The 144,179-nt window shown below is 32.8% G+C and overlaps 2 protein-coding genes across 2 annotated transcripts; both read right to left on the bottom strand.

The window, feature by feature from the left end:
* Window positions 1–56,730: 56,730 nt before the first annotated feature.
* On the bottom strand, window positions 56,731–61,084 carry LOC127726005 (uncharacterized). Its single transcript, XM_052233303.1, has 4 exons — window positions 61,071–61,084; window positions 58,435–58,502; window positions 57,548–57,765; window positions 56,731–57,189 (listed from the first exon to the last, which is right to left on the bottom strand). Exons 1-4 carry the CDS (start codon window positions 61,082–61,084, stop codon window positions 56,731–56,733), a joined length of 759 nt encoding a protein of 252 aa, XP_052089263.1.
* Window positions 61,085–67,470: 6,386 nt separating this feature from the next.
* On the bottom strand, window positions 67,471–116,943 carry LOC127725714 (pyrokinin-1 receptor-like). The gene is made up of 4 exons (XM_052232890.1): window positions 116,261–116,943; window positions 72,319–72,861; window positions 70,918–71,043; window positions 67,471–68,095 (listed from the first exon to the last, which is right to left on the bottom strand). Exons 1-4 carry the CDS (start codon window positions 116,511–116,513, stop codon window positions 67,842–67,844), a joined length of 1,176 nt encoding a protein of 391 aa, XP_052088850.1. The 5' UTR covers window positions 116,514–116,943; the 3' UTR covers window positions 67,471–67,841.
* Between the last annotated feature and the right edge of the window lie 27,236 nt (window positions 116,944–144,179).

A 144,179-nucleotide genomic window follows, 5' to 3' on the forward strand; every position in this document is an offset into this window, starting at 1 on the left:
ATTTTGAATTTAGTGTCCCAAATTTAAAACAAAACAAGTTATAACATCTTTATATACCGATTGTAAATATTTACACTTAATTTGGTAAATTTTTCATATAAATTGTTAAACTATGTTGTTTCATAAAAGTTTAAATGTACAATCATTACATAATACTTTTTATAAACAGTATAATAAAGCTTTTAATAACTTTTATTATTTCATCATTATTTAAATTTTATGACGTTTCATGATTGTAATAAATATTTTATCAAAGATGTCCTTAGAACTCTCCTAAGACGTATCTAAGGACATGATATGTGATGATATTGGTACCTTCATACAACATATCTGAGCATGCACATTGAAGCTCTCTTATGATTATCTTACCTAGAAAGTGCAAACGGCTGTCATAAGTGTTTATGTATAAGTAAAAAGCAAAACGAAAAAATTGAGAACTATATATCAAGATACAACTGCATTACAATTAACCAATCAATGTAATGATAATACTGATAATTATATAATAATATAAGATAATAGTGCTACAAAGAAGGCTTTGGATACAAATTGAGCACCATAATATATATCCTGAAGTAACAACTATTTTAAGACCATCTCAAGACACCTACCTAATTGGTGTCCCAAATTTTCGAACAATTTCTATGACACACCCTTAAGAGTTGCGACAAGTTTCTTAGATCCACTAAAGACAACGAGATATCCTAAGATAGTATTAGGACATGCCCTAGTCCTAAGACTGCTTCGATAAACAGGCCCAGACTTATAATTTAGTACACTAGGCACGCGCTTCGTCTACGTGAGAAACCTTACTGGCACTAGAATCAGAAAAGTTGGAACGCAACATTAATCACATAATAGAAAAGCATTACAAAGCAAACTTTAAGGTTTAAAAACGCTAAACAAAATCTAATAACAATGATTTTACATTATAACTATAAAGAACAAATATTTACATTGAAATTATCGCTCCTTTTTGTGCAATTTGTCTCAGCAGATGTAAATTTTTTACGTCTTTTTAGAATTTCCTCGACTTGTGATTTTTTTATTGTACCCTTGGTATCTTTTGTCTTTTTTAAATGGGCAACAGCTTTTGAAAAGTGCTGCTATATTATTTTGACTTCGATATAAAGATTTTTGAAAATATATCAAAATACATATTTCATTCTATGAATTATACTTTCAAGTCTACATTTTGATGTATTTTACTTCGGACGCATGACATTTAGAAAGTGTTGGTTTCACTTTTTACAGCACTGGGTCGATATCGCTACTTTATCAGTCCCTGATGGTATCACCAGCTCAGTAGTCAGTACTTCTGTACTGACATGATTTATAAAATAAATTCTAAAATTGTCCGTTTTTAAATTGAAATTATGAAGAAACTACGGTTTCAACTCCCGCAAAGGCAAAGTTGACTTTAGATGAATTTGGCTGGGTTTTTGTAGGTCCTTTTTGGTCATATAACTCTTCAGCTGTTTCGGTTCTTATACATTCTTGGCTTTCAAATGTTCGGCTTTGAGCGTTCCTAGTGAAGCTAAATCTCCAAAACAGCTTCGGACGCATGGAATTTATAAAGTGTTGTATTCAAGTTTTACAATATATAATGAAATACTAAATTACCCGCAGAAAAGTTAAACAGATTTATATTAAAGTAATATAGGATTGCCTTGATGAAAAGGGTCAGCATCAATATACACATAGAGGAATTATTAATAGAACATACACATTTGATATATGCACCTCAACTGCAGAGGAATAATTGAAAAACCATAAAATTTTATTTATGCACTCAAACTGCAGAGGAATTATTAAAAAACATAAAAATTCGATTTATGCACCTCAACTACAATAGTTAATTATAGCAGCTGTTCAGACAAGGTCAAATTAAGTTTCCATTATTTCAATGCAAGTATTTCATTCTTTCACATTTAATTTATAAGTGCAAGTTTAATTCTTATATAACTGGTATATTAAATACATGATATCACTTTTTTCACTAAACCATCCGTGCTGCTTATCGACATATTCTTTAAAAATTCATGCAAACTCAGTTAGAATGTTTTTTTACCAAAACAACTGTGTCATTTTCATACCGTACCATCAGACATCAATAATTTATAAGACTTAAAGGAGATGATGATAATGTTACGGTTGAGTTTTATTTTGAAAAGAATTATTATTTTGATCTACAGACGAATTGATGATTAAGCATTGATAATGAGTGATAAGTAGTAAAAATCTATACAGATATAGTAAAAATTGTCCATTCAAGAGTTCAGATTTAATCATCTCTGGGGCATATTTACCGAATGTTTCCTGTTCATTATATTAACTTCCTTGTCTTGTGGTAAGAGCATATAAGAGCACGTATTAGATTGATCTAGATTAAAGTGCAATATGTTTTGAGGTAGACGAATTCAATTTGAAATGTCTCAAATTGACCTACATTTTTCAAAATAGGCAAATAGGTTTTATTTGCGCACCTGCTTTGAATTGAAATGACGGAAACATACTAACAGTGATAGAAAGCAATTATTCCCCCCACCACCAAAGCGTTTCACTGCAAGTATGCCTAAAATAACTACTCTGTGTCAAAACAATATCTCGCTAAAAGTAAACTACATTAGTTTCAACATTATCGTAATGTCTATGAAATATGTGAAACCTTTTTTTCATAAAAATAAAATCCATTTATTTGTATTGGCATGATTTTCGAAAATCTCATTTGCAATATTAAAGTGACTTTAACAAGTTATGGCTTCAAAAGTATATAAAAAATATTGAATTCTTTAAAAAAGAATTTCTGTTGTTGAAAATCATGCAAACTTGCTTTTATTTTATTTTTTCAAATTTACTATGCAGGGATATCTCGTGAGTCGAATCTAAACTCTTATCCAGTAGCAATTTATTTTCAAAATCATTAAAATAACAAACCTTTGAAATGAAAAACAGCAATTAAAGCGCCTTTCATTGACCTTCAGTTTTATCATGTGAGTGTAGTGATTTTCGAGTTAAGAATATTTTTTGTTACATTTGATCCCTCTTCCTTTATATTGGACATGTCATATATAGACGGTGTGTTAAAACGGCTATACTCAGTTGAAAACAACGTGACGTTTGTAATGGCATCAAATTCTTATGAAGTAAGGACTTAATGAAATTTTCTAATTTATTGTAATGATTCTAGCTACATGTAATACAGATTAAAGAACACCAGATCTTTAAGTAGATCAATGCTATAGTGAATTGCCTTTGCTGCTATGGAGTAATCTTTACTAATATACTATTCAACCTGGGTCCAGCTTTTTCATACAGTGGTTATACAAAATAATAGGACATTACTTTAATACACATGATTGAAGATTTAAAATTAAAACACTCGTATATCATGTCACATGCATATGGTAGATGATAATCTGCTTGCTTCTTTTATACAGTAAACATAAATGTAGCAACAAATAAGGACTAAAGTACTTCTTGATTTTTTTCCAATTCATCAAAATAGTCATATTTTTAAAGTTTAATTAAAATTGCATTATATATTCTATGATTTTATCCGGAAAAGGTTTCAATTTTGCATAAGCATTGCCTCATAAAAATCAAATAATGCAGACAAAAGATGTTCTAAATAAAAATTAACGATGACGGTTGTTATCAATACTCCCTCCAACCACCCACATACAAGTTTGGAATCTATACCCAGGGCGCTTGTATCAGTAATAAATAATGGTGCCTGGGTGTCTAAACCCGATGATAAGAGCTCTTTGTACTGCTACCAGCTGATTTATTAAATGTTTCATATTGTTTCTAAGATGAATGGTTGTGTGCCCTTGAAAAGATTTTTTTATATAACCAATTCCCATCAACTTATGTTGCAAAAAGTTTGAAGCATTTTCTGATACGTCTGGCAGTTCTACACTGAGTATTTGTAACGTATGTATTATCTCCGTCATACTCTTGTGCCTCTACATAGCACAATGTACAACAGGACACGTTTTATATTAGTTTGGCAACTTGCATTTTGCCCACATATAAACATTTCACCAACAAATATGATTCAAAAAGTAGAAAAATAAAATCTTTCCGAAACTCTTTTTTTCGCAGGTACTGCTTTGATTGCAGATTTCAATATCGGTTCCAATGTCAAGCCTTGAACTCTCAAGTATTGAATGAAAGCTGTCAATGTGTACTGTTCCATGGTAAAAATCCTTTATCTATTTCAAATTAGTGTCAATGTATTCTAAAAAGTCTTTCCTCTTTAACAACATATCGCGTAGGGCACTATTATACTTTTTCAAGTTTTGTCAACTACATCAAAGCACGCGCTATACTAATTGGTAATAGTGTGTTTATAATGAGAAATAAAAACTTTGCGAAAACTACTAGATTTAAACAGCTTATGGACAATTTTAAACGAAATATCTTTCCCACCTTCACGTTAGAACAAAAAAGTTATATCATTAAATTTTAATTATTTCCGCTACTTTTGGCGCGTATAGATTTAAATATCATTATATACGTCCATTAGTTTGTAGTGAAGAATAACTTATAAAATAGCAAAAATTTCCAATATAATTCACTTGTTCAAATGTATTTGCTGTATGAAATGACCCAGTAAAAAGACACCTCCGTTTTTCAGTCGTTCCATTCCACTCGAACAAATAATGATCAATGTCTGGTTACTGAATCAAATAATCATCAATACGCAGCACTCTCTACAAATTTTGTTGATATTGATGTTGTGATAAATGAGCTGTGAATTTTTACTAGGAAAACCGGAAGTGGTAATATCGAGAACAGGTAATACAAATTCAGATATTCACTCTTTTGCATGCGGATCGTCATTGTAATAAATTAAATAAAGATAAAGAGATGTGTTATGATTGACGATGAAAGCAAATGTAAGCAACTGCAGGTCACCGATGCTAAATATGACTAAAGCTATATATTCATGGGTTTAAAAAAAAACTAAACCTTTTTGTTATAAATGCTGTTAAAATTTTATAAACATTTAATTTACAGACAATGGTCGTGTCAATGCTAATTCATGTCAGCACTAGTATAGAAAAAAACTGACTTCTTGGCTGGTGATACGCTCTGGGACAAAACTTGGTGGTTGTAAAATCACATCAAAGACAGTGCTGATACTAAGGTTAATATATTTCAGTGAGTCAGACGCGGGTTTCGTCTACACGTATTAAACTTAACACTGGTCAGTGGCGCTCATATCAAACATTTCGAAGACCAAATCCATTACGAAGTTGAAATCATTGAAAACCGGAAGTTCTAAAAGTTGTACCAAATCTGGCTTAAAGTAGAAACAGAGACATATAGCAGAGACATAAATATATGTCTCTGGTAGAAACCAACAATTACAAATACATAACTAGATGTATGTCTCTGTTAACTAATTATACTAACCCAAATACTGAACTTTAATTTTCTTTCTTTCTGTAGGTTGTTTTAATTTCGCTTACATACATTATTATATTTTTTAACATTGAAATAAATGCATAAACTGACAATTGTACTATTGATATCATAACTTAAAACACGTAGCACAGATTCCTTTTATTATAAAACTGTTGATTGAGTCTGAAGTAGATATTGAGTTAAGTAGATATTTAATTTAATACTACATTATACAATTTCAATCCTAAAATACGACTTGTTTTATGTAACAACACTAGTTTAATTATATCATGTCCTAAGAATATTCGAAAATAGTTGTATGTGAATAATATAACGTTTCCCAATAAAAATAGCATCTAGCTCAAGTTTAATTTGCAATATGTTCTATTATATAATGGAATTTCAGTTATATAAGCATGACTGTAATTTGAAATATGTTCTACGGGTTGCAATTCTGTAAATATAGACAATGCAATTTCCCATAGGAACTCCCTTTGCGGCTAAAACTGTGCCACTTTTACTAGGAAGTTTCGTGAAAAATTATATCCCAGAACGGAAAGTTGGTATGCACTACTATTTTATTCAAAGGTCAAAATATGGCTGTGCGGCATATTTTCAACATTTATATGCCCTGAACTTCTAAGAGTTTAAACTTAATATACTCAAATTCTATACTACCCCTACCTCCACTTTTGGACCTCCTAAGAATTAAATATTAGGCGCTACCATTTTTTTTCTATACTGGTAACATTCTCAAGTTATGTCTCTATGAGATGAAATACAGAGATCATATCTAGGAACCAGTACGTTAACAAATTAACATATCTATGAATATTATATATCTCCCCAAAAGAGGCGTGGCTTGTGAAACAGCTGTATTTACAAAGTGCAACCTATAGTGCCACTGTTATTATGGTTTCATTCAACTTAAAATTTATCTAATAATGGCCGGTGTTCCTATTTCATATAAATTGAAAAAAAGCTTCTTATACAAGATAAAATCATACCGGTAGGACAAACTTGGCATAAATCAGCTTGGAATATATTTTCAAAGTACAAAATATTAAAAGGTCATTTGAACATAACAAAAATGATACGCTGAGTCAACACTTGACAATATGTCCGCATATACAAAACACAACTTCAAAGTTATTCTGTACTTTTTTCCTATTTCTAATCGTCAGAATGTAATTTTGAGAGTTCTATTTCAAATTTTTTTAAGAGAGGATACCAGACACTTCTTTATTCTTCCTGGTGATAAGTGTCTTTGAAACAAAATATGTGTTTTCTACAAATAAATCGCAATGCTACTTGAATTCATACATGGACTCTTTTTAGAGCAGGAACAGTTTATAACTCTAGGTCGCTTAACATTCTCTGTATAAGATTGAAAAAAAATCTCTCGAAATAATTCAAAAACACATGAAAACCCATTATTGGTTTAATAAAAAAAAAGTTGATATTGGCATGCAAGTCGACACATAAGACATAGGATATAGGACAATTGACCGAGAAGAATGGTATTTTGAAGGGAAATTTCTTATTTGAAAATAAATTTTAGTTAACTACTCAAGCGAAAGTGGCACATGAGTTGTCTATAGCGATTATATTTTCTTTGTCCTGCAATCAATCATAATACCTTACAATCAATACTGCATTTCCATTTCTGGGCAGTCGACTTTACTTCTAATATAAATCATATGCGCACTATTTGCTCACGCGAAAGCAATTTCTCAAAATGTGTTGTTTTCCGTAAAATGTTAGCCTAGTATTTAAAAAAAAATTAGCAACTTACCTTCATAGCGTCATACAGGTTCCGTTCCTCTGTGGTTTCGCGGTGGCGTTGTCAGCCTAATATCAGAAGGTTATGGGTTTAATCCCCATTTTGATCTAACCAAAACAGTGAGTTTGCATTTTTTGCTTCTTCGCTAAGTACGCGACATTTAGGTATAAAAAGAAACTGGCCGGTTAGGAGTCAGAATAATGTGTCCGAGAAGGATTATATATCTTTCCAATGAATGTTTCCCTGTGAGCTATAAAAAAAATTAGGAGAGGTTGTATGATTGTTAATAAGACAACTGTCCACCATAGATCAAAGGACGATGATGTAAACAACTATAGGTCACATCACAACAATGAGAAAAACCCATACCGTATAGTAAACTATAACTGATCCAGGCATGACAAAATGTAAAACGAAAACAATAAAACTACCATTACCAACGTTACGGCACCAGATGTGCATTTTGACAATTAATGTCTCTTCAGTGAATAAATGTATCACATTCTTAAAGTTTCTTAAATCGTCTTAAAGATAACATCGCAGAAAAACATGCGCATATTTTTTTTTAAAAGCCCATTACATACATGACATACATGTACTCTGATTTATAAAACTATAAATTTATATCTCCCAATTTCAGTCTAAATGCTTGTTTAGAACGAGACCGAGATAAGTATAATTACTAGAAAACAAGTCAATATAAAACAGGCAAACATTTTCAATCAAAGCTCAACACCGCTGGAAACTAAATTTGGAATTTAAGAGATGTACGTTATCAACAAGTATTTGTAATTTTACATTCAGTAGAATTTTTTAACTGATCTATAATAAGAATGATGCACGGTGTTCAGAAAAAAAAACCCAAATTAAATGCAAAACCACTAGATAGCACATTTATGTTTTATTGATTGGTACTTATTTCCATTTTTGCAGCATTTGAATTTCCATTCCCACGTATTAGATTAAATTATCTCCCTTTCTACAGTTATGAAGTATAAACTCATCAAAGAAACCAGGCTTATAATTTGGTACGCCAGACGCGCGTTTCTTCTACATAAGACTAATCAGTGACGATGGAGTCGAAACAAATCAAAGTCAAAATATGAATTTGAGTTTAAGCGCTATTAAGGAATGACATTGTATTTTTACTAAAATATATATTTTATGAATTTCATTGTTCATGCTTTTTTAACGCTTTGTAATTGATGAATGGGGTGATGTTCAACAGGTAATTGGTAATTTTTCAATGATATTTAGGACGAGATCATGCTTATGTGAAACGATCACAATAATGTATCGTGTATCACGCAGGCTCAGTGGTACATGTAGCTCAAGCTTAATATATACAGGAAGACATGTAATCTCATCCATACTTGATCTTACTTTGATTTCACTCGTCTTTATCTCATCTCTCTTTTATCTGAAGAAGAAGCAGCAAGTACAACTTGCATTGTCTTTGGTCTGAACAGTCTGAGGATTGAACCCATGAACAATAAATTTCGAGGGAGGTATGCTACTAAAAAGACTAGAATGGAGGCCAGTTATTTTTGAGAAACCATTCATACTATCCGGAAAAATGTGTAGTATTACAAGCTACATGTGTTGGTGAAAGGGATTACTCCCACGACTTAAACTGTTAGCCAGAAATAAATTTATTTTGCACATTTCTATTTTTTGGATTAGTTTTAAATGATAACTACAAAAATGTACATATCATACGCCGTGACAAGGATTGGATTGTTAGATTGTGATATACAAACAGAATGTTTAAGAATTTGTGTCATTTAAGCTCTGCTTAACCAAAACAAGAGACGATTACACTTTCTGCACCAAAGCAGTTAAAACAAATGCTTTCACCTTAAAACCCATATACATTTATTGATCTGGCTATATGTATTATTTTGTTGAGGGAGTGACAGGTTTTAAGATTTGCAATGTCGTACATTAAGCAATCTTCCTGCAACTGTCACAATGTGATCGTACCTTAATGAAACATGCAATATAAGTCTTAATCAGTAACTGTATTGCTAACATAAATTTTTGAACTTGACAGGAAGCTTGCAATAACAGCGTGAAGTTCTTAATTACAGTATTATTATAACGTGCAAGGATATTGTATCAGTTAAATATTACGCTTCCAATATTGAATAAAACAATCACCAAGGCTTTATTTTCTTTGGAACGACCAATCAGTAAAACTTTCTCTCTTTCTCTATATCTAACATTCTTATTCAAATGTCTTCTTTGGCATTATTCATTCCGAAATCAAGAGTATACTAAAACTTGGCGTCAGCAAAATAATTAATGTGATTGAATACAAAACTGCTTAAAATTTAAAGATGATGTTAAAAAAAAACCAAGACACTCTAAGCAAGGAATATATTCCTGTAAAAAGAATATTGAGTTAAATTACTAATTTAACATAAATATAAAGATAAGGAGATATGGATGATTACCAAAGAGAGAAATTTCCATAGACCAAAGACTCACATTCGAGATACAATCGCTCTGTGACTACAGATGCTATAACTGTAATGTAATAGAAAACAAAGGATATGGGGTATCCATCCACACATTTTTACAAGAGTTATGGTACTTTGACATTTTTCAGTATTGTGGTAACACCTTGTAAATGAAATTTTTCTCACAGTTTTACAAAAAGTTCTCATGCGTAGTAGGATTCTTTGCTATCACGTGTAACAGTAGTTGACCATATTTACCGTCATTTGATTTGACAATTTTTACGGGAGTAACGGAACTTTTAATATTTTTTAGTATTGTTACAATAACAGTTGTGAACGCAATTCCTATGAAACCATTTGACAGAAAGCTCTTTTATTTCCGAGACCAGTTTACATCATATTGATAGGAGTTGCTGCTATCGTGTGTAGGTGACCATATTATACCGTAATTTTTTATCCGACCATTTTAAGGGGTATATGACTCTTTTTTTCGATTATTTTGACAAAAAACACCTTGTAAATGCAAATTCTCTGAGAACATTTGACTTAAAGCTCTTATACTTTGTACTATTGTTTGCCATTATGTGTTGTTGGCTATATTGTATCGCCATCTTGATTTGATAATTTTTACTGGATATATTGGCATTTGACCATTTGTTGGAATATTGTAACACCTTGTGAACACAACACCTCCGAGACCAGTTTACATCTAATGCTCTCATATTTGGCAGTATTGTTAACCATCGTGCGTAGTTGACCATATTATATCGCCATTTTGATCCGACAATTTTTACGGGAGTATGGAATTATTTTTGGGAGTATAATATTGTAATAGTGTTACCAAGTAAATAATACAATACCTCATTTGACAGAAAACTCTCATATTTGGTATGAGTGTGTGTTATTATGTGGAGTTGGCAACAAATATATCGTCATTTTGATTTGACCATTTTAATCGCGGAATCATGGACTTTTACCATATTATGACTATCGTACAACAATGCCACATTTTGACACACAATTTAAGTCCCCATTTATACGGCGCAAGGAACGGTTCGCTACGGCGTATCAATCTTGTTTCAACTGTATCCGTAATTACTACTTACTATAAATCTCTGCTATTTATCAGACATACATAACCAATATCCTACAAAAGAATTAATGGCAAATTTTTCGTTACAATTTCTGAATGATGCTACTCCTTAATAAAAACGTCAAATTATTCAACTGTATCTAACCTATATTAACAGATTCAATGTATTCCTATTCATCAATGGAAAACATCAAGGTTGTGGGAGCGACATTCGCCAATGTTTATTTTTCACTAAGCTCAATATGTTTTGTTTCCTGAATCTGTCTATAAGAAATGACAGCTTTGCCCTTTTATAAATTCATGAAAATGCTACTCTCGTTACACGGGAAAAACTGGTTTTTAAGATAGCTGCAACATTAATTTAAATGTTGCCAGACTTATCAATCAACGTGTGTAAAATTACCTTTCTTGAATTAAATAGCATTTTCACGTAGTGTTAACTTTTGATGCTAGTATCTTGAGTATCTGCATGTGTTTGATTGTACTTTGATTGGGATTTCTAAAATTTAAATAACGAAGAAAAAAACCTATCACGATTCACTGGACCTTGTTCGTAATCTTGTTCTCTGCGTATACTGACAATTACGCTTTAAAATTATTATTTCAAAATCATTTGCTTTTCTTCTTTTCAATAAAAAGCCACCTATTCTACTGTCAAATAGCCACTGACTGACACATATTGATATTAATATTATATTTGGCATATTAATTTCTTAATGATAAAAATGCATGCAATAGACTGGTTTAAGCAACAACAATAAAACAAGAATGTTCCCTTATCTTGTACACAATTTGGTGGAGAAGTCAAAAAGGTGGGAAGATGTAGTTGGATATCCCTTTCCAAAAGAGAGTCAATGCATCCACTGCCCATGCCTTTTGATCTGGGATTGGTGAAACGTATTGCAAACAGATATATAAGGGGCGATCCCACTTCAGAGTGATATCCTGAAAAGTTACTGGATGTAACTCCAAACTGGATGTAACTCCCACTCCGTATTCACAGGAACACGGGATTAAGACAAGGCATCCGGTATGAGGTTCTGATTGCCTGGGACATGTTTTACTAATTAAACTAAAGTCTGAAGACTGTCGCAGAAAATTGATTTTAAAAACCACATGTAACCACCACTGCAGATGAGGATATCAGTTGTAAAAATTGGCGAAGTGGTTCTGCTGATACCTGAAAAAACTGATTCGCTCGATTGAAATAGGGTAATTACTTTCTCATCTGGGGGCAAAACTTAGCCCCAGTGTGTCTGCTTACGTAATCCTAGAAAAAATGAAATCTTGTCTTGGGACCAACTCTTACTTATACCATGAAAGGAGAAAACCGTGTCTGAGCAATAAATCTATCGCCAATCGAGTGTGGTCCCCCAGAAGTGCGAGGGACATATTCTTCAAAAGGGAATCGTCCTGGTCAAACATTTTGACTAGTTGACATTGTGAAAGGTTGAAGCATTTGTTCGAATATGCGCAGTAAAAAAATAAAAAGTATGGTTACATTGCAAATCTTATTGTTTACAAAATCTTAAAATTGGTTAATTAATATGTTTTTTCTTTCATGGTACCATGTAATCAATTATCTCGGTACATCCAACTTGTTCACTATTAGAAAAACAATGCAATTAATTTTTATCAACGTTATTTTGTTCGATCAGCAGGCGACATGGAGACTAATGATTTAAAATGTTGTAATTATCAACCTTTAATGTGGATTCACAGTCTGTAGTCCATTCTTATCTTGCTAAATTAATTCCAAAAGCGGAAAAAAACCTATTATATCAAAAGATTGTGTTATGTTATAACAAATAAGACGAATGCCATTAACAGGGCCTGTTGTTCGTTAGCTTGTACTCTAATTACAGATTTGTAATATCTTGATCTTCCATTAGCATCATCTTGCATTAGCAATAATTAATCCGACTATAAAGGATATTATGCAAATGTATCAATATCATTTTCATTGATGTCACTGCTACTATAAAAGGTGGCATTATAGATGTTAGGTTTTTTATTATCAAAGTTGTTCGACACTTTAAGTTTATCTATTCGCGAAATCTTCTGAAATATAGAACTGAATATATATTGTTAGAATATTTTAAACGATAACCAAAAATGAAAATCAGTTTATTAGAATAAATTCTAGACGATATTTCCAAATTAAATATATTTAGAAGGCAAACTTTAACGGATAGATCACGAACACGAAATGGAAACAACAACAAACTTTACTTTCACAAATAACACGAATGTTAACGTCACAACATCAACCTATGACAGAAATGTTTCCGCTTTTTATTTTGTTCTTGTGATCGCGGTGTGCTTATTCGGACTCGTAGGGAATGTCTTGACCATCATAGTTTTGCTCAAAAAGCAAGACTGGACATCAGTTACTTTTTTAATCGGCGTCATGTCGGTTTCGGACTTTCTTTCTTTGTGTGTGATAATATCAATACCTTTCCAAGCTCATTATCTGGAGCAATTTCAAGACGAGACTCATTATTTTCAAGACCCCCCTGGTTTGAGTAGCTGTTTGTGTGCTGCAATAATTGGGAGCGAGCGGGCATTTGCAGTGACAAAACCAATGAAGTTTAAAGAAACATGGAACACAAAGCTTTCAGTAAGAATGTACTTGACAAGTTTTGCTTTCTTCATGATGTTTGTTATTGCGCGCTATGTTCTTTCAGAAAGGTTTAGTTTTATTTACTTTAAAGCTAACTTTTATATGTCCTATTATATCATTGTTCGAGGAATACCCTTTGTCATTATACTGGTAGCTAACATTCTAATGATAAGGGGATTAATTCAAAGTGGCAAACGTTTAAAAACGATGGCAACAGACGATTTCAGGAAAATGAGAATAAAAACAGAAGCAAATCTTACGAAAACTGTAGTTGTACTGACATCAGTATACTTCCTTTGTATGATCCCAGGTCGAATCCTTGTTGGAATAATGTACGTTGGAGTGTTTGAAGATAAAACGGATGCCATTTTTTATATTCAAACGGTTCTAGAAATTTTTAATTTTTCAGTTAACATAGTTATATACACAGTCACCAGTAAGTATTTCAGGAGAGAATATTATTCTTTGTTGTGCTGTTGTTTACAGAATTATCGTACTGCCCAGCCTTCTGTACCAAACGTGTCAACACGTGTAGAATTACATTAAAACTGGTACATATATATTAATTGATTAATTAACTGATTTGAACCTATTTTGCTACAATTGCAGATTTATTTTATTCATTTTCAACTAATACTGAAAGACCAAGTAACTTTCTAATGAGAGATTGCGCATGACAAGATGGATGTTTTGAATTTTGAGCTCTCAATATAAATTCCTATTATAACTATTCCGATAACTATGGATCTAATGCTTGACTTTATACCATACATTGTAGATTATGTGTATCTTATTTAAAGGTTCTGGGATGAGGGTCTTATCCTCTCAACGCCTGTTAGCAAAGATTATTGTGTATTTGAGATAACCTGTGATCCCATTCCGATCCGATTTACTATTTACATAAGACTATAATTAACTCTACTGAGGGTCTAGAGGAGTAAACTAAAAATGGGAGACAAAAAAGAAAAAAGGGTGACAAATATACCACGCAGATCTTAAAGGAAAGTAGGAATGTCTTGTATGAAGAAGAAACAGAGATACCTGCCGTTCTCAATAACGTTTTGACACTATTAAACAGAATGGATACTAGACTATCCTCGATCGAAAAAAATACAGGAAAAAACACAACAACTTTGAGTCAAATGAACGACAAATTTAATTCCCTTTCCACAAGAGTAATCGACGCAGAAAAAGGGTATAGTAGATGTAAAGTCGAGAGTGACTCAACTAGAAGCAACTTCTCAGGGTACAGGAACTCTATTTGATGAGATTAAGTCAAAGACAGACACATTAGCTTCAGAGATGGAACATTCACAGATGGAAAGGACTGATTTTGAAAACCGACAAGAAAACATGAAAGAGAAAATAGATACTCGGGAGAAAGAAAAATGTATTTTGAACGACAAATTAGTTGATATGAAAGCAGTTCGATGAAGTACAATCTTATATTCTCCGGGATAAGGGAACATAAAGATGAAGATTGTGAAGACAAACTCCGCCGATTCTTAAATCATGAGATGGGAATTGAACAAAGACTAGAATTTGGCAATGTTCATCGTTTTGGGAAGAGTTACCGTGACAAACCGAGACCGATCATAGCACGATTTTTGTACTTTTCTGAACTAGATATGGTAAAACGTGCCGGAAAAACTCTAAAAGGTACACGCTATGGGGTGAACCAGCAATTTCCAGTTGAAATTGAAGAAAAAAGACGGAAACTTTATCCTATCATGAAGGCCGAACGAAGAAATAGGTCAAAAGTAGTGCTTATCCGTGACAAACTATGTTAATGATGAGTTAGTATCAGTTGCTAACGATGAAGCGCCTCGCGAAGAGCTCCGCCAGACAACTACCAGACTGAAGGAACGATCGCGAGTGAGTTGTACTCCAGACAGAGAAGGGCAGAGTGAGGTCAACCATGGAAGAGAAAATAACAGTCCAGCTCAATCAACCGATAACAATACAAACAATCGTGTGTTTAATAAAACTATGTTAAAATACTTACTTACATTAAACATGTTAAATGTGTGAGGTCTTAGTAGACGTGTTCTAATATCCAGAATTTTTAGATCTTATTAATAATTATGATATTCTTTGTTTTGTAGAATCAAAAACGGATGTTTTAGACGAAATTAATATACCAAATTTTGAAATTAAGATGAAAAATAGATTTCTTTTGCGGAGGTTAAAATCTGTGGGAATAGTATTATGTGTTAAGACACATCTAGCATGTTTAGCAGATAAAATAACTATGATTGATACAGATAGTAAATATATTATGTGGTTCACAGTTGATAAAGAAAATCAATTTTTCGTCTAAATCAAACGTTTTTTTTGGGGGGGAATTGTGTACATTCCTCCTGAAAATTCATCGTATTGTATTTGGGAGCCCTATAACGAAATAGAAAATGATTTTTTGAACTTCTGTTCACATTATAATTATATTTGTCTAATGGGAGATTTCAATTCTAGAACTAGCAGAGATCCAAATTTTATTGATCTTGAATACGAGGAGTTCTCGGGAATGTTAGACATTGAAAATACATGTATTAACGCATTACATAATTTACCCATCCAGAGACAAAGTATGGATGTTAGAAAGAATAATTTTGGTAACAGTTACTGTTTATTAGATTTTTGTAAATATAGCAATATGCTTATTGTTAATGGTAGAATTGGTGACAACAGTGTACACTCTACTTGCAAAAATGCTAGTGTTGTTGATTATAATATAAGTTCCCTATGTTTTCTCAAACTTTTCGAAAAGTTCTCTGTATTAGAATCGAATACTTTATTTTCGGATATACATAATCCGTGATCATTAATTCTTAAAGCCCAAATAAATGAAAATAAAGTGGTTTTAGATAAACCATCGTATGAAAAAATTAAAAACTGGGAGAGTACTAAAACTGCATAATATATTCATAATAATGAAGGAGAAAGAGTAAACGAAATACTGACAACTTGTAAATATGGTTGACAACGCAACTATAAATGAAACAACCATAAATGCGGCAGTTGAGAGTTTAAGTAATTTACTAACCGATGCAGCTAAGAGTACTTTCGGCACATATACCCAGCGAAAACGTAATCCAAATTTACAAAAATATAAGAAGGCATCCAAACTTTGGTTTGACGATGATTGTAAAGAAACCAGGAAAAAATATAAATCATCACATAGAAAATTGAGAAGAAATCGATCACAATTTCAGGAAGCCGAAAATAAATTACTAGAGAAAAAATATAAGAGGACTATGGATAAAAGTATGAGAAAACATAGGAAAAAAATTAGAAATAGAATAAATAATTTGAAATCCACTAACCCAAAAGAATATTGGAAAATTTTGAATAGTGAAAAAAAACAGAAAAGCCCTAATAAACCCATGAATATATTGTTAGATTATTTTAAAACATTAAATGCTGGTAGCGCAAATGAAGATGATGAAAATGTAAACAATCAAAACGATATTAATAGATTAAATATGTCATTGAATGTACCCATAACTGTAGATGAAATTGAAAAAGCAACTAAAATCTAAAAAATAATAAAGCCTCTGGTGACGATGTCATTATGAATGAGTATTTGAAGCATTAATTTCATATTCTATCTAGTATATTAGTAAAGCTGTTTAATATTATATTTGACAGTCACAGTGGCTTTATTCCCGAGATTTGGCTATTGGGAAATAATATACCAATATATAAAAACAAGGGTTACAAATTGGATCCCAAAAACTTTAGGCCTATCACTATTATTAGCTGCTTTGGCAAATTATTTACCTCAGTTTTGAATACATTCAAGATTAAACAACTTTTCTGATGAATATCAGATAATTTGTGAAAATCAGTCAGGGTTTAGAAATGGATATAGTACAACAGATAATTTATTTGTTATTTACATGTTATTTAGTTAATAGTAAAAGGAAAAAAAAAACTGTATTGTGCCTTTAATGACTTTGCTAAGGTGTTTGATAGTGTATGGAGAAATGGATTGTATCAGAAATTGCTTGGACATAAAATTAATGGTATAATTTATAACGTAATATTCAATATGTATAGTGGTATTAAATCAATAATTGTATACAATGGTCAATCATCTGGCTATTTTCCTTGTAATATTGGGGTAAGGCAAGGAGAAAATCTTTCTCCTTTCTCATTCTCCTTATATCTAAATGGTTTGGAATCTTTTTAACAAACGCATGATGTTTTGGGACTAAGCTGTATATTTGAAGAAATTGAGAATCAGATGAATATTTATATTAAACTTTGTGCTCTATTATATGCAGATGATACAGTTCTCTTTGCGGAATCAGTTGAAGCTCTTCAGTCCCAACTTAATACATTTAGTGAATATTGTAAACTTTGGAAACTTGGTGTAAATTCTAGTAAAACGAAAATTATGATTTTTTTCTAATGGACGTTTACCACAAAATTTTCATTTTTATTTTGATAATGTTAAATTAGAAGTTGTCAAAGAAATTCCATATTTGGGATTGAATTTTTAAAGGACAGGTAGCTTTGCAAGTACCAAAAAGATATTAGTTACTAAGGCATATCGTGCTATGTATGATGTACTGAAAAAGGGAAGAGTTCATAACCTTTCGGTGAGATGTCAGTATGATTTGTTCGATAAGATAGTGAAGGCTATTTTACTTTATGGGTGTGAAATTTCGGGGTTCAGCAATACAGTCATGGCAGTCTACATGAAACTGTGTATGGTAAATTATTGGTCTAGAATTGTTCACGGCAAAGAAAATAAGTTGTCACACATTTTATATAACTTTATGTTTTTAAAATATTCACAGAATAATTGTACGTCTGAATGGGTAATTTTCATAAAAAATATTCTTGATACTTGTGGTTATAACTATAATATCTGGTTAGTTCAAACTGGCTAAATAATGGTTTAATACAAAAGTTATTTGACCAATTTCAACAAAACTGGCGTTCAGATATATGTAATTCGTCAAAAGGCTTATTAAACAGACTACATGTATATAAAGATGAGTTTGAATTCGAAAAATATTTACATATATTACCAGATAGAGATAGGGTTATATTTTGTAGATTTAGAACTGGTAACCATAGATTGAAACTGGTAGATGGATAGTTTTAAATAGACAAAGAAGATATTGTAATGCATGTCAATGTCAAGTATAAGGCGATTAATTTCACTTTCGTTTGAATTGTAGATCTCTAGACGACTCAAGAAAACTGTTTTTGGATAAATGTTATTGTAAATGTAATTAAATTATGTAAACTCATACAAACAACACATAGAAATCAGTTAAAAAATACATGTTAATTTATAAAGGTTATAAATTCACTAGCAGGTCTTCCTGGTCAGCCTGTTTTTCTATTATAAAACTAAATGATCTTGTAAAGTAATTGTAACATTCTTATCTTGTCATGTACACAATTTATTTTGTATACTATGTATTTTTATTTCATTCTTTGTATCAATGTATATAGTGTTTTTAAAGAAAAAAATTGTCTTGTCTTGTCTAATAAAACATAATTCAGTGAATACGAAATTATTACGGCATTTTCCTGTTTGTTAAATAACAGTTTATTTATAATGCTCATATATTTATGGGTGTAGGAAAATATACACCAAACTTATGTCTGTATGGTGATATAGGCTGGATCCCGCAATGGACAGCTGTTTTTAGATTATGGTCCAGGTTTACTAAAATGGACCATGAAAGATTGAACAAACGAGTATTTATTTGGTCGTATAAGTATGGAAATAAACCAATTAAAATTGGTGCTTCAGAGAAATGAATAAGTTTAAAGAATATAATCTTGAACCATGATAATGTAATTGTGGTATATCGTTAACTAAAAATGTAATTTAGGATATAGAATGCTAAGCTATTGATTTATATAACACATAATGGTATAATAAGTTGGTTCCGAATGAATATGCCAAACTACGTACTTATAAATTGTTTAAAACAGAGTTTAAGGTAGAAAATTATATTTCTAAAAATATTACAGGGAAATAAAGAAGCGCTTAATTATGCAAAATTTCGCTATGGTATTGCGGCCCTTAACATTGAAACGGGTCGGTATCATAACTTACCTATTAATGATATGTTTTATTTGTAAAGATAATACAAATGAAGATGAGAAACATGTAATTTTTAGTTGTCCATTATATGCAGATTTACGTGCTGTTTTGATTAGTCATGTTAATTCTTTTTGTCGTGATTTTTATAGTATGACATTTCAGATGACAATAAATTTGTATATTTATCTAGTGATGAAAATTTTACTTTTACACTGCCAAGATCTGCTATGATATTTTATTGAAAAGAAAATGTGTATTTTATTCTTGAAATGTATATTTTTATTATGTTTTGTGTTTTATATTTTAAATGTATACATGTAAAAAATTAAGTTGCCTCTCTTAACTCTTTTTAGAATTGCTCTGTTTTATATGTGAAGTTATAATAATGTGTAAATGTTTTGTAAGAGGCGAGACTTAAATGACATATTGTCTTGTCTTGTCTGGCCTATATTCGGTGTTGGAATCATAAAAAAATTCTGCAAGTACCTTTTTCGAGAATAATATCATTATTAAAAGTCCAACATGAATCAATCAATATTTAAGGTACTTAAACATGAAATAGTAATGATCAACTTAAAAAATTAAAGAAGTATCCCATGTTTTTTTCTTATAAAAATGAATATACCATGTCCCCAAATTGCTAAATAATATTAAAATTTCAAGGAGGAAAGAAGGAACGAATGCAGGAGGCATTACAAACATAAGGTTCTATATCAATGTTAGCATATTAATGTTGTCTGCTCTTTGGTCGGGTTGTTGTCTCTTTGACATATTCCCCATTTCCATTCTCAATTTTATATTTTATTAGCATAGTACATGTACATGTATACTGTAGTATTGTATGTTTTGTCTTGTAGCGGTTATTTAATTGTAATTATTCTGTTCTCATGAAGGCACTTTGGTTAGTTAATAAATTATTGTATATTATTGTATCATATTATAGGAACTATAATCGTAATTTTGAATTTCATATGATACAACTGGATAAAGTCGATTTTACCTATAGTTTCTTCTCAATGGACTTTTTTTTTACTATACTTGACAGGTTTAAATCTGCAAAGCAGAATATATTAACCTTTCCCGTGCACTTTAATCTTTAATTATCGGTACTAGTGTCTGCGCGAAATATTTCCATGATTAATTTGTTCATTTCCATAGCTTATAATATTAATTTCATAAATTGTCGTGGATAGTTTTTGACATATTCGTTCAATGTATTGACCAAAGCGTTAATTTTCAGTGTAGTATTTGTATTGTGGATATGGTACGGTTATGTTTTGTGGATATGGTACGGTTATGTATTGTGGATATGGTACGGTTATGTTTTGTGGATATGGTACGGTTATGTTTTGTGGATATGGTACGGTTATGTTTTGTGGATATGGTACGGTTATGTATTGTGGATATGGTACGGTTATGTATTGTGGATATGGTACGGTTATGTATTGTGGATATGGTACGGTTATGTTTTGTGGATATGGTACGGTTATGTATTGTGGATATGGTACGGTTATGTTTTGTGGATATGGTACGGTTATGTTTTGTGGATATGGTACGGTTATGTATTGTGGATATGGTACGGTTATGTTTTGTGGATATGGTACGGTTATGTATTGTGGATATGGTACGGTTATGTATTGTGGATATGGTACGGTTATGTTTTGTGGATATGGTACGGTTATGTTTTGTGGATATGGTACGGTTATGTATTGTGGATATGGTACGGTTATGTTTTGTGGATATGGTACGGTTATGTTTTGTGGATATGGTACGGTTATGTATTGTGGATATGGTACGGTTATGTTTTGTGGATATGGTACGGTTATGTATTGTGGATATGGTACGGTTATGTTTTGTGGATATGGTACGGTTATGTTTTGTGGATATGGTACGGTTATGTATTGTGGATATGGTACGGTTATGTTTTGTGGATATGGTACGGTTATGTATTGTGGATATGGTACGGTTATGTTTTGTGGATATGGTACGGTTATGTATTGTGGATATGGTACGGTTATGTTTTGTGGATATGGTACGGTTATGTATTGTGGATATGGTACGGTTATGTATTGTGGATACGGTACGGTTATGTATTGTGGATACGGTACGGTTATGTTTTGTGGATACGGTACGGTTATGTTTTGTGGATATGGTACGGTTATGTTTTGTGGATATGGTACGGTTATGTTTTGTGGATATGGTACGGTTATGTTTTGTGGATATGGTACGGTTATGTATTGTGGATATGGTACGGTTATGTTTTGTGGATACGGTACGGTTATGTTTTGTGGATATGGTACGGTTATGTTTTGTGGATATGGTACGGTTATGTATTGTGGATATGGTACGGTTATGTTTTGTGGATATGGTACGGTTATGTATTGTGGATATGGTACGGTTATGTATTGTGGATATGGTACGGTTATGTTTTGTGGATATGGTACGGTTATGTATTGTGGATATGGTACGGTTATGTTTTGTGGATATGGTACGGTTATGTATTGTGGATATGGTACGGTTATGTATTGTGGATATGGTACGGTTATGTATTGTGGATATGGTACGGTTATGTTTTGTGGATATGGTACGGTTATGTATTGTGGATATGGTACGGTTATGTTTTGTACTTAAGTATGTTTTGCTGTATTTCAAATTTATAGTTTTTGTCATGTTTAAGACAATAAGAAAACAAATTAACAAAAATAACATTATACATATTTATTAAAAGGTTAAATCCTAACTATCCTACTGCTTGTCGATACTTTTATTTTGGCATTCTGCTTTGACTGTCCATGACGTTAAAACACTAAATCCCTAGGATGCGTTTTAGTTGATTTTAGTCTCTGATGCATGATTTTTTTATTATTAATTGTTTTTGGCTTTTAACTAGCTTTCAGTAACTGCGATTACTCTCAAGTCTTACGTTCGTGTTAATTTGACCTGTTGATACAATTTGTAATGCATTTTTGTTATTTAATGTTTACTTATTTTGTGTTATAATATCTCGTTTCACTATTTTTAATATATACCACCTTTAGTATTTAGTATGACGATAAATTTTCACTTCTGTTCTCGTACTATGAACAACAAATTTATTTATTTTGTAAAAATTATTTCTGTACTCCATGTACTCCTTACAACAAAATTATTTTTATTTACCTGTGTACGTTATTTTATTTAACGGCATTTTGTCCAATGTTATAGTTGTCTTTCTGATATTGTTTTACATCTCACCCCTTTTTTTATATTAATTTTGTATTTACATTGTGTCATAGATCGAATTTATTCGTTCAGTGTATGTTTACTTGTTTTTGTTAATATATCTTTTGATTGAGTTAAGCCATTTCAATTGATATTTTATAGCGTGTCTTTTTATGTTGTGATGTTACACTATTGTTTCAGGTTAGGGCAAAGATTGGCGCCTGTTAAAACGTTTAAACCAGCTGCATTTGTTTGCGCCTGTCCTAAGTCAGGAACCTGTTGTTCAGTGGTTGTCGTTTGTTGTTTTGGTTCATAAGTGTTTCTCGTTTCTCGTTTTTTTTATATAGATTAGACCGTTGGTTTTCCTGTTTGAATGGTTTTACACTAGTCATTTTTGGGGCCCTTTATAGCTTGCTGTTCGGTGTTAGCCAAGGCTCCGTGTTGAAGACCATACTTTGACCTATAATGGTTTACTTTTACAAATTGTGACTTGGATGGAGAGTTGTCTCATTGGCACTCATACCACATCTTCTTATATCTATTAACCACCATATATATAGTGCCTGTATCAACTGGTCTAGACCATGTGTTGTTCATCTTTTTCTCGGAGGTGTCGGGGGTGATGCGGGTCATACAGAACGATTGTTTTGTTTAGAGTAATCTATAGGACGCAGGTTGATTTTTTGTCACCTGTAGATTTAGGTGTTCAACTTTCAAAATGCCTTTTAAAATTGGTCGTAAGAAAAACATTCTCAAAGAGGACCGCATTTGCCAGCACTTAGTGACGAATATCATTATTTCTTTGAATGTACGAACGAACAAATAAAGTCACCATGGGAGAGGTATATACCTACAAATTACAATACAAATTCATCTCAATTAAAATTGATAGGGCTATCGCCATATTGTAATGTACCACTTTTTACAAAACTGTGCACGTTTCTAGACGTGTTAAAATCAGATATTTTGATAAAAAGTATCATGCTAGGATTTTCCTAGATATTATAGATATACATTTTATTAACATTGTCACAGTATTGTCAATCCTCATCTTATTGTATATTTCAGTTGCATTGTATTATATTGCTCATTTATCTATTATAGTTTGACATACTATTAAATGTATAATTATGTATTTATCTTGTTATCCATTTTGATGCACCTTATGTGTGCTTAAGTTGTATTTTTTTCGTCTTGTCTCATCTTGTTTTGGCCCCATGGTTGACTGTGGAATAGAAATATGGCCACTCTTGGTCTTCTTCTGATCGGCGGTAAAATTCGTGCCAAAGTGGAGCGTCCGTTTGGCTGTTCGGGATGTACAAGTACGCAGCCACGTCCGGTCAAATTGGGGACGTTAAATTCGATGCCTCGTGTGAAAAGAGAGCTACGCTCTCTGCACGTTAAAAACCCTTGGAAAAACTCTCTGGGGTCCGTAGGTGGCCTGTTGCTAGACAAAATCAGGATCAAGCCTATTTTCCCCCTCTAGTTGGACGTGAAGCTCATTTCCCCCTCTTGTAGTAACAACGGCGACGTCATTTGGAAATTAATTATTCACCAAGAGATAGTCTAAGTAACCATTATTTTAATTATTCTAGCGTAACCACACCGTCATCGTATTAGTAAACATTCAATATCGGATATTTTTTTTATATATATATGTGGTGATCACATCCATTCTCCTTATTCTGTAGTAGGTCGTAAGGCCAAATTGTGAAACCCATGTTATTGTTGAAGCCCATATGGAGAATGAATTTTTTCGGATGGTAACAGTTGTTGTAGGAATATTTGAAACATATGATGTGCCCTTTGATATGATTTCTTTACATTTTTCGACACCGCCCGGATACTACTGCTTATTGTAGGAGGTGTCCAATCTCATTTTATATACTGAATCAATTGATATCTTTTTTGCGTGTTGCATTGGGTAATTTTGTGCTGTCTTCGTAATATGGACCCATATCCGTTCGATTTCACCCGCAAAAGAATTAAATTGTAAATCAGCATAACATGACTGAATGACGCCATGAAATACAAGTGCGAGAATACCTTTTAGTTGTGAAAAATCAAATTAATATTTAATTTTATTACAGAGGATTTCTTTTGGCATGTCCTATATAAACTTGTTACTAAATATTCAGCAACTATAATGCGTACCCCACGTAATGAGTTTGTTGCAACCACGGGGGTCACTTCACATACCGATGTCCGTTTGTCAGGATGTTAAATATATGAATGGATGCAATTGTATTAAACTTTATATCAATGGGTCGAATTATCTTTACGAATATTAAATAACTTTATTCCTGCGGTGAAATTGTTCATCTCTAATTTTACAGTAGCATATTTTGTCATCCACAGTAAATATGAATAGGAAAACATTTTCATGTCAGTCATACGAATAGGTTAGGATTTTTAGACATAGTCAATATATGGATGGGGTATTTTTTCGAATGCAAACGGCACCCCTGTAACAAATTATAGGTGCCCCACATCCACTCCCTGCCACTAGACCTTTTAAGTGAGACGAGTGTCGAAAAAACGAACACAATTTTTACCAAACTTTTCTTCTACACAACCCAAGCCGAAAAACGGATTATTTTAGCATTCCAGAGATCAATCAATTCTGAAGAAAATACGGAAAATATATGCAATAAATGGCAGTGCAATTATTATGGTAATATATTGTTGTAGAAATATGGGCATGGGTAAAAGTGGCTATATGTATACGTATTTTCAACTTTCCGCGGGGGAAGAATGGCAATGATCCAAAATTTCTCTTGGGGAAAAACTGGCATGGGGGAAATGGCTATATAACAACGGAGCTTTTAAAATATACAGATACGGTATGGGTTTTGTTCATTGTTGATGGCAGTCCAGTAACCTACTGTTCCACATATTTACATTCTTGTCCTTTAGTGTCTGAGGGATAGTTGTCTCTTTGGCAGTTATATCACATCTTCTTATTTTTATATTGGAAATTTGATTGAATTAACTACAAGATGGAATCACTATCATTGTTTAATAATAAGATACAGCAGAATTTATTTATATTTTCTTGAGAAAACCAAATAATTGCATCTGGCAAAGAATGTACAGAGAATACGGACACACAGGTTTAGTAATAATAAACCGCCTGAATCAAAGCTGCCAAGACCCGTAGTTTTTTGTTTTGTTTACAAAATCTAGAATTTAGTGACAGACATATTCGGATTTACCTAGTTTTACAAAAAGGACGAATCAATTTGAATCAGCAGATAATTCATAAATAATACCAATTTCCCTCCTCCTCTGATACAATAAAGTAAAGAAAACAGACGATAATTACTACATTTCTCCCTACATATTGTAATCATAAAAATATTTCTCCCGTTGCGTCCAATTTAAAAGTCTGTATTGGAAATTATAAGTCATTGAAAGTTGTAAGGGAAACATGCCAAACAATTTCCGACCACTATATTCACTTGTCTGCACTAATCAATTATAATTCAGTTAAGCAAATTATGAAATAATTTCACTCCTTGGAGTTTATTTATGGATGACGAAGCTGCAGGATGTAATCCATTGGATAATTAATGACATACAATTGAGCAGTTCAGACTAATTGTAGACAAACTTTCTGAAAATTAAGAGGCAACGGAACCTGTGTAATCAAAGTAAAAGACAAACAAAGTTAATGAAGTTAAAGGCATTGAAACATGCAGCTGACATTCATGATGTTTTCTTCAGTCTGTTAAAATATATCAGTTAATGCTTAAACAACATCATACGCAAGTTTATGTCATATGAAAAGTCTGTTTTTTTTTTGTTCTTTCTGAAGAAGAGCTTTACTATTTGTATCATTTAAACACCAAAAACACTGCATAAAACTGCATCGAGGTCTCAATGTTTGCTTTAGATCAGATCGTTTGTTTTCTCGTTTGAGTGTTTCTCATTTTGTCATACCGGGTCCTTTGATAGCTTACTTTAAGGTATAGGGTTTACTCATTGTTGATGGCCGTACGGTGATCTATAGCTATTTGCTTCCTCGTCCTTTGGTCTCTCGTGGATAGTTGTCTCACTGGAAATCATAACATATAATATCTCCTGACTTATATAGAGGTATAATACTAAAACCCTAACAGGAGGGATTGTGCTTGATATTCATATGATGAAGACATAATCTTTTAATCAGTTTAATTTAGGTCTGGAGCTGGCATGTCAGTAACTGCTAGTAGTCTGTTGTTATTTATGTATTATTGTCATTTTGTTTATTTTCTTTTGTTTCCTATTCTGACATCGGACTCGGACTTCACTTATACTGAGTTTTACTTTACGTACTGTTGTGCGTTTGTTTTTTCTACATTGGCTAGAGGTATACGGGGAGGGTTGAGATCTCAAAAAACACGTTTAACCCCGCCGCATTTTTGCGCCTGTCCCAAGTCAGGAGCCTCTGGCCTTTGTTAGTCTTGTATCATTTTTAATTTTAGTTTCCTGTGTATAATTTGGAGTTTAGTATGACGTCCATTATCACTGAACTAGTATACATATTTGTTTAGGGGCCAGCTGAAGGACGCCTTCGGGTGCGGGAGTTTCTCGCTGCACTGAAGACCCATTGGTGGCCTTCGGCTGTTGTCTGCTCTATGGTCGGGTTGTTGTCTCTTTGACACATTCCCCATTTCCATTCTCAATTTTAGTTGTTCCTGGTGGCAGAGATTATGACATTTCGAGATTGAATTGAATATCATAATCTACTTGAATGAAAATTTACAAAGCACGTATCGCAAAACTCCCAAGCAATGATGCTGGATTTCTAATACAGAAAAATAGTTCCCGATTTGCTGAATTTTCTAAAATATTAAAACAAGACAATATTATTATTTCATCGTGATAAGTATGTTTGTATACAAATTTTAACAGAGCGCTTGTACTTTTTTTCTGAGTGCTTGAACTTCATTTCGGTATATTACTTTTTGAATCGGCTTAAAGACTGTCCAATTAACTAAGACGACATTTTAGATTGAAATGTTGTTTTGGGCATTATCTACTGAGAACCACAACTTTCAATTGCTAAATGTCAAGTTTCTTAGCACGTAATTCCGTTCTACGTGTTGGTTATTTTTAATCAAATTGCTGTATAAAGTTTTATCTGTAGATAGCAACCCTTATTTTAAGGATGTGTCCAACATCGAACAGAATCATTACAGTCTTTATTTGTTGGATTCCTACTTAATTCATAATTAGATGAATACAGAAGAGTCAACAAGTGTAAAATATTCGTTGAAGTCTTGAAAACAAGTTATATATTTGTAAACAATTATTCACTTCTACGAACTACATTATGACAATAATGCGGATATTAATTTAACTGACGAAAATATTTTGCCCGTTTTTTAGTGTTTCAAGTGAACCATTCGTTTAGCAGGAATTATCAAACATTCAACACTAATTAAGCACAAACACGTGCACTGGACTCCTCCGAAAATAGACGAACACACAACAACAAATAACACATTGTCCGGATAGTGTAAACTTGGAACTGGCAAAAAATGTAGTTCAACTAGTTTTAAAGGCGCAAAACCCCGCCCATTCCTTTTTGCATTTCTAGACCACAGGTCGTAAGGGTAAAACACATAAAAAACACGCACAGTGCTCCGAAACGAAAAACGACACACAATTTGGAAAACAGGGCAAAATGTACTGGCTTCAATTTGATACTAGCCAATGTAGCCACAGTTGTTGCTTAAATACGGCCGTTCAAGAAAACAAAAATAAACAGAAACATCTATCCTCACAAGTTTCGTGATGCCTCATGATAACATTTTTTTAATATCGGCAGTAAATGTGAGAGGCCTGTAAGTATTAAAAATAGTCAGACCCCATTTTAACTAAACTGATAAGTATATCTCGCATGTAGCCCTTGCTGTTGAAAGATGTAACATTTTTCTCGAGATTGAAAATATTCTTTTCAATGTTTTTATTTCTGCTAACAAATTACGTATAAATTGTGATATGTAAACGCCATTGGATGCGATAAAAGGAATATTGCTTTCAGTTAAAATGGAATTTTCTATCGTCACTTTTTCGGATATGCTCGATATGGACTTTATCAAAAAAGATTAATTATAATCTAGATGTATATATTATAGTGTAACACCATATGTGAAAGTACATTCTTCAAATGTTACTAAATTCATATTTCAGATAACATAAAGAAACAATTTTTAAACCGTTGATAAGCAGTTTGTAGCTAAGTTGATAACATTTAGTGAACTACCATTGCACTGTCTTTTCATTTCTAACTACTAGTTGTTTTAAACAGACAATCTGCATTGCATTTTATTTAATTTGTACAATTAAATGACTAATTGATTTGTAGTTGTCTTTGATTCAAACATTTTTTGTTGTTGTTGCTATGCTCAATACGGAATTTGTTAAAAAGAATAATGATGACTAAGATAGTATATTAGATTCCAACACCATATGTAAAAGCAAAATCATTAAAAAATTGCTTAATTCATATTTCAGAGGGGAAAATAACCCGTTTCAGAGGGAAAATAAACCATTTTTGAACCGTTGATAGGCAACATTTCTATTTTTAGATATTTTCTACGCATCTAGTAAACTAATAAAAGTGTCTATTCATTTGTAACTTAAAGTTCTTCTTAAAACAAACAATATTATTTGGAATTGTTTTATCTTGTACTGATAAAGCAATTTATTTGTGATAATTTTGATATTTAATAAAACTCGTTGCTAGACAACCTTCCTTTCACCGGAGCACAATAAAATCATCTTTTTTTTTCAAGTAACTATACTAAGACCATCAATGATATAAATATAAAGTTTTTTTGGAGAGTGGCCAAAAAAGGCCCCTTATCATAACTTGTCCTTTTCCTTGTTGTTCCAATACATCTATGTCTAAAATTGAAGATATTAATATGAAACTGTTATTATGAACTTTATTAAGTTGAGGCTCTTTTGGATTAATACATTCAGCATAATTAAAGCACATCATCAAGGTATCTGCTTTAGTGGTTAGAAATGTCAATTAATTTGTCGGAATTTTCCATTTCCCCTTCCTGATGTTTTTCCATGTTGAAGAATCATAACTATTACACATAATAGATTAATAAACTGTATGTTCAATTAAAGAAAGCAAAGACTTTTAACATTTCAAGTGTCACACCAGTTCAAGTATTTTAACAAAATATATAACCGGAACTTCAATGAAAAATTCCAATAATTTTTTTTTATCATAATAATTTTTTTTACGTACCACTGATCAAGATTAACATGGGGAGGGATTATATCTAAAAAAAAATACTAATATCCCGCCACATGTACATGTGCCTTTCCCATGCAGGAACCTCATCAATGGAGTCTTGCATCATATTTTGAGGTTTTTGTTTTTCGAAAATATGGTGTTGATGACAATTCTATGACTATTTCTATATTATGTTATGTATTAACAAGTTGTTTTTCAGATTCAGAGCAATCTAGAGCATGATATATTTCATAAACTAACACCTGTATGACTATTGATGAAGACATCTTTTGACTTCTGGATGTCTTTGTGATTTTGGATTGCTGTTTCATTAATGTATACCCATATCTCCTGCAATTCATTTTAATTTCTTTTAGTCCTTGGATTTACAAAGCAAAGTTTTTGTTATTTGACACATAATCGATAAACATGAAGTAAACATGAAATGCATTAGTGATAACATTATACAATTATCATGGCTTATGTCTGGGACACAATATACTGTATCTACCATTTTCCTACATAAATGTACTCTCTATATACCATAAATAAATTTATCTCTATACAGTTAAGTACTTGTTTACTGAAAAGGCGTGAATACACATATTAATTTCATATTTATAATGAAGAACGAAAATGTGTTAAAAACTTAAAAAGCAGTTTGTAATAAAACAAAACAAAAACAAACAGAGTCATCTAGATGTCACCGATACCATACATCAGTCTTTCAGTTATATTTAATGTCGGTCTTGCTTCAAACTGTTTAATTTTTAGCAATTTATTTCTCTAGAAATTCAGGATATAAATTCAGGGTATATCCACTATGAATGAATGTCGGTTGATCCACGCCGAGTGTCATTAAGAATGAACATTCACTATAAATGAAGGCCAACAAAATAACCCTATTGTTACTTAAAACCCTTTGACTCCCGTGTAACTAATCACTTATTGGTTGATTAAATGTTGTTCGGAGGCAAATATTTAATGACAGCATTTCTAGACATCGAATATGTAATTTAAGGATACTTTTGATACATGTACAGTGTAATTAATATTTCAGACTACGATACAACATAATCTGCTTACAATACGTAAATCATGAGACAAAGACATACTTGACAGGATTATAATGAATTACGATGAAGAATATATGACATTGTTTACACTTAATTAAACCCGTGGGGAAGTATAAATCCGTTTTATATTTTGTTATGGTATTAAAATATACAATAAATAGAAAAGGCCATCACGCCAAACTCCATCAAAAGCTTTTGATAGTTCTAGAAAAGCAAGAACTTTTATGCTTTTCGAAGAGATTAACTACCTTGTTGAGCAAAATTGTGATCCTCTTTTCTTCTATGTTTTTCTAAAGACCCCTATAACCTCGCCTTAAATATTATTTTCTTCTAAGTAGGTCTTTACAGATTCCTCCAAAAATTATCGAATATACCTTGTACACATTAGACGTTATATTAATCCGCTTATACTTATATCAATATCAAAGACAGATCCAGCTTTGAATAGAAATAAGAAGATGTGGTGTGAGTGCCAATGAGACAACTCTCCATCCAAGTCACAATGTGTAAAAAGTAAACAATTATACTAGGTCAAAGAACGGTCTTCAACACGGAGCCTTGGCTCACACCGAACAGCAAGCTATAAAGGGCCCCAAAATGACTAATGTAAAAAAATTCAAACAGGAAAACCAACGGTCTAATCTATATAAAAAACGAGAAACGAGAAACACTTAAGAACCACATCAACAAACGACAAGCACTGAACAACAGGTTCCTGAGTATGGGTTTAATGATGCCATTTTGCCAATCATCAGATAAATTTTCAAGGTCAGTAGTAATCGTGAAAGATCAACAAGCGAATCCGCAATCGCACCGTCACAAAACATAAAAAAATATTTGGAATCTCATCGATACACCTAGCTTTGTGAGACTGTAAGTTTCTTATGAAAGCACATGAAAGAAGAACGCAGCCAATCACTGATCTTTGGTTGTAAAGAAAACGTGTGTAAAATCCTTGACAAAGTGAAGCCGGGAGGCGATTTACAGCATATAGCTCACATGCATCTATAATTTGATGCCAATCACACATGATATTAAAATTAGTAGTTTGACACTTCTTGATATATATTTCGTTAAAGTCCGCCATCCGTAAAATTTCATAACCGGAAGTTGTTAATTTTGCACAATCTGTCGATACCTGTATCTTGGTATTGCACAAGGTCATGTTTTATCTGACTGTTAATGACGTCTTGATACTAAATCCATTGGATGTTTGATGTGTACTGATTGATACTTTAGTCTTAGATGCGTGATTTTTTCATTAGTTGTTATTGGCTTTGAACTATCTGTCAGTAACTGCCAGTACTCTCAGATCTGTACTAAGTGTCATATTTGTTGTGGGGATGTATAAATACCCTGCCACGTCCGATCTGTGTTATTAGATGTTTTTCTGCTTTGTATCGATCTCATGAGCTAAGCCTTTTTCAACTGATTTTTATATAATAGTTTGTTCTTATGTTGAACTGTTACAACACTATCCCAGGTAAAAATTTGGCACCCTTGAACTCGAGTCGAAATTATCATGTTGGCACCACGGAGCTGTCGGCGAAATTATCCTAAAGATACCTAACTTTCAAAATGGCGAAACGAAAAACTACTCGTTGCATCGTTTTTTTTTTTCCATTAAAATCTTAATTAGTTAAGTATTCAAAACAACAATGAATGGAATTTAATTTCTTATGAAAAATACAAACTTAAGGTTATTTTTGCTAAAACACGATTGTTTTTTTTACATATGCATATAATGTCGAGCAGGTGCTTGTACGACAAGTAACATTTCTCTCGATGACATCACATTTTCAAACACAGCAAAAACTAGTTAAAAATAATTTTTGCCGATCATTATATATATCGAGGAAAAGCTAAGAATCTCGAGAATTCTGGCATTATGATTTAACCCTCAGTTACCTTCTTTTTAAAAAATACATAAATTCTATCGACCAAAAATAGAACCGAGAATTGGCATCGTAATGGTAAATGTGTAAACAATCATGGCGGGAAAATATTACACAATTTATGTATTCAGGAAAAAAGGTTTGTTTTCACGTCTGTTTAGTTAAATAAGAAGTTAAAAAATAAAATACACAACTTGCGAAGTCATGTATCTGACAATGCAGAGGTGTTTTCTGCTACATTTATTCGTTAATTTACGTAAATCGTTAGGGCACTTGTTTAGTCTAAAAAGTAAAAAGGTTTAAAAATGTCATCTGATGAATTTGAGGGCTTTACTAAAGGTGAACTTGATAAAGCTGAAGCTAGTTTCAGCATCAACTACTTCAGCAGGGTATAGGTGATGACAGTGACGGCTTAAAAGAATCAGGTGATTCAGTTATTGATAATATTCCTGGGCCTGCTGGTGATGCTGCTTACCTAATGGTGGGCATGAACACTTTATGTACTATGATCGAGGAATGCCTCACCTTTTTACACCCTCTGGTATCTCAGGGCCAACTAGAATCATATCCCAAAAAAAGGATCCTATAGATTTCCTTAAGCTTTTCCTGAGTGACATGCTCATTGAAAATTTAATTGAGGAAACTGACAGGTATGCCAGAATACAGAAGGAGCAACACCCAAATCAAAATAATATGGCATGGATAAGACCCAACAGTTGCTGAAATGAATGCTTTTCTTGGACTTCATTTCCAAATGGGTGTTGATAGGAACATCTACCAAAATGTACTGTCAACTGATCAATTTTAACATACTCCTGTACTTTCAAAGACCATGAGTCGTGACAGGTTCACTCAGATAATGAGATATCTCCACTTTGCTAACTCAGAGTTAGAACCTTTACCAGGAGCTCAAAATTATGACCCCTTGTATGAAGTCAAACCCTTGAAAGGTCACTTCAACATTTTCAGTGCCTGCTTCAACCATGAATATAACCCTAAAAGAAATGTAACTACAGATGGGAGAATGATATCGTTCAAAGGTAGAGAGTTCAATTTCGACAGTACATGCATGCCTTCAAAGCCACATAACTGGGAAGTGAAAGAGAGGCGAAAGATACCAAAGGGACAGTCATAGATGCTATCTGAGTCACAAAACAGCTATATAGAGTATAAAGATATATACCCACATGATCCAGGTAGACGTGCAATACCACAATTGCACCTTGCCAGTAATGTTGTGAAAAGGTGTCTACAGGGAGCACAACTAGAAGGTACCGGTACCATGTCTACACAGACAATTGTTTTTCAAGCCGAGAGCTTTTTGCAAACTTGTTTGAAAGGCACAGCAGCTTGCGGTACAGTCCGTATTACCCGGAGTGGACAACCCGTTGACATAATGTGTAAACGCTTTCAAGGTATACATCATCTTGGGGACATGGAATTCCGTCAAAAAGGATGTATTGTGGCTGCAGCATGGAAAGACAAAGAAATTGTAAATATCCTGAAAACAATACATGACAATTGTACAGCCCAAGTGCTGAGACCAGTCAATACAGGTGGCAATTTCTCACGGCAAATCTTTGTCTGTCCCAAGGCTGTTGCAGATTATACCAGCAATATGGGAGGTGTGGTCCGTGCCTATCAGTATTACTGTTACAACCACAAAACAATTAAATGGAGCAAATGGTTTTCTTTGTCCTTCTTTAAATGGTCAAATTTAATGCTTTTAAACTGTTCCTTATAATCATTCATCGTCTATGACATTTTTGGACTTTACTCTTAAATCTTAATATTGCAAAAGGATTAGTCGCAGGATATTCATCTGGAATTCTCAAGGGGAGACCATCACAATTTGCAATTGAAAACAGACTTGGTCAGCGACATATGCCTTCTAGCATAGTTGACAAGTCAAAATGACCTTTATGCTACACGAGGACCAAAAATGGAAATCAAGAGACCGTGAAGCAAACTAAGTTTGGCTGCAATGATTGTGGAAAGCACCTGTACCTCTGCCTGCCTGAATACTTTACCAAATTCCAAACAGAAAGGAATTATTACAACTGATCAATGAGGTAAATAGAATTGTTATTTTGTTAACTTTTAAGCTGTTTGGATGTCTGTTGATGTTTTAATTGTGGACTTGTTGTTTTGATAAACATTTACCACGTTTAGACATTCCTAATTTCTGATATTACTTCAGGCAGGCCAGGATGGACATTCAAGAGGATGTTTCTGTATAAAAACGTGCAAGTAACAACATATTAAACGAAAAATTGCTTTAAAAATCATATGAATTGGCTATAAATTTTATTTTTAAAAGACGAAATCTTTCAAGTATTATCATGAAAAAGATATAAATTACAAAAAAGAAAACAATTTCTTATGAACTGTTATATTTTTTGTTTTTTAGAGATTGAACCATAATGATTTCTCATGAACTATTATGAATTTCTTCTATTAAATCATGCATTTGTATGGGCATATTCACACAGAGTATTTACAAATTAAAATATAATAAAATTTCACATCATAGATGTTTTAACCCTTACATTTATGAATGATTGAATTTACTGAACTGTTATAACAAATGGTTTGCGTAAAATTTATTAATTTACTTGCAATTGTGCAGTGATTTTGTTATTTACCACATTCAAATGCTTGCTTATAATTTACTTTTATGGTGGGTAAATGTTTCTGAATATGTTGGAGTTTTCTCTTTTTTTATGCCCCACCTACGATAGTAGAGGGGCATTATGTTTTTCGGTCTGTGCGTCCGTTCGTTCGTTCGTCCGTCTGTCCCGCTTCAGGTTAAAGTTTTTGGTCAAGGTAGTTTTTGATGAAGTTGAAGTCCAATCAACTTGAAACTTAGTACATATGTTCCCTATGATATGATCTTTCTAATTTTAATGCCAAATTAGAGTTTTGACCCCAATTTCACGGTCCACTGAATATAGAAAATGATAGTGCGAGTGGGGCATCCGTGTACTATGGACACATTCTTGTTTAGCTATGTAAACAATATGCCGGTCGCAATATTGTCGTAAACGACAGACACTTTTTAAACATTTTCTGTCTGGAAGACATAGTTCGGAATGCATTTTATGGAAATGTAACATGAGTAATACGACTGTAAACGATTTGCATGATGCTTGTTTGAAGTAAAATTAGTTCAAAAGTCATATAAGCGCAATTAAACAGTGACGAGGTGGAACAAATTCCTTTCGCAAATTTTTAATCGGTAAATTAGAATATGTTGGCTTCAAATAGTAGTCAATCAATAAAATGACATTAACACCCCATAAAGGAACAAACTTTTATTTTACCAGAATTCAACGATTTCCGTACTCACGAATGCTTTTCGCTAGCACCTTGCAAAAATAAATTTCGTTCGGGAACTTCGCTCGAGAAAATAAACTTCGGCCACAGAACCGCGCGAAAAAAATAAAATAAATTCAGGAGCGAAAGTGTTAAAAAGTCTATTTTAGAAACTGGCTTACAAATGGAACTACCTTTATAACCACGTTTATGATTACGGTTTCTTTTCTTACCCACCTTTGCTTCACTTCAGTTATCATCAGTTACGAAGCTCACGTCTTGACCGATTCCCTAATACATCTGACATGGTTTTGCTTTGTTGCCTTCACCATTACGCTTTTGACAAATGATAGGAGCCCCATGAAGACACACAGACGAAGTAGGATTTTGCACATGAACATGGTTGATCTTAGGTTGTCTTGTCTTCTGGATGGTTGGTACACAGGAGTTCTCTCCAAATCTTCATACATCTTTGGCTTATCCTTCGTGATTATGTCCAATTTCCCGACAAGCTTGGCTACTCCCTTCGTATTCAAGCAAACACCATGTCTGTTGTACAGAGACATGTTATAGCACCACTCAGTAACCTGAAATTGAAGTTATTATCTATAAATAAAAAGTTTTCGTCATTAGCAATTTGTTTATGCGTTCGTTGCCTTTCACAATGTTTCACTGACTATTGTCTAGGCGAGAACACATACCATTTTTACAGACAGAATTTGCAGTGGTTACAAGTATTTTGTAGTCCTCGCTGAAGGCCTCAATTTTAAAGTTTAAACTTCAACAGTCATTACTGTCGACTTGAATAATAATGTTTTCAAGCTTGGTATCTTTAATTAGGAAGCGCCAATAGACGTTCAGTTTATCATTGGCTTTACCTCCGCTGACACATATAAGATCCGTATCTAAGACAAATTTGTCCACCTGTCGATCTTTTTGTTTCCTTAATTATGACCGATCTGAATATTTGAGATGAGCAGGTCTGATCTTCGTATGAGATCTTCACCATGTGGAAATCCTTAGTGGCACTCACCGGTTATGATGTAAGAATAGTGTTTGATTCGCCCATTACATCCTCATCTAAAGCCTCCTCGTGGACTTTAAAAGCAGTTGTTAGTTTTCTGGGTTTATTTTTACGTTGGTTTGCATTCTTAGGTGTAAGTGAAACTTCAGATATACTTAACTTGTTCAATAGGGCACGAAGGCGGTCATTCTCTGCTAGCAGTTCATTTATCTGCGTTATTCTGGAATCTACGTCACGGACCAAGTCCATATTGTTCAAAAGCATTAGCTATTGTGGCGAGCTTTCAAATTGATTCTGCACTGTCCTGTACTCGATTCAATTCGGCTGATATTGGAGCTTGCTTGCGAATACGTTTCAGTGCATCTAAAACCCTTTTACTCTCATTGTTTAATGCGTTCGATATGCAGTGACAGGGCTCTGATATTATACTATCACTAAAGCCTGGTAATAGAGTTTTCATCTCGTTTATCATAATGTTTTTTATGAGACATTTAAATTAAAATCTCGAAGCTCTGCCATCGATAGTGATTGAACCTTTCTTAGATGTCTTTTTTTTACAAGTTTTCAACAAATAAAAATTTTGATTGTTCCCCAGGCGGTAGATTAAAATGGTCGACCTGATCTTTGACACTCACTTGAATGCGTAGAGTCCAAAGTCCAACTTCGACGAACCGTTCCCCGGAGGTGTATACAACGGTACACTAGCTATTATAGTGTTTTGGGTAAATTTTATGTGGTGAGTTGCTACTTCTTCTTCTTCCACCATATAGTGACCGCCTTCAACAAATTGAAGATTATGTCACAGAGGGGTAACTTACAACAAGAAATACTAGTAGATTAATATGAAACATTTTAAAAATAGAAGAATAATGAAAACTTACAAATGTACAATTAGTTTGATGTGGATAGCTTAGTTTAATATTGATGTTTTGATATTGAAGATTTGAAAGAGTCTACTGATGTGCAATTTATGATTTTATCGGGTAGCTATTCAGACTTGTGAAGAAAATTTTTAACAAGATGCAAAAGCAATCTTCGTGACATGATAATTTTTGTGCTTTCATTTGAAAGAGTCGGCAATCCAAAATTTTACTTATAAACAAGTGTGGACACAGATCAGTGTGGATAGTATGTTTGGATGTTTGACAGTGTTTTCTGACAAAAAAGAGTTCTCTGGTTTTTCCCCATAGGGTTTATGTTGAACTGTTGTGCACAGTGACAGCCAACCTGTACCAAACACTGAAAATAGCAGTGTCTTATTTAATATTGAGTTTTAATGTTCGACTGTCATGGAGGAGACACTACTTTAAATCAGTGCCGACCGTTCATAGATTTTATTTAGCTAGACATTTAATATCAAATCTACATACTGGCCAACGTCCTATGAGTGCTTAGTGTATACAATATTAACATTCCTGTAAAAAAAATTGTGCATGTGCAACGTTTCATTGGAGGTTTTCCTTTCAACATTTTTACTTATAAATAAATAAAATGAAAGGCCTTCGATTTCGAGATTGTATAACATTTTTATTCATGAATAATATATAATTTTTCTATTTTTGTTAATGGTTTGTTTTAAGCTATTTAAAGCTTGTGTTTGTACATATTTGATTCTATTTATATAATGAAATTTTGTGTCAAAGATGGATTATAATAATAATTCATGGAAAAAATCACATTCTGAATTCTTTCGTACAAATCTATAATGTTAAACATAGATCGACGACTAAACTACCGAGGTTATTAGAAAGTTTCTTAAACATCGGAAAATGGTCTGTGATGAACATTTTAATATCTGGAAATATTATATGTAAATCAGTGAAAAATGATTTAGTTCCAAGTGGAAAATTCTCAAACAATTCCACAATAACAGATGCGTAATTTCAATATGTGCGCAAACTTTCTGTGATGTGTAAAGGATCTGGGTAAGATGAGTTGATTAGTACAAAAAAATTACTTATTTCCACAAGTCTGTGAAATGCTATAATATTTCTTAAACTATTCCATAATAGCTGGTGCACAATTTCCAAGTGTATGCAATCGTTATGTGAAGTTTAATGGTGTGGATTTGAAACTTCAACAGGAGTTAGTTACACAAAATTGGTACATTTTTTTTGGAAAATATTGCTAGAAAATGACTAAATACGCAAGTCTGGAAAAATTCGTAAATAAAACCGTAAACAATTGTATAATATATATATATATATATATGAAAGACCAAAAAAAAGTGAAAAGGTCTATTTTAACAAATCGCATTTGACTAACAGGTCGAACAACTGATGTTCTTAAACCCTGCTGACTGCCATTGGCGATTGCCAAATAAATTGATCACCAGATCTAACGAAGTGGATCTTTAATATTAATTTAATACCAAACAGAAAACAATAAACTTGTGGAAAAGATGGTAAACCACAAACATGAGGTGCAAAAATTTGTACACCATATCCGGATTTCGACAATTAATGTCTCTTCAGTGATGTTAGGGATCGAAACGGTATTTGGAAGGCCATATAATTTACCTCAATTTAGGATAGACTCTTGAATTTTAAAGAGTCGAAATAGGATGAACGGATCATATAAACCCGAAGGAAAATATAATACAAGCCCAAACGAAAAAAATATATAAAAGTCTAAATTGAAAACAACGTTCAAACCTATGATTGCGTTGGATAAAAACCGCAATTTTTATACGTGTACATGAAAAACAAATTTCTTGGTAGAGGGGTCTAAATACAGCACAAACAACAATTTCCAAAAGACCAAAAAAAAGTGAAAAAGTCTATTTTAACAAATCGCATTTGACTAACAGGTCGAACAACTGATGTTCTTAAACCCTGCTGACTGCCATTGGCGATTGCCAAATAAATTGATCACCAGATCTAACGAAGTGGATCTTTAATATTAATTTAATACCAAACAGAAAACAATAAACTTGTGGAAAAGATGGTATACCACAAACATGAGGTGCAAAAATTTGTACACCATATCCGGATTTCGACAATTAATGTCTCTTCAGTGATGTTAGGGATCGAAACGGTATTTGGAAGGCCATATAATTTACCTCAATTTAGGATAGACTCTTGAATTTTAAAGAGTCGAAATAGGATGAACGGATCATATAAACCCGAAGGAAAATATAATACAAGCCCAAACGAAAAAATATATAAAAGTCTAAATTGAAAACAACGTTCAAACTTATGATTGCGTTGGATAAAAACCGCAATTTTTATACGTGTGCATGTAAAACAAATTTCTTGGTAGAGGGGTCTAAATACAGCACAAACAACAAATTCAAGAGTCTATCCTAAATTGAGGTAAATTATATGGCCTTCCAAATACCGTTTCGATCCCTAACATCACTGAAGAGACATTAATTGTCGAAATCCGGATATGGTGTAAAAATTTTTGCACCTCATGTTTGTGGTATACCATCTTTTCCACAAGTTTATTGTTTATTGTTTGGTATTAAATTAATATTAAAGATCCACTTCGTTAGATCTGGTGATCAATTTATTTGGCAATCGCCAATGGCAGTCAGCAGGGTTTAAGAACATCAGTTGTTCGACCTGTTAGTCAAATGCGATTTGTTAAAATAGACTTTTTCACTTTTTTTTGGGTCTTTTGGAAATTGTTGTTTGTGCTGTATTTAGACCCCTCTACCAAGAAATTTGTTTTACATGCACACGTATAAAAATTGCGGTTTTTATCCAACGCAATCATAGGTTTGAACGTTGTTTTCAATTTAGACTTATATATATATATATATATATATATATATATATATATATATATATATATATACAAGTCTAAATTGATATATAGGTCTGAAAGTTGTTTTCAATTTAGACTTGTTTGTATATATATATATACATTATGGACTCGGAGGTGTGATTAGGACACTGAAGTGCAAATGTCACGCTGGAGTGCGATGCTCTACGCCGAAGTGCGACGGTCCATTCGCTGATGTGCGATGGTCGTGACGCTTGATGGCCAAATCTACAGATGTCTAATTGTTATGGGAGTTTGATTTTTTATTAGCTAGTGTATAAATACCAAACTTTCCATTTTTCTCCAATTGCAGTAAAAATCCATCTCAGTGATCTATCTTATTGCTTGCTCTCATACACAACAGCCGATTCGGTATAGATTTTTCGCTTAATTTTTCGTTCTGACTAATCGAGTAGTATTTGCTTTTCAAACAACCACCATGTTTTTTCAGTCATTGCAATTATTACAGTTGAAATGAAAAATAAATACCTTTGTATGTAGCGTTTATAGTGGTCATCTGGACGACTGCTTATTTTTTTCTCAAGCTATTTACATAATAAACTTCAATTAAATTAAGCGAGTTATACTCTCATTGGTTTATTTTTACAAACCGAAAATCTACTTCGAACAAGAAATTGACTTCTACACCGACATGTGAAGATGAAAAACATTAACATATAATTTATGTAATCCATCGCACTTCAGCGTTACCACCAACGCACTTCGGTGTAGCTATCAACAAGAAAGCGTCGCAATGCCACTGTAGCACTTCAGCATAAAGCCATCGCATCTCAGCATGATCATCGCGGTTCAGTGTCATATATGTAGATATATATGTACTTGGTGCAAAACCTCCAAAATATAAACAAATTTTCTGTGAGGTTTCAAGGACTATTAGATTGAAAACTATATTAGAAAATTGGTTACAAAAATATGTAACCACTTTCTTCCGCTCATCAGACACTAAAAGCCCGTTTTGCACTTCGTGCAACCGGCAAAAAACAGAATGTATATATACAAGAATACGGCTAATTACCTTAAATAAATATAAACTTGTTGGCAACGTTAAGCCTACGTATATTTTTTGATATTTAGTTTTATTTTCGTGAGATAAACACTATTACATATACTCAAAAGTCACAAACCCGATATTATTAATAATAGCTTAACTTAATATGCTCACGAAACCAATATTAATTTTGTATATCAATATTGCTGCTTCGTGCAACTGATCGTTAAATGGTGTCAACCGAAAAAATCATATATTTTATGTCAAAATACTTTGTCATTAGCAGTTAGCATAAAAGTTTCTGCATCGTGTTAATGAGTACAATCTTTGTATGTTTGTCTAAAATGCACTGCAAAGATTTTATATATTTTAAGTTTTCAGAAGAATGCAAAATTTTATTTCTTTTTTTTTATGTTAACTTCATACCTTTAACGTTGATGCTTAAAACATGATAGCTATTACAGTATATCAAATAAACTCACTGAATGACCTATGCAAAAATGATCCTCAAACAAAGACATAAATTTCTAAAAAGCAAGATAATTGATGTTCTTCATTACAAACCAAATGATAAAAAGCAAAGACAAGATTCCAAGATATAACGTAATTGCTACTTTCGTTTTCATAGCTTTGTTTTTGTGTCAGGTGTAATCAATACTTCCTCATCTTAGCGGCAGTTATGATGTTACACGATAGTTAAGTTTCTTTGATCATGACACTTGAAGTTATCATCTGAAAAGAAACAACAGACGGGTCCTACGATGTTTGCATATGTGTGGTATGGCATTTGAAAATTAAGTATTTTATGTATTTCTATCATTAAAATATACTTTCATCAAAAGAGTAAAATATTTCAAGCTGATATATATCTTAAAGAACAGGAAGTTCTGCTAGTGCAATCGTTATAGTTTTGTAGCATTACGCAAAATATTCGCTTAGTACAATGTACTTTCCATATTACTGCTTATCTTTACAGCGTGTATATATTACAGAATGCATTTGTTCCTAAGTAGTGATTTTCTTGATTTGTCTCGTCCAGGAGATGCTGAAAATGTTCAAGAACAATCTGTTGTGGCTGTTTTCACGCAGATATTTTCATTCAAACTCCGGTTGTAATTTGAAGTAACTGAAATAGTGATTGAAAAATAACATATCGAATGTATTTACTAGTATTTTCAAATTAGTATTAAAAGTCCAAAATTAATCACACCACAGAGAATCACTTAACGTATAAACTTTTGATACACATACAAAATGATGATCATATATATGAATACGTAAACATGGTAAAGCCACTATCAATAAGTCTTCTACTTGTATCGGTCCTTTTTCCAACAGTAGAAGATTCCAAAACTAAACAAAACACAAAACAAACTTACAGTGTCAAGAACATGCGCGATATTCACTATATCAAGAGTGGCAGGCTCAGAGACAAACAAAGCAGTACGATAAAACAATACAAGTATATAATCATGTAACAACATATACATGCATAGACTTTTAGAATAATGTGACAGTCAAGCCAGTAATTAACACTGTATTCGAAATATAGAATTCTAATAACTACATATTCTTATCGTTAGTGCAATGTTTGTTAAAGAGCATCGAGCCAAAGACTCTCGTAGCATTAGTCACTGCAATTGAAGTTCCCTGGATACTAGTAACTAGAATAACATGTTTTGAACATATCGCTCGTTCAAAACGATACCGATAGAGTATGTTTCCCAGCCTTGAAGAAAAATTCATTATAATACAATTAATGACTTTGAGTACTATACAGACTGGCTTGATAGAAGGTACACTTTTCATTCATATAAGTTGGTGTTCTTGTAACATTCCTCTGTGTTGGTTACTACATTGTGTATGCAAACGTTAGTGCATATTTGAAATCTCATTTAAAAATAGAAAATCTAACCACAGAAGATATGGTCATAAATGTTGTAACTATTTTTTGTGTTTGTTTTTAAAAATAGCTTTATATAGGTATTAATCGTCAGTCTTTCCTAAACCATCTACAATTATAGTATAGCTGAAATCAATAAATATATAATAAAAAAAGCATCAAATCAAAGCGTTAATCTCGGAAAACTGTAAAATATAAACATACGGAAATCCACTATAGGGAAGCGTAATGCGTGTCGCTTTACAATTAACATACGACATAAAACGTATTTGATTTACACTTAAACAAATCAAATATAAAAGTTTAAGATAATGAAAGTACTGACTGACCATTATGATACCAAATGAACTTTTCATTGTTTCTAAGAGAGACTTTGGAAAATTCGGGAAAAAAAACCAACTAACTGTCTTTATATTAAATATGTCTATGACAGTAGTTTTATGCAGCGGGTTCATAAACAGTTCTTACATTAAATAATTTATTTCAGCAAATATATAAAAAAAATCAATTTTGTTATACACAAGTTTACGACTTGATGTTGTCCTTTACTGTACGAAATGAAGTGGTTATCACTACAATGAATTGAACGAACTAGTGGTTACGACTTGACGTTGTCCTTTACTGTACGAAATGAAGTGGTTATCACTACAATAAATTGAACGAACTAGTGGTTACGACTTGACGTTGTCCTTTACTGTACGAAATGAAGTGGTTATCACTACAATGAATTGAACGAACTAGTGGTTACGACTTGACGTTGTCCTTTACTGTACGAAATGAAGTGGTTATCACTACAATGAAATAAACGAACTAGTGGTTACGACTTGACGTTGTCCTTTACTGTACGAAATGAAGTGGTTATCACTACAATGAATTGAACGAACTAGTGGTTACGACTTGACGTTGTCCTTTACTGTACGAAATGAAGTGGTTATCACTACAATGAATTGAACGAACTAGTGGTTACGACTTGACGTTGTCCTTTACTGTACGAAATGAAGTGGTTATCACTACAATGAATTGAACGAACTAGTGGTTACGACTTGACGTTGTCCTTTACTGTACGAAATGAAGTGGTTATCACTACAATGAATTGAACGAACTAGTGGTTACGACTTGACGTTGTCCTTTACTGTACGAAATGAAGTGGTTATCACTACAATGACTTGAACGAACTAGTGGTTACGACTTGACGTTGTCCTTTACTGTACGAAATGAAGTGGTTATCACTACAATGAATTGAACGAACTAGTGGTTACGACTTGACGTTGTCCTTTACTGTACGAAATGAAGTGGTTATCACTACAATGAATTGAACGAACTAGTGGTTACGACTTGACGTTGTCCTTTACTGTACGAAATGAAGTGGTTATCACTACAATGAAATGAACGAACTAGTGGTTACGACTTGACGTTGTCCGTTACTGTACGAAATAAAGTGGTTATCGCTACAATGAAATGAACGAACAAGTGGTGTTGTTCGTTGGTTGCTGTCTGACATATTTGTTTTGCGTGTATTGTTTTGTCATTAATCAGTCCTTTGGTTTCCTGGTTTGAATTGTTTGAACGAACTAGTGGTTACGACTTGACGTTGTCCTTTACTGTACGAAATGAAGTGGTTATCACTACAATGAATTGAACGAACTAGTGGTTACGACTTGACGTTGTCCTTTACTGTACGAAATGAAGTGGTTATCACTACAATGAAATAAACGAACTAGTGGTTACGACTTGACGTTGTCCTTTACTGTACGAAATGAAGTGGTTACATGTATCACTACAGTGAATTGAACGAACTAGTGGTTACGACTTGACGTTGTCCTTTACTGTACGAAATGAAGTGGTTATCACTACAATGAATTGAACGAACTAGTGGTTACGACTTGACGTTGTCCTTTACTGTACGAAATGAAGTGGTTATCACTACAATGAATTGAACGAACTAGTGGTTACGACTTGACGTTGTCCTTTACTGTACGAAATGAAGTGGTTATCACTACAATGAATTGAACGAACTAGTGGTTACGACTTGACGTTGTCCTTTACTGTACGAAATGAAGTGGTTATCACTACAATGAATTGAACGAACTAGTGGTTACGACTTGACGTTGTCCTTTACTGTACGAAATGAAGTGGTTATCACTACAATGAATTGAACGAACTAGTGGTTACGACTTGACGTTGTCCTTTACTGTACGAAATGAAGTGGATATCACTACAATGAATTAAACGAACTAGTGGTTACGACTTGACGTTGTCCTTTACTGTACGAAATGAAGTGGTTATCACTACAATGAATTGAACGAACTAGTGGTTACGACTTGACGTTGTCCTTTACTGTACGAAATGAAGTGGTTATCACTACAATGAAATGAACGAACTAGTGGTTACGACTTGACGTTGTCCGTTACTGTACGAAATAAAGTGGTTATCGCTACAATGAAATGAACGAACAAGTGGTGTTGTTCGTTGGTTGCTGTCTGACATATTTGTTTTGCGTGTATTGTTTTGTCATTAATCAGGCCTTTGGTTTCCTGGTTTGAATTGTTTCACAGTTTTATCATGTTGGGTCTTCTTATAATAGCGGACTATACAGTAAGGTTTATGATCATTGTTGAAGGAATACGATGACCTAAAGTTATTTACATCCACTTCATTTGGACTGGTGGATAGTTGTCTTATTGGCAATCGTACCACGTACATCTCCTTATTTTCTTATTAACTATTGGGAAATAACTTATTATAATAATTATTAATTGATAGTAAACATGTCATAAATAATAGTGCCATAAAATCTGAAATTTTAATGTGCATCTTATGGCATCATGATTTGAAAAGTGTTTTACAGGGACTTTTCGATGATTAATCATAGTTTACTGATATTATTGACTTCATTGCTCTTTTTACTGTTCGGAATTCTTTGCGACTTTTGTTAGTTCAGTGATAATAAGGATGAGGATTGAGTAATCTAAAACTACTTTTAACCCGCCATATGAACATCATCTTTCCAAAATAATATTTGTGTTCAACGATATGAAACTAATTATGGTAAAAGAACATTTATGTATTCTTGAACCTTGTTGTGGAATTCCCTGCCTTTGACTTTAAAAAAAAGTAAAAGTATAAATGTTTTTAAAACAAAATGTCAAGGTTATCTCTTGAAAATACAAGATGAGAACTTTTCGCAGTTTTAATGTATCAATTTTACTACAAATATACTTTTTTATTTAAGTAAATTGTAATTGTTTACCTGAACTATATATGTGCTCTTGTATGCAGTGTAATATTTTTGCTTTATTACCCTTTTGTTTATCATGCATTATTATCTTTTAAAAATTGGGCATTCTTATATGTAGATTAGAAGGCCACGGGGTGGATTAACTGTTTTGTTAACTGTGTAACCTTCTGAAAATAAAGAATTTATTATTATTATTATTATTATCATGTAAATGCAATTGTCCAAACCAAAGAAACTCATCTGGATTTACACACGTTTATAGGCACATGTCTGTAATTGAGCATCGTGAGTCATGGGTTGATGTTTTCTCCACGGTTTTCTTCACACGTTCTTTTGTTAAAAAAATATAACATTAACTATGTACACATCAATAAGGAAAGGTCATTTAGCAATTTAATGCAAATATCAGTATTGGCTAACTAACAGATCAAAACCCACCCAATGTAGTTGGAATATGGGATTGTAAGTGAAAAATTAAGAGTATTCAAAAATATATAGCAAAACCGCTTCATTGTCCACATTCACTAAATTATTGAACAGATGTTTAGAAAGATATACTAGTAATAAAGTTGTTAGAACCCCAAAGTACACACATGGAACGGTGATGCTCTGAATTGAAGCAAATATTTTAAAACTTGTTTTTAAAATCTGCCATGGTGTTTAGTAAACTCATGGGAAATTGGCCCTTAGCTACATTGTACCTCTTTTAATTTAGCTTTTCATGCATACGTATAGATAGATCATTAACTTTTTGTCCTAAGACTTCATAATATTAGAACTACGTGAACCTTTCTTCTGATGAGCAATTAGAAAATGCATAAACGGCCATTGGAAACTTGCTCAGGATAAAAGTAAAAGGGATATGAAAATGAAACACATCAAACAGTTGTCTTGAAGAAGAGTGCCAGCTCATGATATGCATGATATATTTTAATGATATAAATACCCCTAAAAAGGGTTGGCGCTAAACTCGCCGATAATAAGTAATTCTCACCCCATTAGGCAAACGTTGAAAATCGCATACTTTTCTTATTTTAAAAAAAAGAAACCTCACACTAAATAAATAAAACTCTATTGGTTTTCGTGTGTATTGTTTAAATAGCTATTTGAATTCTTACATGTAGCACCATACGGTCAACTATAAGTCAATCGTTTGTGTTTAATCACATCCCTTTTTTTTAATAATTAATATCAAAACCCGTAGCAGTTATTCATCATTTGAACAAAAGGTTCGAACTGCAATTAATTCAATGTGATTAATTATGGATTTGTTTGGGATGGGTTTTTTTCAGTGTCTTGGCATTTATTGTTTCGTCTTAAAACTTTGGGAAACATATGCTACTACCATTTATTTCTCAACATCTGGACTGCTTTAACTTAATTTAATTCATGCGAGAGGACAACATAGTCTATAGTTCTTGCTTAAAATAGTTTATCAGAAAGGAAACCATTCGGTAATACTTTCAAAAAATTCCTTAGAAAAATACACGATCTACACAAGTACCACCATTAAATAATACTGGTAATTCCGTTGACAGAAACTCATTGTCTATACGCTTACTTATTAATACTCTAGAATGGAACTGTCCATACTTTTTTTACGATAACACGATAAACAAGTTTACACGAACATATCACCCCTACCATTTACTTATGATGAAGAATTCACGCATAGACATTAATTAGATAGAACATCTAAATATCATATCCTCGCAAATAAATCTATACAAGATAATAGCAATAAGTTGTCAGGAAAATTAAATCAAATCAAAATACATGTATGGACAATTTCCTCCAAAAGGTATTTTTCCATTGATCAGCAATCGCAAACAGTTGGCCTTCAGAGGTTCTGAATATTGCATTATGATGCTTAAAATACATGTAAAAATTCCAACGCTTGTATAGGTGAACAGTATAACTTATTAACAATACATAAATGATGACAGTATCAGCAATTCATTTCCATGATAACAAAAAAGTCTGAGCATGCTTCTACTGAACGTTTGGAACTTAGAAGAACGGACGCACTCGGGTGTATGACGTTTTTGATTTTTGTTAAAGGGGGATATTTGAATCGATCGTCCATCAGTCCGTCTGTCCGCCTGTCCGCCTGTCCATATTCCTTGCAAATTCAACTCCTCCTAAATTGCTAGATTTATATTGATGAAACTTCACACTGCTGTATAACACTGCCTCATCATCTTAGGGTGTGTATAAAGGAATGTAATTCCGGTTCCACATGTAAAAAGGGAGATATTTAATTGAATATACTTAGATAGCTACCTGAGGATCTGCATAATAGAAAATTATCACGTTTATGCATATTATAGTGGATATCCTAATATATTTATAGAATTGCGGGGGTATTCTTTTGTGAGTTTACTTACAGTTCTAATTCGAATACTAGAAACAATATTTATCTAAACATCTTTAACATAAAATCGGGGTCAATGCCTCTTGCTTACAGAACCACAATAATGCATGGTTAAATTACATTGAATAATTGTGTCTTCAGTGTGAGGGCAAGCATCTCGCATTTATGTAATTAAATCTGCAGATCCCAATATATCTTTCATTAAACACATGTTATTTTGAGAGAGTTGTAAACAAAAAGATGTTCAAATAAAATGGAAGCATCTGATTCATCCAAACCCGATTCTGACAGTGCTTATATATACACTGTACACCTTTTTTACCATTGATATTCACAATCATTTTACATCTTGTTTCGCGTATCTGTTTATTACTATGTTTATTTCCTGAAAGGTCATAACATTTCAGCTATGTCAGGAAATCTTTAAATAATTGTTTCTCTAGGGGGTTTGAATTGACATTAACTCTGTTTACGTCCATTTTGTTTGAGATATTCAATCTGATATGTTCAGAGGTTTTATTCTTATACAATTATTCTCTTCTTAGTTTATTCCTAAACAGCAATTATGTTTAGGCAAACCGATGATCAAAAAATAAATTAGACATAAAATGAATGCCTTGAACGATTTCTTCTTCTTGATTGTTATTGTTTTTGTTCAGTAGTCAAAGTTTAATTTTACGTTTGCGTCAATTAGTTTAGCACGTTTAAGTCATTGTCATTATGGCGATTCCGACATTTTATACATGTATTTTACGAACATGTATACTTCTTGACAATAATAATACATTTATCTTACAGTCCTAGATAGACAACGTTGTTGGTTTTCAAGATACCCACATCACTGCACTAGTTCTATTGTATTACTTTTGTTGAAGCCCATTATATTTGATCATATTTTGGAACATTGTAAACTAATGCAACAATATATCTGACTTTGCCGAAACTTCAGAAAAAATGTGACAAATAAAGCGATAACCCAGTTTTGTATATACTAAGTAGTAAATACATTGATCAGCTGTATTCGGCCTCAAATCTTCTCTGGGTAAATACCGCTAACCTCGAATCGACCACATGGCCAATACAGAAACAGCCAGTCAATAACACTATAACATTAATCAGGAACTTCTCGCAAATATTATATTTATTATGAAATATGCCGTAGTGTTTCAGTACTTATACAGTTTTATACCTGTAAAGAACAATGTCCACCTTATTAAATACAATGTATTTTTCATATATTATTGTGTTTTTGTTTGTGTCTACCATTTGACAACAATTTCTACACAGAATATAAAACATTACTTCTATCACACATAACTTTCTTGTCCTAATTTTTATTATAAAAAGTATCAAATAAAGAAAATTTCAGTATTGTGGCCTATGCTGGAAAAATGCAACCAGTTATCCTTTATGCTTCAAAAAAGATCAAGTTAATGTTTTTGCTGTAATTTCAAACCTTATTTTACGCAGTTTATCAGACAGAGCTGTAAATTTTCAGGTTGGGACTCAAAGGAGTCACAAATCGCACTTTTTACACGATGATTTCTAAATAAAAGCATTTGAAATTTTTTTCTTCATTTGTAAAAGGACAAGCAAATGTTTTCTGACTTTGTAGGAAGTGTACAACATATTAATGAATGATTTTCGATGACTGGGGTCGGTCATTAGGAATAATTTACTTATTATTGAATAACATTAATAATCTAGGGTGATGCATTCAAATTGTTTTATCTTTTGTATCATACAGCTTTGAAATATTTATTGTAATTAAATAATTCTGACATTAATATGTCATGCTTATTGGACTCCTCCATAAGTTCATTCGACCCACATGTCTACATATCAACTGAAATGGCAAATTGAATCCTACCACTACAATATGACCCTCCGTATTATATCAATAATTTCCACTAACACAATTTCATTACATCCTTGGTGCCTATTTATATGACTGCAATTTATCATTTTGTTGCATAATTCAATAAAGTAAATCGTTTCATGGCTATAATAAATTATAAAGGGAATGTTTAATTTGATCTCTTGTACTGAAGTATTGAGGCAGCTTTCTGCAAGATATTATAGAAAATGGCAAAATTGTCAATTCTAAATCAATAACTCAGCTCAGCAAAGCGGGTGTTATTATCTTGAAATTGGTCTGTTTCTATCCAACTCTTAAATTATGAAAACTACATAGTGATCAATCAGTGTGACATCTCGTTCATTCGCCAATTCATTTGTTCATCCAAAGTTTGTATCCGCCTTATCTAGTGATTATATAATTTCAGCGACATTTGCAATGAAACATGAACAGTCTCGCTTCAATGTAATTAAGTTCGTTACATTTATTTTTTTATTTTGCATATGAATGACTTTTTTTTTAGTTTAACACTATAAAACCTATGACCTACAAAATGCCACACTGACTGGATTCCAATGACACCTCACCTTCATAGAGGATCCTAATTTGTATGCCTCTTATTCTCCTTTTGATCCAAATGGTGTTTTGAGTGTCCAATAGCGAATTAAAGATGATAAACATCTTGGAAACGCAACAACTTTAAAGCATTGCAATAAAGGTCACCATACGGCCTTAAATAACCAGGGCAAAACCAAAACCGTATTGTAATCTTTAAAAGAACCCAGCATCGCAAATGTGAAATAATTCAAAAGAGAAAAAATGACCTGATAAATGCTAAAACTGGAAACGAAAAATAATATTGCAAACAAACGACAGCGATAAAAATACAGGTTTAAACACGCTTAAGCCTCCCCAAACCAGGGACGGTACAGCGACTCTCTGGAGAGCATCCTGATTGCATTAATGATCATAGATATACTTCCGGTTTACAACTCCCAACTGTTTTTTATCCGAGCGGCACTGATGAGTCTTATGTAGACTAAACGTGCGTCTCGCTTATAAAACTATAAGCCTGATATCTTTGATGAGTTTGTACAACCACTGCGTCTATGCTACTGCTGCTGGACGTTTCGTTTTCGAGAGTGTCCCTAGCCCATTATTCAACTATTACGTGTTGACGTCAAATATCATTGAAATGTTCATTTGTCTGAAAATTTAATGTTTAGAAAATGTTGAATTGTTCGAAACACTAAGGTTTTTTATCCCAAGGTATAGATTGCCTTAACCTCATTTGCCACAACATGATATTTTTTGTGCTTTTTCAATTTCGTATTTGATTTGGCTTCTCGAATGTTTTGATTCGATCGTCACTGATGAGTTTTATGTAGAGGAACAAAATTTTAGGCCAGGTATCTTGGATGAGTTTGTGAACCGTTTAGGAAATCACTCACCACCTTTCAAGCGCAATTGCTATTATATTAGGTATTGTTTTCTATAGTGAGTCTTCTTTATTTATGCACATGTTGGCTGGATGTTTGTTTTTAACACTTTAAAGTACATGCATTGTTCATCAGGTATACGTTATTTTTTATTTGTCTCAAATTTTAATTGTCCTCTGTATATTTTCCTTGGTAGCACAGTTGTTCTGATATTTTTCTATCTTTTAATTTAGATATTCAGATTATAATAGATATATACCTCCTATAAACTAAATAGGAAATCGAAGACGTAGAAACTGTGAATATTTATATATGGTCAGTCGGCGTGTGATATTCTAAATACACGGTTAGTAGTATTTGTTAGTAACGTGACGGTACCCAAATTGCACCTAAAATCACGGTTTTTACGTTTCCGCTGTTAAACTGTGCAAATACAAATTACATATTTATACTTGATTTATTCCTTAGACCAAGCCGGTTCTTTTGGTATAATTATCAAACTCTAGTTCGAAGTCAATAACAGATAGTTGGTATTCAAAGTGACTACCAAATGACCGATAAAGTCTACCATGAGGAGTACCCAAATTGCACCCATCAGTGAAAATGTTAATTTATTTAGAAATTCGATCTATTATTTACTTTTCACCAATAACCTAATTTTTCGGACAATTTCGTCAACTTAAGAATGTTCTTGGTCATCTTTATTAGACCGTGACACCACCGGAAATTAACACTAAAACGAAAGTAAAAGTACTATTTTTATAGCTGCAGCATGCACAGGCTCAATATGACTCGAAGTTGACTGTAAAAGTTGGTTCAAATATATTTCATATCTTTATGGAGATTATTTGTTTTGACGAATGACCAGATAACTTCAATTTACGTCCTGGAGTAAGAAATGAATGATGCAAATGATCTACCTCTGTAACCTGGACATTTGTCAAATGTAAGTTGTCAATTAAAATTCAGGAATGTATTTATTGCTGTTATGTAAGATAAAAAAAGTTTTATAAAATTTGGATTTGTTATTTCAAATACCTTTATTTAGGTTCCCTTTTTGCTTAGGGGTGTGGATGGGTGTGATGAGACATATACTGTGGAAATGCTGTGCAAAGTCCAACCCTGCCCAATCATTTGTTATAGAAAAGTGGAGTCACCTATAATGTTTTGTACATTTCTTCTTCCAGGTAAGGAACCGGATTCAAAATTGAATGTTATTGGTTCCGCGCGAAAACTTTACGCAGTGTCGGGCAACACAGAAAGTTCTCTCTTGGCTATTTACAAATTACATTTAAAAAGTTCGCAATATTATACAATTAAAATTATGTACAACTGGTGTTTCCTACTTCCTTTCAGAGCATGCCTTAAGGGCAGCTCTGAATCCCTCAACGGTGTTGGCCGATGAAACTGATGTTGGTAAGTTGTTCCAATCCCTGATGGTCCTCGGGAAGAAAGATTGGCCGTAGGCGTCTGTACTTGTTCTTTCTTGGTAGAAGCGGTTTTTACCTCTGGTCCGGTTATCATTTGGGGTTAAATATTGGTGACGGTCTATGTCTATAAGATCATGCTGGATCTTGAATAGCATGCATAGTCTGTTTGTTTTCCTCCGTTCTTCTAAGCTTTCCCATTTTAGATTTTTGACCATATTTGTGACACAGCCAGGTGTTCGGTCTGTGTAGTTGTTATTCACAAATCGTGCTGCTCTTTTCTGTACCTGTTCAATTGCCTTGATTTTATTTTGGGTTGTTGGGTCCCATACTGTGCATGCATATTCCACTGCAGGTCTTACCATGGATACATATGCAGCTGCCTTTACAGGTTTTGTACAGCCTTTGAGATTTCTACGTATAAATCCCAACGTTCTATTCCCTTTGCCTACTGTATTGTCTATGTGTTTGTCCCAGGTTAGGTTGTTGCTGATGGTTACTCCAAGATATTTGCTCGCTTCCACTGTGTCTAGAGTATGACCGTGTAGTTGGTATGATGTTTGTATCACTGGTCGATTTTTTGGTGATATTCTAATGACAAGGCATTTTTTGGCATTGAAACTCATCTGCCATTTGTTTTCCCAGTCTTCCAATGCTGATAAGTCTTTCTGGAGAAGTTCACTGTCTGCTTGGTTGGTGATGGTTCGAAAGAGAAGGCTGTCATCCGCGAATAATTTGGTCTCTGATGTAGATGCTGTTTCTGGCATGTCGTTAATGTAGGCCAGGAACAGTAATGGACCAAGGACTGTGCCTTGGGGTACACCAGAGAGTACTGGTACTTGTGTGGAGACGGCTCCCTCTAGTATTACGCTCTGCTTTCTGTTATGTAGGAAAGAGCGAATCCATTTGTTGGTTTTGGGGTTGACGCCATAGTATGCCAGCTTGTGTAGTAGGCGGTGATGTGGTACCTTGTCAAATGCTTTTGCAAAGTCTAGCAGGATGATATCTACTTGGCTGCTGCTTTTTTAATTTTGATGCAATGTCGTTGATGGTTATGATGAGTTGGGATTCGCATGATCGTCTTTTGCGGAATCCGTGTTGTGCATCAGTTAGTATTTTATTTTTGTCAAAGTGGTCCATGATGTTGCTATGTACAATATGTTCTAAGACCTTACATGTGATGGAAGTTAGAGATACTGGTCTGTAATTAGATGCTAAGTGCCTTTCGTCTTTTTTGAAAAGTGGAACTACATGGGCATCTCTCCAATCTTGCGGGACTTCGCCAGTGTTCAGTGATGCTTGGTATAGGTCTGTGAGTATAGGAGCAAGTTGTTCTGCTGCTGCTTTTAGTATAAAGGATGGTATTGAGTCAGGACCAATAGCTTTGTGAGGTTTCAGGTTTTTTAACAATTTGTGGACTCCATTGGTGCTAATTTTTATGTCCTTCATGGTGGAGTATGGACTTCTTCCTTTATCTGGGAAGTTATTAAGGTTTTCTTTGGTAAATACTGACTGGAATTGGTCGTTTAGAATGTCAGCTTTGCTCTTGTTGTCACTTTGCAGAAATCCTATTTTGTTTTTTAACGGTGCCACTCCTGTCCATTCTTGACCTTTGCTCTTGATATAAGACCAGAATTTCTTTGCGTTATCTTTATAGTCGGAGCTGACTTCTTCCATATATTTTCTTGTTGGCTTGCCACTGAACTTCTTGTTGTAGTCTTTTATACATATCCTTGTCTCTTTTCTTTTTAGTTTTCCTAGCCTTCTTGTGTGCTTTTTGTTTTTGGTTAATTTTGCGTTTTGATATGTAAAATGGGGTCAACTTTATTGTTTCGCATCCTTTATTTTAAGAATAAAAATATCTTGATCTTTGCAAAGATACATTGCCACCTGTTTGGGTTACTACTCAATTTCTTTTGTGGAATGGCAGATTTTTTAAATATGCTGTAAATTCAGAAATTATTATGTGCTTTTATTATTGCAATTTTCAAAGAGACGAAACAATGCAAGGTTTATTTTTGCCATTTCAGAAAATAATTGTCTACAGATTTATGTATCGGATATCAAAATGCATGTTCTTTCTATTGCGAAACTCACCCAATCTTAATATTCCCATAAATACTCACAATAATTTCTGAATTAACAGTAAATTTCATTATTCTTTTCTCTATCAAGCTGAAGCAATTTCCAAATGCATTAATTATGTCTGCATCAAATAGTGTACAAGGTATTTGGTATAAAGCACAAAATTAAAATAGATTGGATCTTTTATATAGTTCATAGTGAAGAAAGACAAGGCATTCATAAAAGCATATATATATATTAAAAAAAAACGAATTTTTATATATATGTATAGCAGTACATGCCAGAACATATATTATGTTTAAAAGAAGCACACCAATCTGATTAGATTTTTCAAGACATAATGACAATTTCAAAAAGTAATTATAAAACAGTATTTGATATGTCCATATTCAAAATGAATTTATAGACTTGGAGCAATTTCCCTATTCAATTTTCTGCACATACCCATTGTCTTGAGACAGCTAAACATCTTTGATAATTTGTAAATATGTTAGATGGAACACATGATTGGTGGAACATGTGCCTGCAAACAGAGCAGTGCATCCAAAACATTTCATCATCAGTGACTAAAACATTTTCTTCAGTTAGCATACAAACTTGACATATAAATGTATTATCATTTTGAACATTATTTCTACATATAAAACAATGCCAATCACTGTCAACGATGAGACTAAGATCAATATATGGCAGTTCATCATTTGGATTATATCCTCTATGGTACCATTTCATACAATTGTCATTGTCACATCCATCCCAAAGTATACCATTGTTATCATCTTGCACGCATCCCCTTACACCACACACACCACATGTATAACACTCATCATCCTCATAATCTTTCATATCACCATTTGTTGAAATGTCCATACCACCATCTACAGTCTGAAATGATTAAACATCATTAAAGGTATGAATTTTATTGCACCTGATGCACAGTTCTACAATTAATATCTCTTCGGTGATGCATGAGGCCAAAATATTTTAACCTACCATAATAAAAACATTAACATGATTAATATGCAATAATAATGTCATTATGATCATTATACCAAAGATTTATAAATAATTAGGTATATTTTATATCTTTTAGTTTCTTATTGTTGATTTAATTAAAAAAAAAAATAAACTGCTTAGATGGTTTAAATTATTATTTTTATTACAATAAAGTTATATAATTTTTAAAATTTGGTGATTGTATGGGCCAGTAATTTTTCCAATTTTTCAATCTGCAAATTATTACCTTTCTTTTCCTTTTCTGTTTGGGACGTGACAGCACTGGAAAATCATCACCACATTCATTATTTTCTACATCAATGTTTTTGTTTACTACTTGTTTTTTAGCTTTCTTCTTTGGCTTTTGTTTAGTAGGTGTGGTTTTACCATTTTGTCTGGGTTGCCTTTTTGTTTGCTTGTTCTTCTTCTCCTCCTTTTCCTCAATCTGTTTCCTCCATTCTGATTCTAAAAAAATGATTAAGCTCAAATTTGAAATTTCTGCAACAAATTATGAAGAAAAGGAACACAATCTTTAAAAATAAGTAAATGTAGACTTTAATACTTATAAAAAAAATCATGTTTTAGTATTATATATATACGGTATATATAATTATGTAAAATGAAGCCCATACCTTTATATATAATATGTATTGAGACTCTGTGTCCAATGTTTTCTGTTGGTTTGAAATATTTTGTTTTAGATACTTTGTTGTTTTGATTAAATAATAGAAGACAAAGGGTATGGGGTATCCAATTATGACACAAAATCAATACAATTGCACAGCAAAAAATACACAAAAAGCAAAGGTTTTATTGCTGTACTTCATCTGAAAGTCACAGTGAGACCTTTATTTTAATATACCGTTATATTTTACCTGTTATAACCCTTGCAACTGTAACTACTCTACTGGCTTGCTGTTTCTTTCCTTTGCCAATAATTGGAACAAATATGTCAGCTAGTTCCTGTGGAATCAACCCCTCCTTTACCAATGGGTGACCATGGACAAACTGTCCACACGAATGACACAATGGATCTGTATCAGAGGTTGTCCCTTTATAATAGTCATCCAGGGGAGCCAATTTCTTATTGTCGATGGCTTCTCTGTTGAAAAAATGGCAAAATTCCACACTTACTGAAAGCATTTTTGACAACATATGGGCTTAAAGCCGTGTCCATGGCTGTACTAAGAACCTGAGCAAACCTAAAAAAACCATAAAGCAAATTTATTACCGGTATATCATAAATTAGTGTTCTGAATTAGAATTATTTATATATTCAATTTTATTCAAACAAAAAGTTCATTTGTTGTTTAAACTACACATGTATGAGAGTCTGTATGTAGTAATTATTTTAAGATATATATAATGTCTAAAAATTCGTCTAAATATATATATACATAACTACTCTCTCTCTATATATATATATATATATATATACCAGTGGCGGATCCAGGGGAGGGTTCCAGGTTAGTTATACTGAAAACTAAAAATTCATACAATCAATTTAATCATTTTCCTCGTTAAGGGAAAGTTTCTCTGATAGCAGTATTCTATGTATGTGACTAGGCTCTGCTTTTCTTCTTTATTCTTTATTCAAGACTCGTGTTGGAAAGTTGGTGTTTCCATTCCTTAAATTTCTTCTTATAACAGAAGTGTGTATGTTAAATTCTTTTGCAGCCTTATAGAAAGAAGTTCCATTATTTACAGCATTTATTGCCCTTTTCAATCTCTCTGGACTATATTGTTTGTAATTTTCTGAAATCAATCAATGGCATATACTTTTACATAATTCAAATAAAACATTAATATTCTATGTTATATTAGTCTTAGATGTTTGTTTGAAATAGAAGAGTTGTGCCTTGTTAGGTATATTGAGTTTTGCTACCAGAGATAGTTTTGTTAAACAAGGAATATGATAAACATTATTTCTAAGAACAATTATTAAATTTTTAAGATAGGAAGAGAAATACATTTTATATTAATTAAATTAAAGAGGACCACCAAACAAATGGTATGGAAGCTTTCAACAGAGACAAACAGACCTTAATCCACAAATTATAGATGAAGGTTGTCAGAAAATGCCAAATTGATATAAATAATATTTGCATTCCATTTTATTTATTTATTTGTAATTTTCATGAAGCTGTAGGATTTTTATGGACTACTTTTTTTTTATGTAATATTTGGTTAAAGTTATCCTCAGAGCTCATGTTTGATTGCTGTTTGATATTTATATTCCAACTTTAAGTAAGATTTAATTACTTACTAACGTCTGGAAATATAGTATACTATTCCCAGCTTACTTGCATGGATTTTCCTGAGGGATTTACTTTTCTTTAAAAGTTTACATCTCAACTCCTGTATTTTGTATGTTATTTCTGATTCTGTGTTTCATGTGAAAAACAATGTTTAATAGGAATACAAATCAATATCTAACAAATTTATTTATTGATTTTTATTGTTGTGGTTTTAATTGTGTTCAGTATATATCAAAATGGTTCCCGGTCGGAACTGCACTATTTTCATGTTTCTCGTCCTAGGGCACCTGATTTTTTATATCGATTCAAAATGGCGGAACTGACGGGTTTGGGGACACGTCAAGGTATTTTTGTTCTGTACCTTAAGAGTTTATCAACTGACGATTAATTTTTGTTAAAGAACATTTTATACTTTAAAAGTGAGTAGGTTTACAGTAATATTCTTGCGATTTAACGAGTAAAAGGTGTATTTTTTCAATCGTCGCACGAAGGGTTTTTCAGTGCGGCATCATTTTCTTAAGGACTTACTCTTTGTATTTTTATTTTTTGTCCGCTTCGGTGAAGGTCGAACCATCCTGAATATTTCCAGAGACGCAAAAATAGACGGAAATGACGAAAAGTCAGGCGTTGCACGTTCTTTGAAAAATACATTTACAAGTTTATCATATACTTGTATAAAATATTACTAAAATTTTACTGTTCAATAACATTTAAAAATATTAAAAGGCTATGAAAGGATTACTAGGTTTATTGACCAGATTCCTAAGAATTTCCTCAGCGGGCTGATAAAGGAACCTTTATTGACTGCTTCCGGAATGTTATTACATGCCTTTTCATTAATTTCCGTGACGTTTATCACATGCAACTTCGTGCATTTCCGGAAATTTGTTCGAAAACGACAACACAGTGCGGAAAACCGCAAATGATTTAAGACTTTTCACAAAATGGTTGAGGAGCAAATTTCAAACTAAGAACATGTTAATTGTTGTGACAAGATAAATAAAATGCTTGTAATATCAATAAAAACAATAAAAGTTAAGACATTTGTATTTGGTAGTCTGTAAATTATTATCTATAAATTCATGGAAAGACAAAATTTTAATTAATAGTTCTTGTCTGTATTTCTTCTGTTGAAGTATATGATAAAAAGATAATTACATGTCATTTATCATATCAGACCCTTTATCGGCCCTCGTTCATGATATCAGCCCTCGAGCCTGCGGCTCTTGGGCTGATATCATGACCTAGGGCCGATAAAGGGTCTGATATGAAAAATGCCATGTAATAATCTATACTTATTATATACTTAGTAGTAAATACAGATAAATTGAATGTGTAATACAATCATTGGCAAGCGTGCTGTATCAGCCACCCGTGATGATATCTATATCAGCACGGTTGCAAAGGCTTTATTACACCTTCAATCTGTATAACGTCACGTCATCGATTGCAGTCACTGTTGCAAAGGCTTTATCAAACCCCTAATCTGTATGACGTCAATTCAAACCTTACCTGTATGACGTCATGTCAAATAAAAAACATCTACGTGAGGTATATGTATATAATAAAGTGTATATGATATGGCTTTTTCATTATCACACACCGTATCAACCCTCAACCAATATAATCCCTCGAGCAGAGCTCTTGGGATTATATTGGTGTCTCGGGTTGATACAGGTGTGATATTGAAAAAGCCATATGATATTCTCTATATAAATAATGGGATCAAGAAACAAGCAACATTGCTTATTTTAATATGTCTCTAAAAGAATATTGACATACAATATAATGAATACTTGGAGCATGCTCTGTCAATTGGAATATATTAAGAATTGTAAATACAAAATAAGATTGCTTATATAGTTTGAGAAAAAAAAAACCAAACAAAAAACAAGTGAATAAAATGAGCTAAATGAAATGCCAGGAAAACATATAAATGAAGCTTTCATATTATGGTGTGAATCTTTTACTTTTCAATATATATTTCTGTACCAATACAAAAAGAGTACAATTTTCTTCATCAGTTAAACAATCTGACCCAAAAAGTAAAATATTTACATCAATACGCTGCGAAAAATAGGTGCAACTTGGGTACTCAGTGCAATTTGGGTACTCTTACGTTAGAGTTATGTGCCTTAAAAACACGGTGTTGTTCTCAAATTAACATTGTAAACATTCATAATTATAATTTTTCAAGGTTTTAGACAAAACTGATGTTAATAATTGAAAGTTATGCTTTACGTTGTGTTAAATTATTATATCAAGGTTCTTTAATATTAAAAAGTGAAAACAACACTTTATACATTTTATGCATCCGAAGTGCTTTTCTAGATTTACATTCATTAGAAATGCTCAAAGCTGAACATTATATATATGTAAGAACCGAAACAGTCAAATGGCTAAATGACCAAATAAGGACTTAAAATTCTAATGCAATTATTTTGTATCAATGGTACTGATTGGATGATAGTAAGCGTAAAATTCTCTATCTCCTTGTCTGTAACTAAGGAAGCCGACATTTTGAATCCGGAATGTATTGACATATAGTTTCTCCAATAATAAGGTAAAAAAACTCACATTTTGCACCTCTTAATCTTCTTTTTATCAAATTTTATTACATTCTGAGGCGGCCAAGAAGCAAAAAAACGCCCGCTGTTTACGTTTGACGCCGGAAGCATACCTATGAAGTCACCTAGTTTAATGGCCAAAGAAGATAACATCATTTCGCGAAATTTTTCGTTTAATGAACATTTTACACAGAAATAATGACTTAAATTGAATTATGTATTTATTTTGCATTATAATAGAGATAACAGTCAAATCAACCCAAAGTCAACTTTTGTCCGATGGGAGTTGTCTGGTAAAACAGGTAAGAAATAGGAAATTGACAATTGGACAATCTAAATCATCATGTTTGTCAAAGATTCTAGTTTGAAGTCGTCCATCTGTGTCAATTTGAGCAAAATATCAAAATATGAAGCAGACATTCTAGTCTGTAGTATTCTTTATCTCAAGTTCACTGGAATATATAAGATGTAAAAGCACTAATTCAAATATGGGTTATTGAGTGACAGGACATCATCAATATATATGAAAGTGATATTGATGAACTTTGCTTTTTCTTTTTTTCTTTGAAAAGACTCTGTTTGAATTTTGTTTTATATAAGTACAAAAACAAGTCGACCAGTAGTGGTGCACAATTATTACCGATTTAAATGTCTACTGCCGGCTGAAATATCATTCCAAAATTTCGACAAATATGCTGTCGATAAAAATGTAATCATTGTGATGGTTTCATCGTAGGTGTATTTTTTGCGGGAATCAGTGTGTGTCTTCACAAAAATAGATTTTTCATGACCTAAAAAAGATTTGTATCTACGTTTCCCGTTTCACTGTTATTCTCTGGGTGTATCATCAGCTTATAAGCAATTATTTCGGTACTGGCATGAATACACGGATATTGTTTTTTTTTAATCTTGATGTCATAAATTTCCGATATCCTTTAAAATTAAGGAATGTATCTCCCTCGTGCATAGCCCTGTCCGGGTTTGTCATTACTTTTGGTCCTTTTAGGTTTTATCAGCTTAACAACCTTTTTAAATGTTTTGGTTTTTCAAATTCTTTGGCCTCGAGCATCTCTGAAAATCATTAGTTGTCGAAGTGCGCATCCGATGCAGTAACATTGGTGAAGAACAGATACCCAGTATAAAAATGGGAGTTTTCACCGTCCCTTTTTTATGTTAATAACAAAGGAGAGAAGACCGAATTTGTGAATCTCTAAAAACTCCTCTTTCGTGAATGATGTATGGGTATATGTGGGATTGCTAGTTTTGTTGTGAATTCCCAGTATTTTAATGAGACATTCTAAATAATGAGTTCTGTATATAAAATAATAATGAGGCTTTGTCTGCTGGAACAACAACTGTGACACATTTGTCGTGAAGAGAGGATAAAGCATCCACAACTTCGACTTCTTGATACTTCAGAAGCCCATGAACTCATTGTACATAGTAAATGTAAATGCGCTTTTCCATACATGACAAAACCGCTTTGATTCATTTAGATAAAGTATCTAGTTAAGGTTCATCATGCTCTCGCTGTATCCTTTATCTGGAATTGTCCTCAACTGCATCTATCAGTAACCTGAAGTTATTATTCCAGTTGATGGGAAGTTGAATTCGATATGTTTGAGCCTTTGGCTAATAACTCTATAAGGTGTTCATTGAACTGTTGTAGGGTAGAAAAAGAAAGACAGAAAATAACAAAAGGGATTTTCAGACTCAGTAGAAGATAAACGCCATGGCAAGTCAAAAATGAAAAACGACAGACTACAAAACAAGACATAAAAAAAACTAAAATCAACACGAACCCCACCAAAACCGGTGTAATCTAATGTGCCCCCGAATGGTAAGCAGACCCTGCTCCCCATATGACACCCGTAATGAATTGTTAGGATAATTTGCAATTGAACGGTTTTAAACTGTTCAAAAGTATAACTGTCAAAATCATTCTTAAAGTAGAGCTTAGAGAATCTTTTATAGGATAGGACTTTCAGAATGTGTAAAAGGGTAGAACAGTTCTAAATGACGTTAATTAGAGCAGCTCTCTGATCGTTATTTAGAACCGGGTCCGCTAGCTGGATTTTCCCTGTAAGTCATATTTAAGATAAAAAAAATTGAAGAGTAAAACTAATTACAGTCTTGTATGTACGTTTTAGGTCTGCTATTTATCCATGGTTATAATTAATTCTTAATCAAAGTTATTTTTATTTTAATAATAATTCTTAAGCAGTGAGGATATAATCTTCTAATATTTCCTTAATTATTATTAACCAGACCAATACAGAGTCTGGACCTGCGTCGCTTCATGCAATAGATTGGGGTAACATGTATACTGAAATATTGCTACCTAAAAAGTGTTTCTTGTGAAATGAGAGTAGTAAAAATCTAAAAATATTTGCAAACTGGAGGTGGCTGCACTGCAGATGTACACATTGCCTACATGCTACAATTCATCATTATCAAGCTGCAAAAAAATATAAAATCATTCCCTTCATTGGAAGGCAAGACAAAATTGACAAAATATTCATTGTACAATGAGTGTCGTAAAGTTTCAAAATGTCGGCAAACTGTTAGTGGTTACACAGCAGATGTAAAAATTGATTACTTACTACAACTGTGAACATTATTTGAATTGCTTTATCTATATATAACATGATACATATTTATTATAAGGTTAAATCCGAACTATCCTACTGCCTGTCGATACTTTTATTTTGGCATTGCACAAGTCATATCTTCTTTGACTGTCCATGACGTTAAAACACTAAATCCCTGGGATGTGTTTTAATTGAATTTAGTCTCTGATGCATGATTTTTTATTATTAAGGTAGCTTGGGTGTCTCCTCCATCTTGGATTTTGAAATAGCAGATAACAATCGGTTTATAGCTGTAAGGATATGTGCAAATTTCGAGAATCGTATGTAATTCATGTGTAATAAAATTGAGAATGGGAATGGGGAATGTGTTAAAGAGACAACCCGACCATAGAGCAGACTTTTCTTGTAACTATAGAAAATTATGTGTTTTATCATATTTACGGCTGTATTTTACAAAAACATAATATTTTTGTTTGATTAATTTTTTTCAACTTTGCCTCAAACGGGGAGATAACTCAGAAAGAAGGGGAGATAACTCAGTTAAACTAACTTTTATGATAGAATGTGTTGTGAATTTACCTATTTAATTATGCAGCAAGAAAACGCGTCCGGTGACCCCATTTTTTCTTTTTCTTATCTGAAAGCATATTATTAGAGCTATCTTCAAATATTTTATCTTATAATTCTATGGTGTAGTTTTCTTTTTATCACACAAAATTGTGTTTTCCATGCATAATCTATATAAAATCTGACAATTTTGCACAACCTGTAGCGTGAAAAAAAGCCCGGTGTCCCATACTCTTTATCATATTTTTGAAAAGAGCATGATATAAACAACATTTTGACAAATTATTAAAAAATCTATGGATATTAATGAAGACCGCCTATCCACCTTAATGTTTTTGGCTTTTAACTAGCTTTCAGTAACTGCGAGTACCCTCAAATCGTACTTTCGTGTTACTTTGACCTGTTGACACAATTTGTAATGCATTTTTGTTATTCAATGTTTACTTATTTTGTGATATATCTCGTCTCACTATTTTTAATAATAAGTATTTAGTATGACGATAAATTTTTCACTTCTATTCTCACTCGTACTATAAACAACAAATTTATTTATTTTGTAAAAACTATTTCTGTACTAACAACACAATTATTATATTTAAATTTACCTGTTTACGTTATTTTATTTAACGCCATTTTGTCCCAGGTCAGAGTTGTCTTTTTGACATTGTTTTACATCCCATTTTTTATTAATATTATATTTATATTGTATCATGGATCAAATTTATTCGTTCAGTGTTGTTTTCTTGTTTCTGTTAATATGTCTTTTTGATCGTGTTAAGCCATTTCAATCGATATTTTATAGTGTGTCCTTTATGTTGTAATGTTACACTACTGTTTCAGGTAAGGGTGAAGGTTGGCCCCTGTTAAAACTTTTAAACCCGCTGCATTTGTTTGCACCTGTCCTACGTCAGGAGCCTGTTGTTCAGTGGTTGTCGTTTGATGATGTGGTTCATGAGTGTTTCTCGTTTTTTATATAGATTAGACCGTTGGTTTTCCTGTTTGAATTGTTTTACACTAGTCATTTGGGGCCCTTTAAAGCTTGCTGTTCGGTGAGAGCAAAGGTTCCGTGTTGAAGGCCGTACTTTGACCTATAATTGTTTACTTTTTACACATTGTGACTTGGGTGGAGAGTTGTCTCATTGGCACTCATACCACATCTTCTTATTTCTCTTATAAAGTTGCAGACCAAACATAAAAATCATTCATTCCCTTTGATACAACCAAGACAGTTCATCAACAGTTAAAAAAAGCTAAAAATAACAATAAAAGTAAATAATTTATCGTGAAAAACAAATGCAAAAGATACCAAAGGAATATTCAAGTCAAAAACGAACAGACAATGCCATGGCAAAGAACAAAAACGACAAAACGACAAACAACAGTCTATAAAACATAACATGGAAAACCAAAAACTGGGAAACACAAACCCCTCCAAAACTCTGGGTGATTTTACGTGCTCTGGAAGGGTAAGCAGATTCTGCTCCACATATAACGGTCGTGTTGCTCATGTAAGAACAAACCTTTTGACAAGTCTAATTCGGTAGGTTACGTTCGAAGAAGAGGACGGGATAGTGGTTACGACAATTAGAACATATCCGTCATCATCTGTCAAACAGATATTTTATAACAGTCAACCAACTCGTATTGGCGTCCGTAACATTTTTGAAGAATTTTCTACCACTTTGAACTCTTGGTGTAATAGCTTCCTCATAAGCAGAATCCTATCAAGGAAAATTAATTATGAAAGGATATATAAGCTCTGGAATGTTGTATCAACAGGGAGATATATACTCCATATGCAGGCGATGCTGGAATGTTGCTGCATAGCAATGGAAAGTTCACAATTTGGAAGCTGAAATCATTCTTATTGTAAAGTTTTGTTCTCAGCACTCTACATATATATATTATACAGACTGCTTTACAGCAATTCTTGACAGATTTTGGGAGATGATAGGACTGATCCTAAACATTTAGATGCATTACGCTTTATCTTTATATTTTGTTTTCTCTGAGATCCGCCGATATCAATTTCTAAAGGAATATTATACACTTTTCGTACATTATTCAGTCATTTCCAATATTTTTTTGGAAAGGAGAGAGGGAGTGGGGGGTGCAAAAGTATTTTTTGCAAAATTGGTAAACCGAGTGTTGTTAAATAAATATATAGCTAAACTTTAAAAATAAAACTTTGTTGAGTTTAAGTTCTAACTAACGATTACTTGTTTAATTTCATTAATAAATGAACATTCATGTAAAAACTGCTGTATAATGAGGATATTCTCGTTGATTTTGGGCTGCTTAGCAGCAGTCTCATTGTAGCAAAGTTTCTATTGATAACATTAAACGCAATAACAATGTCATATCTCCATCCAGGTACATGCATCATTCATCTGGAAAAATACGACTTCTTTAAGAAATAGTGCACCGAACAAAAAACCGGTTTTCAAAACAATAGAATTAACGTAATAGCTCTATTGCGTTTTGTGTACATCTAAGCTACTGAGCACGTGTCTCCGAAACAAATTTAAACCAAAACGTCTCTTTCTATTACTTAATTCCTATACAGACATGTCAGCTAGGGATGTATCCTTAATAGTGGTGGATTGATGAATTATTCCGTGACGTGATATTCTACCGTAGGCGTAATGTGATGATAAGTCTTTATGTGTACCATTTCCAAAGAGATTCACATCCGAACTGCTTTCTTTCTTACAACATTTACATAATGTCCTTTTAAATGCTTGTCTAAATCTCTTTGACATCAGGTTGTACAATATAGGGTTCACTGTTGCACTCACAAAGTACAAAACTCCTAAAATGCAATATTTATAATTATTAAATCATTTATTAATTATTAAATAATTTGCATAGATCAATGTTTTACAGATGTCAAGACACTTTCTTGTTATTTCTGTATAAATTTACTGTCACACGACTGAGAATTCAGATTTCAGACTTAGAAAACTACAATAACTTTTATAGACTTCAATGCACAGGCGTTCTTACGTATTTAGATTCCCTTAATACAAGTGCATTTTATTCAAGTATAAAAGTATAATAAAAATACCGAACTCCACGCCAAATTCAAAAATCATCAATCAACGGAACAAGAGAAAAACAACTGCTATATTCCTGACTTGGCACATGCATTTTCCAAATGAAAGTGTAGGTTAAATGTGGTTTTATAGCTAGCTAAACCTCCCACTAGTATGACAGTATTCCATGCCTATTCAAAAATGTTTTCTGGGCTATAAAAGTGTCAAAACCACTCATTTTCGCGATAGATCGATCTGAAACTTCGAGGGGTTAGTTAGGTATAGGTATTATAATTATTCAACCCAGAGGTGGATTAAAAAATAACATAATGCGTATTTACAAGATTAACGAAAACATACTTCCCAAATGTCATATGAGTGGTTACGAAATACAAATTATTAATTAAAGTGTAATGTATCAAGGATATTGAATGTTAGGGTATCCGGGTAATTTTGCTTGGTTTGATTTTAAATGGCATAGACTACAAATGGTACATGTATTCGCACTAACGATGTACATTCGTTGGTGAGACGTTTGTGACCTTTGTTATCTCAAGATTATTTATGATTAAGGACTTGCTAAGACTGCAGTTTAGACTTGATAAAAACCCCGGTTTTTTTTGGGGGGACGTGTTGCTCAGTCTTAAGTTTCCTATGTTTTGTTTTGTATACTGTTTGCCTTTGATCGTTTTCATGTTTTTCTATTGCATGGTCAGTTTATTTCTACTTAAGAGTTTGAATATCCTTTTTTTTTTTTTTTATCTCTCGTCTCTTTTTAACAGTGTCCGAGCAGAAAGTTGATAAACCAGGGTTATGTCAAAGAACGTCTCGTCCTTTTTCTAAAAAAACATCGGAAGATACCAAGGCCTTGTTAGTAAATATTCCGTATCAACTTCACAAATAATACATGATGGTCTTGAAGTATAGATCCTAGGTACTGACGTTGTTTATCATCTTAATTACTTGTTATAGTATTCTTTTTATTTGTCTTTGTACATTTTTAATCTTTACTGTTTAGTCCATGTTTGGTAATATCCTTTTGACGTGGCTCGGTATTTATACATCCCTCCATTGTGTTATTGCGCTATTTTAATTTTTTGCATTCTTGTCTTTCTTTTTTGCTCATGTGCTTTGTTTACAGAGTGTCTGTATGTCGTTTTGTTTTTGTTGACATAGTTGTTTGTTTTTATAGTGATTAAGATTATAACACAATGTTGACTGCTGTACTCCAATTTTTGACATTTTTAACTATTACGTGTGTTTGTTTTGCTCACACATTGTTGTCAATATAATGAAATTTTATGCGACTGTCATACAAGACAGAGGTTTAGCTAGCTATAAAACCAGGTTTGATCCACCATTTTCGCCACAAGGAAATGCCTGTACCAAGTTAGGAATATGACAGTTGTTTTCCATTCTGTTGATGTGTTTGAGCTTTTGATTTTGCCATTTGATAAGGGACTTTCCGTTTTGAATTTTTCTTGGAGTTTGGTCTTTTTGTTATTTTACTTTTTATACAATTTTATCAATATAGATACCGTAAATGTTACACAAAGTTCAGAATTCAAGCTGATCATGACCGCATTAACGTTTTTGAAAAATAAATGTGTAAAAGAAAAAGAACTATTATTTTTCTTTAATTTTACACAAGAATATTGATTTCCTTGTTATTTTGTGATTTAACTTAAAACGCAAAATATTATGATTATAAGGCAACCAAAATATCTTAGGATATTAACAACAAAAGACTAAATAATTCTACAAAAACGTTTTTGACAGCAGTATACAGTTACGATATTAGTTTTAAAACTAATCAGGTGGAATGTTTAAAGAACATGTAACATTCAGTCAATAAATTCGTAAGGAGCATCTTTAATAAAACGTACATGTATATACGGACATATAACATCACAAGTACGGCCTTATTTGCCTCCTTTTTTTAAATATTGAAATCCCGCTCAAGTTTTTGTAGTACAAGACATACTGTCTTATCTCACGATATTAAAAATATAGTATTGATTAATTATACATTGAAGTTAAAAGAACTTGGCGAAAATCTGACTTGCAGTCAAACTTAGTTTGATTAATACATGTTTAACTATCCACAAATAATCTGTCAACCATAATCAATGCGATAGTATGTGATATGAATAACCAGCCTCTTTTGTACTAGACTGACATGCTGAAGTGGAATTTTACGTAACATAACCAAATGTTATTAGATTTCCTCTAGAAACATTAATCTAACCTTGTCCAAGTATGTGCTGGCTAATGTGCCAAAAATCAGAGTTAGAAAATGTACTTATACGGGATTCAATTTTTATTTAATTATACTATAATTAAACGTTACCAAATTATATAACTGCGCCATATGAGCATTTCGAAAAATGTCTCTTCAATTATGCTCGACGTCGAAATGTTGAAGAGCTCACTAACCAAACTGGAACACCGGCATAGCCAAACTCGGACAAGTTATTAGAGCTATGGAGAAGGATGTTACATTACATAATGATTTTCTTATAGTTTTATCCCTGCAAATTGCATAAAGCCATTTTCGTTTTTTAAATGCCAGTAAATAACTTGTAAATTGCATGTATACCTGAAATGTAAAATAATGTTGTTTGTGTGTTGTGTAATTCTGGTGTCCACAGCTCTACATACAACGTCATCAGTCTTTGTGAATGAAATGGTGCCCAGCACAAGAAAAACGCTATTACCACGGCAACTGAATGATAAAAAACAAAATTATTTAAAAGTGTCTCTCTTCTTTCTATTGCCCAAAGATTTATTATATTATATATGGTATATAATGTTTGAACGTAGAAAAAAAGCTTGCAGCATTTTGTCGCCATAAATATTCTGTTAAGGCACGAAATAAAGCAAATCCCACACTCAAATTGTTTTAATAAATCAAAAAGAAAATCAGAAGTATTAATTGTTGTATAAATTGTTATTTAGAATGACAAGTGTTATATCAACTTTGACGTCCAAGAGATTTTCATGCCAGGATCGACATTTATTGGTACGTAATCGACAGAAATTGTATAATAGAAAAATCATTCTACTATAGAAAGCTCTGTGTTCAAATGCTATCACTTTTTTGTAAAACTAGAAACCGGATTGAAATAAATGGATCTGTCTACGCCATTGGTGATGCGTTTTATGAATAATTAATGTTTGATAATCTAATACTTGGATTTTGTATTTTGTTGATGTAAATTCTGTATGAAATATACAAAAAAAATCAGAGATACCAGGTTTATACATAACTACGCCAGTCGCAGCAAAAACTCGTCAGTGGCGCTCGAATTAAAACAGTTGGAAGTCCAAATCAATTATAAATGTGATGAGCTTTTAAATCCATTTTTTCAAAACTTTTACAGGTTGCAAATTGCACTTTGCACAAAGACAAACATTTAAAAACGGAATAAAGAAAGTTGAAGTTTAATTTTTTCACATCATCAATTAACTGATGTCTAAATATTATCATACCAAAACTATGGCAAGCCGTTTTACTATTTATTCTTACTTCAAGATATCTAATAAACTTTATAAGATTTCTCATATTGTTTACAAGATATCTCATATAGTTTATAAGATATCTTATACAGTTTATAAAATACATCATATAATTTATAAGATATCTCATATAATTCATAAGATATCTCATATAATTTTCTTTATAAGATATCTTATACATATATGAGATATCTTATAAACTTTATGAGATATATTATAAACTATATAAGATATCTAATAAACTTTATAAGATATCTATTACTTTATAAGATATCTTATAAAAACAAGATTATATAAGATATCTTATATATTATATGAGATATCTTATATGAAATATGAAATATCATGAAGTTATAATAAATAATAAATAGTAAACGGCTTGCCATACAAAACACTTTTTCTTACTTCATAAGAAACGTAAAATAAAGCGTATCACAAACGCAATATCAAACATTTGATAAAGGAACAATGTTAAACATACCTAACATTTTCAAAACAGACTTCCGAGATTTTACCGGGTCTGCAGCTGTTGATGACTTTGCTATACTTTTATTATCAAGAACCATGTCTGAGCGACAAAGAGTGATTCCGATCAGAAGATACATCACAAGTATGATTGTCATCGGCAGCAAAAAGAAAACGAATGCCGACACTTGAAACATATATCTCATTTTATCATGTAATTCATACGGAATGTTACAGACCAACGAATTTTCCAAAAGTTGGCCAGTGTTAGGATCCTTCACTGCATAGAACACCTTTCCATAAAGAGCATATGGTAATGCGCAGCAGAAAGCAACAATCCAAACAGTAATGATGACTTTGATTGACCTCGACAAGTTGGAAAAACTCTGAAATCTCATTGGATGACAGATTGCAGCATATCTCTCCATTGTGAAAGCAGTGATAGTGAGAACGGAAGCATATGCAGTTATTTCTTGGATGTACGATTTCAAGACACAGAATTCTTTTCCAAACCTCCATGGATAAGCTTCCCAAATGCTGTACAATTCTGATGGCCATGCTGGAAGAAAAAATAGTAGGTTATTATGCTTACTCGGATTAAAAGTTGATAGAGAACCTCAAGTCAGTTATATAACATAACCAAGTACTGTAACAGATTTTGTATGGTTTAAGGCTTCATAAATAGTATATGCAATTTTCCTAGGTGTTTGTTTATATCTTGCATTTTGTACAGGTAATGTCAAAAACGTAACAAACTCAATAAATAAAATAGAAATCCTAATAACAACAATTGGTGAAACAAATTTATGTTGCCAGGCAAAATCAGACATTGAAAGGTTAAAATCTATATAAAAAAGCATTTTCCGTACTGATAAATTTTATGTTGTTTTTTCTCTGGCATGTGTTGAAAATTACGCAAGCGTCACTCCAAGTGAAAAAAAACTGTTGAAATCCATGTAGGCATCGTTTTTAAAGGTTGAATAAGATAGTTTCCACGCATGCCTTAGTGAACTATGTACTTAAAATGTCATTGCGTAAAAAACACCTCTGTTAATCATTATTACAGTAATTAAAAAGTATCACAAAAATACCGAACTCCAAGGTAAATAAAAAAAGGGAAGTCCATAAAAACACGATTTATTAATAAGTCAATTAAAAGCGACACATGTATACGAGTTCACAAAAATAGACATTTTAAAATATTTTGATTTGAACAAGGTGCATGTAAAAACGGAGTTCTACGTTTACTTAAAACAGTCATTAAAACAGCAATATAGCGCATTAGTGGAAGGAAATAAATTGAAAATATTGATAAATTTATGTGACGCCAAGATTATGTTCATGTAAAGTGATGGTTGATAATTTCACTTGTAAATCATAAGAAAGCTTGTATTTCTTCATTCTTTGATACATTATTTACAATTACTCTTTGTTTTTTTTTATATCTAGAAATCACTATAACATATATAACAGTAATCATTAAATTGTACTTTTTAAGATCAAAACTGACACATGGCGGTCTCTGGTCGATTATGTCTATAATCTGGCTTTATGTCAATATGAAACTCTCTTTTAGGAAGAAACATTGACCTAATTAACGTACTTTTAAACAATCCTAGCTTCTTGGGTAACAATTTGATTGGTTGACAAAAAGGAGGAAATCTTATGTAAAATATCAATTTCATATGTACGTGAAAAATGTTCAATTTGCTAACGTTTGTATGATTTGATGGGGTATATATGCCATTTGACATTCAAGTAAAAATTAAGGTCTGTGTAATACAAAACTTTTGCTAGTGACTTTAATTCCTACATTTTATATGTCAAATGTTTGCAAAGTCAATGTTTGCTAAACTAAATGTCAAAATACCAGCTTTTATAAATTAAGGTGTCGGTGTGTTTTTTTTAAAAACGATCACACAATTAATGATTTTTAAACATACATGGTCAGTAAAAATTTGTAAGTTAGATGCACAGTAGTCTGGTGTGTGGCAACGAAAAAGAAAAATGTGTGCTCTTGTTGCTATACTTCTCCTCCCTTGCATTTGACAAAAAGCATGTACTTGTAAATTATATTCAGAGAAAAAAAATCAGTATGATATATTAGAAGGATCTACATGTAAGGCTATTGTTTTTTATATTTGCTACTCCTTGTTGTATAGATTAATTATTTTTGAAAAACTTCAAGTTCTAAATAGTTCATTTAATTTGGACGAAAATCTGGATTGAAATACTATAAAACGACATGTATCATTAAGTCTGATGGACAATTGTCAAATCTTATCATATCACACATAAAGTAAGCATCTTATAATAGTGATATAGTGGTCAAATACAGCTATGTTTCTCAAATTAAATATCGCTTTTTCCAGGATTACAAAATAGAACCTTTAATAACGAGGGTATATTAAATTCTTTTTCGTATTTTTTTAACATATTACTTTCGGGTTTACACTATTGTACATGTTATATTCGGGTTCAAACTTACGACTACATAAAATATAATAATAATTTTAATCATGTATTAACAGGTAAATGCCGTATATATATTTTTTGGAAGCATATTATATTATTTAACATGAAAAACTAATACTCGACAAAATCACTGTTTCATTATACATAAAGAACAGTGTCCTCTGTCCATGCAAAATTCAAATGTATATGAAGGTCACAATTCAATTCATACAAGGACAATATTTGCCTGTAAATCGTCGATTTCAAAACAGTAATAATTATAGATAAATTCTATTGCATGTCAAGAGCTTAAAGGCGTTAGATGCAGCAGGCCATGCTCCGTCGAGGAGAACGGTTCCGGATATTTGAAAAGTGAGTAATAAACTTGCGGAAAAATTAAAGCCATGTGTCATATATTATTATTTTGTCTGGGGATTTTTGAGATATATTCAGAATCATTGTATTCTTTTTTAAACATTAATAAGTGAAATGTTATATGTAAGGCGATGATCAAATAAAAATAGTTCATCTCATCTTCGTATCTCATTTGCATATTTGTCTTATGAACTCACAAAAACAATACCATTTATTGATGGATTTATGAAAATTACAATAATTTGAAAACCACAACGATAATTATCTATAAAATGAAACAATAAAACATAACAAAGTCAATTTCGCATGAAATAACGATGTCTTAGTTGGATCCAAATCAATTTAGTAATCTCAGCACGATTAATGACTTTTGTATCCTCTGCAATTTCTAATGCACGTCTAGTAAAGTATAAAAAGGTACTAGTGCTATCAGTTCATCAACTATGAAAATGCTATGACAGTTAGCATTTCTTAAACGTTTGATGTGGAATTTATCAGTAGTTAGAGGGAAAGACCTTCCTTATCTGATATTAGTTCACTACCTTTCAAATGATTATTTTTATCGTCCCATTGTGATTGAAGAAATGTACACATGCTATCACCGTCAGTTGTTTCAATTTTCCAGACCTTGCCCTCACTGAAGACGAATCGTATAGTGTCCCATATAAATAGATGTGTGAAACCACAGAAACCGTCTCCAGCCAAAATGTGAATAATACTTCTCGATGAAAAAAATATCTTAAAGCTTCGATTTCTTTTATGTCATCACGGTCTATACAGTATTGTAAACATCTGTATCAAAATGATGCTGCCAATTTTTCTTTAAGCTTTGTAAATTACAAAGTCTTGGTTTTTCGACTGGAAAATGTGTTCTTGTACTTTCCAGAAGTGTAGCGGTCGATATTCGGGATTTTGAATGCATCATTTTTGTATCAGTAGATAAAGAACTTCTAGCTTCAAACTTGCACGATGTTAATGGGTATGTTCGAAATCAGAAATCTCTTGATCAGCTACCGTTACTTTTGTTTTAAAGGTCTTAGATAATGATATAGTGGTCAAATGCAGCTATTTTTTTCTTAAATTAAATATCGCTTTTTCCAGAGTTACAAAATAGAACCTTTAATAATGAGGGTATATTAAATGCTTATTCTTATTTTGTGTTCATTTTTCTTTCAGGTGTACAATATTGTACATGTAATATTCGGGTCCAATCTTACGAGACCAAATAAAATATAATAATGATTTTAATCATGTAATAACAGGTAAATGCTACATACACTTTTTTCTGGAAGCGTATTATCTTATCTAAAATGACATACTAGTACTCGGCAAAATCCCTGTTTCATTATGCATAAAGAACAGTGGTCTCTGACAATGCAAAATCTCAAATGTATATGAAGCTCACAATCCAAACCATACCAGGACAATATTTGCCTGTAAATCGTCAATTTCAAAACAGTAATAATTAAAGTAAATTCTATTGCATATCGAGAGCTTTAGGGCGTTAAATACAGCAGGCCAAAATCAGGGTTTGAATACAAATATTTTGTGTTTTTTTTTGGGACAATAGCTGCCTAGCCATGGGGCGAATCAGAATATCACATATGGCAGACACTTATTCCATAGTATGCACATGTTGAAAAAAATTATTTTCCTCGTATTGTAAGGTTGTTGTCTTGTTGCTTTATACTCCAACTGTCATTTTATTCATAATCTAAACACCAGTTATGTCTCACTTGAATATCAATTTCTTTATTATTTGACGTATCAAAACAGGGAGTAACTCGTCGACCATAGCATATGTTATCTGTATGATCTGTATTGTATCTTGAAATAAGCGTTTTACAAAAGTATTGAAAAACTGTGAAAGTGCAAAAATGTCCATGCTTTTCCCCATTATGTCGATATTTACTGCTTTGATTTAACATTTAAATAAAATTATGCTCAAATAATGTATAATTAAATTCTTTAACACTGCTTCATAAAACATCGCACTTTGTAGTAACTTACTATTATAGTGACATCGGGACAATGAAAATCAAAGCAAATGTTGTTTGTATGAATTTACTTGTACTGCACGTTAAATTAAACTCGGTAATTAAAACGATTGAACACTTCGACGTACAAGACATGGAAATCTCAGACATCCTGGAGAAGACTTCGATCGTCTCTGACAAGTGGTTTTTCATCTTGTGCTTGGATATTTTCTGTCCAGCACAGTAACCATTTTAGAATCATTTTGTAACTTGTCTTTTTCAGGAAGATTTAAATGATATTATTTGTAGATTGCAAACACAAAACGGTACTGTCTGTATGTCAGTTGACAAAGGTTTGTATTGGTACTTTTATTTGTTTGTATATTAATTACAGATTTTTGCATGGGTATGTTTAATAACAAATGTAGTTTGTTTAATTAAGTATTATATCAAAATGAAACAGCAGCGACAACTCAGTTTATCAAATGTCTGATCAGAAAACGTTGTTATACCTTGACAAGCGGATACTCTTCATTTTCAAACTGTTCTACTGCGATAGACACAGGACTTCACTAAAACAATTCGGGTCTACATACACAATGACAGATGTTTGAAGGGAAAACACATTACAATATCTATGAAGAACAAGGACGATTTCAATTGTGATAAAATTCATTATTAATACTATATATATATATAAGTCACCATACTTCTCTTTCGGGAAATATGTGTTCATATTGATATTTGGGAAACAATTCAATACTTTGGTGAATAAAACTAACTATATCAAATAGAAATTGATCTACTTGTAGTTGAGTACATTTATCGTCCTTGCAATCTTAAAATTTTACAAATTGGGGTTGTGCTACTTACAAAGTTATGAAGTAAAACGGCTGAAATCGATATTACAAGGGTACGATCTGGTTGACCGATACGATGTGTCTGTGTCTAAACTCACTAACGGAATGTTTTCTCTGTCTGAGATCTTCAGATAACAGAATAGTCATACTTTCTATGTTGTGATGTTACACTATTGTTTCAGAAAAAGGGTGAAGGTTTGGTACCATTAAAACGTTTAAACCCGCTGCATTTGTTTGCACCTGTCCTAAGTCAGGAATCTACTGTTCAGTAGTTGTCGTTTGTTGATGTGGTTCATAAGTGTTTATCGTTTCTCGTTTTTTATATAGATTAGACCGTTGGTTTTCCCGTTTGAATGGTTTTACACTAGTAATTTTTTGGGGCCCTTTATAGCTTACTGTTCGGTGTGAGCCAAGGCTCCGTGTTGAAGACCGTACTGTGACCTATAATGGTTTACTTTTATAAATTTTGACTTGGATGGAGAGTTGTCTCATTGGCACTCATACCACATCTTCTTGTATCTATATATGATCTGAACATTTACCGATGGTGTCCTTTTCCTGATTGTGACATTTTGACTGAGTGTGGATTCGCATGGCGGATGATGCATCATGCATAGCAGGAGACGCGTACTCTCTCGACGCACCCGGTCTCGTTCCTTTTCGATTTCCCTCAATTTGTTTTTATCTTTTATTTTATGTGTTGTTAATGGATTTATGATATGTAAACATCCGTTAACTACAGTTGTCTCTTACTAAAGTTAACAATAGTTTGATTATCTTCCTTCTGAAGCATTTTGAACGAATATGTCTGCATGTTTGGTTTCTGACATAAGACAGAGTTTTGCACAGTTCTACCATAAACCCGATTATTTTAGTTCTATCACTAGAACAGTTTTTAATAGATATATTTATTCATATAGTCATATGTATAGTTTATAGTATTAATCAATTTAATAAGTTAAAGTTATACAATTGATTTTGTTTATCAATTTATTTAATTATTAAATTCATTTAGTTAATTTAATTCATTTTTATCTATCTTTTCAATTTTATTTATTTATTGTCTTTTTTTTCCTTCAATTTTAACGTTTCATTTATTTGTACTATTTATTTCTTTGTTTATATGTCTCCCTCGTGAAAAGCTCTGATCTTTTGTCAGGATTTCTCTATATTTTAGGTCTTTTTGGTTTGTTCAGCTCAAAAGTGAGCCGAATGATAACAACGGGATATTCAAACTCATATCATATCATAAGTCGACAAATGCAACAAACTTACAATGCCAAGGCAAAAACGAAAAACGACGAATAGACAAACAACAGTTCATAAAACCCAACGTAGATAACTAAAGACTGAGCAACACGAACCCCCCACAACAACACCAGGGGTGCCGCATGTGGAGCTGGATCTTCTTACCCTTCCGGAATACTTGAGATCACCCCGGTTTTTGATGTGGTTTGTGTTGCTCAGTCTTTGGTTTTCTATGTTGTGTTTTGTGTACTGTTGCTTTTCTTCTCTTCGTTTTTCGTTTTTTGCGATGGCATTGTCAGTTTGTTTTCGACTTATGAGTTTGAATATCCCTTTGATATCTTTCGCCCCTTTTAGAAGTATATTCCCTAAGTTCTTAAACACTATTATAGACAAAAAGAAATATTATTGATTAAAAATTATTTATATAGATTGAGAAATAACAAAACTAAACAATACATAAGACTAATTTTGTTTATAATCCTTTGATCTAAAATATGCCAAACGGTGACAATCAAATTAACTGCTCATGTTTTAAGTCACGTGAGATGTTAACTTATTTACGTAACTTAGACTTCCCTAAACAGATTCTGACAGTTCTAACCTAGTATAGTTTTAGACAGTTATATCCTTTAACAAATTCTGACAGTTGTACCCTTGAGTTCTAGAGTACAACTGTTCTGGGGTAGACAAATTATTCTGACAGTTCTAAACAGACGTTATGAATGACACCACTTGTACATGTGATGTTTCCGTCAATTTACTGTGCCCCACACCCTTAACATGCCTGTAGATGACATACTGTACTTCGTGTACTGACATATCATATCCCCACAATTTCCCGTTTTCAAATATTTATTGTTATTGCATAATTGTAACATTATTATATATAGCAAAACACATAGCAAAGTTTAAAAAATAAATATCAACTACTACTGCAATAGCTCATCGTTCAAAACACTTTGGGTGATTAGAAGTGACTCTGGCTTAATAAATAGTCATTTTACTACTACATGAATATATCAAGTAATTTTTTACATGTTGATTTGAATCTCTTTATGTGGTGTTTTATCAAATATATCAATTCTGCCTTTTACTCGACGTGAAGCAGAGCACCAATTGACAGTGTTAAAGGACTGATTTGAAGCTCTCAACTGGCTTTGCGCACACCATAATTTCTTCCAGCTGGTTCCAATGAATCATAGGCTTACTAAAGAACAATTTCTTATATTGATCAGTTTTATATTGAGAAAGCCAAATGTTAAGTATGATTTCTTTTTTACATTTAAGTTGTGCGTTTTCATTTTGATCTTCAGATATATGAATCAAAAGTTAAGTTCACACAAATCCATAGGAAAAATACTTCAGATTTTATGTTCATAAACAAAACGGATTTGAAAATTTCACAGGAAACTTCCCCAGAAACTGTATATTAAAATATCACTTTTTTGTGCATTGTTCATATTTTTTGTCGTCATGAATGTCTGATAATGAGATAATAAAGTTAAAAGCATTTGAACAAGTTTCAAAATCTGAAAATGTCATGCAAGTACATTGTATGAAAAATGGTAAAATAACAAAAATACCATACTCCAAGGGAAATTCAAAACGGAAAGTCCTTTATAAAATGGCAAAATCAAAAGCTCAAACTCATCAAACGAATGGAAAACAACTGTCATATTCCTGATTTGGTACAGGCATTTCCCTTATGCAGAAAATGGTGGATTAAACCTGGTTTCATAGCTAGCAAAACCTCTCACTTGTATGACAGTCGCTTAGAATTCCTTTATATTGACAACAACGAATGAGCAAAACAAACAGACATAATAGGTAAAAATGTCAAAAATTAGGGCACAGCAGTCAACATTGTGTTATATTCCTAATCACTATAAAAACAAATAACTATTTCAACAAAGAAAAAACAAAATGGAATATAGACACTCTATAGACAAAGTGCATAAGTATGATAAAACGTAGTAAAATGTACACTTTACGGTTGACTTCTGTGAAATTTTTAAATACCCGTAAGCCACAATACCTGTAAACAAGTAATCCCTGTTAGGTCTTGTCAATCCCCCTTTATTCGTCATAATTGGCGTATGACTAAAATAAGACCTAAGTTCTTGTGCTAAATGAAAGATATGTTATCACCTAATTACAATTGTACAAACATCAATGAAAGGGAATCTATCGAGAAATGAAAAGTTAGAGGCACATGAACGTACACTCCACATCTCTTTTTTATTCATTATTTTTAAAACATTGAAACCGCTTGAAAATGTCACAATTTAACTTTTTTTATTTAGTCATTTTTTTTCCAGCCGTAAATTGTAAACTGTAAAGTGAATGATATCAAACGATTGAAGGAAACATTATTTTTTTTTGCAACAATCAAAACTTGAGAAGCAATATATTTTCCAATCTTTTATTGGAAAAATTTGAGAGGCATTTCTAACATTCGTATTTAAGTTGATGATTTTATATAATTGCTGTTTAGGAAGACCTATAGGTATGAAATCTGTGGTGTAGGTCATAAACTTTCCGATGTCCAGTTAAATTAATGAAAGTATAATGAAGATTCATTGAATGTATGGATATTTTGTGTAACCTTTCAATACTCGTTTGGCTCAATGATTGAAGCATCAAATATAGTCAGATCTAGAGATAGTTGATCATAAATTGGATTTGGCCTGGTATCTTTGACAAACAGCCGAGTAAATCTATAAAGAAAATTAATTAACCCATCACCTAGACGAAAACCTTATTTGAACGTGTCTAAAATGTAAATAAACTGTCAAAATCGATAGAAATCAACTATCTGCTGCCTAACAATTGGGTGTACTAAACAGAAGTCTTGAAATAAGTAAATCTGAAAACCAATTGTCATTCATTTAAGTTTTTGTCCACTAGGATTGAGCGGAAGTTGTTTGCGACGATAGCATATAATAAATGAACAAGTTTACTAACTCATATTCGATAATTTTGTCATAGTTTTAAGAAGAATTTCGCAGCGTTCACCATATAGCCTTCACCAACGGACAAGCGATTTGACATTAAAACATGACCATTGTTACATATGCACAAGTTTGAATACGTAAACATTCAACATAGAATGAATTTTGCCACAACTAATGCAGACCACATGTAGTTATCTGCATCTATTTCATTGTCCTTGTAAAATTGATCTTTTGGATTCTAAAACAGAAGCAGGAAAATTTTCAATTGATGGAAATATTGGCCCAAATGAAATCGAGAATCTAAACAAAAATATGGAAAGGATAGTAAATATAATTCACACAAATGATAGCCTGATATGATAAAATACGAGAGATACGATAAAAGTAAAGTTTCAATTTCAGTGCTCTTTATGAAATATCCATAATAAAAAATACTTAATATCTATTGTTAAAAACATGCATAACGTTTTGTAATTCAGATGTCTTTCTAAGCACTGGCTACTGAGTGGTTATTTGTCTTAAATAAAAACAGACCACCAGCGGTACTGACAAATTTGCAGTAATATAACTCAGTAAACTGATATGATTTATTTTCATTAGATGTGTTGCGGGACTACCAATAATCAGCAAAAGAAAAGCAAAAAAAAAAAAAACTGACAACGCCATGGTTAAAAAAAGAAAAGACAAACAAACAACAGTACACAAAACACAACATAGAAAACCAAAGACTGAGCAACACGAACCCCCTAAAAAAAAACCCAAAAAAACTGGGGGTGATCTCAGGTGCTCTGGAAGGGTGAGCAGATCCTACTCCACATGTGGCACCCGTCGTGTTGCTCATGTTAGTACAAACCAGGTTATAAGTCTAATTCGGTGGGTCACATTCGGGGAAAAGGGAACAGGGATTGTAGTTACGACAATTGGAACATATCCGGTGTCATCTGTGAAAAGGATATTCCATAACGGTCAACCAACTCGTGATGGCGTCCGTAAAATATCAACTGGGAGATATATGTTCCGTATGCAGGTGCTCCTGGATAGTTGCTACATAGAAATGGAAAGGTCACAATTGGGAAGCTGAAATCATCTCTTTTGTCGTAAAGTTTTGTTTTCAACCGACCATCATTGTCAATTTCTAGATGTAAGTCAACATATGAGGCCGACTTAACTGTATCTGTTGATCCTTTATCTCAAGTTCGATGGGATAGATGCGTTCAACATAATCACCAAATTTTGAATTATTTAATGAGAGAACATCATCTATATAGCGGAAAGTGAGAGTAACGGATACTGCTAACTTTTTTTCTTTCTTTCTAAGAAGTTCCTGTATGAAGTCAGCCTCATATGAATAAAGGAACGAGTTGGCAAGAAAAGGAGTACAGTTGGTTCCCATGGGAATGCCGATTGTTTGATAAAAAACACGTTCTCCAAAAGTGACAAATATGTTGTCAATCAATTAATCAAGTATCTTAATAATATCAGTTTCAGAGAATGTTTTGTTTGAATCGGAGTGATTTTTTTACTAAGTACGATTTATCCCTCTTGTATCTACGTAGGCCATTCTGTTTTATGAAACAAAGCAGGACCAACTCTTTCAATTTGTCTTTAAGTTTGGAATGGGGAATACTTGTGTAAAGTGTAGAAAAGTCAAATGTGTTTATACTATTGAAAGAGGAAAGAGTTTTAGATTTTTGTACTCTAAAAGATCTTTGGAATTTTTTAGTATCCACATTTGATTCACGCCACCTCTAGAATAGGTAGTTCTCCAATAACTTTGAAGGCCGGCTTTGATTGCTGATAAAGTGGATGTTAATAATTTAGAAAGAGGTTTCGTTGAGCACTTGGAAGACCAAAATCGATAAAAGACAAAAATCGAAACTAAAAGTTTCAGATGCAATAAATAAATTCGTGAATATTAAAACAAAATATAAAACAAAAAGAATGCGTACGAATAATAAATTGGAAATGTTATTCTTGCATATATTGAATCCTTCGCCACATGGCTGATAAATTAATTATGCAATTCAAATAAGTTAACATCAGACTATAAATAAAATGATGCTTGGTGTCTCTTTTTTTGTTTGATAAAGTTTAAATTGGACAACTGGTGCTTCTTTTTTTCAGTTTTAATGAACTCTCATTCATTCTATCATACCATAATCATAATTATATTATGTTTTTTTTTATAAATCTTTCTTCCAGATTTCAGTCAATTCATTTTGCAAAAAAAAAAGAATGTTTTGCTTGATTTCTTTACAATTTCAATCAATTTCTGTTCATATTTACCGTGCGATTTACCTATTTCGGTGTTAACAAACAATTTGCAACCTAAATACGGATTCAACTTTTTGTAATGAATATAAACGCAAGAAAAACACTAGATATTTTATTATTCTAACAGAAAAGAGGTATGCGAGTGATTAACCTACTATTTTTGTACATGTACTTGACAATGCACATTTTGTGAGTGCACTTATTTATTCATTTCAAAGTTAATCTTACTGTTACTTCTATAAAAATAAAATTTTCTGTAATTTAAATTGGCATTGACGAAGTAGACCATCTGCTCCTTATACTGTTTCAGAAGACATACAATATAAACTCCAACAAGAAAACAACACTTGAACATATTGATAATCACGGAGTTATTTTGCGGGAAAATAAATATGAATTTGGAGTGGTTTAACAATTCATTTTATACTATTATTTAAGTATTTAGATGATTTGTTGAAATGGTGATTGTTTTTGAAGAGTTTAATGTATTAAAAACCATCAAAACAATTCACTTTTACAAATTGTTCCTGACTTCCATGTACCCTTTTGTTAAAAGACATTAATCTTGAAATATTGAGAGGAAATCCAGTTTGATCAAATCTTGTACGTCTTAAGTAAGTATTTACGCTGGATAACTTCAGATAATTCATATTAAGAATTGTAATTATGCATGTAAAAATACCCACTTTTGTCCTGGTATAAAATGCATAAATGCAATCCAATTAATTTGACATCTGTTCATTGGAGTGTTTCCGTAACGTCGTTAAAAACTCAAACAAGAAAAAGTCATTTCAACTGAGTGAGTGCTTATCTTTTTACAGGCATTTTTTTTTTGTCTAGAATGAATTATGATATAGTTTAGAGAATAATTGGAATTTAGAAATAAAGTATTTATAAATAATATTTATTGGTGTATTTAGATGACTTATTCAAACTGTAAATTGGATTTCTCTTTTTTATTTTGCTTTTTTAGAATAATTTATGTGCTTGGCATACTTCAGGAATCTCGTCAGACTTTTGGCAATATCTTAATGTTTTGTTCTCTACAACTTGGTGCTAAAGCACAAATTTAATGTTCTTTGTTTATTTTAATATTCACAACTTTCTTGTTTATTCAGAGCTTGATATATTGTAGAAATTAGAATCTCCTTTTACTCATGCATGTATGTATTAAGAAAGTCAAGCCTACTAATACTAACTAAACCATGTCAAGTAATGCTTGGGGTTCCAGACAGCAAATTGAAACCTGAAAATGCTGATATGGATATAATGCTTTCTTAAACTCCCTTATCGGTTGTTTTACTGTCGAGCAATTTGTTTTAGCGAATTTGTCAACAGTTTGTTTATAGAAGTCCTGAAATGAGCGATTTATTGTTATGCTAAAATTGAACTCAAATAAAAGTGTTCAGTTGTGCTTCAAACTTTTAAATTAAATCCACTAATCCCAGTTCATCCACAAGAATTCAAAGCGCAACACAAATTTGCCACAAACGTTAGTCGTTATGATTATATTTGACTGCGATTGGTCGTGGATTCGAACCTCGACCAGATCAAACCAAAGACTTGACATTTGGTATTTGCTGATTCTTCGCAAATCACGCAGCATTATGAGAAGGAGAAAAGAAATTGTCCGCTGGGAGTTAAAAAGCCATCCATCATCATCAGAATACACCAAATCAAATAATAAAACAAGGCGATGATCCAACTGACGAATACAGATTGTAAATTTAAGATTAAGAAAAAATAATAACGAAGAAATCATTATTACTGCAATTAAAAAGCGTTATTTTGAAATATTGTTGTTACGTTCTTAAAAACTCGAGACACTGATGACAAAAAGTGGAAGGTGAAAAAAATTGAAAGCAAGAATTGCATATGGAATAGTACAAATATGGTTCAACGTGATAACCACCACCTGCTTTATTCAATTTAAGTGGAACAAGCAAAACAAATGATAATAATACTGCAATGAGAGAGGCTTCCACTACCCATCAAACTTCCTGATGGCTTCCGGTCATTATTGCAGATTTATATTCTATGTTTTGTACAAAAAGAAAAGTAAAATGAAGCAAAAATATCAAACTCCAAGGAAAAATCAAAACGGAAAGTCCCTTTTCCAATGGCAAAATCAAAAGCAAAAGAAAATGGAGGAGTAAATCTGGTTTAATGGCTATCTAAACCTCTCACTTGTATGACAGTCAGTGCGAGTGTTTTGGGAAGAAAAATAGTAAAATGCAGTTCTTTAACGTATTTTGACCGAACATTGCTGCGTTTTATAGACCCACTCAGCTGAACTCGGCAATGTTTAAGTAACGGTTTTCCTGCCAAGGATAATCATATTTATACACCAGTCAACAACTGAGATGTGCATACATTAAGAAAGATAAGCAGATTCCTTGTTAGAGATGCATATAGGGTTAGAAAAAAAAAACAAAGGTGAAGAGCATTGAAAAATAAAATTCCAAAAATTGTGCAGTTTTGCTAAGACCATTTATGCCCGTGATTAGAAAATATTTAGTGCTTCCAATATTTTTCACATTTTATCAACAGTAACAAATAATGACCGCATCAATATTTCATGTTAACACAGGAGGGCCGACTACTAGGCTTGTGATACCCTCGGGGACCGAATGTTCACTAGCATTTCCATCGACCTCGTGGATGTACTAACTGGTCAAATATCCGGTTTATCATTTAGTCCGTCAAACGCACGTTTCGACAACACAAGACTCATCAGTGTCGCTTGAATCAAAATAGTTGGAAAACCAAATCAATACAAACTAATTCGAGATCGAAATTATGCTATTCCTTAAATTTCCTTGTTTAATTAAAAAGAGGGATAGTTTAGCTGCAATGATATTTTACATACTTAATTTCAAATAACAAAAATCATCAAACCAGTTAATGTGGGTGTATTAATTTTAGAGGTATATGTTATTCGTTTCATCACAACAGAAAACACAGCAGATTTATACACAAATAACCCCTGTTTATGTAATAATCCATTTTAACGGCAATAAAATGTTGCCAGTGTATGTATACATACCGTAAATCATACCAAACTGCCGTTATGACTACTAAATTCAGCTGAGATCAAAAGTGTCGACAACATTTTTATACATAATGTATAATTCATCAATATCATTTTTTTTTTTTATGGTAAAAGAAAGACGTAATCTTTATAATAGCTTTAAAGCTTTCTGCATTTCTAACTTTGTAATAGATTCTTAGATAGTTGATTATAAGGATTGTCGTTTCTGATTCTTGGTAATAAAGTGATATGCAGGATCAAAAGCAAATACAACCCAGACGAATTTACGAACCAAATAGTTGACATAAATAAAGAAAACTGGAGCAAAGTAATCTTGTACGAGTAAATACATTTTGTTCTTTTCCAATAAAATATATTACGTTACATCATTAAATAATTGGATAAAAGGTACAACATTCCGTCAGAATTTAGCAATAAGTTACTGCTGTTTACATAATTAGTCCAAGGGAAGTGATATATCACTTGACTAACAGTTACAGAGTACGCCAAATGTAATTTATTAAGTTTAATAGAACATTCAGCTATTATATATTATTTTGTTCAACAAAGATTCACTTTTTGCACTTGGTATCTTTAATTGCAACCATTGTGAATAAAAAATGTGGGATATAATACTTTCGTTCGTATATTTAGAAAATGGATTGGTTACAGAGAACAAATCGTATAAATATCTGCAGGCATTGTTGAAAATGACAAAGTGATGTTTCGTTGTCATTAATAACGATAAAGGAACAAATCTTCGTGAAGAAAGAGGAGCACATTAAGTTCCCATCAGAATACATATCAATTGACGATATATGTTATCTCCAAAACCACAGTGTCGCTCCTTTTGGAGTTCATGCGATTCCCTCGGTGTTTGTTTTTTCCCCTGACTTGTATCTCTAAATTGATTTATGAGATTTGAACATCGATAAACTACTGTTGTCTTAAATTTACCACAGAAGCTAAGGAAGTGTCTAATTGTCATTGCAGAAGCGAAGGGCAGTGTTGTTGAGAAAGAGTGTTTTTTCAGCGCGTTTTGTATCACTATTATTTAACTACCTGATAGTATCAGAAAGGATATCCTGACCAAACAAGATTTTCGCAATTAGATCTACGTGACTAAGACCATCTTGATTGTTATCATTGTACGTCTTTTTTCTATTATGATATATCAGTACTTCTTATATGATTCTAGTTTTGTGATAATTGCAAAAATTATCTTTCATATAACGAGTTAATGATATTCACACAAAGCTATACAATCTTCCACAAGACAACAAATTTTATGTTGACATTATATTGATACAGAAATTATCATATTGTGCATGTTTTGTAAATTATTATGTTATTATGGCGCCAATGCATAATAAACTTGATAGCACATTACATCATAAGATTTGAAAATAAAATAATGTTATACATAGTGTTTTGTATTCTAAATGAACTAGTTGGTGAAAATCTTCGAAACATTTATAACTTAGTTGGCGATCTGATATCTATCAAAGCGCGTACTGTTGAAATATTAATTGGTTTGTTAATTATGCCCGATATTCTTATCGTACCTTAAGAGTCAATGGAACAATGCGGACTGTTTGGAGTCCTCTGTTTATAATTTGGGCTTTCCAAAATTGAGGTCATGAGTGTATTTTACCAATTTTATTCAATAAACACGTGCGTTTTGAACTGTTATCGGTGTCAAATCGTTTTTAAAATACTCGATATACCTTCTGTTTGATGACGTACATGGCTATAAAAACAATGATGTCGATGTCAAAACTTCTGCAATACTAACAAATGGCCGCAATCACATTTTGAATAAAAAAGTATTAAACTGAACTTCAAGGTAATTTATAAATTCAAAAAGGAGGAAGTCCATAAAACTTGACAACATCAAACGCTTAACTGAAGCAACCTACGAACGAATGCAAATCAATTTTGAATGTGAACACATTAGTTTTTGATTTAAACCAAAAAACTAAAAAGCACTTCAGGCTTGTGTGTCTGAAAAAGCTGAATTTCATTCGTGTTCTGGCAACATATGAAAATTGGAGTTCCATGTGTTAACGGAAGTCATGACCTATTTGATACGTATGTATTTGATGGTTGTGTTTCCTTATTCGATTCATTGTCATATTTGCATCATCCTTCAAGTTAACAATGACCTTATCTCTTAAAAAGGTTTTCTACAAAGGACACAAAAATAAAACAAAAACAAAAAAGAGGAAATCGGGTACCCTGTGTTTACATTGAGTCAACCAAATATGAAATACGCCTATTTTCATTTAGATGTCTAATATGCACTAAGCCAGACCGCAAGCAGCATGATTTACTGATAATTGAAAGTTGATAACAATATATTTTCTGTCTGCATAAACATCTATTCAGTGTGTTTTAATTATACCCGCCATTTTACGGGAATATCTTGTGTATAAGATTTCAGAGTATAAATTAGTGACTTACAATTTAGAAAATAAAAACAAAAATATGCCAAGTAGTCCGTGTTTTTGTACTGATAGGATTTACCACATGATTTTCTGATATTTTCCATTGATATATTTAAAACTTATAAACAAAAATAGGTTCAAACTCCATCATGCAATGTTGACCTCAAATGTGCATCGGAATTAAACATATTTATTCTAAAACCAGTTGTTGGCATGACACGGGTTATGTTCTTCTCATATATTTTATGATGGTATAATACTAAACCCCTAACAGGAGGGATTGTGCCTAATATTCATATGATGAAGACATAATCTTTCAATCAGTTTAATTGAGGTCTGGAGCTGGCATGTCAGTAACTGCTAGTAGTCTGTTGTTATTTATGTATTATTGTCATTTTTTTTATTTTCTTTTGTTTCCTATTCTGACATCGGACTCGGACTTCTCTTAAACTGAGTTTTACTGTGCGTACTGTTGTACGTTTGTTTTTTCCTACATTGGCTAGAGGTATAGGGGGAGGGTTGAGATCTCAAAAAACATGTTTAACCCCGCCGCATTTTTGCGCCTGTCCCAAGTCAGGAGCCTCTGGCCTTTGTTAGTCTTGTATCATTTTTAATTTTAGTTTCTTGTGTATAACTTGGAGTTTAGTATGACGTCCATTATCACTGAACTAGTATACATATCTGTTTAGGGGCCAGCTGAAGGACGCCTCCAGGTGCAGGAGTTTCTCGCTGCATTGAAGACCCATTGGTGGCCTTCGGCTGTTGTCTGCTCTATTGTCGGGTTGTTGTCTCTTTGACACATTCCCCATTTCCATTCTCAATTTTATTGTGAATTTGGCTTTTTGTTTTATACCCATTTTGGTCACAAAGCTCCTCGCGTATTCAAGCAGTTACACATTCTTTTTTTATTTCGAAATCTTGAAAGATGTGCTGAATATTTTCACGTTTCATCCACATAAAAACAGATCATATAGTTGACTGTCAATACTAAATGGTTTCCAGAAAAAGTACTTGATTGCAACAGATTAGAAACGGAAAATATATTGAACTGAGTAAACGTCTAAATCCTGAAGGCGCCATAAAGCACACGCACTTAAGATTTAGGCGCAGTAAATATGAAAACATATCAAGAACGAAATTAGCAGATTATTTAAAGATCGATTTCCTGTTCATGCCAGTCTTTAATATGAGCTGTATTTTGATGTATATGGATATTAACCAAGAAATATATAATGAAAGTTATGTATCCTATTACTTCATATGCGGAAATAAGATTTCATTATTTCGTTATTATAATGCTGGTTTTCAAGAGATTTATTGGCACGATTTTAATAAAACAAATCAGAAATTTATCATTATCCTGACTTGCACAAAGAAAATTGTGAAGAACCTATCAGACTTATCTGATATTAATTCATGTAAAGGATATATTTTGTTTATATATGTTAACTAGTCTTATTCCAATTAAGTGGTCGTCTATCTTTGACAATATGAATTAGGTTTAGAAGTAAAATTGTAACCATTTCAAGATATATTTCTATTGTGACTGACTGTTAAATGACAATAACACTTAAAAAAATAGTGCTTTCGAATCGCTCTTCTGTATCACGAAGGAATTAGAAATAAAAATGATAAACTCATCATGTTTGTCATCATTCCTAGTTCACAATTTTGATATTCTTTTTATATCCCTTTTGGGCGTATAGCTTCTAACGTTGCTCAATAATGTATCCTGATTCCATTATAATTGTTGTATTAACTCAAATAACTTGATCAAACGCATATTAGATAGTATATAATTTAGTGAGGATGACAATAGCTGTTGAATTTAAGCATGATTGCTGTTTTAATGTATTTTTCGTAGTCAAATATTTGAGCTGTTTAATAAATCATGTACGTAGTAATCCAATTACATGTACCAAGAGGACAAAAAAAAATATAAAACGAAATAAAAGTGAAATATTTTGACTAATTTGATCGAGAACTCTGCTTTCTACTGAATTCTTCTGCAGTAGGAAATCATTATAAAGACTCGTTTTGAAATACGGAAATGGGTACCGGATGTACCCTTAACCAGTTCAGCAATAATTAGTATATATCTTTTTAATGAACGTTCTTAATACTTTATTCAATAATTGGTCTTGTAGTTTGACACTTAACACCTGCTCTTTATCGCTGCAAGCTGCGTTTTCATATGATAGATTACCATATTTCATAGAATTTGAAATGAACTTACCCTTGGTATAAATAGAAAGTACTTGAAGTATGAAAATAACTCGCTGGTATCCATAATATCTCGTCACAACTCGCAGACGCTCTTAAGGATCTGTAAGACGAGAGGCAAATTTTTTGACATGTCAAAAATCTTCTTTCGATTGTCCACGAATTGATTTTTCCCTAGTAAATAACTCACTCGTAACAATGTCGGAAGTATCGTAAACCTCTCTCAACAACAAGTAACCATCCGTAAACTGCTTGCAAAGAACAAAGGTCAAGCTTTAGTGTTCTTCAGTCGAAATAAATACAAAGAAAAAAAGTGTCAATCGGGAAAAGTTAGAGGTATTGCATCTCTCCATTTCTCAGAACAATTCTTAAGTATTCATACCAAAATAATGAGAAAAGGAATTACATTTGATTTGATTTCAAATCAAAATTGAAACAGGCAACAATCCAAAGATAGACAATTGTCAAATTACAACTTGATTGTATTACTTACAATCTCACAAAATTTCAAACTCGAAGGTTCATCCTTCTGATACTTTCTACTAAAGATGCATGTATTCTGAGACTAGAAAACCATTATGACCTTGTTGTTTTACAGTATTATCTGATACTAGTAATATGTGTTTATTTGACGTTGCCTTACCGATTGAATTAAGATAAAAGTCTGTTTGAGTCCGATGAATTCCCCTGATATGAATACATATGAGCCAAAAACTAAAAAAATCATATACAGTTAGGAGTAATAAACTATTTAAATGTTTTATTTTAGTACACGTAATGAAAGGCTTTGTTTTTCTTCTTTTCCCTAGAAGGCACTGTTTTATTACTTTTCAACGGCAAATAGACATGCTCTAAGGTGTCAAAGACGGATGTCTTTTTGTAAAATACCTTTTTTACATTATAATTGATGACGATTCTTACCTACATGTCTTGATCCTTAAATGACTCGTAACTATTTGTTTTACAAATTGGTACGGTTAGTTTACGATTAATTACGGATTATTAACAGACTATTACGAGTGCTTACGTGTTGCTTACAATTTCATTTGGATCATGTTACGATAGCTTTACGGATTGTTACGATTTATTACGAGCACTGCACGTGTAGTTTGGAGTACTTTACGAATAGATAACGTATTGTTTACGATTTGGGGAAAGGTATAAAAGCTGTCCAATCGTAAGGACTCGTAAATACACGTTACTTACTCGTACCTATTCGTCGTTTCGGTAACTAACATGTAAAAGCTTCGATCAAAAGTTAAAATCCGTAAAAAGTTCGTTAAATGTCCGTAAGTTGATCATAGTTATACGTGACAACTCGTGGAATTTTGCCGTAAATGCATCGTAATAACTCGTAATAAACCGTAAATAGCTTGTAATATCTCGTAACAACTCTTAAATCGCTCGTAAAAAGCTCGTTTAATTTCAGTAAGTTGATCATAGTTATCCGTGACAACTCGTGGAATTTTCCAGTAAATGCATCGTAATAACTCGTAATAAACCGTAAATAGCTTGTAACAACTCTTGAATCGGTCGTTAAAGTGGCCAAATCCTAAGGACCCGTGAATTTGTGCGATCTGTAAGGACTCGTTAGAAAAATCAGTGTATGTGAAGGGGCATAATTAAGGATTAAAAGGTGTGAAACTAGCTTTCTAATAAATTTTCAGAACTTTCTTTTTGGCATTTTGCATGTTTTCCCCATAGACAGGCTCTAAAAATATATTTCAAATAATATAACAAGTGAAATATCCCTACATGAAGGTTATAATAAAACAAAACTTACAAATGCAGTGAAATAAATTGTGAAATACAAACCCCCCCCCCCCCCCCTACAAATAAATCCCAAAAAAACAAACAAAAACCCAAAAACGCCTCAAATATTAAAAAAAGAGCATAGTCATTTACAAACACTCATACGAACCAAAGTGTCGAATAATCCATACTTTTATCTAAAATACAAATAAAGGAAGCTTGAGAAATGAAAAAAAAACAAATTGCAAAAAAAAGTGGAAGTAGTTGTTTGGACAATTTAAAATTCTTGTTTCAAGTCTCCTGCTGTTTTTGGGATACCTGTCGTTTGTCGTTTTCAGAAACAGTTTGTTCTTATGTTGAAGGATAAAGGGAACAGTTCAAAATCAAACGTATTAGAAGGACATACACCGACATGACAAAATACAATTATCAAAAAGGACAAAGATGTTTGTATATCTACGTTAAGGTAAACAAGTACATAAAAATAGTAAATAATGTACTGTTTTACAATTGAATGCGATATTTCAATAATAAAAAAATGCATTAAAACGAACAATTCAAGAATAAAATTAACATTACTTTTTAATTGTTATAAATATTCTACTACATCAATAACGAGGTTTGCAGTAAAGAGAATTGTCAAAAATTTGTTTTATTAATAATTGGTAAATTTTGAAATATAACAGAAAAGCAATAAAAAAAAATGAAGACAACAGACGTTTAGACGAACTGATTCTCTTCAAAATTTCTTTCCCTCATTTAACTTACTTTAAAATGTGTGAAATTAAAGATAAATCCACTGTCCTGCTACAAAGTCTTTAATATATTATGGTAATTACATTAAGCTGAAACAAATTATATTTCATTTTTAGAACATTTTTGGTATGTTATATTCTGTTTCGGACACTACATGCTTTGTTTCGTTGCTTAAAGGTCAAGCTTTAGTGTTCTTTAGTCGCAGTGAATACAAAAAAAAGTGTCAATCGGGAAAAGTTTACTGCATCTCTCCCTTTCTCAGAGCAATTCTTAAGTAATCATACCAAATAATGAGAAAACGAATTACATTTGACTTGATTTCAAATCAAAATTGAAGCAGGCAACAATCCAAAGATAGACATTTATCATATAACAACTTGATTGTATTACTTACAATCTCATAAAAGTTCAAACCCGAAGGTTCATCCTTCTGATACTTTCTACTAAAGATGCATATATTCTGAGACTAGAAAACCATTATGACCTTGTTGTTTTACAGTATTATCTGATACTAGTAATATGTGTTTATTTGACGTTGCTTTACCGATTGAATTAAGATAAAAGTCTGTTTGAGTCCGATGAATTCCCCTGAAATGAATACATATGAGCCAAAAACTAAAAATACCATAAACAGTTAGGAGTAATAAACTATTTAAATGTTTTAGTACACGTAATGAAAGGCTTTGTTTTTCTTCTTTTCCCTAGAAGGCACTGTTTTATTACTTTTCAACAGCAAATAGACATGCTCTAAGGTATCAAAGACGGATGTCTTTTTGTAAAATATCTTTTTTTACATTATAATTGATGATGATTCATACCTACATGTCTTGATCTACACATTAAAATTATTATATAATATATAACACTAATGCCATGGAAAATCTTCAAAGGAACAACTTTACTGAAGTGAAGATGCAACAACGTTTTCGTGTACAAAAAATAACATTCTATATTACATTTCATTAACTGGTCTGATAACTTTTATTAACAAATGCACGAGTGTCTGATTGCATTTGTAGTCACATTAACCCGTTTTATGTGAATACATATTAAAAGTAATAGAATTTGACATTTGCATGGTTTATATTATTTGTCTAACATTAATCGATATTTCAAAGAGTATTGCTTTTAAACTATAATCCCTTCCAAAAGTTGTTTCGTTGTTGATAACGCTTGATAATAACATGGGTTTTGCACATCATTATACATTTCAAAGTTTTCTTGACATGCGTGAAACACGGCCTTTGTGGTATTGGTTGACAAATCGGATACCAGTGAAAAAAGACTCGTATTATACACAGACTAGTTTTAGCACTTACTTCACATTTTCTCAATTAAAAAAAAATCAATCAAAACTATGGATTTTACTGATTTTTCAAAGATGTGTACCCTTATTATGTTAGAATGCAAAATAATTATAACTCAAATCAACCCAATTCAAAAATCTTACTATGCTAACTTAACATATTTTACTTTAACTATAACTTGAAATGTCAATAGTTACTTTTTAACCTATTTAACTGTAAACAGACTTACACAAATAATTTTATAACAATGAAAACAATATGTTTTATCTCTTAAAATAAATTTGGTCTTTGTCGATGGGAAAACTACCCAACGACACAGAAAACCAAAAGACAGTCACATATACGAACTGTAATGGATATCCTTGATATTTGCACTTGAATACATGTATAAACCAAGATTTTTAGTCTTAGATATATGATTTTTTTTATTAGTTGTTATTGGCTTTGAACTAGCTGTCAATAACTGCGGGTACTCTCAGATCTGTACTTTGTGTCTTTTTTGTTGATAGGATTTATGAATATCCTGCCACGTCCGCTCTGTTTTTGTTAAATTTGTATTGATCTGATGATTTAAGCCCCTTTCAACTGATTGTATAGTTTGTTCTTATGTTGTGCTGTAACACCACTGTCCCAGGTTAGGGGAGGGTTGAGCGCTCACAAACATTTTTTAACTCCGCCACATTCTTTATGTGTCTGTCCCGAGTCAGGAGCCTGTAGTTCAGTGCATGGTTGTCGTTGGTTCATGTCTGTCATATTTGTTTTACGTAAAACAAAATTGTTATAAATCAGGCCGTAAGCTTTCTCAATTGAATAGGTTCATATTTTCATGTCGGGGCCTTTTATAGCCGACTATACGGTATGGGTTTTTCTCATTGTTGAAGGCCGTACAGTTGTCCATAATTGCTTACATCCACTTCATTTGATCTTTGGTGGATAGTTGTCTCATTGGCAATCATACCACATCTCCTTATTTTTATATACTAGTACTGCTGCTTGCAAATAAATGGTCGCAAGATTTAATTATATTTTCATGCTCGTTTGAATTGTTTTACATTTGTTATTTCGGGGCCTTTTATAGCTGACTATGCGGTATGGGTTTTCCCATTGTTGAAGGCCGTACGGTGACCTGTATTTGTTAATTTCTGCGCTTTTGGTCTCTTGTTGAAAATTGTCTCATTTGGCAATCATACCACATCTTCTTATTTTTATATTTTGTAGTGCTGGCTTTTCAAACTAAGTCTCAAGCGTGCCCAATGAAGGTTAATAAAGAGACATAAACGTGCGGAAATATATATATATATCAAATATTAGTTTATATAATTAGCATGTCATTGAACCAAGGGTTCCATGTTATAAAGTTAAAGTCATCCCTTCGAAAGTTTTACGGACGCCATCACGAGTTGGTTGACTGTTATAGTATATTTGTGTCACAGGTGACATGATCTGATCCATAGTCGTAACAGCAATTAAGTCCTCTTCCGCTATTTTTACATCACCGAATTAGACTTGTCAACAGATTAGTACTTGCATGAATTCATCCTCAGTTTTTTCGGTGGGATTGCTCAGTCTTTAGTTTTACTTGTAGTGTTTTGTTAACTTGTTCGTCTTTTCAACTTGTTTTGCCATGGGGTTGTCAAGTTTTCTTCGTCTTATGAGTTTTGAATTTTCTTTGGTATCTTCTGCCACTGCTTTCTCTAACTTAATTCTTTTTTAGTTTTCTGCAATCAGTTGGCCTTGATTGTGGCTAAAGAAGTAGATTGCAAAAACACGTGTCTTTGGCTGTAAATTAAATTGTGAACATTCATAAATGTTTAATGTAGTAATAAAGACACCTAAATTGCTTTTGATGGCAATAAAATCTATCATTAAAATAATGTTTTATGACTTATTGTATGATATGTACAACGTATTTACGTCTATTACTGATTGTTAGTTACATTTACAATTATATTATATCATATTCTACTTCTTGTATTGTATGGTATTTGAGCATTGCATATCGGGACTTAAACAAAACTTGTAATCTTTTATTTATTTTACCGTGTATTAATCTACTTAAAAGGTTTTCGTATAATCATTAAAAATCATTATCTAGTTTATACTATTTTAAACGGGTCACTTTAGTTTGCCTGCATTCAGAAACCTCGTTAGTTGTTGTCCTTGAGTTTCATCTGTTTTTGTCCTATAAAGAATTGAGGTTTTATGACAAATCATAGGTATGTCTACGTTGAATTTATGCACAATTTGTCGAAACTCGGGACGGCTTCGGGCTTGACATATGGTGTTTATGAATATGTGTGTTAAGTGAACACCGTATTTAGACCTCAGAATGTTTTCCCAGTTCTGGAATGTTGCTGTTTTGTGGACGTTTACGCCACATCTCTTTTAATTAAGGCATGAAGCTGACAATACAGAACACATCTGGACACTGCAACTTCATGTATTGTTCATGTCAACCACACACTCTTTCTGTACTCCTAGGCGATACGGAGTCAATACGGCAAAGTTCTCAACCAGACCTAGCTCATTTTCATTTCAGAAAGTATAAACCGAGGCCATTGCCTTCTTAAATATTGTCCTGAAATCCGGCCCGTCGGGACACCACAGGGTATTTTTCATGTCAAATGTCTACATGAAATGGCTTGCAACAAGAGACTAACTTAAAGAAGTATACAAAAGTGTATTCTACTTATAATAACTAGATTTCCCTGTGGTCGTGAAGTAGATGTTGAAAATTATAGCATGACAATCTGTTGTGTCCGAAAATCAATGAAAAGTATCAATGATGATACGTTAATAAATACTCAGGCTTGGTCATAATCGCAGCTATTAAAAGTGATGGTCAATTTGGCTGTACTATCTGTAGACATAATTTATCCTCATCAATAAAAGTCCCCAGTAACATTCGAATTAGATATTCAGTGCAAACCTCTCTGAATTCCTTCGAGAATGTTTTTTTCGGATCTAACAGTTTGAATTGTATGGGTGGAAAATTAATGGCGATTTTCGGACAACGACGGCTTACTAATCGTAGGTAAACGGATTTAGTAACCTCATTTATAAATATTACATTTAAAGCAATTCCTCCTACAACCTTCTCCTTTTCTTTTGGTGATGTGTATTTTTCGTGAGAGTGAGAGTTTATAAAGAGAGGATCTTTCATCAATAGACTTAGTAACACCCTAATTGATTTTGAAGATACATTTTTTGTGCCTATACAAAAATGTTTATCTGTGAAATGTATAGCTTGAGTGGAAAAATCTGATTACCTGGACTTTTTAAGTTAGGTTGGCATTATGCGTTTCGCTGATTTCTAAATATACCAAGAAATGCCAAGATCACTGTTAACCTTTAGCTATAGATTGCTCACCCAATGTTGTCAATATAACGGAACTATAAACAACTGACGTACAAGTGGGAGGTTTAGCCAGCTATAAAACCAGGTTTAATCCACCATTTTCTTTGGAAAATTCCTGTACCAAGTCAGGAATATGGCAGTTGTTTTTCACTTGTTCCGTTGGTTGATAGCGTTTGATTTTGTCAGTTTTTATGTACTCCCCCTTTTTGAATTTGCCTTGGAACTCGGTATTTTTTACCAAAATTCCGTGTTAAAAAGACAACTTAATTTTGAAAATTTCATTCAAAATCCCATAAGTATGTCTGTGTGATTCATTTAGTCCTAAAACTATGTGACAACACCAACATTGTCCAAACGGCAGTCAAATGTCTTCGATAATTGTCAGATATGATTAATTTTCAGAACCTAGACTATCAGAATTGTCCTCTCTTCATACATGTCTCACTAGAAAGTATAAACCGCTTGGTGTTATCTATGCATGTAATTTAACAGCAACCCCATAATATGTAGTAATGTATATCAACTATATTCCTACAGATTTAAAATTACGCCTATTCTAGGGAATAATACACCATTTGTTTCGAAGTATTGATTATTAATAAAGAAGTTATTTTATAGGATTTAGAAAAGCGTAATTTTCATACAGTAAAACAAAGTAAATTAATTTGGAATATAATTTAAACTCAGACGTCGATAATTTTGCATCTTATTCCATCTTTTATCGCCATTAAAATCCGCACAGAATTATTCATTTGTCGATGATATTTATCTAACAATAACTGTGTATGAAGAAATAAATTTAAAAAAAAACCAAAGAATATTGTTTGCCTAAAATTCATCAAAAATTTACTCAAGCATTTTCAACAATTATCGTAGCAGGTTTACAAGACTTTTTGTTTTTTTTCACCCTGAAATATAAGTATTATACTCATTCGGCAATAAAATCACTGAATCAAACATAAACTGTAGGAATGCATATTGTTCTTTCCAAGATTTATTTCTACAGCTTCGAAAACCTTGCCTGGATGATATAAACAACGATTGTAAAGCCTTAGGTCTCTTTCAAATATGCATTAAACAACACAATATCTCACAATTCAAGACAAGTTGTAGTTGAAATTTAGACAGTGTTTAGGTCTTATAAATTTAAAAAAGTAAAATTGACGGGTTTTTTTCTCAATTGATTTGTTTCACATTTTTCATGTCGGGGCCTTTTATAACAGACTATATGGTATGGGTTTTTTCTCATTGTTGAAGGCGATACAGTTGCCTATAATTTCTTACATCCACTTCATTTGAACTTTGGTGGATAGTTGTCTCATTGGCAACCATACCACACCTTATGTTTATAATAAAGAAGTATGGTGTATTGAACTCTTTTGATTCATTTTGTACCTAAAGACTCGCTGGATATTCATGTGATTTGTACACTTTGTAATTGAGGTCAAAGTTAATGCGTACTTGCAATCCTGTACTTTAGAATAGGATATTGGTCTTATATTAACCTGTTGAATTAGGGCATTTTGATTTTCCATTAAAAAATGTCATCCTTGGCTAGGTTCTTAAAAGAACTTTTAATACGATTGATTTTGACATACTTTTTTTTATAAGAGGTAAATTGCACTTTAAGGAAAGGGTACAGTTATATTATGTAACGTCAAATTGTCAATAGAGAAATAACGAAATGGACTAACAGTGAACGTATTTACACAGACAGTGGAAGCGATCTTATCGTCCATAAAGACCAGAATAGTAAGTGTGTCATTGATATAAAAATGGAATCAGACGCAATAATTCAAAGGAAATGCAGATTAGCTAAATAAGTCATTTTGAAGGGGATATTTGAGTATAATGATGCTTACACTTAACAAGAAAACTACACGGAATACAGTTATCGAGTCTGATTGAAACAAATTTTTCACTACGGCACTTTCGAAATTACATCACTTAAGTCTAAATCTAAAATCCTAAGATTACACGAGATAAAAACAAGGTTTTGGTTTTGCTTTTCCTGTAGAAATTATCCTACATTAGACATTAAAATAGTTTTAGTGACAAGAACGTTTTAACATATATGTCGACACAAAAAAATTTTAATCTTTTTAGGAAAAGTTCATCGGAAGGGTAAGGTTAGTTACTGTTCTAGTGCACAACAACAGAAAGGTTAATAGTTTATACATTACGTAAAGAGTAATTTGATGCAAAAAAGAAATATTGTCGAAAATTAATCGTTTATGCTATGTTAAAAGCTTTTCTGTAATTTCCTGAGGAGAGAAAAATCCGCGCTGATCACGAAGACCCAGAAGTAATCAATATACAATTAAACTGTTGCACGTTCCAGGATTGACACCCTCTTTTCAACTTAAATCCTTTCGTTTTTATAGAACATACTACTTTATTTAAAAGGATAAATACAGTTTGGTATTCTAGGATGATTATTTGTGACGATCAATAAAATAAACAACTATTTAAACTTACAGCCTTAGAAGAAAATCATCATAAGAACGTTGAAATAATCAAATAAAAGAAAGAACAAAATGTGAACGACATAAAACAATACGAGATCTAAGCAGTCCCTTGAACTAGAGGCCCTAAAGAGCCTGTGTCGCTCACGTGTATATCTTCAACAATGGCCACTTTTTGGTAAAAATCATCATGAAAGGGCATTCACTCTATAAAGAGATAACTTACAATTTCAGTCGTGTTGACACATTTGTTGATCTTGTCCTGCTGATCATTTTTGCTGTTAAAGTGTCTTTCTACATTTGTATCTATTATACTTTTCAAGATAATAGGCAAAAACTTAAAAAATGGTAAAAATCATTTTCATTTACGAGTTGACTGAAGATTTCAGCAATATGGCTTATTTGTAGATCTTGTCTTGCTGATAATTTTTGCTATTAAAGTATCTGTTTATCTATTATAATTTTCAAGAAAAAAAGCAAAAATGCTAGAAAATAGAAAAAATCATCATTAAAGGCCAATACCTTCAATGAGGAGTCGACTGACGATTTCGGTCATGTTGATATATTTGTCTTGTTGATCATTTTTGCTGTTTAAAGTTTATATCTATCTATTATATTTTTTGAGATATAAGGCAAAAATGTAAAAAAAGGTAAAAAACGTTATTAGAGAGCAATAACTCAAATAAGGAGTCGTCTGAAGATTTCAGCCATGTTGACTTATTTGTAGATCTTGTCTTGTTTATCACTCTTTCGCCTTAAAGATTTGTTTTCAATAATCAGCAAAAATGTAAAAAAAAATGGTAAAATTTGACATTTATGGACAATAACTCCTATAAGAAGTCGTCTAACAGTTTTGACGTGAATGGACAGCTGATAGATTTTAACATTCTCAAAATTTCTGCCCCTGTCAGCTTTTATTCAAAGCGTTTCAAGATAAAAGGCAAAACTTGCATTTCATCCCTATGTTTTTTAATAGCCATGTCGGCCATGTTTGTTTGCAAGCTGGATCATCGGACACATTTTTTCAACTAAATACCCTAATGATGATTGTGGCCAAGTTTGGTTGAATTTGACCCAGTTGTTTCAGAGGAAAAGATTTTTGTAAGATATTAATCAAAAACACAATAAAATGGGTAAAAATCGTCATTAATGGTCATTTTTTTTTTATTAGTTGTTGTTGGCTTTGAACTAGCTGTCAGTAACTGCGAGCACTCTCAGATCTGTACTTACTGTCCTTTTTGTTGTTAGGGGTGAGTTATGGATAAATACCCTGCCACGTCCGGTTTATGTTTGATTTTTTTCTGCTTTGTATCGATCTGATGAGTTAAGCCTTTTTCAACTGATTTTTATAGTTTGTTCTTATGTTGTGCTGTTAAACCACTATCCCAGGTTAGGGGAGGGTAGAGCGTTCACACACATGTTTAACCCGCCACATTCTTTATGTGCCTGTCCCAAATCAGGAGCCTGTAGTTCAGTGGTTGTCGTTGGTTCATGTCTGTCATATTTGTTTTTCGTTAATTGTTTTGGTATTTGTTGTTTGTAATTGTGCCGTTAGTTTTCTCAATTGAATTGTTTCATACTTTTTATGGCGGGGCCTTTTAAAGCCGACTATACGGTATGGGTTTTCTCATTGTTGAAGGCCGTACGTCTGCCTTTAATTGCTTACATCCACTTTATTTGAACTTTGGTGAATTGTCTCGTTGGCAATCATACCTCATCTCCTTATTTTTATAATAACTCCAATAAGGTGTCGTCTGACGATTTCGGTCATAGTTGACTTATTTGTTACAGTAGATCTAGTCTTTCTGATCATTTTTCGTAACTAAAGTTTCTCCCGATCTATTACAGTTTTCAAAATAATAGGCAAAATTGGTAAAATATGACATTTAAGGGCAATAACTCCTATTAGAAGTCGTCTGACAGTTTTGATGTAAATGGAAAGCATGTAGATCTCAACATTCTGAACATTTCTGCTCTTGTCAGATTTTCTCTATTCAAAGCGGTTTCAATATAATAGATAAAACTTGCATTTTACCCCTATGTTCTATTTTTAGCCATGTCGGCCATGTTGGTTTGTAGGCGGGGTCATCGGACAAATTTTTAAAACAAAATACCCTCATGATGATTGTGATCAAGTTTGGTTAAATTCGGTCCATTAGTTTCAGATAAAAGGTTTTTGTAAACGACGGACAACAAAGGCGATTTAACAAGAGGGAGACAACGACTATCATTAGAAATCTTAAAAGTAGTTAACATTTGTAAAACACACAACTGAAATTTTATTAGCATATGTAAAATGAAGTATGAAGCAGCAACGAAAGCTGGTGTATTATATTGACCTTGGAACTGTCTTTAGTTAACCACAGTATTAATTTAAATATCTGCCTTTTCTGTATCTTGTCCGAATGCAGATATTATAAGTTAAGTACAGGCAATACAAAAGGTCAATGTTTTTATCATGATTAAGCATACAAAATGTACATGGCGACATGCACTCTAGCTTCCCTTTGATTAATATTTCTTAAATGGGTAGGAATTTAAAACTCCTATACCGCGAGACATTTTTTTACCAGAAAATTCGGTTTCTCGGCATAACTATTTCGCACATATTGAAGTTTTGAATTTTCCTTGGAGTTCGATATTTTTGTTATTTTTTTTTTTACTAGAAAATCGAGAATTCAGTTTTAATTGGAGTTAAGATTGAAATTTTCAAAAAACATCTGCAGGGTTTACTGGTTACACTAGAAATTAAGCAACCTGATGACGATCTCATGCGGCGAGATTTCTAATTTAAAGTACATAAAAACTATTTCTGAAGGAGCTGTTATAGCAAATGGAAATCGTAGTAACAATTATATTTTTAAAAGTGTAAAGTAAAGCTAGATGAGAATGTTTTTAAAAGGATTTTTTTCTTGATTTTATTTTACTCAAATTAACGGTTTTATCCCAGATTTGAAGGATAAACATCACGTAAAAACAAATTAAGTAAGTGTAATTTCCTGTCAAGAAAATGTTTGTTAATTGATATCTTAATAATGAAATATTAGTAGCCTTGTGATCTGTAATACTTCTTCGTAAAGTTACTAAATGCAAACAATTGATTATGTGTCGTTTTGCTTAACGCCCGGTTGCAAATATTACATGCAGATTCGATAATACAATATGGGGACATTTATTACAATAGGTAGGTTATGCAAAGTTGCTCGGCCTGGAGAAAGGAATGACCAATGACAGACAGGGACATCATCTCTACACGAGGCATCGGATTTAACGTCCACATTCCGGCCAGACGAAGCTGCGTATTTATATATCCCATACAGCCTTTCTTGAGCAAGAGTTTTTGGGTTTAACCGCCGTAATGAAGATGTACATGTGACCATATTCCAATACCCTCACTCAAACATGTGTGGTCTAATGCAAAAGAATAAAAGTAGATGTGGAGTGTTATTCTATGAGACGTCAGCCCAATGATACAAATAATTAAAAGACAAGAAAATAATTTAACCATTCTATTGAATATTTAAGATAAACCAAAAAAAAAAAAACAAATAGAAACTGTAGTATTTTTTACATAATATAATTTTAATCCAAACAAAAATGACATATTTAGTTCATAGAGTTTATAATTGGTGATATATTACATTCAAAAGTGCATTTAATTTCAATAAAAGGTGTGAGTACAAATATAGATCCCCTATTTCCGATCGGTTCCTTCTTATTTCTTCATGCCAAGGATGTAATTATAAATTGAGAAAAAAGCATTGTAAGTAGAGATTTACTGCTAAGTCGCATATAAACTGTATTAAAGCACGAAATCCCAAAGTATTCCATCTTCTAAAAAAACTAAAACAATTTGTAATGATTAAAAGTAAGTGCCGAGAAGTCTCCGGTTTTATTTAGTTTAAACATTAAATTAATTTTCTTGAAGAACTTGTACGAAATCGTCAGTTGCTTATAAAGGGTAATATTATGGTTTTAAAGAAGTGTCAATTTAGGAATAACTTATAAATGCATGGTTACAGAATTACGTCTGAAACTTATTAAATCTAGCTTCGGGATAATTAACTTTTTTTCTCTGCTGTCGGTTTCAAAATCTATTAGGAGAAACAACATCTTAAAGTTGACATCTGAAGGGCTTCAAGCCTGTTTGAAGTATATTAAACACGAAATAATATACATTTTGACATTTAAAGAAAACAATTAAGCGAATTTATTTGAAAAAATAAACTATATAAGTATGTGGGTTCTATTACACATACGTTTTTCATATCCCATTTGCTATGAGACTTAATTTGTCAATCGACAATAATATTTCAAAACGTTAATCATACTGTACAAATGACCGCTAAATTTGGTACCAATATGTACTTTTAATATATATGGTTTTCTTTTCATGAACAAGTGCATACATATTTCAATATGCTTTCAATTATTTTTTCTCAACCTAGTAAGACACTGACGACTAATGAATTCGATATCTGATTTAATCGTACTAAGTAAGCATTACTGAAAAGATCTTTCACTACAGGGATACAAATATCAAAAATTGGTCAAACTTAAATTGTGGAAGTATGATTCCAAGTGCAGGACTTAATAAAAAGAGGTAAATCGCATCAAGCTTTATACATTTATATAAATAGAGCTAACAAATTTAGGACTTACCATTCAATATAAAGATAAGGAGATGAGGTATCATGATTGCCAATGAGACAACTATCCACTAAATTCAAAATTCAAATAAAGTGGATGTAAGCAATTATAGGCAACCGTACGGCCTTCAACAACGAGAAAAACCCATACCGTATAGTCGGCTATAAAAGGCCCCGACATGAAAAATATGAAACAATTCAATTGAGAAAACTAACGGCCTAATTTATAACAAAACAATTAACGAAAAACAAATATGGCAGACATGAACCAACGACAACCACTCTGTTTCCTTTGATGATTAGTCTGAAGAAATGCTAAAAAAATTCTTATTTTAAGTAAAGTTTGTTTTGAGCATTGGTGTATGACGGCTTGATACTTTGAGCTTGGCAATGCTTTCAGTAACTACATGCGAAGATTCTATATTCGGGATAATTTGTTATCTATTTTGTGTTTTTGTCATTTATTATCGCTGTATTGTTGAGTTAAATGCTTTTCCTGGGTAGGTTTCTATAGTACGTTCTGTTAATGTATTGGTCGAGATCAAAAAAGGGGGAGGGTTGAGATCTAAAAAAAAAAAAAAATTGCCACATTTTCATGTCTGTCCTTAGTCTGGAATCTCGTCACCAGTAGCGTACGTCACATATTATATTTACACGAGAATGTGGGTTTTTAATGGTATAAATGTAATATTGTAAATAAGTAATAATTGTATTTCTTGGTTTGAAATGAAATTATCTTCTGCGGAAATTATACTTAATTATTATAATTAAACAAAAGGCTGTCGAAATGACAGCAATTCGTTTTTTTATTAAATTTATAAATGTCATTTCAAAGCTATGAAGGGCCATAACTCATGTGAAAACTGAAAATCACCAATATCGAAATTGACCTATGTTTTGTCACCAGTAACAAGATATTGAAGTTTGAAAGCATTTGTCGAAAGGTTTTGTCACCAGTAACAAGATATTGAAGTTTGAAAGCATTTGTCGAAAGGATCTCAACTTCTTGCACACAAATGACTTAAAATACCATTTTCAAAATCAATCAAGGACGACATCTTCGTAGTGGCAAAAGTAAAAATCGTCCATATCAAATTTGACCTCCATTTGGTCATCAGTGACAACATAATTTTTTATACAAAATTTTAAATATATTGGTTCAACAGTTCTCAAGTTATTGCACGTGAACAACATAAACGGCAATTTTCCAATCAATTAAGGACTATAACTCCTGAACGGCAGAAGTGAAAATCGTCAAAGTCGAACTTGACATTAATTTTGTCATAAATAACAATATATTAAAGTTTTAAAATCCATTTACGCCTTTTTTATTTAATGCCTTAGAACTTAAAATAAATAAATGCGTTTACAAACATGTTGTCTATAGATAATTTACTGAAAACCTATTTTCCCAATGATTTAATTATTATACATGTAAAACACAACCATGTGTATTGTTTGTAATTTGTCTTTGTTTGTATGTGTGTTTTTTCCGAAAGAATCAAGTGTTGGTGGCTGATGTGGTCTGTTGAACTGTGAGGTATTTATGGCGATTCATGACATCCCCTTTTATGTATTATAAGCGATCGACAAGAACAAATTATATAATAGTATAATAATAAAAAGTTATTTTGAAGAAGTGTATTGATGTGTAAACTCGGCCTTTAATTCACAATCTTAACATAATTATAATAATAGTTTGTGAGCGAGTCAGCCGAGTTATCACTGATTTCGTTTAAGGGAGCTACCATTTGATTTTTATGGGGGGGCTAGGATGAAAAAATTTGTCCTGCCTTTTTATTTTTCTCTCTATTCGGTCCTGCCTTTTTATTTTTCACTCTATTCGGTCCTGCCTTTTTTTTTTTAGTTTATCCTGACTTTTTTTTTTACTTAAATTGTCATCCTGCCTTTTTTTTTTGTTAATAATCTCATTCTGCCTTTTTTTTTTACTCAAAACTCCTGTCCTGCCTATTTTTTTCAAATTTCATCCTATCCCCGCCCCCCCCCCCCCCCCCCCCCCCCCCAATAAAAATCAAATGGTAGCTCCCTAAATACATTTTGATAAGACATCATTTCAAAGAGAACAAGATAAGCAAATATATACCTTTACAAAAATGCAGCAATTAAATTAAAACAAAGTGGTGGAATTAAGTATGTACATGTTTGCCATATATATTACAAATACGTATTTAACGAGCATGCATTTTTTTTACGCAGAATAAAATATGAGGAAATGAGTTGAAGCGCAAATAACTTTCTCCTGCAATTAACGTGTCTTTTATTAATCATGTCTGTACATTATTTAATTATTGAATCGTCGATTTGTTTTCGTTGGTAATTATACATTCAATCTCTGTACGAAACATTACATGAAAATATAAACCATTGCATGCCGTTGGCTCTTTCTTATTGAGTGTACATTTCTCAGATGTTTGGAAATCAACATAATTGCTGTAAAAGCTCTAATGGTTGTGGTCGTGAAATTATTTCATCCAAAAGGTAAACAAGAAAAACTATTGGTTGCTTGTCATTTGCCTGACGCCCAGCGCCTTATAATGACAAATCCACTATGTGAACAAATTAAAAAAAAAATAATCAACATGCATGTGGGTTCTGCCAAGTCGATCGATTAGAATGAAAGGCGGAATCTGTACAGCCAGGGGAAATTTTTTGTTGGATAATGACTACTGGCCATCTATGTACTCTCACAGAATTGTGACAAGGGTCCTTTAATACACATATGATTGAACTTAAATTCCCTTGACGAGGCTTTCGATCCCTCTAGTTATTATTTAATAGTTCTTTAACGTTCAGAGACCTTGGTATTCTCACTACACAAAACATCTGATTTAACGTCTCCATTCCGATGGAACAATGTGGCTGCGTATTTATACATTCCACACAGATAAACGGACGCACGTCAGAATATGTATTACTGCCGGACGGGAGTAGTTCAAGTGACCATATTTCTTTAAGCATTCAACCCATGTGGTTTTACAACCACTATGTATACATCATCAGTTGTTCAAAACATAGAGTAAACTTTATAACTAGCAAATAGATTTACTGTAAAAAATATTATTTACAGAGGTTTAATTATAAGCATAGTACCTTCACAACATCATTTGATACTCTGATCTAGCCAGTCATAAGCTATGGTACATTCATTTGGGGCACTCGTTGTTTTTGAACAGAGCTATCAGGTTTTTAAGGGTGTTGGCAAGTATTCGCCAAATGATGCTATCAACGGGGACATGGGCTGGAGACGATCTAGTGTAAAACAATGGACATGTGTCTTTAGGCACTGGACAAGATGTAGTGTCATGAACAATGACAGAATGAATTGTAAAGTGTTCAAATGGTCACATAGAAATGCTGTAAATTATAAGAAAAACTGGTGTAATAGAGTCATGAAAAAATTAAAGATTGTAATTTTGAATTGTATGCTAGTCTTAATAGTGTGCTGCGTAAGAATATTGCTTTACAACTTGAAGATATTTCATTTAATGAATATATTGAAGAATGGCAAACGAAAATTTTGTCACAGAGTAAGGGTAACAAGCTTCGTACTTATACGCTATACAAATCACAATATTGTACAGAGTTATATTTAAAATAAATTATGTCCATTAAATTTAGAAGTGATTATGCAAAATTTAGATGTGGCGTTGCGCCACTTAAAATAGAAACAGGACGATACGAGGATAAACCAATTAATGAAAGATCTTGTTTTATGTGTAAAAATGAAATTGAAGATAAAAAACATGTATTTACTTTATGTCCTATATATGCAGACCTTTGAAATATATTGTATAGTGAAGCAGTAAAACATAACGATCAATTGTATAACTTGTCTAATAACGAAAAGTTTGCATTTTTATTCAGAAACGGAGAACTATGTCAGGTAAATGCTAAAACCTGCTTTAATATTTTATGTTGAAGAACACGAACCGCGATGGTACTCCGAACCGCGAAGGTCACGCTGAAATGCGATGGTTTGACGCTGAAGTGCGTTTTTGATCACGCTGAAGTGCGATGATGACATTGTGACGCTATCTTTTTTGTAACTACGCCGAAGTGCGATGGTGGTTACGCTGAAGTGCGATGGATTACATAAACTATATTTTCGATGTCGATGAAAAAGTCAATTTGTTTGTTAAAAGCAGCTTTTCATGTTTATTAAGTAAATGATCAAGAATATTAACCCGTTTAATTAAACACAGTCATGATACATATTACCAGTCTTAATTGTAACGTTGAAGTCTGCTTTGGACAAAAATAAGCCAACGTTCATACAATTATGCAAGACGTTACATACAAAGGTTATTTTCTATAAAAACCGGTGCTAATTGCAATGACTGAAAATGCGATAGCTGTTTAAAATGCAATATTAATTTAATAAAGGCCTTATAAACTTATCACCTCAGTGGTTTTTACTGCAACTGGAGAAAATATGGAATGTTTTTGCATACTAGTATTCGACATGAATACAACTTTTAAGCAGATTTTAATACTACCGGAAAAGGAAAATAATTGGTAGACAGGGGAAATTTAGATAATTTAGATCTTTTTTTCGAAATCTACAGAAGTTCCGTTTTTTTACGTAATATGGAACTTCGAATTCTCTAACTACATATGGGTCCGGAGAGAGACTTTCCGTATTATGATATTACGGTAAACGTGGAACTCATGAGAGCTGAGAGCTGAGATTACGTTAAGATAAACTGTTAAAGCAGAATAATGTCCCCATGCAGTAAATTTAAAGAGAACGATCTCTCATTTAGTATGAAACTGTAACTAATGACATTTATAGACCATCGCACTTCTGCGAAGACCATCGCACTTCAGCGTGACCATCGCACTTCTACGAAGACCATCGCACTTCCGCGTGACCATCGCACTTCAGCGTCCCCCATCGCACATCCGAGTCCTACATATATAGCTGATGATGTAATTAAATCTTAGATATATATTGTTTTAAAATTATGTAAAACATTGTATATAATTAATCATTTAATAGTCTCTCATAATTCTTAATAGAATGGCGCTTGTATATGTTTTAGTATTTAAGCTAATGATATTTTACTGTTAGTTTTAATATACAATATGTTTTATATATGTATTTGAATGTTTTATGGTATACGCTATGTTTTATATATGTATTTGAATGTTTTATGGTATACGCTATGTTTTATATGTGTATTTGAATGTTTTATGTTATACGCTATGTTTTATATGTGTATTTGAATGTTATATGTTATACAAGTGGTGAGTCTTTAATAAAATATTGAATCTATAAAAGGACTACACATCCCGCTTATTATAAAATTGAGAATGGAAATGGGGAATATGTCAAAGAGACAACAACCCGACCAAAGAGCAGACAACAGCCTGATATATAGTTCCATTAATAATAAATCCATCCACTTTTCAAATAAATTGTTATTTTTTGCTCCTGACTTAATAGACTGATTGAAAGAATTATTTTTATTTGTTCTTAAATCATTGATTTTTTTGCTCGAATGAACTATTCGCGTTTTCCCAACTTTTGAAGAATCTGCATGTTTATCAAAAATAGCCAAACATGAGGTGAACATGTGGTTTATACAGCGATTACAATTAATGCTTCAAATGTCTGTCTTTGACTAAGGTTTTTTCCCCTAAGTATCTTTGTCTACATTTTTCTATATCAGCATAGGATATAGCCTTCGCTTTTCGTGAAAAGGTATTTTTGGTAATCTGTAACTTTCAGCCGTCTTTTGCTGTCTGTCATATCGATACAATTGACATAAAATTTGCTACCTCATTTCCATTGGATGTTTGTTTTCGTGCGTTTTGTAACTTGACTTATCGAAAAAGGAATGGGAGTATTGAATATTACTTAATCACGTCGGACGAGTATGTGCTGGAGGAAGTTTATCGATGGCCGTCTATGTTTATATCTTAAAAAGAAGCAAAACACACAAAATGGACAGTAAAATTTATAAGTCGAAGAAAAACCGACAATACTATGCCAAAAAAAAAAAAAACAACAGACAAACAACATCCACGAAACACTACATAGAAGACCAAATACTGAGCAACACGAACTGTACACAAAACTTGCGTTTTTGTTCTTTCCTATGAAATGTTGTAAAAATGGCTGATGTTTTAGTGCATGTGGTCCATCGCTTACATAATAAAAAAAAACAAAGGATATGGGGTATCCATCCCGGACAAAATCAGTACATGCACAGCAAAAATTACACAAAAAGCACAGGAACAGCGCTTGTATTGCTGTTCTTCGTCTCAATGTCACAGTGAGGCCTTCAACACGGGGCAAAACAAATTCTCACCTCACTGCAATTTAAAGGCGGCCCCTAGCACCGGTTTGATAGGAATTCTTTTGCAAAAATAAATTGGATAGACTTTGTAAGATGGAACACCATCAAACCGGGCACGGTCAAAAAAGAATATACTGGAAAGTAGTACAGATTTAAAACAAAATAGTTCCTACGCATAGGTGTTAATATAAAACTATATAGAATAAAATTGAGGGCATATATTGCCTGTTTCTTAGATATAAAGTACCTGGTTTGGTGTGTCCAAAATTCCGGTAACCAGTACGTCGATCTAATGTATAAATAGCAGTATATTGATCCCGCGCCCATAAAATGTTTGGAAGTGAAAAATTTAACGTGGATAGGAATGAGGGCCAAGAATAGGTGGTGTGCGTATTATTAAAATTTTAGTACACTAACTGGCCTAACATTGAGAGAATGATGTATGTTTTAACTGCAGCCTACATCACTACGACTATTTTTTGAAATAATGAAACAGCAACCCAAAAGCACAAAAATCATGACAGAGGTCAACATGCGGCTTCAACAATTTGTAGACAGATGGATGTTAAGACACCAAATTCCCAAACTAATTAGATAAGAAAAAAAAAAAACCAACCACTAACTCAGTTGATGACCTGGAACAGGCACACGATCAGGTGGCGGGGTAACATTATTTTTTGAAATCTCAAAATAACAAATAATACATAAAAAAGCATACAAATAAGCCAGTACAGGAAAAGCACTTCGCTCCTTTTTAACTGGGTTAATAACAAGAGGCTCCCAAGAGCCTGAATCGCTCACCTGGTAAAACATGTTGTGATTATTAGATATTTTTTCCTTGATTGCAATTAGGTATGTTTGCTTATTTGTAGCTATATATTTAGTGGCATTTTTTTGTAAGTCTTGTATTGATGATCATTTTTACTATTTACATTTTATACCTATCTATTAACGATTTTGAGATATTTTATTTATTATATTTTTGTCATTTAATTTAAAGGCAATAAATCCTATAACTAGTGTGACAATTTGGCCATGTTGACTTAATTGTATATGATCTCATTTTGATGACCTTTTATGCTTTTTAAAATTTCTTCCTTACTCGTACAGTTTTTGACAAAAATGGATAAAAAATTTCGGTCATGAATGATTTGTAGATCTTATTTTGCTGAACATTTTTGCTATATATTGTTGCTCTCTATATTTGTTTCTGTAAATAAATCATAAAATAAACAAAAATAGTCATTCAGGGGCAATAACTCCTATAAGCGGTTGATAATAATTGTCCATGTTAAATTTACCACTCATGTTCTATTTTTAGCAACGGCGGGCATGTTTGTTGATTGATCAAATTAAAACTCCAGTTAAAATTTTTAAACTAGATGCCGAAAGAAACAATCAGGAAAAGTTTGGTAACATTTGGCCCTCTAGGTCTAGAGGAGAAGATTTTTTTTTAAAGTTTACGACGACTTACGCCTTGATTGGAAAAGCTCACATAGGCCAGGTGAGCTGACAAACACACACAAACTAAACTACTAATGAACGAACCCTTTGAGAACAAGATTAAATCCCCGTGGCCCACAAGGAGAACTGCTGACATAGTTGTATCTTAATTACTTCTAGGTCTGATTTCTTTCTGTTATTTCAGAAATATCATTCAAACGATAATAACTAATTGTGATATATTTTGACAAGCCAACCCCTTCCCATTGAATTTACTGAACTCGTCCAACGCCCTGCTTCTTATAAAATGGGTCCCCTATTCAGATTTTTATAATTAACGAACCAACCCGTGTTTTTAAGGCGTAAAATTCGTCCAAATTCAAAAGGATCCCGCAAAAAAAGAAATCACTGTTACATCTAAAAATAAAATGCTGCTGCCTATTTAAAATGGTCTCCCTTTTCATGTTTTTCTAAATAATGAATACACACGTGTTTTCAAGGCAAAAACTTCATCCAAAGTCTAAAGAATCTAGCAAAATATTAAGTCACCGTTACATCGTAACAAAAATGCTCGCAATAACTGAAAGCAATCTCAGCGTACTTTTGTCCGATATGAACTGATGCCTTCCTATAATCATTTATTGATTGCTGTGTTTCATAGAGGTGTTTCATACATCAACGCCAAGAAAAAGAAACATCTAAGTCTTGCTACAAACAATATCTAAGTGAATAAATGTTCATCCCTTAAAATACTAGGCGCAATAATTCTAAAAACAGTACAAAAATTACCTATATAACTAATTCCACTTATAGCCCCAAAAATGATTTGAATGAAATGCCTAAATTTTGAACCCATTTAATCATATTCAGAAAATAATAATATATAGAAATGAGGGGATGCGGTATGATTACCAATGAGACAACTATCCACCAGAGTTAAAATGAGGTGGTAGTTAGCAATTATAAGCCACCGAACGGCCTTCAATGAGAAAAACCCATATTGCATTCATATTTATTTGTTAATTAACTACTATGTATCAGTAAATGTGTGATGGGATAGATACGATATTGATGAGATCTAACGGGATGTAAGAAATATTAAAAAAAAAAAATAGGACACAATGCATCCGATTGTGTAATAGAAAATAGAGATGTATGCCACCAATAAAGATCATGTCTGCAATGTAATTATTTGGCAGCACGTAAAACAATCGTTTCTATGCAGAAACCTAAGAGTATTTTGATGTCTACACATTGTTCTTCCTGACATTAACGCTTCCTTGACTGATTTAAACGCAAACCTATTTTTGTTACTCATAATGATTTGTTTGTTAGGAACAATCCCATTAAGTATAATTTCCTGTCTATACAGCCCTGAAAAAAGCATATTGTTTTTGTTAAAATTAAGCACGTTGACGAAAGTGTAAACCACACAACAATTTCATGTAAAAGTATAGCAATGAATGTCAGTTACTTGTTTAAATAATCATTGTTAAGTTTTTTTCTGGTATCTAAGGTTATATATAACGAAAAGATATACATAGTTTTGTTGTATCAGATCTACAGCATTTACATTAGTTTTTGGACTTTCAATTATTTTGGCCTCGAGCATCACCAAATGGGCATTAATTGTCGATATGCGCATCTGGTGCAATAAAAGTGAAGCAGGACTGTTAGAAAAGGCTACACAATGAGTATACTAATACAATAAACGTCTGCAAGTACAATACACCTGACCTTATGTTTCATGCCATGCATCTCAGTAACAGAAAAAGTGGACTATTCATATAATGAACAATTCTTTTTTTTTGTCTGAAAGTAATTATCTTTTTTTTTGCAAATGCGATTTTTTTTTCACCAGGCTCTATTCATACGATAAACTTATATGTTGTGTATACGTTAAAGACACAACAACTCAATGACAATAAAATCAAAAGACATTAGACAACTGTATGTACAATGTGTCAAACTCTTTATAAGTTATATTTATAATTATAATGAACGGTAACAATTATATTTAAATTTGAATGCTATCAACAAAATTTAAAAAACGAAAGTCTCACCTATAATCAGTGTCATTAGATCCGAAACTGCCAAACTAACCAGATAATAATTCGTCGCTGTGTGCATATTACGATTCCTTGCAATCACAATACAGGTACAGAAGTTTCCAAACATCCCAGTTATAAATATTCCAATATAAATAATATTAAGCACAACTAGTTGTTCCGTATTGACATACCTGTCACCCAATTTGATGGCCAGGTAAGCTGCTGCATCGAAAGTACCGTTTGAAATGTTTAAAGACTTATTCATTTTTGTTGTTTATATTAAAGAAACGATGCGTTCTACTCAGCCTTCAATGGAGTTTCGAAGATGCTTACGTTCACTTCTTAATTACTCTTCCTGTATCAATGTAACTTAATAAATTAAATTAACATTGTTTATGATGGAGTAACGCAAAACGGTATTTCCTGCTTATTTATATCAAGTTTCTATTACAACATCTGAAATTATCACATCAGTATTAATAACATACACACAAACATAAAATGCGAAGCTGAAAATTTTCTTGACAATTTTGACAAGTACAAACTATATACGGCCTATACTATTTAAACAATAATTTGGAACTAACCACACCATAAGAGCATTGATTTCTTTAGTTAAATCTCAACAGTATGTACATTCGTGCCTACGATATTGTCTGATTGATATAAGCTCGAAAATAAATCTTACTAAGGAAAGTGATTGCTGCATACAATGATAAGGTTTGTTAGTAGCTTTTAAATGTTCAACTTATTGCATACTATGGTAAACATAATCAACATAATTAACATTCATGATTGATGACTACATATCTTTATGCAATACGCTGAAACGCTGTTTTGTTTATTATAACTGATACCTAGTAAATGGGAACAAAACTATTTTTATGACGAAAGAAAAGTTAGTGCTTTCATTTTATTTATGCGCATGCATATACATATACAGAAGGAATGAAAACATTAAATTGGAGGCCTATTGTAGCATTTTAAAAGTTATTTCAAGACAATCTTTATCCCTTTGTAATGTAAAACCATCTTTGCTCTAACTTTTATATATTTGGATGATATATTGGCTCTCAATAATGACGACTTCAGTATGTACACTACAGAGATTTATCTTGTTGAACTGACTTTAAATAAAGCTAATACTAACAATGAACACTGCCCTTTCCTGGATCCTGATATCTATATCTTAAACGGGATGCTTAATAACAAAATTTACGATAAAAGAGATGATTTTTCATTTCCCATTGTTAATTATCCATTTTTAGATGGTGACGTTCCCTTGTTTATATATCTCTACTTGTTCGATTCGCTCGTGTATGTAACAACGCATTTGATTTTAACGAAAAAAATCTTTGTATTACCAGGGTTTTCGATATCACAAACTAGTCAAAACATTTACTTTTTATCATCGGTACAAGGACATCATTCGTCAATATAAATCAACATGCAGACTTCTTATACGTTCAGGTATTTCACTTCCAATCTTTTATGGTAATATTCTATACAAAGCACAAAAATGTCGTCATTCACCTCAAAAGCTAACCAAACCGTTAAACAGACTTATTCAGAAGGATAAAGTTACGATACTGTTATCAGGTCATTAAAGATGGCATATTTTGGAATTAATATTGATTCACTCATAGGGTATTTGCATAGGAAATAAACACATTTATTCTAAAACCAGTTGTTGTCATGATACGGGTTATGTTCTCATATATTTTATGATGGTATGATACTTAACCCCTAACGGGAGGGATTGTGCTTAATTTTCATATGATGAAGACATAATCTTTCAATCAGTTTAATTGAGGTTTGGAGCTGGCATTTCAGTAACTGCTAGTAGTCCTTTGTTAATTTATGTATCATTGTCATTTTGCTTAGTTTCTTCTGTTACCTATTCTGACATCGAACTCGGACTTCTTTTAAATTGAGTTTTACTGTGCGCATTGCTGTGTATTTGTTATTTCTACATTGGTTAGAGGTATAGGGGAGGGTTGAGATCGCACAAAACATGTTTAACCCGCCGCATTTTTGCGCCTGTCCCAAGTCAGGAGCCTCTGGCCTTTGTTAGTCTTGTATGTTTTTTAAATTTTAGTTCATTTATACGTTTCGGAGTTTAGTGTGACGTCCATTTTCACTGAACTAGTACACAGTTTTGTTTAGGGGCCAGCTGAAGCCCGCCTCCGGGTGCGGGATTTTCTCTCTGTGTTGAAGACCCATTGGTGGCCATAGGCTGTTTTCTGCTCTTTGGTCGGGTTGTTGTCTCTTTGACACATTGCCCATTTCCATTCTCAATTTTATTCTGAAAGTCACATTTATTTCGTTTTCTACTCGAAATAGGTGTTTCGTCGTAGATTCTGTTTGATGATTTCCAATATTCGTAAGGGTTTGATGGAATTGAACATGTACATATAAGAGACTTCATACGGACCTTTAAGGAGATGTTTCCGGGTTTCTTGGACGTACAGGATTTTACGTCACCATTCCAGAACCGGAAAATTGATTATAATAGTGTCGCAGAATAAAAACATAATGATGTATTATTTTAAGATTAACACTTGAATCATCATTCATCTTAAGTTTGTCGTTTCAATCAATGCATTCAAACGTGTAAGTGTTTTATATAACTAGGTTTGTTAATTATCGAAATATCACCATGCAATACACTCAATATTATATGTAAAAATAATACAAAAATTCCAACATTTTTAAAGGTTCTTATGTGATGACAATAAATTATATGTGATTGTAAAACATATATGCCATGCATTTTAATAGCATGATAAAAAGTAAAGGCCAAGGTGGCCAATATGCATCGTTGTGTTTTACATGAGGTTAGCAGGGTGAAGTTTTATTTTTATTTACCATATGTTTACTTCAGTGATATAAAAACTCAATTTCTGTTAGATAATTTGGGAAATTGGAAAAGGTATGATAAGTCACCCCCCCTTTTTTTTGCTCCTTGAATTAGAAAATTAAAATTAGAATAATGTGTTATAAATCTATCAGAAACACTTATATTCATAAAACCTCAGTCTGGCAGACAATAGTATTCATATTTTGAATTTTGTCTAACAATTTTGCATTAGGGCTTTACACTTCTTGCATTTAGTGCAAAACTGCCAAAATAGCCATATTTCGAGATCTTTGTCATTAGTATTTAGAAACAAACCAAGACTTTACCCAAAAAAAATACTTTTCGGCAAGATTTTTTTTACAAAGATGTGGTGTGAATAAAGAAACTCATCAGGAGCCTGTTTTCAGCGGTTGTTGTTTGTTGGTGTGGTTCATAAGTATTTCTCGTTTCTCGTTTTTTATATAGATTAGATAGTTGGTTTTTCTGTTTGAATTGTTTTACACTAGTGGCTCTTTATAGCTTGCTGTTCGATTTGAGCCAAGGGTACGTGTTGAAGGCCGTACTTTGACCTATAATTGTTTACTTTTTATACATTGTGACTTGATGGATAGTTGTCTCATTGGCACTCATACCACATCTTCTTATTTATATTGAATAATAATAATTGTAATAGTAGAGTCTGCTATGTATATAAAACTGATTATATGAAAGCATTAACATTTTAATGACAGCAATTTACAACATGCAATCCAACCGCATCTCGCAAACCGGCGGACTCCTCTTGTCCCAGGGAGTCCGAGGAGGTCAATCTTTTATACCAATGACGGAAGCGTTAAAGACAATTACAAATACATATAATCAATGAATGTAGCGACCTAATCTTAATCGCTGTTCGTATCAAGGTCTTTCTATCAATTACCTCTGTCAGTTCAAAATTCCTTGTATCTGCAAAGCGATTTCAACTGTTCAAATTGTAATCCAGTTAATGTCTGACACTATTTCTAATTACATTTTAAACACGATGTCTCCAGTCCGTGGTAGATAGAGTGCTACAAATGACTCTTAGGATCATTACACGCAATTTGATGCGGTAAACACGACATTGTTGAACTCGCATATGCAAGTCGTTTTTATTGTGGCGAATATTTATGTCTTCGACGCACCATGTAGAGTAATCGTTCTATTTGTTCTAAAAAGTATTAAGTTTATTTATTACGTGTATACAAAGATTAATGTTTCCATTACACCAAAAGTTCAAGGACCTTATATTTGACATATACAATTTGTGCACTTCCAAATTTTTATAAAATGTCTATTTCCAAATTATTTAAATGTAAATAATTGATCGTCAGGGATATATAACTTTTTTGAAGACACAAATGAAAACGGTACAACCAGACACCTTTAAATAATAGTCCCTTGACCTCACTGCCAAAACAATTGATAACATTTTCAATTTTATCATTTTGCCTCCAACAATAACAAATCCGGGAATGATAAGCTTCAAGAAAGAGGTACACAGAACTTATATCACAAACTTTGATCAAAAACATTTTTAGATACAACTTTTCAGTTTTGCTAAATTTTCATAAAGCACATTTAATAACGATATGCTAATCAAAATGTCCATCCATGTATATATGAAAAGTACATACACATGTGCACAAGTTTATGTTTCTTTTCTTTTCTACATATACTACCTTCTAAAAAAAAGTAAGATCTTCTCCCTGTAAAAGATGTCTTTTTGTTTTTTCTGTGATGCTTGATTACTGCCTTATTGGCGTTTGTTCCACGTCTCCTTTTTGTCGTGCATAAAATAGTACCAAATAGGTCCATTGGGCATACTAAATTAATAAAAAAGGTTAAATCTATAACGTGTTGTTTTCATGTTTTACAGCACTGGGTCGATACTTCTGCTGATGGACTATCAGTCCCCGAGGTTATCATCAGCTCAGTAGCCAGTACTTCGGTACTGACAAACCTTTCTAAAATTGTCCGTTTATAAAATTTGAAATTAAAAAATAAAGAGCTGCGCCATGAGCGCATGATACGCCAGTTGCTTTTTCAAATAAAAAAGATCCATAACTCCTCAATGTCATATCAGAAATTTATAAAAAAAAATAAAGGGAGGTTATTTTGATAGAAATAAACAATTCACCAAAGTTTCAAGGAAATTGATTAAAGCGTTTGTGAGTTATTGTCCGACATGTGACGATGGACGGACGGACGGATAACGGTATACCATAATACGTCCGTAAACGGGCGCAGAAAAAACTATGGTTTCAACTCCTTCAGACAAAGTTGACCTGAGATGATTTTTTTATGTCCTGTTTGGTTATAAAGATATTCAACTATTAGCCTATACATCTTCAGCTTTCAAATATTTGGCTTTGAGGGTTCCTAATGAAGGGAAATCATGAAAAGCGCTTCGGACGCATGAAATTGATAATGTGTTGTTTTATTTACATTAATTTAGGTTTGGATTGCTTTCATGAGTAGTTAAACTAAACTAAATATAGCTCACATTGAGAATTACAAAGTGGTGCATGGCAATATGCTTAGGACATTTGTCGCAGATTACAAATGGATTTCAGCTTTAAATTCTCCGTTTGACCATCATGAAATCAAAGTGATAATACATATAATACGATTTTCCAATGTAAGGCTAAACCAAGTTGCAATATTGTGACAAAATATATCATAACAATTTGAAAAATAGTTTTTTTCTCTCGATCCTTTATACCTTATTTTTTGCCACATTCATCTGAATATTTTCGAAAACCATTCACCTTGACTCGTACGTGTGTCAACGAACTTTATTAAGAATCATACGTGTGTCAACGAACTTGCTAAAGAATCATGAAGTTGTTTCTTTTAAATGCTCAAAGTTATTGTCTGCAAAGTTTCCGTTATAAAAGATATTATTCCAATTAAACCCTGAAATCAATTGAAGGTGTGTAAAAATTGTTTGAAGGCTTTTCCAGCAACAAATAGAACTGCAACGAGTTTAAACACAATACGAATAAACTTTAACTTGATTTATAGATTCACCATTTATCTTTAATCTATTGTCATCTTTAAGATACTTTAACGTTATTTCTGCATAAATAAAAAGTTGTGACTGCATACGGATATAGGGGTTTAATTATTCTATCAGTTTAAGACCTTAAAGTACAGTTATTGCCTTTTCTATATTCATTTATAGTTTTCAATAATCTGTTTCTTATAAAATTTATATAAGTTGTACTTTAGTTGTTATATTTCCCCAAGAAGTAATTCAGTTTGTAATGGTGATTTATTTACAAGAACACATACAGTATAATTAGATTTTTTAAAGTTTAGTTGTTGTCTTCAAGGATGTGACGTAAGTTTACGACCATTGGATTGTAAATAACACATACGAAAAACAAAAGAAACATGCAGTATTTATTTTTGACATGAATTAGGATTTATTTGACCAAGTGAGACTTAAATTACATCAAACTTTTCATAAAATAATACATTAAGTTGAATACAAAATTCCAGTACACAGAAATTATTTTATTCATGATATGCGTATTTCGAAAACGTTTCTATCTTCATTGGTGCTTTAAATCATAACGAGAATGGTATATTGAAAGTAACATACTTCACTAAGGACGCTACATAAAAAGTAGGAGGTCATTATTTAAACCCTTAAATAAAAAAAAAAGTGTGCCTGCAATCCTTTCAAAATTATGTTGTTTCATTCATACAGCAAATATAGGAGGAAACAAAGGGCCTCGGTGACCGAGTGGTCTTATAGTAGTCGAACTACTGTATCACTAACCTGTCAACAATGAGATTGTGAGTTCGAATCCCGCATGTGGCAGATGTGCTCGACTCCAATCTTAATTGACTAGGATTTTCAGTTTTGCAACAGAATGTCGGTGGTTCTCTCCGGGCATTCCGGCTTCCTCCACATATAAAAAAAAATAACCGCCACGAAATAGCACAATATAGTGGCATTTTTTTTCAGTGCAAGAAGTTTGACGATTTAATATAGTTCTCAAGTAAGAAAACGAAGGTTTTATGGATGCTATTTGATAGATGTATGATACCTTGTTTATTTTCGAATACAAGTGATAATAAAGATTGATCATATCATACCTTTTTTTTCGCACATGATCCATCACACTTACTTCGGTATCATGTATGTAGTATTTTATTTTCGACAGTTGCGTAAAGAGGTAAACTAGAGTGTAGAATTATAGTCATCACTGGACTTCTGTAATTCGCCAATACAACCAATGCTAAAGAGCGCAACCGTTTTGGCTGTGCAGGATATATAAATACACATTCACGTTCAATTCAATGCCAAAACATTTCTATCGACAGGATGTAGGACCATTATTGTTTATCACTGGAACACAATTATACATGTACATGTAGCTTTGTATTAAACTTTTAAAGATTAAATCAGATTTAGTACCGATAAAGACAATATTTACGGCCAGGATACTACGGATACGGTCCCATTTTTTTTTTAATCGAAAAACGGCTCGCTTCAAGGTAAGTTGGCACAGCTTTATACAACTTATTACTCCTCCGGAAAACCGATTAGTGCACCGTACTCCTTTTCTACTTGTACTTACTATTCGCCATCATTGGATAAATTAAAAGGCTGGCAATTTGACAAACACCTCTTTACCGTTTGAAAACTGCAAGGTTATGGTATCCGCTTTCCAATAAACACATTCAAAAGCCATGTTTCATGCATTAAGGCAGTGAATACAATAAATTCTTTGAAGATTATCAACAAAATACAAAACCCAAGCTGTATAATAAATGTTCTTTGTGATGTGAAGATCTTAATAACCATGGCTTGCTGTTCAGGTGCTTGTTGACATGGCCATCAAAGTGCTGTTTTTGTAGAGATGTTTTACCACAAAAAGAAAAGGTATAATTAAAAACTCTTTCTTCATATGGCAAGCCAGACCTTGTTACTTCTGAAACCTTTAGAACAAAGGGTACATATCAGACCCTTTCCATGTTTACAGTTTTGATGGTCGTTGAGAAGCACTTTATCTTGGATATTTGATTCTCACTGGTGACACTTGTTTAAATGTTTAATTCTAAAGTGTAGATCTCTTGCCTGTACAAACTAGTTAGCTATACATGTATTAGGTTTGAACAATCTGTACATTGGTATGAGGACCTCTGCTTCTTGACTTTGTGTTTTTACTGGGCTACTTCTTCACTTGCCTCCTCTTCTGTTGAGTCCTCAACTGCTTCAATTTTTATATTCTGAAAAATAGTTAGCTTTTTATAAAATAAACTAAGGCTTTTGGATTGTTCTTTAATGTGTAAGATGTATGCACTGGTAAAGATTCAATGAGACATAAATTATTCAAGGTCATTCAAGCGTGAAATGTAAGTCAAATTGTGTGACCTAGCTTTTTTTTTTACCACGATGTACGCACTGACGCACGGATGAAGTTGTAAAGCACCTTTGATATAAAAACACAAACAAAACTTAACGAATAACTCAAGCGCGATAAGTAAGTCGTGGTGTTTATTAGTATATAATGTATAGTAACTTAGATTTAGACCGAAACCGAAAACTTCAGCTAAGTTTTTCGACGTGGATGTGCTTAATTGTCCAAGATGTATCATGTATTCAGTGATGAAGTGTTTAGTTTTCTCAATTGAATTGTTTCACATTTTTCATGTCTGAGCCTTTTTATTGAAGACTATACGGTATGGATTTATCTCACTGTTGAAGGCCGTACGGTTGCCTATAATTGCTTAAATCCACTTCATTTGAAATTTGGTGGATAGATGTCTCATTGACAATCATACCATATCTCCTTATTTTTACAGAATATAGATCCGGACGAATTATAATAAATTAAATTGAATATTTTTTGCAATAATTGCTATTTTTGCGAAACTTATTAGTGTGCTTTATCAGCCTTTCACTATCAAAGTAAGCATTATCAAATCCTTCTGACTTTATTTATTTTGTCAGCGAGTCGGCTGAATTTAAGACTAAGTCTTCATTTGCAATCAAATGAATCAAAAATACTGCATATGCACTAACTAATAAATCGTCCTTATATTGAAAATGAAAGTAAAGTTTCATTATTCGAATATCAACATGACTTGCATTACAAAAGCATCATAATGAAATTTAATTCAATATCAACAAACTGAATGACAAAACCTATTCAAGGTTATGCAATATAAACGATTATGTTAAAATGCATACTTTTCTGAAAATAAAACTTACCTGCTAGTAGTTAATCTTCTGAATGATCTGTTCGTAAAACGGTCTAAATATTTATCTATTTGGGTATATATTTCACACTTGGTTAGCTCTAGGCGCGACAAAAAAAAGTCGTCCCTTATCTCTTACTTGAACTATTTATTTTCTAAAAACAAAACATTTGATAGATCTTTCTATATTTTTTTTTTAAAATCATCAATTTTCGTCTGATTATCATTCTACATTAGAGAAATTTATGGCATATACAGTAAAAATTGTATTTCAGGATCCGCAAGTTGTATACATGTAACACTAAATTCAATATGTAAGAAATTTTGACCACCACCAAGAGTTACGAAAAAAGTATATTCATAATCTACTTAACAATATATGTGTTCAATTAACCAAAATTTCAATTTTATTCAACAAAAACTTCTCAACTGACTTTGTTCTGTGAGTAATTGTTTACAGTAAATTCTTCTCTGATTCCAGTTTACGATCTTGTGCGCACCAAAATATGTGGATCTTCTGTATCTTACAAAATAAATGCCACACAAAGAGGAACATTGGTGGTCAGATGGGAAAAGGCTAGGTAGGCTTGATGAATCCAAATTGCTTCCGACGAAGAAAATGGGAATAAGAGGCGACCCATTGGTGGCCTTGGGCTGTTTTCTGCTCTTTGGTCGGGTTGTTGTCTCTTTAACACATTCCCCGTTGTAAATTTGATCAAGGAATACCTTTTGTTACTATGAGAGAATCGTCTCATTTATTTAAATGGCTTAAGATATTTAGACTGAAACATCTAGGTATTTTGCATATAAAATAACAAAATTTTAAACAGCATGTTTTTATTTAACATAATTATCTATAAAACAGTACATGTATTTACAACATTACTTACTGCAATAATATTTTATAAATTCATATATACAAATACTTTAATTCATTGCGTAATTAACGTGATAAATAAATAAATGTATACAAAATGTATAGTATCACCCTGATTAAATATTCAAAATTTTCAATGTGAAGATCTATTCGCAAATAATACTCAAAATTATCATGACCGAATCTAACAATCGTCATTAATTGTAAAACAGAACAAAAACTCCCTCATAATCACTGTAGTTTCAGATTATCATTTTACGAGAAATCTAGATCTACCACAATAAAAAAAAGTCATCTTTAATTGTCAAATAGTAAAACAGAACAAAAACTCCCTCAAAATTACCGTAGTTTCAGATTACCATTTTAAGAAACATCTACCACAATACAAATCAAAGTACTGAAGTACTGAACATCGGATGACCGCAGGTTCTTGCGGATGGTCAAAAGCACATGTCACAGAAATAGATCACATCTCTATACCTGAAACTGAGGTTAATTTACAGAGATATATATTTTTTTCTGATACAAGTTCGTGCATGGATGATGAATAAAAGACAGGAAATTCAACCGCATCGTAACTATTATATTGTAGTGATACAAATCAGTATACCTGGGACTATTATACTAATATAATAATAGTCCCAGAGTATACACTGGTTTGTTGTTATATATTATATTAATATTACGGTTGCATGTATATATAATTTTCATCTATTTGTATATCATTCTATTCTACTATTCTAATTATAGTGCAGTGCAAGTGCATGGTGGACACTCTTCTGTAAAAAAATCGATTTTTCTAAAAGATTGGATATGAGAAGCCATTCATATTTCCCGCAAAACAATAACAGAGTTATCGGTCCTTGCCGGGAGTATTGTATGTATGTACTTCAAGTGTAGACGCACCCCTTGATTGACTGCAAGGGTACAGCGGATCCATGTACACTCCCTAAGGATTAATGGAGATGTGTCCTTTACAATATTAACCCACCACCAGAACAATCCCCACCCCAACACCGCCCAAGGGAGCGTGTAGGACACCGGGAAGTCTGTTATTATGGTGGAGGAAGCCGAAGTACTCGGAGAGAACCACCGGGCTTCTCGGCGGGAACAGACAACCCGAAGAGATTTCAGAAGATTGATCTCCAGGTCAAGCTGGGAACAACTTTGACCTACCGAGGCCCCCGAAGCATCCAATCTAGTTTAAACTCCGGTCTGGATACCAGAGATGTGTGTGGGAGGGTGAAAATCACCCTACTGATGTACTGAAAATTCGACGTCTCGAGTGAGAATCGAACTCGGGACCTTCAGCACTGTAGCCATCGGTCTTAACCATTAGACCACGAACCCACATGAGTGTCGCAAAACTTTCGTGAGATATTCTTCCGTAAGCTTTAACACTCTTTTTCGGTACGTGTGCATAGATATCATCAATGATGTTTTACTTTTATATTTATAATTAACGACAACACATTTTCATATTGTTAATTTGTGTTTTAATAAAAATATTTATAGAAGTATCCATTGAAAAAATGAATTTGAAACAAGCGATAAGTAATGTTATTTTGCACTAGATAATGACCGCGGTTCTATAATTTTTATAGATCGGTTGAAAACCCAAAACTAATCTGCATAACGGAAATTTAGGCGATAGCAATACATCGAAATGACCTTACGGTCATCGCGATGTAAAAGGTAATCTTTAATTGTGGGATGATAAATGCTTCTTCAAGTTCATTCTGGATTTGAATCATTTATCACATCTTAAGCATGCAATGGGAACACTTGAAGACATTTTTTTAAGCTGGGATAAATATTTTTTTTTTAAATACGTGTTACATGTACAAAGATTACATTTATATCCATTCCCTGTATCTGAACATCTTTTATTTGTTTCCATTGTGTGCTCAAACTTTAGGCCATATATATACATGTCACATCTATTACGAAGCTTGCCATTACCCTTCCTTCTAGTCGTTTAAGCTCAGCCGAAGAAGCCATTTTCTTTCGACACCCCGTAAAGACAAATGGTTTATTTCCAGAATGAGGGTTACATGTCTTTCAAGGTTGGCTTTTAAGTAAAAGACTTTAGTACATATATCAAAATTGTATTTTACGATCCCTTACATCCGTAACTCGTGCTGTCTTCTTCCACTTTTGATTTTAAACACTTAACCCTTTAACCCCAACACTTAAAGAGCATCTTGAATCAACAGAAAGAAAGGTTGAAAATAAAATTTACATATTTGACTTGGATATACATACAAATTAATATCAAATCATTTGGTGTCTATGTTTACATTTGAAGAGATCGTTAAATTTGTATACGCCCGTTTACTGGACGTATTCTGGTATACCGTTGTCAGTCCGTCGTCAACATGTCGGACAATAACTCAAAAAACGTTAACCAATTTTCATGAAACTTTAGTGAATTGTTTATATCTATTGACGTAAGCTCCTTTTCTATTTTCATAAATTTTAGATTTTACGTTTCCGAGTTATTGGATTTTATTCATTAAAAAGGGGGGATTTTCCAGTTTTCGGACAATAACTCGCGCGAGTCATGTGCTCATGGCGCAGCTCTTTTTTTTTTTTTATAAAAGGTGGAAGTTTAAGAAATGAGTTTATGTTTCCTTGCAATAATATCATTTCTCTGAGTTTATTGTTTTGTACTTTCTTAAGCAGACGACACACATCTTATTGATTTGTTATTTGATACATCCGTACCGATTCTTTCGAGAAGTACATGTATTTTGGGGTCCAAAATTTAATTTCCAATTAGTAATACCTTACCTGGGTGTAATTCGAATTTTCAAGTTACATTCGCTCTTCGATCAAAAGTGAATTCAGTGATTTTCTATGTATAAAAATCTGAGTAGATACAAATGTACCTGTGTAAATTTTATATTAGACCTTTTCAACAACTCTCGACACCGACTAATGACAACTACAGTTTACAGGTAAAATGGAGGGGTCGTCTCAAAGACAAAAACCATCATGATTATCATTACGTATACATATTCGATTTGGCGGTTATATACTGTCTTGACTATATAGCTACAGAAGATATATCAAACAAAAAATTAAATAAATATATTTCTCTGTCATATAATATTCTTAATACATGTAGTTACACGACATTTCACGTTGAATTTAATAAAAAAAAGTTACTGCAATCATTCCGCATCCTGATCTGCTTTCTCTTCAATTTATGATTATGCGACCCTTATATCAAAGATTGTGCCCGCATGCCAATAACGATTAATTTGTTTCTGTAAAAGTTTTTAAGAAATTTTCAAAATTTATGAAACATAATTACTGGACTGTCCGTCCGTCCGTTACACACTTGTTAACACGGTCGAGTTGGTGTTTTTCAACCGATCTTCACCTTACTTGATGTACATATCAAATTTTGGGAGGGGTAAAAGCATATTGATTTCAAAGGTCGAAGGAAAAGATCACATCGCTATTTTTAGCAACGAGGGACAACTCCGCTTCAAGATACCTTGTTAAGATGATGTATTTCCTTGATTGATGAATTGGGGGAAAAAAATGTAATTGACTTCTCGTTCCAATGTAAAGACATTTCAGCAGTACATACCTGCGTATGGAATTTATATTTCAACTCGTTAGTTACTATAGAGTTTGTTGTCATTGTAAACGTCTTTTTGGACAGTGCCAAGCAGGGATTTGGAGTCCAACGACTTAGGTTATCCCTCATTTAAAATATAAGGCCGTCCTCACGAACTGATTGACCGATATAATTGTCCGTGTCCCGAAAAACAACATACCTTGTCCCTTTGTCGTAGAGTCCTTCTCCCGTTCCCGAAAATGACTTTTGCGTTTCTTACAAGAAGCGGGAATTGCTTAGCACTGAAGTTTAATGGGGTCCGTGTTGATCAAATACCGTTGGTTTGATATGTTACACCGCCATTGCTATATTTTGTTGTCACCGGGTCAGAATTTGTTTCTCTATTTTCCTTTTCCTGGACATAGCTTTGGTTTTCTAATCTTTTCTATTTTTTCGTACTTATGATTCTTTTTAAATTTCATCTCTGACCATACATAAGGGAGGTTTTGAATCCAATTAGACTAGTAAAACTAGTAAACTAGTAAAACCCCGTCGCATGTTTTGTCCGCCTGAACCAAGTCCTGAATATGTTGGTAATTTGTACACGGTAGAATATTTAGTTAATGATATGAAATTTTGACATTATGCTTCGCCTTCATATTTGATTCCTTTTTAGTCGATCAGAGATCGCTGTTTTTTTATTTTCTTAATTTTTTTTTTCTCTTTTTATTTGAGGGGGGGGGGGGATTTTACCATAACAAAGAACATGCGGTAACTCTGAATGTGTGTTTTATGGGATTTAATTCCTACTGCGAAAGCCATCAAAAATAGTTTATGATTTTAATCGGAATCGGAATCGGAAGATACACCAAGGGCTTTTAAAATTTTTGGCATCTTTTTTGTTATAAATTTATTATATTCCAGCTGGTTTTCACGAATAAGGTACATTATTGGGCGCTTTTTCGCTTTCAGTATTTTTGGCCGAACAACATTAGGGCGAGCCAATTCATCAGCCCCGTCTTCGATCTGGTCAACTACGGCATCTGGTTGCTGAGGAACTGGTCCAGCGACGGCATCCAGTTGTTGGAGGGCCGGTCTAGATGCGGCATCTGGTTTATCTACGTCAGTTGGTTGTTGGGGAGCAGGACCAGCTACGGCAGCAGGACGGTTATGCGAAGGTCCCGGCTATTCATTATCAGACGACAAAGCATTGACAATGTTATCTCTTATGTCCTTTTCTATGACGGGAGTCTTGTGCCTTTTTTTTAAAAGTTTTTCCTCCATCTCCTTCACTTTCCAAATCTCATCCCTATTATTTTAAACAAATGAATAAATTAAAATGAATAAATAAATAAGGTGGAAATTACCAATACGGAAACATTAAATTATACTGATCGAGTACATGTACATGCTTAGATATTTGTATTTATCTAGTTCAGCCAGATGATCTTATATCAATAATCCTTTGGGTGTATTATTTGTCTACAAAATTTGATAAATAAACAATATTTTTGCATTAGAATTACTGACGTTTAGACATCCTGAAAATTAAGTCACATACATGTGCAAACCATATTTTTTTTTCCATTTTGAAAATTTATTACATGTAATTATACATAAGCTTACTTTATTTGATCATTGCTGATCTTTTCTGTTGAACTTGTCAGGAGTTTGCCAAATTTAGTTGACAGCCTACTCCGTAACTGTTTTAAAGAGGCTTCGGAATACAACTTTTTTGCATCTTCAGGAAGTGAGTTAGTGTTTTCCTTCATGTGCCCAATTATTTTATCCCATGTTCATGGATTAGTTTGATATGCTTTTTAAAAGAAGTAAAAGCACCTCTTTTTCCGACAAAAAAACACTTTTCTTTTGTAGGTGCTGCAAAAAAAAATACACGCTATTTTGAAAAAACATATCAAAGAGAAATCATTCAAAGATTAAATAAAATAAAATAAATTTGAAAATGAACATGAAAAATAAAAGAGGAAAACCGGTGTACTCGATTGTTAACACGAGTTGCATAATTATGCCTGTTTTTCTACAAATCTCAACACAGTCATTGATAATTCTATAACATATTTTCGTGCTTAGAGACACCAATCTGAGAAGGAAGAATTTGAGAGGTAATGCATTTACTTATATAAATATACATATATATATTTATTTATTTATTTAAACATGTGAATCACCATCCGCCCGCAACACCCGTCCCCAATAAAAAAAATCAATACCCAAAGTCGAAGTGGCGGGTGTAGATAATATTTGTTGATAAAAGAAGATTCAGTTTTCATTCCTTTAAAAACATGCGAATGCAATGGAATATTTGACCGTTTTAAAAAAATATCAAAGTACAATTCCAGAAAAGGGGGAGGGGGTCTAACCCTTATTTGCCAAAGTAGAAACATATGGTTGGGTCATGCGGATTTTATGAAAATAAATATTTATGTATCATTAAAATAATAATATCTATTGTGTGAACTTACCATCGCTTGCATCGTTAACCTCTGCCATGTTGATGAACACAACACACATGTTCTGTAAAATCACAACCTAGAAAGGAGTGCTCGACTCAACACAATAAAAAAGGGGGAGGGCTATTTATCTATTATATATATATTTATTTTATTTATTTATTATTATTTTTGTTTTAATTAATTTCAGTTTGCAATGGATAATGAAACAAAAGAAAAGATTACCGGCATTTTGCCAGTCTTGACTAGGCTTCCACCTGATATCGATGTTGCAGCCTACTTGCAGCAGTTACTGCAAATTTTTCTAGCAGTGATCCGACCTCCACCTGATCCATTACTTGATATTCGTCACCGAATATCTAACGGACAGATAGAAACTTGGGACGGAAAGGACGTATTTACTTCTTTTTCCTCCCATAGATATTCTTTTTAGGCTATCTCATGTAAATAGAGTAATGTTGTACATGATGTGGCTCAGATCATATCCTTCATACCACAACCTTTCTTTGATATTCAATGTAAGTGTTGCAACAATTCACAATGAGGTTAACAGGTGTATTCCTATATTTAGCAGGACTTTGGAAAATTTTATTCAGTGGCCAACAATTAATGCATGGAGAGACAAACGGGGTACATGGCCTAAACTTAGAGACGCCGTCGGAGCAATTGTTCCGTCACCAGAAATCTATCGTCCGCAAATTGAGCCACAGGAACTTTACTATTCTGGTCATCGGCATTATCATGCCATACACACACAGGTGGTTTTAGACAATGCTTGGTATATTTGCTACGTAGAGAGTGGGTTTCTGGGTCATCAGAATGATGCCCAACAATTCACGTTCATGCAGCAAATAGGGAGAGATGGTCCGCTGTATTTCCCGGAAGACTGTGTTCTCCTTGGAGACAAAATATATCCAAATCGTCACCCTATAGTAACACCATTTACAACACCTCAGATTAACCGTAAGCCAGAAAATTTGAAGAGAAAGAGTAGAAAATTTAATCGCGTCATCGGTGAATATTGAATTCAAGTTGAACACCAAATTGGTGAATTAAAAAGATATAAAGTAATGAGTACATTATGGAGACTCACAAGGCCAAAACTAACAGACATTGTAGAAACTTGTGCCGCCCTTGTCAACAGACATAAAACATTGTTTAATTAAACATCGACTACAACAATACATGTTTTGTTTTTTTTTTCATTTTTCAAATTGCACCAAGACAGCTAGAAGCTCAACGTCTAAAAAGATGAAATGCGATTTAAAGCCCTTCCTTTTCTTCATACTAAATTAAATCAAAGTACTGAAGTACTGAACATCGGATGACCGCAAGTTCTTGTGGATGGTCAAAAGCACTTGTCACAGAAAAAATCACATCTCTATACCTGAAACTGAGGTTAATGAACAGAGATACTTTTTTTTCTATGACAATTTTGTGCGTGGATGATGAATAGATGACAGGAAATTCAACCTCACCGTAATAACTATTATATTGTAGTGATACAAATCAGTATACACTGGTTTGTTGTTATATATTATATTAATATAACAGTTACATGTATATATAATTTTCATCCATTTGTATATCATTCTATTCTACTATTCTAATTATAGTGCAGTGCAAGTGCATGGTGGACACTCTTCTGTAAAAATTCGATTTTTCTAAAAGATTGGATATGAGTAGGCATTCATATTTTCCCGCAAAAAAACAATCTTCCATGTAGAGTTACCGGTCCTTGCCGGTATTGTCGCAAAACGTTCTTGAGATATTCTTCCGCATGCTTCAACACAATTTTTCGGTACGTGTGCATAGATAATATCAATGATTTTTTACTTATATAAAATTGAGAATGGAAATGGGGAATATGTCAAAGAGACAACTACCCGACCAAAGAGCAGACAACAGCCGAAGGCCACCAATAGGTCTTCAATGCAGCGAGAAAATCCCGCACCCGGAGTTGGTCCTCAGCTGGCCCCTAACTAAAATTGTGTGCTAGTTCAGTGAAAATGGACGTCACACTAAGCTCCAAAACACATAAATGAACTAAAATTAAAAAACATACTAGACTAACAAAGGCCAGAGGCTCCTGACTTGGGACAGGCGCAAAAATGCGGCGGGGTTAAACATGTTTTGTGAGATCTCAATCCTCCCCCTATACCTTTAGCCAATATAAATCAACATGCAGACATCTTATACGTTCAGGTATTTCACATCCAATATTTTATGGTAATATTCTTTAAAAAGCACAAAAATGTCGGCATTCACCTCAAATGTAGAATAAAGAAACACATAGTAATACGCACAGTAAAACTCAGTTTAAAAGAAGTCCGAGTCCGATGTCAGAATAGGTAACAAAAGAAACTAAGCAAAATGACAATGATACACAAATGAACAAAGGACTACTAACAGTTACTGACATGCCAGCTCCAGACCTCAATTAAACTGATTGAAATATTATGTCTTCATCATATGAAAATCAAGTACAATCCCTCCCGTTAGGGATTTAGTATCATACCTTCATAAAATATATGAGAAGAACATAACCCGTATCATGCCAACAACTTGTTTTAGAATAAATGTGTTTATTTCCGATGCAAATATCCTATGAGTGAATCAATATTAATACCAAAATATGCAATCCTTAATGACTTGACAACAGTATCGTAACTATATCCTTTCCGAAAAAGTTCTTTTGTTTGTTGTTGCTAAAAAATTACCTAAAAGAGTTTGAACATATATATTCGCATTCCGACTTTTTAAATGCCCATTTAATCAGGTGTGTGCATTTTTTCTTAGTAAGATTATGAGGCAACGTGGTTTATAGGGTAGAAAAATCAAAACTTTGAAGAGATTCGAAATCACCAATATAAGCATGCATATATATATCTAACGACAAAACATTTTCATATTATTAGTTTATGTTCTAAACAAAAATATTTTTATCAGTATTCATTGAAGAGATGTATTTATAACAAGCGATAAGGAATGTTATTTTGCACTCGTTAATATCCGCGTATTTATCATGTTTATAGATCGGTTAAAAACCCAAAGCGAATGTTACGCAATGGAAATCTAGGCGATATCAATACATCAGAATGCCCTCACGGTCATCGCGATGTAAAAAATCCATGTCATTTGGACTCTGTTGGAAAGTTGTATCATTGCCAATCAAATAAATTTCAAGCAATAAAATCAATAGTGATCAATACTATTATTTTCAATTTTTATTTTTGAGACGACCCCTAACATCTTACCTGTCGTAGTCGTTCTCAACTGTAGGTGTAGACAATTGTTGAAAAGGTCTATTTGTAAGTGTAACAGAACAAACACAATGAATTAACATATAACATGTTAGTTACAAAAGAGGGACGAAAGATACCAGAGGGACAGTCAAACTCATAGATCGAAAACGAACTAACAACGCCATGGCCAAAAATAAAAAGACAAACAGACAAATAATAGTACATATGACACAACATAGAAAACTAAAGACTAAGCGACACGAACCCCACCAAAAACTGGGGGTGATCTCAGGTGCTCCGGAAGGGTAAGCAGATCCTGCTCCACATGTGGCACCCGTCGTGTTGCTTATGTTTTGGTATCCTTTAATAGATGAAATGTAAACAGTATTTAAATGTTAGACAATTGGTAAATGTTTTAGTTGTTTCAACTGAAATAGAACCATTAAATATTTTTATAATCAGCCACAATAATAAAATATTCTTGAAAATTGTATAAAGAAGATATGTTTGAATACCAAGATACATAAATAATATCTAAATGAAATGATATAGCTACGAATCGCATAAAGAAGGATCAGGAAAGAGGCAACCATTATACAAAAAAAATCAATTTAACTTGCCATGTAAATACAGGGGCAACAGTAATTTGCCGATTTTCAAATCTCTCGATCAGGAAGAGACAAATCAAGTTTTAAAAGAAACAAAACTTGAGAGAATCGCATGAAATCTAAAAGGAGGAAGACCTGTTACGTCGACAGGGTAAGCGTCCCCACTTTGCATGCTTTACCCGCAATGAGAATTCACATCCAGTCTAAATATCATAATTTGGAAATAGAACACACTCGATAAAAGTACAAATTAGACGACTATTATGATTAGAAGTAAGACTGCGAAAACATGTCGCTAGTGAGTTGACACACAGACATATCGTAACGGTCAACCAGTTATTAATGGTGACCACAAAACTCTCTGTCGTAGCACTTTCGGTGTAAGAAACAGACCCCTGCTTATGAAGTTCTATGTATAATATGAACCTGCACGCGTACTATATCAAATGAGATATGTAGACGCCATACAATGGATTGATTGATGATTAATTGTTTGCGTTTAACACCACATTCAGCACTATTGGCGGGTTATTTTTATTGGCGAATGAAGCCGGAGTGAACCACCGGCTTTCGACAGGGAAACCGTCAATCTTAGTCAATTAAGATACGAATCGAACTCACCTGCCACTGCGGGGTTTGAATTTACCTCCGTGTTGACAGATTAGAGATCCAATAAATTAACTACTTCGACCACCGAGGCCTCTTCATATAATAGAACAGAGGGTTACTAACTATGTTGTTGCTGTGGCATGGGAAGTTAACAATCGGAAAGCCGAAATCATTGCGTTTGTCATAGATTCTAGTTTGGAGTCATCAATCTGTGTCAATATAGAGCAAACGATAAAGTTAAGAAGTAGACCTTCTAGTAACACTAGTAAGCACAGTTCTATTCACAATAACAAATAACACACACGTATACGCAGTATACACTATACCAAAAGAAAACAACAATAGTTGTCAATAGGAAACCATGTTCAGCCAACACTATTACTTTTCCATGTTCAGCAAACCGCGAAATTTATTTCAAAACCCTAACTTGAAATATAATTCTAAAGTTCATACCATAATGAGCACATGCACTAAGTTTCCGCTTTAAATGACGACAGCATCATGGTGAACTACCTTAAACCTGATATGGGTTAAGCGTAGACGCACAGAAAAGAAAACATATAGCCCCATGCTATTGTTGGCGGGGCATAACAAAACCAATACATACTTAGCAGTAAGACCATTTCTGATGGGCGTCTTATTGGCTGTGGTAGGCTGTATAAATATGTTGCCATGTCCTGTCATAAAAGGAATGCTAATACCGATTCGTTGTGTCGAAAATAGTACCGTTCTCTCTGCATCATAATGAAACGTTGAAACAAATTCGTCGACGGATCCGTAGAATCTGTACCAAGGCAACATTTCTCACCTTACCAGCATAGTCCAGCAATTCGTTCACGAGTGGCTATCAAAATTTCTGGCCATCCAACCAATCCCCGACGATCTACATACTCTATATATACTAGTACTCTGTAAAGTGTAAATGTAGCAGTGACTTCGATTACATAGATGGAACACCCAGGTATATTTATCTTTGACTTGAGTAGAGATGCATGGCCTTCCAATTTTAGGGCGATCTTGAGTTGATCCAGTTTGATTTAATCTCTGCCATAGGTGTGAAATTGTGCATTTGTGAACCTTGAATTGTGGGGCTACTCTAGTTTGAAATAGTCAAGCCTCAAGATGGACGACGACGGTGTAACGTTTCGCAGGGACAACTCTTGAACATTTGGTTGAATTTAGTATAGTTGGTTCATAGTTTAATCTTAAATGAAATATTTGTCTGTGAAGATTAAAGAAAAAACAATAAATCAGCATGGATTCTATCTCATTGTTGAAGACATTACGGTAACTATCTCTTTGTATTTGGTGGATAATTTTGTAACAACTTCCTTGTCTTTATTTTGTATATGCTGAAGGATAAGGATGTTAGATTTTTGTGATCGTGTTTTATTAAATTGTAAATTGTTTTCTCTGACGTTACAGAAACAATGGCTTCCCAAAGGACTTTCAATTCAGCTTGTAATTGTTATTTTTGATGAGGGTGTGAATATTTACGATTTGCGTGGTTTAAAAAGGCAAAGAATTCTGCACTTTAAACATATCTTCCTGACATTGCTGTATGGATTAATATAGTTTAATGCAAGTTTACACTTACAAACTATTAAATGTAGTACACATGTATGCTTATTTGTTACTAGTGTATATGAAAATCAAACTTCATTTGTCACAACTGTAGATTAAATCAAAAGACCAATACGACGTTTACTGATATCGCAATTGCATTTTGTGAAATTTCCTACACGAGAGCAGGTTCAACCGTTCGATAACACGTTGTACAAAAATAGTTTTGTTAATTTATTCATAACATTTATCATATGACTATAAATTTTCTGTTTTCTCATTGGCTAAAAGCATAGGAAACCCTCTTTGATAAAATATTATATTCACCGCGGCAAAAATCACGAGAGGTTAATATTTGAAACAAAATGGCGCTTGTGAGATTTTCAAACAAAATTACGGTATATATGTAACTCTCAAACGTGTCCTAACCATAACATATTGCCCGAACATGTCCAATTTTACTCCCCCCTCCCCCTCCTCCCCAGACATGTCCGAATATTGTCTTAGCTTCAATGTCTCCAATCCTTTTCTCGCCCGAACGTTTCTATCAACCGAAATGTCCATGTGTCCACTTTAAGACACAATGCAGTACGTCTCCGAAATATCGGCGCTATTATGCCCTCTGTGATGTCAGAAATGTCAACGGCAAATTCAATCATGGATACACGATTGAAGACGTCGGCATTCTGAGGGGTCCAAAGACAAAATAGATGAAAACCGCTATCCAGGCAAATCAGTACAGAGGTATTTTTCAGGAGATTAAAACATTTGCCGAAAAAACCAAAATGTTCCCGAGACAATTTATAAAATTGAAAAAAAATAAATATGCATTGTTAATTAGATATATTAGGTATTAGTGTACTGTATGTCAATACCGTTGAACATCTTGTGAACTGTAAAATCTTAAATAAAATGCATTTTCACCGCTTTGATATATAACATTTTGATAATTTATATTGTTTATTTCAAATATTTTGGACTCGAGGTTGCACTGTGTAAATATAGCTGTTTCACAAACCACGCCTCATTCGGGGAAATATATTATATTCAGTATAAGTTTAAACTATTTAGAAGTTCGAAGCATATAAATGTTGAAAATATGCCGAACAGCACTATATTTTGACCTCTGAAAAAATTAGTAGTGCAAATGAACTTTCCATTCTAGGATATAATTTTTAACGAAACTTCATTGTAAAAGTGGCACAGTTTTAGCCGTTAAAGGAGTTCCTATGGAAAATTGCATTGTCTATATTTACAGAAGTGCAACCTCCAGCATCACTGAAGAGACATACAGTGTCGAAATGTGAATCTGTTTTACTAGTAGTAGTTGGTGGTTTTAACGTTCTTCATGACAACTTAATCTAATTCGAACGGTTGGGCACACAGTTGATAAAGTTGGTACCTTAAACGGTTAAAGTTAGAATAGGTGGTAAAGATGTCTCATGATAATTGACTCTACATTATAAAATTTGTGTTAAACTTCAAATAAAAAGATTTACAGGAGGAAAATGTAATTTCATAATTTTTGTTTTGAATTTAATATCTATAAATAAATGAATTCCAACTGGATTTGTAATAAAGAATCATTTTTTATATGGTGGACACATTAGTGCGTTTTTTTCAAATATGGACATAAGTGGTCATTTATAAAAAGGACACGTTTCGGCCTCCCACATCAATGTCTGCATGTATGGGTGAACAGTGACGTCATTTTAGACATGTTTGGGGGATACAAAACGTTTGAGGGGAAGGACACGTTTTTGAGTGTTACCATATATTTACATGCATTAATTTCGAAGTCAATTTTGTTCTTCTACGAAATACGTTGAAACGTTAATATACGAGGAGGAAATACTTAACGATCCGAGTTAAAAAGCCAAAAATTACAAGGTACATTTATTTGTCAGGTGAAAAAAATGTCACAGGATCATATTTAATCTGCCAGAGTTGACCAAGCATAGATACAAATCCCGGTATGTTGTTTTCCTTAAAGGTGGGATCGGACATATAAGGCTAGCCAAACTGATACTGCGCTATATAAATGTTTTATCATAAGATAATATTAGAAATCGGATTTTTCTTGAATATGAATAGATAATTACATATTTCATGGCGTTTCGTTTTAAAATGTATCAATCGTAAAACAAAATATGAACATCACGAGCGTTACGTATCAATTGAGATATGTTTGCATATGTTTCTTAGAAATGGGGAGTTGACAATTGGAAAGTTTTAATCATCGCGTTTGTCATAGATTTTCGGTTGATTGATTATTGTTTGATTTACGTCAAGGGGAAAATATTTCATGAATTTTTAGAACGAGAACAAGTTAACAAAAAACATACAATAGGCCTTGCAAAAGGGGGTCGATCGGGAGATCGATGGGATATTTGGAATAACGCTGAATACTTTGAGCACATTTGATGGGGACACAAATGCCTATGGACGTTTATAACGTTTTTAAACAACACTCAACCCTTGGGGTCGATTCTAGCTATTGAAGTCCATCTGTATTGATATCGAGGAAAATATCAAGATATGATGCAGACCTCCTAGTTACGGTTGTATCCTAAATCTCGAGTTCACTGGAATATAGGAGATGCAAGCAATCACTGATTATGAGTGACATGATGTTTTTGTCTTTGAATATGTTTGGAATCGGCGCGGATCTTCACAAAGTTAGATTTTGCATGACCTTAAATAAGAAATTTGTATCTGCGGTGTATACTCAGTTTAATGAAACTATATATGCAAATTTCTAAAGATTGTGATTGAAGATATTGCAGTAGATCTTCAGAATTTTAAAGAATCCACATCTGATTGATATCACTAATTACCTCTACTTCGTCTCAATATTTCTGAAAGCCATCTTATACTGCAAATAGAATGGTGGCAAGAACGTTAAAAAGTTTATTGGTCGAACATTTTAACGGCCCGCTATATATATCTTTTTTTATAAGGATTGTTGTGAAATTTTGGCATCCAGTATAAAGACGGGAGGTTTTAATCGTCTTTGTCATGTTGATACCAAAAAGAGAGAAGGATTGATTGATTGATTGTTGGTTGCTTAACGTCCAGTGGCAAATATTTCATGCCTGTTCAGGACGAGAACAAATTAACAATAAATACAATAGGTAGGTCTGGTAAGAGGGGTCAACTGGGTTGCAGGTCGGGAAAATTTGGACTGCCACGGGAAAATGAGGGTATATTGGAGTGGGACAGAAATTTAGCCTTGCAACAGGCCACCTACGGACCCCTCAAAGAGTTGTTGCAAGGGTTCTTAACGTGCAGAAAGCGTGACACTCTCTACACGAGGCATCGGATTTAACGTCCCCATTCTGACCGGACGTGGCTGCGTACTTGATACATCCCGCACAGCCAAACGGACAAGGGTTTTACTGCCGGTCGGAAGAAGACCTGTAGTGACCATATTTCTATTCCCCAGTCACCCTTGGGGATAAAAGAGAGAAGGATGGATTTGTTCTGATTTTTTAATAAAAATTAAAAATATATAATTTTGCAACTCCAGTTCAAAGAAATAAACTTTGTACCGTTCGGATAATTTCGGTGTTGTACACTGAACTAATGATACAACCTGTTCTGCATTTTTTAAATCAAAACAACGATAATTGTTTGGTTCCTTTGTCGACTTGTGTTTTAAAGAATTGAGTTTTTCATTCTGCCCTTGGTTGCCGAAAACTAAAGTTTTGTTTCATGGTAGAGAAGTTCATCCTGTGAGGCATGGCAATTATGTTTGATTCTTTTGGTTTATGAGAATTTTTGTATACTTTCTTATTTTTGTAAGTATATATCTATTTTTAAATTTGTAATTTTCTTATTTCCTTTTGGCGAGCGAAAATCTATTTTTTTTTAGTTGCCGTGTTTTACACAGGAGGCTTCTTGTCATGCCTATTACTAGAAATAGAGCGAGAAACAACTATAAGTTGATAAATGATTTTGTTTATAACAGTCAGATATCACTTTAAGATGTGCTCGATATTTCGGATCCGACGTCCGATATATTTGATAACAAGAATATACCGGTCGACGAAGTGGACATGCTAGAAAACATATTCACGACTTAGAAAAAAGTATTTATGAAAAAGAACGAGCACAAGAAAAAGCAAATTACTAGAGTCGAGTAAACATGAAAAGACGAGTAAACTGGACGACACGATTACAATTATGGAGACCGGTGTATATGTAACTGAAAAGTCATGCAAGCCGCGCAAGCACAAATCGAGTGATCTAAAACATCAAACAGACCTGTCTAATCCACTGATTCAGCCAGTTAAAAGAAACAAAAGAGGATAATACCAGGCGCTCATTAAGTGTAAAAAGAACATTTTGTCAAAATTAGTCGAAAAACAATTGTCTGACATTTAAAAAAAAAAGAATAATTTGATAGATTTAGTTGATTCAGGTGTAATTGCGCAAGATAGTACAGTTAATGATTTAGATTTTCCATTGCATTTACACATACGATCAAATAAGTCTTCAAAGAAGAAGAGTTCAAAAATTCATTTACATGAAACAGATTCTGACTCTGAAGACAGTCGAAAAAGTCTAGTAGCTCTAGCATTAAAATACACAAGTCACGAGTAGTTTCAGAATCACCTAAAAGCTATGATTCTGATTCATCTTAGTCCACTATAGATGTTTTTATAGTCCTAGTACGTCAGATACAGATTCGTAAGATAAAATCTACTTTACCCTTTTTCTTTAATAATCCTCAACTGTAACCTGAATTTCTTTTCCCATTTTATTGGATAGGAAATTTGATATTTCGGGGCTAATAATCCAGTAAAAACATGATCAGCGTCACCATAAATGTATGTGGACGATGAATAAGGGCAATCGGGAGGTTTGGATTTTACATCCTTGAGGGGTAAATCTTGGATACAATAGGTTTGGTGTAGGTATATAGGTGTAGTTTTATTTTTGAAGTAATCATGTATTGTGTCCTGCACAGATTTTGGGTGGAAAATGTTGTTAATATTGATAGATTGATTGTTGTTTGGTTTATGTACATTGGCAGATATTCCATGCATGTTCAGGACAAGAACAAGTTAACAAATGAAACAATAAAGGTAAGTCCTGCAATAGGAGGTCGACCGGTATAAAAGGCGGATAGTTTTGAATGATACCGGAAAATGAGGGTATACTGGATAGGGACAGCAATTTATCCTTGCAGTATTTCCTACTGACCCCTTGTTGCAAGGGTTTTTTCAACAAGCACAAATCATGGCTCTCTCTGCACGAGGCTGCGTATTTACACACCCCACACAACCAAGCGGCAAAAGTTTTACTACCGGTCGGAATAGGACCAAGGAATAAAACATATTTCTATTGTCAACCCTTGGTGGAGCATCTGAAACCTAATTACCGAATTTTACAGTAAATGACCTAATGGTCACGGATTTGAATATGCTGTGATTAGCAATGCCCATAGCCATTGTAACATATCTATAGCAGCATTTTAAGCAATAACGGAAGTGTTTTCTTTTCTCTTGAAATCGTGAATTCACCTTTGATGATGATATGGAAAACAGTTTAGTTCGAATTTAGGTAATTAAACACGATGTTTGAATAGAAGAAAACAACCTTCCAAGGACACGATGTGAACTGCTGGTGGTGTATATTTTCGATGACTTGGGACACATATTGCGTCAAACAGATGTGTTGATATCACTAAACCTGGGAAAAGACAAAATACCTACACCATTAAGTTTGCTGTTGAGTCAGTAAGGAATTGCAGTTCCCACTTCTGAATCCAGACATCTTCTCTTTATTAGCGATGTTGTGTACTTAATATGCGGTCTTTTGTTAAATGATATATTTTCTCTATTATCCTCACTTACATAAACAAAAAAACCAGTGGAATATTAAG

Source organism: Mytilus californianus, unplaced genomic scaffold (genome assembly GCF_021869535.1).
Source record: "Mytilus californianus isolate M0D057914Y unplaced genomic scaffold, xbMytCali1.0.p SCAF_15, whole genome shotgun sequence".
NCBI lineage: Eukaryota > Metazoa > Mollusca > Bivalvia > Mytilida > Mytilidae > Mytilus > Mytilus californianus.

Bases quoted from the DNA above. Each gene is read 5' to 3' on its own strand.
- LOC127726005 (XM_052233303.1), bottom strand. The intron at 57,766-58,434 runs GTAAGTGTGGAA...TCATTTTTTTAG, and splicing joins TGTTGTCAAAAATGCTTTCA to AATCAGAATGGAGGAAACAG. The intron at 57,190-57,547 runs GTAATAATTTGC...TAATCATTTCAG, and splicing joins AACAGAAAAGGAAAAGAAAG to ACTGTAGATGGTGGTATGGA.
- LOC127725714 (XM_052232890.1), bottom strand. From the start codon at position 116,513: ATGAATAAGTCTTTAAACATTTCAAACGGTACTTTCGATGCAGCAGCT. The intron at 72,862-116,260 runs GTGAGACTTTCG...TTTTTCTTCCAG, and splicing joins TCTAATGACACTGATTATAG to CATGGCCATCAGAATTGTAC. The intron at 68,096-70,917 runs GTATACATGCAA...ATTGCATTTTAG, and splicing joins AACATTATTTTACATTTCAG to GAGTTTTGTACTTTGTGAGT.